General features: G+C 35.4%; 5 protein-coding genes across 6 annotated transcripts in view; 3 read left to right on the top strand and 2 right to left on the bottom strand.

Annotated features, from left to right (window-relative positions):
- The window catches only part of LOC128192281 (uncharacterized), a 21,164-nt gene extending 9,485 nt beyond the window's left edge, over positions 1-11,679 (bottom strand). Inside the window, exons 1-6 of the mRNA XM_052864858.1 lie at positions 11,487-11,679; positions 10,411-10,486; positions 10,158-10,270; positions 9,879-9,972; positions 9,016-9,137; positions 403-499 (exon numbers count right to left, since the gene is read on the bottom strand). Coding sequence (XP_052720818.1) covers positions 403-499; positions 9,016-9,137; positions 9,879-9,972; positions 10,158-10,270; positions 10,411-10,486; positions 11,487-11,535 — 551 coding nt within the window. The 5' untranslated portion in view covers positions 11,536-11,679. The remainder of the gene's footprint in view (positions 1-402; positions 500-9,015; positions 9,138-9,878; positions 9,973-10,157; positions 10,271-10,410; positions 10,487-11,486) is intronic.
- Positions 11,680-25,148: 13,469 nt separating this feature from the next.
- On the top strand, positions 25,149-33,736 carry LOC128157305 (mammalian ependymin-related protein 1-like). The gene is made up of 4 exons (XM_052819797.1): positions 25,149-25,336; positions 30,833-30,954; positions 31,798-32,003; positions 32,806-33,736. The coding sequence occupies exons 1-4, from the start codon at positions 25,238-25,240 to the stop codon at positions 33,012-33,014; spliced, it is 636 nt and encodes a 211-aa protein (XP_052675757.1). The 5' UTR covers positions 25,149-25,237; the 3' UTR covers positions 33,015-33,736.
- Positions 33,737-43,337: 9,601 nt separating this feature from the next.
- Positions 43,338-89,905, top strand: LOC128157379 (uncharacterized). The gene is made up of 50 exons (XM_052819895.1): positions 43,338-43,442; positions 44,180-44,240; positions 46,291-46,416; positions 46,866-47,031; positions 47,396-47,483; positions 47,677-47,804; positions 49,914-49,993; positions 50,382-50,455; positions 55,383-55,489; positions 55,624-55,741; positions 55,913-56,232; positions 56,344-56,410; positions 56,547-56,582; positions 56,837-57,106; positions 57,468-57,545; positions 57,712-57,864; positions 58,122-58,202; positions 58,293-58,402; positions 58,598-58,721; positions 58,823-58,945; positions 59,291-59,392; positions 62,234-62,323; positions 62,448-62,688; positions 63,254-63,354; positions 63,614-63,747; positions 63,840-63,950; positions 64,343-66,293; positions 67,752-67,879; positions 68,006-68,074; positions 68,338-68,443; positions 68,559-68,662; positions 68,907-69,003; positions 69,344-69,457; positions 69,744-69,942; positions 70,165-70,324; positions 70,433-70,592; positions 71,699-71,908; positions 72,040-72,085; positions 78,276-78,393; positions 78,836-79,025; positions 79,945-80,090; positions 80,709-80,832; positions 81,169-81,283; positions 81,537-81,820; positions 84,893-84,991; positions 85,214-85,382; positions 85,556-85,656; positions 85,899-86,054; positions 86,936-87,054; positions 87,538-89,905. Exons 2-50 carry the CDS (start codon positions 44,210-44,212, stop codon positions 87,761-87,763), a joined length of 8,250 nt encoding a protein of 2,749 aa, XP_052675855.1. The 5' UTR covers positions 43,338-43,442; positions 44,180-44,209; the 3' UTR covers positions 87,764-89,905.
- Positions 89,906-96,769: 6,864 nt separating this feature from the next.
- LOC128192669 (abasic site processing protein HMCES-like) lies at positions 96,770-105,746 on the bottom strand. Of its 2 annotated transcripts, none has more exons than XM_052865543.1 (10): positions 105,620-105,746; positions 105,362-105,521; positions 101,256-101,393; positions 100,747-100,974; positions 100,274-100,587; positions 99,735-99,799; positions 99,492-99,572; positions 99,066-99,131; positions 98,778-98,887; positions 96,770-97,520 (listed from the first exon to the last, which is right to left on the bottom strand). In XM_052865543.1, exons 2-10 carry the CDS (start codon positions 105,379-105,381, stop codon positions 97,409-97,411), a joined length of 1,134 nt encoding a protein of 377 aa, XP_052721503.1. In that variant the 5' UTR covers positions 105,382-105,521; positions 105,620-105,746; the 3' UTR covers positions 96,770-97,408. The 2 variants fall into 2 exon arrangements, with proteins under 2 accessions (XP_052721503.1, XP_052721504.1); XM_052865544.1 differs by having other exon boundaries at positions 105,362-105,539; positions 105,620-105,683.
- Positions 105,747-105,837: 91 nt separating this feature from the next.
- Positions 105,838-119,923, top strand: LOC128192668 (serine/threonine-protein kinase N2-like). Its single transcript, XM_052865542.1, has 21 exons — positions 105,838-105,978; positions 107,192-107,507; positions 109,120-109,211; positions 109,681-109,849; positions 110,363-110,517; positions 110,836-111,080; positions 111,391-111,542; positions 113,442-113,551; positions 113,762-113,905; positions 114,011-114,086; positions 114,171-114,302; positions 114,969-115,126; positions 115,272-115,483; positions 115,723-115,795; positions 116,030-116,209; positions 116,327-116,478; positions 116,860-117,079; positions 118,260-118,367; positions 118,459-118,539; positions 118,713-118,772; positions 119,056-119,923. Exons 1-21 carry the CDS (start codon positions 105,946-105,948, stop codon positions 119,197-119,199), a joined length of 3,012 nt encoding a protein of 1,003 aa, XP_052721502.1. The 5' UTR covers positions 105,838-105,945; the 3' UTR covers positions 119,200-119,923.
- Positions 119,924-127,507: the final 7,584 nt, after the last annotated feature.

The following is a 127,507-nucleotide window of genomic DNA, read 5'->3' on the forward strand; positions in this document are numbered from 1 at the left end:
TACAGATAGATCTAAATTGCCCACAGTTATCCTACAGATAGATCTAAATTGCCCACAGTTATCCTACAGATAGATCTAAATTGCCCACAGTTATCCTACAGAGAGATCTAAATTGCCCACAGTTATCCTACAGATAGATCTAAATTGCCCACAGTTATCCTACAGATAGATCTAAATTGCCCACAGTTATCCTACAGAGAGATCTAAATTGCCCACAGTTATCCTACAGATAGATCTAAATTGCCCACAGTTATCCTACAGATAGATCTAAATTGCCCACAGTTATCCTACAGATAGATCTAAATTGTGCAGAGTTAACTAACATTTTGGTTATAGTAAACATAATCTTTACTGCAACTTCTGGTAATCAAAATCATTCTGTCTGAAAATTTAAAGACTTACGAGCATGTTGCTGCCACATCGGTCGACCCAGCAAGCTGTTGAAAGCCAGCCAGACAGCCCAATGCAGCTTGAAGATCACATTGTGCAGAAGCAAGGTCTGAAAATAATAATTCATTTTATGTTTATAGTGTCCTAAAGTACATGTATTATCATAAAAATCTCCAGGTTTTTTTTTCTTCTCACCTCATTACTAACGTACATACAACAAACTCTGACACCGTACATTAAGTTTCAACTGAAGGTTTATTGGTATTACCCACAGGGGCCAAGCCCGTTTTAACATTAGTTTCAAGGTTACATGCTAAAACGGGCTTGACCCCTGTGGGTAATACCTTAAAAATTGAATCTGTTCTCCACACAGATTGAAAATTTATAAAATTAAAAATTAATCTAATATATATCCAAACATGAGATTCACGGTTTACCAAACTGAGTCATAATGGAAAATATGTCCCAAAAAAATTCATTTTGTATGAAAGCCTTGTATTCCCATACATTATTTAACACAATATATAACACATTCAGTCAAGGAGAAGTACATTGTGGAGTTGTAGACCATGCGCGGGTCTAGAAAAGGATTAGGGGTACAGTAGTAATGCAGCTTATTTGGTGATGCTACTCTACATGAAATAATTTTACACTCCGCCGGGGAGGTTGCGAGATAATTTCAAGACTTATCAGAGTTATCGAACATTACTGAGGATCTGAAACATTGAAGCGTCCTGTTCTGTTGACTTGCTCGTCCGTCCTTACAAACAGCTCTCTTCAATACCTATGCTTGCTATTAATGTCAAAAATAATGTTGTAAACCAATAATTTTGGTGAACAGCATTTGTATCTATTTGTCCGAAGTCGTACAAAGTTCATGGTCAGTGCGCCCAGCGATTATCAAACCAGCGTTTGCAGAATGCGCTGGTTGATCGCTGATAACCCGGCTTAGTTCTTCATTTGTGCGTACGCCGATCTCACCTTTCATCTAACTATACTTGGAAAAAAACAACCGGCGAATTTTTCGCCGGTTGTTTTTTTTCCAAGTATAGTTAGATGATGAAATGACATGAAAAATGTAGATATTCGATAATAAATTAGCATATTCATTGATTATATGCCATAGTGAAACAAATGTTTATTCATAACGTTGTAATTAACGTTTAATTCATCTAAACTAAGCCACTGTTCTCTTTTGAGAAGTGGACAGGCATCGCCTACACTGTTCTAATATGCGGGATAGACATGCTCCAGAATATTATAACGGGGCTATCATTCTGGCAGATGAAATGATTTTTAAGTTTTTGGAGAAACTACATGTACTTGAAAAATTTGTATTTCGTGGTACTTTTAATAAATATATAATTTCGATTTGTTTCGATTGTTACCATGGTTATACATACACATTTATGACAACAATTTGATCCTCCGTTTTTCTTTTAACGCTGGTTTATTTAATTTGCCAATCCCATGAATCCGTCATTTTACGCGAGACAGATATAGAGGGAATGGGGGGGGGGGGGGTTCTAGGGGTCCGGAAAATTTAAATTTCTTTAAATTTTAAAATGCCAAAAATATGATGCCTCGGACCTCCATGACAAACACAACTATCACTCTGACCCCCCCCCCCCCCCCCCCCCCGGAATTATTTTGGTCCGCGCATGTATAATCTATTTATACATGCCGTCACCATAACTATATCAACGTAAGCATATTTTATTTGAAATATTTACATTATCTTAATAAGCATAATTCTTTCTTGTTATAATCCTGATTTATATTTTTTCTTTTCAAATATAGAACAGAACAGAAAATTTATGCATAAAATTAATTATAATTACAAGAAAAAGATGTGTCCCCTGAGAATCCTTGATTTGGAAAAAAATATACATACGTATTCTTTAATTACTCAACTGGTCCCAATTATGATTAACATATCAGTTTAAAACAATGGCTGAGAATAAAAGGACAAGGACAGAAAGACATGCCCTCATTATGCGAGAGAAAATGTCTACCGCTGTGAGCCACGCCAAAATTTTCAACCAACCATAAATATAAATGAGGGCAGTTCAAAACGAAGCCACTGACTATTTGTATCAAACCACAAACAAAAGAGATTTTTTTTCAAATTGTTTTGCAAATGTTAAGTCATCTTACCGGTCAAACAAGCCGCAGAGATTCCTAACAGAAGTAAAAAATACATTGTGGTGTAACTCTGAAGTGAGAATTCCCTACAATCCTTTCTGGCCACACTCTCCTATATCGACATGCGCTCTCTCCTCTACCGAGCCGCTGACAGACGCGATGTCTGGATTCGTCGACTCAAGCAGGGGCGGGCAGCAAGGAAGGAGTAAGAAGCTCAAATTATCGGCACATTCAACACTGGTCGACATCAATTTGGTGAAACATTTTTAATAGATCTGTTCAGCTTTGCACTCCATGCGCGGATCTAAAGGGGGTTAAGGGGGTCCGGACATCCCCCTGTAAAATTCATATTTCTTTAAATTACATTCTTATGCCTCGACTCCCCCCCCCCCCCCGGGCAAACTCAATTACCGTCGGACACCCCCCCCCCTGGAAAAATTTTCTTGATCAGCGCATGTACTCGACGCATCTAATTCATGTGTATTTGGTTTTGACTTTTATTTTAATGATTTAATGACGCGATGAAAATTTAAAAATTTTTAAACATCTGTACAGTCTGACCAAATGGTGGGTTCAGGGGTTGGGAGGTGTTTGGGACCTCGTTCTTTACCATCTATGTCAAAATGACGTACAAGATGTACAAAAAAAACTTAGATGTCAGAAACCCAGTGCCGTAACAAATGGGTGAAGTATACAACTAAACATTGGCAGGAAATAACTTTACGCTTGAATGCACACATTATACACACACGAAAAGGGGGGGGGGGGCACGAGCTGTGGCAGTCTAGGCGGAAGTGTTGTTACTTCAATACACAATACACAGACTGTGGTAGTGTAGACGGGTGGTCAGGAATCTAATATGAACAACGGTTGATCATCCTTGACAGATGTACACATTTAGCAAGTATTTTCGGTATTGCAATAGTACATGTATGGACCATTATGCTCCACGATAAAATATGGTGTCCCTGCTTGTATTTTTTAATAAATTGTGAAATCTTGTATTCGTGTATTTTTTAAAAAGAAAATTGAATAATGTTATAGGATATACATATCATTTTCAAGATGTATTCTTTTCACTTAGAATGGTTCCTAGCATTTCGAAATTACAGACACCGCCCTCTTCCGCTTGTATATTTATTTATTCGCCAATCAAGAGCCCTTAGGGGCATATACATTAAACCAAGAGGCCCACGGGCCACATCGCTCACCTGAGCAACAATATGCATGATAAAATCAGCTTCATGGAGTCATAATACAAAATATCTGGAAGATGTAGTATAAAACATGTAGATCCTATACCAAAAAAAATCAGTTTCCCCTGGATATTCTTATATTTATAATCAAGTCCTTTTTTTAACAGGATGATTTTATGATCATATCACATTCAGCGTTGCAGTTCTCAAAAGACCCTTAACAATTGTTTATATACAGGATATAAACCTCCATCAAACTCTGAACCCCATTGTGAGGTCCAATAATCGTACAGGGGCCAAAGTTTAAACAATTTTTAAAAAAATCAGCAATATATAAAAATGCTTGCATATAAGTAAAAGCATATATAATAACATCTCAGTTTTTGTGAATAGTTAAAATGTTTTCCTTTGTACAACTGAATCCTCAATGTGGCCCCACACTACTCCTAAAGATTGTGATTTGAACAAATTTGAATCTACACTATCTGAAGTTGCTTTCACTAAAGTTACAGTTTTTCTATGCAAATGTTTTTTAGAAAAAGATTTAAAGATATTTTTCTATATATTTATAAATTTGTCTCCCCCCCCCCCCCCCCCCCCCCCCCCGAATCATGATTTGAATAAACTTGAAATATCACTACCTGACGATGCTTCCAAACAAGTCTTATATTTCCTGCCCAAATGGTTCTTGAGAAGAAGATTTTCAAAGATTTACTCTATATATCCCTATGTAAAAAGTCGACCCCCCCCCATTGTGGCCCCACCGAACCCCCGAGGGTCATGATTTTCACAACTTTGAATTTTCACTACCTGACGATGCTTCCATACACGTTTCAGCTTTCCTGGCATAATGGTTTCTGAGAAGAAGATTTTTTAAGATTTACTTTATACATTCATATGTAAAAATGCAACCCCCAATGTGGCCTCACCCTACCCCCGGTGTTCATGATTTTCACAACTTTGAACCTACACTATCTAAGGATGCTTCCTTTCAAGTTTCAGCTTTCCTGACTAAATGGTCCCATTTTGGCCCCACCCTACCCCCAACGGTCATAATTGTCACAACCTTGAATTAACGCCAGCTAAGGATGCTTCCACACACGTTTCAACTTTCCTTGGTTGAACTAAAAATAATAATATCATGATTATAACAAATAATGAATGAAATAATAGCCTAGAATATCCAGGTTCATATTACAAGCAACCATATGCAAAATGATTCATCAATACAATGAAATATATGTATGGGATTTACGCATTTAACTGTGTGAGATAATGCGTGAACACTACAGCTATAAAGAAACAAGGTGGCCCGAAAACAGAGAGTACCAAGGGACGGTGCCTGCACAGTCGATTAGACTGGTCTACTTGTACTCAAAGTGTTCAAACCAGTATGCTTATACATAACACCCTCTCTAAAAGTAAATATATTGTGCACTATATATGTATATATAACTATAACCATTATATTCCACTTTAAAGAATCATTTCAATGAGTTGTAGAAGTACTTGTAAATCTTCATTTTTTCAAGCCAGTTTAATTTTTGGTCATTGTCCATGAAAATGACAATAACAAATTGCCAACCATCTCAAAAAATATATTAAACGAAATACAAATTTAAAGCAGGGCAACACGGACCTCTAAAAAGATAGAAGTAGGATCAGGTGCCATGGAGGAGTGAACATCCTTTGCCGACTGTCACACCCGTAGTGTGCTCTTTGTTGCAATATGGAAAAACGGAAAACCCCGTAGACAATTAGGTGATTAGTTATGGTCCAACAGTTAGTGTGAAAAGGTCAGTCAGCATGCGACCCAGTGGAAGATTGTTTGAGTCTGACCCGTTAAGACTAAAGAAAATGAAGAACTCTCTGAGGAAATGTGCCTCTGTGGATGGAATTGAACAGGAAACAATATTTCGTAAAACATTTTCATCTGAACCAGATCTAAGTAAACTGGTTGGAATATCAAATGGTCAAGCAATTTTTCAGCTCGAAGTTACCTTAAAATAGATTTTTAATAGCCATAGCTTTCTATGTAGAATAATGTGTATTTATCAACACGCATAAACAAATATTAGTAGGCTAGCCATGTACATGTACTTTAGACTTAATCATATAATTGGAAAAGTACAGCTTTGGAGAGATGCCGCTTACTGATGCTTGGTGTATATCATGACGGACTGTGTTAGACTGAATGTGATAACAAAGCACAATGTGATAACAAACCAACATGTCGTGATGTATAAATACTTAAACGATCATTTGTCTTTGTGTAATATTTTGGGGTTAATTACATTTATGACATGACTCATGCAATTTAGAAAAAATGGCAGTAATGAATACATCGATAAAATTCATTTTATGATGATATATGCTGACAAGGCCGTTGTATCGACCATAGAACTTACGAAAAGATGATTTCAAACGAGACTGTTGATAGTCCTGTTTTATCAAATTGTTTTTCAGTAGCTTGCCTCGCCTTAGAAACTGTTCAAACGAAGAGCATGCCCTTCTGTATCGATTTAACTGAGAGACAATCCATCTATTGAAAATTTTTACAAAAGTCATTAGCTAGATTGTACAGAGTATCTCTTAATGCCATGTTCAGATCACATGTTTTTCTTCATCCACTGATTTAACATTACATCTATTACAGTATCTTTCTTGTCGAGGAATGCCTTGATATCGTCCTCTTTCAATACTAAGTCAATGAGCGGAAATGTGAAAAAGATTTACACTTTTCTGCTCAAAATATTTAAGTAATCTAAGGTAATTCTCTTGGCCAAAGTTTTGCTTAAAAGTGCTGTAGTTTTTATTTACAATAAGCATTATACAAAAGTGGAAAGGATTGACTCTGATTCTCTTAAACTGTGTTCGATAACTTTGTTATTGGTACAGACTTGTTCGAACAGAATATAGGAGAAGAGGACCGCGGAGTGTGAACAGCAAAACATCAAAACTTTATTCTAAGTGGTTTTGTTTTCGCGAGGGACTATTGGGTTGACTTCGTTTGTGATTTCACATCTGACTCCTGCGCTGCATTGCACCGTATGATTTTGTCAGACAAATAGACGAATCCACACTTTACAAAAGTTATGTCCCTTGGCCGCCATCTTTGGGGGAAAACCCATATATTTCTCACAGTAGCCTTTGTAGTTTAGAGAGTTGTAACTTCGTCATTTGACATTAGAAATCAGTTTCCGCTGTGAATTTTGATTGCCCCAAGTTGGGGCAACCCACACATCAAATGATTAAATTAAATTCTAAGAGATTTCTTCACAGGACGCCCAAATATTTGGTTGCATAAAGAAGGGAAAAGTTGTTTTTTTTTTTCCTTTTGACCTTTGGGTTGAACCCGCAAAGGGGAACAACTTTTGCAAAGTGTGGATTGGACTATAGATTACCCTTTTTTTTATTTGTTTTTTTTTTTTCCCAATATAACAAGTAGAAGATGACTACTGTATACTACGGTACTCATTTGTATTACAAAATTTTAATTTTTTTTTTACATTGGCACAAGTATTTATCATAACGTCTTTTCCTGCAGTAAACGTTGATTTAACAAATGCACATACGTTGAATGAACTAGTCCCAATGTATAGTTCAACTGACAATGGTAAATTAACGTAATATATCTTATTTTAAAATTGGTCCGTGACTTACTATTTAAGTATGGTGTCTCGCTATGCATTGAAATAGTATATTTTATTGCTTGACGTCAGGCATATCTACGGTTTGAAAGTTGCCTTCTCCGAAACAGTGCAGACAATGGTAGCAAGCAATAATTATCAAGATTTTTTCACAAAATAGATTAACCGATGCATGTTTATTCATTCTTTATTTGCACAAGACATACATCTTATGGCATAGGTTGTTATATAAAATCAATAGCAATATTGGAATAATGGTATGGTACATGTACATGTTAAATGTGTCAGCATTTACAGTCACAATTGATAAGAATGTTATATGGGATGTAATAACATCAGTGAGCAAAAATTTTCTAGTAAAAGGGCTGTTCACCATGCACGTGTGTAATCCTGACTTAAAAATAGATTAGCCATATTTGAACGGTGGAAAGGGGGGGGGGTCATCGCAACAAGTTGTTACATTGTCTACTACGGTACAATGTAAGACGGACGGACGGACACATGACAAAAAGTGATCAGAAAAGCTCACACTTGAGCTTTTAGCTCAGATGAGCTCATAAGAGAGTAAAAAAAAATTGAATCACTATACTATTCTTTTCATAGTGCTGCAAAATCAGAAAAATACATTTTTTTAATATTTCTTGTGTTTAGAACAAATGACATTGAGCTTTATACTATTCAAACTGAAAACTCAAATCCTGAGTAAACAACATTCTTATATTAATCTTAAATTCAATCTACACAAATTATATGAAAACCACAATTGTGTTGTATTTAAGTCAAACTTTCTGACCTTCTTACACAATACCGCTAGACCTTTTAACCCTGCTTTTTAATCGATCAAATGTCATGAATTCTCGCAAAAAAAAATCATTTTTAATTCATGATGAAGAATTGTTCTTATTCTCAAATACTGAAGAAAGTATGATGTCCAAAGTTACTACGTGTAAATGACCGAACTTGAAAATGTTCCACAACTTAAAGAATGTCAGTTGTTAAAAAGACACGATTCAAAAATTTGTAAAAAATTGTAGCCTATTTTGTAATATTCAATTTATGCAATAGATTGATACATGCATCAGCCGAGTAGTAAAGGGGTTTGGTCACGTATATGACATTCCTGGCTATTGGTTAACCGATAGCTAGAGTGCAAGGTCGACGTCGCCCATTAATGTATATATAGTTATAGTATTACTTAGTAACGTGCCCACGGTATCCCCCCTAAATAGATCATGTACATGTAACTTAGCTTTACAAAAGAAACTCTACAGGCTAAGCTCCGCGCGGCGCCTGGTCAAACGTTCGCTGGGTGAACTTTTGGCTTGCTGCCTGCACATATTGACATAGTTATGGGGGTCTCTGTCTCAGACTCAATAATACAGGACGCATCTTCCATTGTTGTACGTGCCTCCAGAGACTATCAAGTGATCATTAGTTTGGTTCCCATGTGCACGACTAATAGCAATTTAGATATGCATTTACACTTGTGTTGGATTTTTCCTTTCAAAAATGAAAAAGAAATTGATTCCGAATACCGAATTCATTTTCCGTACCATATTTCCAGCCACCATATATTATAATTTCCATGAATTTTATTTATCATACCGTACATAAATATCATTTTCCATACGAACCTGAGCTTGCGCAGACACGCTGGAAGCTGTCAATGCTGCTTTTGATGTTCATATACTGCGGGTCATTGTCGCCACACTGTGCTATCAAAGGTTGTGTGCACTCATCAAAGCGCGGGTAGAACCTGTCAATACAAATACTAGTCACGCGGATGTACGTATTAGGATATCATTAGTAGCACATATATTTCGGAGTCTCTTTATATAATTTTCTCAATGGAACATCGTCGATGTTCGATACGATTTTGCCTGCATAATAAGCAACTAAGTAAATTTTACGGTGTAGTTTTTGCATTGTATCAGCCATTAATAAGCCCGGGTGATAACATTGAAAGATCACGCGAGGTGTCCCGAGTACTTCCGAATGGAGACAAGATGTAAACATTTCTCATTATAAATCTCCGTAAAAAATTATTTTCGTTTCTGTAAACTTTTATGAGTGAAAAGGGATAATTTGTTAATGAAGATATCTTGTATATTTTCCCCTTTACCGATTTCATCTGTATTTTCTGTAAAAAGGCATGTGTATTTTTCTTAAAAATCATCAAAAAGGGATGGAAGCAATAACTTGGGACAGACTATATAGTATTTTGAACTCGCGGCAGGATCTACAGCGCTATGTTTCTCGAGATATCTAGCCAGTGGATAAACACTTTATAATAGAATGAAAGATTCTAATTCCAAATAACATAAGAAACAATTATTTAATTGATATATTAAAAGTAAAAGCAAAAATATGCGTAGGTATAAATATAACATGTTCATAATTTCATACATCAAGAAAAAATACTTTAACAGTTTTTATTTTAATTACTAAACCTGATAAGGAAAACATTTTTATACTCGAAGTATTATAATATCCTTACGCGCAGTTGTCACGTAGATCCGCGCCTTCTGCATACTCTACCTCAGCCATACACTTCTGAAGTCCCATGACGTCACAGACCGTACCGGAAGAACCTGTTGAGTCAATATCTAAACATAATGTTAACCTTAAACCTTCCTTTACTTTTATAAAAACTAAAAGGAACATCAATACACATCTTATTATAAACCAAAATTTCTTTTTGAAATATCTTTGAATTCTTTTAAGTCATGCATTTGCATGTATCTCAAATGCTGCAAGTGTATCAAATCGAACACACCCCCACACGCTGGCTTAAAGATCTTCAGTTGGTTAACCTGCATGTTGTACACTGGATCATCTTGGCATTTGTCGGCTAATGGCGCCACACAATCTTCAAATTTTTTCAATTCCCTGTGTTTTTTATAGAAAAAAATGAAATAAGCATCATTTCCTGGTTATTCGTTGTTTTCTTCCTTGAAGACAAGATCTCAATAACTTTCTTGTTAATATACATAGAAATATTTTAATCTGAGGCTTGTAGGGTGACTTACAGACACACATTCGCAGCTTTAAATTCGAATCCCTCAAAACACACCATAACTGATTGTACATTACACAACAACACGTCTAAAAAGAAGGAAAAACGATTAATCCATTCAGTTGTCTGATGTTTCTATAGAAAAGAAGATTGCATTCATGTTAATATCTCCTATATGTAGATTTTAATTTTTAGAAGGTAATGGTGCAATTCTTATTGCAATAAATCTGGTACTATCTATATATGAAGAGTATCAGATATATCGTATTTTCTGTAACATGTAGTGACACATGATTTATTAAGCGAAACGTAAACCTGGCGAGATCCTTCAGCAACAAAACCGATCCAGCATCTCGACAGAAACTAAGATTTAAAATAAAAACTCGCGCACTCTAGAATCTAAGATTTTACGCATAGTATTCGTCATAAAAAAAAACAATAACATTTTTGTGATCATGGTGCATAGGTCACCACCCCACACGACCAATCAGTTAACCTGTTGACAAGATATTCAAGATCCATGTGATTGGGGGTTTAAAAAAGAAGTCGACCCTCTTTGACTTACAAATACCAGCGGGTTAATAAATAAACACAGCTTCGCTTTGCCTTTGAGAATACACACGTTAGTTGCAGCCGGCTAGAAAGATCACATTTTGCAGACGCGAGATAACGTCCAACATCCCCAAGGACCCCTAGCGGGTTATTAGATGCCACCCAGCGGGGTCTAGTGTGAGAAACGGGGCCCTCTCAAATCAGCTATCTGATATTTTCCCAAAGATTTACTCTTCAAACTTAAGAACTCTTTGCTGTTAATTCTAAATTAATATCCATTTATCTTACACAAACAAACTAAATAAACACAGCTATGGACGTTCGGGAAGATGGAAGACGGCGGAACAGTTTGAGAGAATTGTTAGACGAAATGCAAATTGTAAAAACGCTGAACATTCCTTAACACTGCTCAAAGTCTCTCAAATAAAACAGAAACAAAATAAAATAAAATTGTTAAAAAGAAGAGGATGAACTGCAGCCTCTGGTAGTGGTGGATGATTGATGTTAATTTGGGGTTGCTACAGACAGCCTCCTTACCTTCTATCAGAATTACCATCACCAATGATAATCCAGTGACATAATACATGATGACAAACGGGGCTAGGGAAGATTATCCGCGGGATTTATACTGAGGCGTGAAGATCAGAATCCTTGCACATGCAGACAATCCGGCTCTGGGTCGAGTTCGTTATCAACAGGAACACTGTGATCACTTCAATAAGTCAGCTGACCAGAATTTTAAAATGCCGCCAAAAACAGCATATCAACAAAAAGCACCATCCCAGTACACATCTCCCTCTTCCCCTTCCTCATCAAATTATCTGAGATTACCGTAAAACTTACATTGATGGAAAAAGTCCAAGTAAAGCTTTCACGCTATTTACTTTGATGAAGTTCTTGTTAAAAGGAATTCCTTGACTATTAAAATATCTGATTTTAGTCCAACTTACACTGCGAACTCAAACAAGATGTAAAAAAAAACTAATACTAAGTACATATTCTATTATTTTCTCTCGCATTTTTTTTTTTTTTTTTTTTGATAAAAGTAATAAATGACATATAACAACTTATAGCTTTAATGCTTTTCAAATATTCTTTTCATATCTACATCTTTCTATTGGTTTTTTTTTAAATACACTATGCGTTTAATTTTTATGCATGTAAACTTTACTTTGGATATAATTGGAACATATTTTGTATATCTTACTTAAAATTACATGTAAAAAAAATCAAAATTAGAATTTTTAATATTTTCTGCATAAACCATGCAAGCATATAGTAGTCTAATATCTTTTAAACCAAGTTTTGCAAGAATTTGAGAATATTTTATACAAAATCATATAAAATTGTTTATTTAATCATAACAATGTATGTAATTGAAATATTTCAATTAAATGAAAAGGGATTCACAAAATCTGAAGGAAAATGTAAAATGGTCAACTTCTAAAAATCTTTTTATTCTAAATCAAATATACAGGAAAGATTGCCTATTAATTGCCTATTCATTCAAAGCTCCAAGAATTCTTTCATTGCAGTCATCTGCATCATAGGTGGTGTATTTTGATTGATTTACACGGACTGGTACATCTAAAATTTAATTTGTACATTTCATTTTTATAAGCGACAATAAAGTATCCCCACAAGGTGAGCAACAACTCAACTAGTGAACATCAATACATGAGTAACCACTACAGTTGTTTCAAAACATCATGTTTATAGTACTACCTCTTACCTTAAGTAATTATACATTTCGGTAAAAATTGAAACTAAAAATCGGACAAGGAAGCGTACGTGTTTAGATAATTTAGGGATCATGGTAATTAATGGAAGTGAAAATAAGGAATTGAACAGTGAAATTATAAAATGAAAATGACAACCCTTACCCCCCCCCCCCCCCCCGGATTAGGGATCTCCATGATTTTTTTTGGGGGGGGGGGTTATTTTTTTATTTTATTTTTTTTTTTGCTTGTCAAGATTTTTTGGATGAGCCTGCACCCTCCCACATTTTTTTAAACGACGCTACGTGCCAGTAATACATCTGATGTCCTACATAATCGTTATGATATAACACGTAAAATGACCTATGGTTCGTGTCGACCTACGTTATGCCTGTTAATGGTCGTAAACCCAATTCCTTTTGAGGATCGAATGGTCTTTCACGATGTCCCATCCTTCCCATATATAAAAGCTTTGTGGAATACAGGGTGTTAGCCAGCCCCTTGAAAACTATTCCCATTAAAACTGTTTTATATTTCATATTCTAAATTAAATTTCCTATTTTCGCCAGGCCTAGCTATCCCTGATATTGGTCGTGTAAACCTAATTCCTGTAGGATCGACTGGTTCTTCCCGATGTTCCATCCTGACCATATATGAAGGCTTTACGAAATATAGGGTGTTAGCCAGCCCCTTGAAAACTATTCCCATTAAAACTGTACTGGGTATTGTACGAAATTTCCTATTTTCCCCAGGCCTAGATATCCCTGTTAATGGTCGTGTAAACTTAATTCCTGTAGGATCGACTGGTCCCTCCCGATGTCCCATCCTGACCATATAAGAAGGCTTATATGAAGGGATACAGGATATTACACGCACAGTATCGGAAATATTTTTACCGTATATTATTTATTTAATTCTTACACACTCTCGCCTGGCTAGCTAAGCGTGTGGATTTTTTTACTTTGGGTAATTTGGATAGTGAAAGGACCACAGAATACTACTAGCATTTGCTATCCGAGTAGTGATTAGTACAAAACCGAATGGTTACCAACATATAATATCGTACAAAGTCTTTACTACATAACACGTATCTACCGGTTTCTAGGGCAATGATGTGTGATTCATCATGGGATTTCCAGATTGGTTTTAAATTTTGCAATGCCTAAAGTTTCGCAATCGCTGATATAGTTCAAGTAAAAACTCTTACTTTTTGTGAATGATAACATACACGATTTTTTTTTTGGAAATTTGATTTAAATGATGGTGCCTAAAATCAAACAATATTAACTGCCATCAATGAATATAATATAACGTTTTACAATCATACTAGTTGGAAGATAAATATATTTACCCGTGTCCATTTCTACGTTTCCCTACCAAAATAAAATAGCAAAACCTTTAACCATGGGTTCTATAACATTTAAGATTGTAAACGATTATTTAAAATCATTAGTTGGCCTCTATAGACATCGGTGTAATCTTGTTCCTTAACAGAACTTTACGCCATAATCTTAAGCATTTAATAATGTATATACATGTATATTCATGCTTAAAACTATATAAATTTGATTACAAAGTGGCCATGGCCGCGATTTTTTTTTTTTATGAAACATATAGTGTAAATTCGTCATAAAGCTCTGTTTTATAGATCTCAGCGCAGTGTGTAGATAAGCACATGTGTTATGAGTGCATTATATGAGTTTCTTTGTGCTACATGACAATATAATCCACTGCAATATACGTGGTCCATAAGCTTGTGTTTCCAACGGAAGCGTGAAAAACTCATAAGATTATCAGAAATTCCATCGGACTCCATCCCTTTGCTTTTATAGCCCCGATCCTCTACCTCAGAGCTTATAGGGTTTATACTTCTAACATAAGTATGAATTATTTTAGTTCATAAATATTACATGTATAATATATGGCATTCGGCGAATTCCACTATTAGCGCACAAATTACGCCTTGTTCTACTTTGTAAACTATCCAGTGACAGCTTCGTGTAAATTAATTTCATTTTTTATGCATTTTTCAATCATGTATTATATAAAGTCACATAATTATCCAATCATGCTTAAATGCTTAGACAAATATTAATTAATCTAAAAGTACACTAGAAGTCACGTCTACTTAATGTAAAGTTATGGGGAATGTGCAACATCTGGTACATTTGAGAATAAAAATGTAAACATTTCTTGAACTGGCTTGTTCTTGCCCAAAGCTGACTAAAACTGTTGTCAAAACATGAAAAGGCAATAAATATGGGATTCTACATCTTGTTTTGTATGCAATCTTACAAAAGAAAAAATTTAATTCTTTTAATCGCATCGTGATAACATACGAAGTATATATTATGCAATTTTAAAATTATACGGACAAGGACATTTTCTTTTATTAAATTGAATACAGTGCTTATACTATTTCCTTACCAAGGATACTTTAGAAGGATTTCAGTTTGTTTCAGTTGGCTTACAATGCTGCGATATATAACAATCAAAGTACTGAAGAACTGACGGGAGTTGATTTTGTCGATGTTTATTTATTTTAAAATCAATGATATGTTATTTTGCATGACAAGTACATGTATACGTAGTTTGTAATTTGAATTACACATATTTTTATAATATAAATTTTTGAACTTTTTCGACTAGAATGTCGAGAAACCTTCATATGAATCATGTTAAATAATATTTAAAGATAAAATTAATTCAATCAAACTATGTATCAGTGGTAGAAATATTTCTCGAAAATTGTATGGATCCAAGCAATATTGAACTCTAGTCTCGTTCAACCAAACGCTCGGCTGACACCGTAAATCTCCGACAAGGGTTTACGCAATCTCTCACCAGAGGGCGCGTTCCGCAAGCTTCACAATCTCTCACCAGAGGGCGCGTTCCGCAAGCTTCACTAACACTGAAGCACAGCGTAATACGCCCTCTGGTGAGAGATTGGGGTTTACGGAGACAGCTGAGCGCCGAGTTGAACGAGACTATACATCCGGAACACATCGGGCCTTTCAAAGAAAGGCCCGAGGTGTTCCGGATGCGAGACTACATTGAACTCTGGCGTAGGAATACATACGACTATAAAAAATATTTAAATTGTTCGTACCATTTAAAATCTGACTATTTTTAAAGTAATTGTAAATGAGTTTCCTTGAAAAACAATGCTTTAACATACATTACATCGAATTCATCAATTATTTTTTTAAGAACTAAGTCTTGTCAGGAGCAATGATTTGTGCTGAGGTCCAAACACTGTTTCACTTTCGGTTTGTCCGAATGACTGCATAGGAGAGTTGATTAAAAATCAACTCCCAAAAAGTATATTAGACTTGGTAAGAATGTAAAAATAGAAGGATGGCTTTGAAGAAAATCTTGATAAACGTGAGAACAATATTTAAACTGTTTTCATAACTTTCGATAGCTTATCTCCGAGCATCCAACGTCCCTAAGACATAAGCACATCAATTGTTTTCGTTAACTTTGGACTTTTTGTGATGTATGACTACTGTGTCTTCCGTTTGTAAAGTGTATCTAGGACATGTACCGTCAGTCCCACGGACGGCAGTGGGTGTAGTGATCCTTATCGTGCTCTCTCGAGTATTCTTACTCTCGTCAACTTATCAATTACAAGCTCTACTTAACTACACTGTGAACATACATTTGAAATAAATGGGACTCTCTTGACACATTTTTAGAGGCTTTCTTTCAAACAGTAAAAATGAAAAAAATTTAAGCGCCCAGGAAAAGTAATAGTTGACCCCTTGGCCGGCCACTTGAAGAGAGCGGTCACAAGACTGTACTCTTACTCTTTTCTGGAACATTAATCTGTCGTGAACAAGCGCCTAGAGCTTGCTATAGACGAATGGCGGTCAACACATTAGTGACTGTCCACTTCAAACGTTGTAAGGTGACCCTATAGTCCAGGGAAATTAGTAAGTAAGGGAAAACACAAATAGCATTAATATTTATCTCACTTTATTTATTATAAAAGTATTTTCTTTCTTTTGAGATGTAAATACACTGCACAAAAAGATCTAATGAAAGGATGAAAATGAATCTATTAAATGCGATAAAAATCTAATTTTTTATTATGTTTACAGTTAATTTTGCATAAAATTTTTGTCTTTATACATGGTCTGATCATCTCTAACATTTTCATATATTTTCATATCTCCAAGATTACACAGTCTAGGCCTATCTTAAGATTTGTCTCAAAAAATCAAACACACAAACATACACACAAATACCGGTACTGTTAAGCTCCCTCTAAGGTGATTAATTAAGCTGTCATACTTTTTGCAAGTAACTTTTTTTTCTTTTTTGGCATTTTATTCCAGTATGCTGCATGACTTGTAATTAAAATACTAGGCAGTTACTACCTATAGATTTGTGACCGCCTAGATTTGTACGGTGCTAGGTAATTCTTCTTGAACTGCATCCGTCGTGTGCAGTACGAACAGGGTGAGGGAAAGTTGGCGTAGAGGATAAAGGTTTAAGGTTGTGGAGCGCTGTAGGCCAAAAGGTACACGAAGGATATGTGTACCGTATTCCCTAAGGTTCACCAATATGCAATTCCAGAGAAATAAATTGGCAATTGATACAGGTTTTCGAATTTATTGGACGTGAATCAACTATTAAAACAATTAAATAGACATGTTACAAACGAGTCAGATGTGGCCAGTGGTGGCCTCCGGACTCAAGACTCTGGGTGAGTCGGACGTGGCCGAGGCTGGCCACCGTATTCCGGACGATATATACACAACTTTATATAGGAATCTGAACAATGATTAAAAATTGACAGGTGATGACATATGTGAGCTGAGTGAAAGATTGACAGATGCAAAACGAGTCTTTGATGTCCGAGACATGAAATAGATTTAATTTTGTTTTGGCAGATTAGCAGTTCTTGGAACATGACACTCTGTCTCTTTGAAATCACACATTGAGTCCGAAAAGTGTCAATCACTAATTAAATAAGTAACTTTGTACGATATAAACTGTGAGAAAATATTACAAAACAGATGTTGAATTTAAAAAGTAAAGTCCAAAATAAAGTGATAATTGAACAGTAAATTTCACACAGTGATAGATTTATAAACAAATACATCTACTGCGTAGGTGTCGGAACCGGTGGGGAAGGGGAGCTGGGGGAGGGTCAATTTGCTTCCGACGCCATTGTACTGTACATCTGTACAGTCAAAAGTGTTAGAAATGGCAAGCGTGATTCAAACAAAAAGGATGGGGCTCATTTTAAGGATATGTTCACTTATAAAAGAGTAACCTATTACAATACTGCTGGTAGAGAAAGTGGCATACATCGAGAGCTTTCAGAGCGACCGTCCTCAAGTGTCTGTACATATAATGTGTAGGTTTACATATATGCTAGTTGTCGTTTTTCCATGCTAAGGGAAGTAACTCTAAAATAAATAATTCATTGATAGGTGTGCCAAAGGCTATGATGAGCTATTAAGATTAAAGGTTTTCCTCTCCGTTGAAAGAAGATGGGGGAACATGATCACGCAAATGCCTATTTGGTTTAGTCCTAAAATACAATTTCAAATTTAATTCTTTCCAACTAAATATTCTTGATAATGTTAAAATACAAGTTTACAAAAGCATAATTTCTAACTATATTCAGTTATGAATATTTTAACAAAGGATAACAAAAAGAATTAAATTTTAAAGTTTTGTTGGAATCGAACCCACAACCTAAAAACCCTATCTCTGTAAAGTTACCTAATGTCTAGTGCTCTAACCACTGAGCCATTTCAGTCACAAAATCCTCCAGTGTTAAATGCTATATGAGACTTCAACCACCAATTTACGGACTTGTATTATTTTTCGAAAACGTTCAATTGAACATGCGATTCAAAAGGACATTTTTAAAGTATAGTGGGTCATCTCTCCAAGTTTTCGTTCATTGAACTCGGTTTGATTTCCTTTAAACCTTTATAGACTATGACAAAAATATGGAGCTCAGACCCACTCTGTAAAAGAAAAGGCATTGAAGTTTTTTGGAAGTTTTGACACGCATACGCAAGTTTAAATCAACTTATTCCTAATATTTAACATATTTAAAGGTTACTTATTAATGTTATGGTAAATATACATTGTTTTGAATAATTTAGAAACAAATTATGAGATTTGTTGACATTTTAATTTTATAGTATCTAATCTATCCTCATATAGGCAGTTTACATGCCTTATTCACCCATCTTCTTTATCCGTTATCCGCTGATATTGCTTTCTTTGTCGTGGGTTGCTCTTCTTTTTTTATTTAATCAGTTGTGTCTTACGAAAGTGTGTTGCCGATAAGAAAAATAAATTCTAACTAAATCGTTCGTGCGAGATACTAAGTCGTTATAACGAGATAATGCGTATATCGCACACACGAGATAAAACGTCATACGTGCGAGATGTAAAGTCGTACAGACGTCATAAACTAAGTCGTACATACGTCATAAACTAAGTGGTACAAACGACATAAACTAAGTCGTACAAACTTAAAAAACTAAGTCGTACAGACGCCATAAACTAAGTCGAAAAGACGTCATAAACTAAGTCGTACAGACACCACAAACTAACTCGAACAAACGTCATAAACTAAGTCGTACAAACGTCATAATCTAAGTCGTACAGACGTCATAAACTAAATCGTACAGACGACATAAATTAAGTCTTACAAACAACATAAACTAAGTCGTACGAACGACATAAACTAAGTCGTACAGACGTCAAAAACTCAGTCGTACAGACGTCATAAACTAAGTCGTACAGACGTCATAAACTAAGTCGTACAGACGTCATAAACTAAGTCGTACAGACGCCATAAACTCAGTCGTACAGACGTCATAAACTAAGTCGTACAAACGTCATAAACTAAGTCGTATAGACGACATAAACTTAGTCGTACAGACGACATAAACTAAGTCGTACAAACGTCATAAACTAAGTCGTACAAACGACATAAACTAAGTCGTACAGACGTCATAAACTAAGTCGTACAAACGTCATAAACTAAGTCGTACAGACGACATAAAGTTAGTCGTACAGACGACATAAACTAAGTCGTACAGACGTCATAAACTAAGTCGTACAGACGTCATAAACTAAGTCGTACAGACGTCATAAACTAAATCGTACAGACGATTTCGACCAATCGATAAACGGGGCGTGGAGATTACTACGGAAACGTTTAACCGCCTCTCATTGTTGCGATATATTCACATAAATATGTTGTCATATAATATTGTTTCAAAGTTTAGCAATTTAATTATGACAACAAACTTTATTCAGTGAAACCATTTCGACATGTTTTGACGTCTTAAGCACTTTAATCTGTTAATGTCGAATTCTGCAATGTCGCGCTAAAATAATGCGTATAAACTATGCCGCCAAAATTAAATGTCGCAGAATTTATTGCAACATAATTTTGTTTGGCGAATTTACCTAGGCGACTTATCTAAGTCAGAGAGGAATTTTCACCAAAATTTGAACGACTGGAATAATTAGTTTCCGTATAGAATACTATGATATGGAGAAGAGATGGTAAACTGCTTAGATGTCTTGAGGTTAAAGCTCTTGTTAAAACCATACATGCAAACTGAAATTAAGTTAGTTAAAGAAAAACTTTTTTTTTATTTCGGGTCCTATTCATTTAACATTCAAAAACAGCATTCTTTATAATTTCGTATAATTATCCTTTTTCGTTACCATTAAAAAATCTAAGTTATCGTGGTTCCCAACCCAAAGGGTTAGTCTTTCTTTTTTTACTTTTAAATTGAAGTTTAAGAAATATATAGAGCATTCGGAAATGCATATTTCTCTCAGTAATTTTAAATTTAATTTTTCAAAAGCACTTCGAATTATGTAGAATTATCATTAATCGGGTATAGATAAAACTCTTTATGTATACATTTATACATGTATTATTGCATACATAAAATCGACATTGACATTGATTGGGTTAAATTGTTTCTCAAACTTAAGACGACAAACTTAAGTTGACATTCCTTGTAAACAGGCAAGAAGTCATCAAAATATGGACGCAAAAGCTTCACAAATTATACAATTTCAACATAATTGATTTTCAATATTAGAGATAGCGAAAAATTTCTATGCATTTATATAAATGCGACAAATTTATAACGTAAAATAATATTATGACTTAATCAAAGTCAACAAAGCTTGAAATGAGTGTTTAAATCATCCAAAATATATCGACTTGTATTTTTTTCTTTGTACAAGTCGACATAATTTTGACAATGCATACATTTTATAGGAAGATGACACAAATTTTAATTTGCCATTGAGAGATTTAACACAACATCAAGAGGCGGTTATACGTTTCCGTAGATTACAGTCTGGCTATGAATTAATAAAAAGTTTCCGTAAGAGATAGAGAGAATCATATTCGGTAGATAAAAATATAACGAGATAATACGTCTTGAGGTATTTCACTCCTCATGTTTTGATTTCATTGCGCAGATGATCATTATATTTAAAATGAATATGATTTTATTTGTTTAATCATCACAGATAGATTATTATTTCATAATTACACAACATTCATAAAGAAAATCCATTTGAATTCAAGAAACAAACAATTTTTATGGGGAACTATTTTTTCGTGCGGAAGGTTTTTTAGACGAAAATGACAGAAACAAGCAATTTTTTGAATTTTCAATATACTTTTCTTTTTATTATACTTTATTCATTATTCACATTTTTAACATTCAATAGGTTTGTAACATATTTTATAGGTTCTGTGTGACATGTACAAAATCAAATCTTGAGAATGTGATAGCCGTTTAGCATAAAATCATGCATATATATAGAACGTCTGAATTTTTTTAAGACAAATTTTGCGAGAATTTTACCTTTGAAGCCCTATATCTAAAATTTGACTTCACTGACCCCTATGTTATATTATGTCAAAATGATACTGAATACATATTTAGGCAATCTGGATTAATCTTAAAAAATTCTTGATATTCAAAAAGTTTTTATTTCAAATCAAATTGTAACTATTATAGAAATTGTCTATTTTAAGTGCAAAAAGGTCACAAAAAATTTAAGCAGCTTTGTACAATTTTTTTTCGTAATTCCTCTATTCAGTGTGACCATTGTGCATAATTAAAAACAATATTTGAAGAAATAAGTTTGCTTAATCAAAAATACTGACAACAAATCCTAGTCAGGATGAAATTGCATTTTAGGTGCAAAAAGGTCAAATTAAATGGGCCATAACTCAGAGGGATGGATTCTGGTCCCCCATTATCTTTGTATTTTTTAAGTTTGTTTTGTCTACAGATTTCAATGATATACTTCTCAAGAAAATCTTGATACAACAACATTGAGGAGTGGGATACCTTAAAAACTGTGATGTCATTCCTTTGCTCCAGCAGTCAAAAATTTTACCTGTGACAGTCCGCTATTAGTGAGTTTTCTAATATCAGACCGTTGCCAGTGGTTACAGTACTGATATCCTTCGAAATCGGGCCGTCTCAGGTAAATCAGTAATGAAATTCAATGGCGGTGTTAAAAGTACGATATAACGTGAAAAATTAACGATCACAACCATACAGGCAATACATGTGGTACTAAATTATCTCATTTCCGCAAAGTCGGGTCAAGTTTAAAGTCAAGTTAAAATAACCTAAGAAGATGTCTATCATATAATACTACCAAGTTAAACTAAAGCTAAACGGATATTGCTTTGTTTGAATTCTTCTTATTCTATTAAAATTTTCAGATATCTTATTAGTCGCCTACCGGTTTTCACCGGAGGGGACTATAGCTTTCCTCTGCGTCCGTCAGTCCGTCTGTCCGTCCGTCCGCCTGTCTGTCTGTCCGTCCGTCCGTCTGTCTGTCCCACTTCAGTTTTCCACACTTTTTTTCTTTATGCGTTTGAGGAATAATATGAAATGTGCTGAAGAGCTTCAAAATGTCAAACTACAGATTAAGTTTACACTTTTGCAGCGTCTGGTTGACATCTTTTCGAGAAATTAATTTTTTATATTCCAATTTTTTAAATGGTCGGGTTCGATATTCTGCATAACAGTACGTTGTTTTCACAACTTCCACAAACTGCAATCGCAACTTCTCGGGCCTTTCCGGCAAGCTAGGAAAAACACCTTCGAATGTATTACCTAGGCGTCCATGACAACCCCCCTTTTTATAAAACTTGATATAAATTCAAAACATTTTAAGATCTGTTGAAATGTGAGTAACACTTCATAAAAGTCAATGATATACCCTAAAATATACCACAGAAGTGACTTACAATGCAGTCTAGCCGATATTTATTTTAATGGGAAGCGACTCCATTTTGTATAAAATTCTAACATCCGGTGATGTTAATACATTCGAGGTGTTTTCCGAGCTTGCCGGAAAGGCCCGAGAAGTTGCGATTGCCACAAACTGGTAGGGGACGTGTATTGATCAGGCACGTAGCATCGGGGGGGGGGGGCACTTTTTCTCGCAGCAACAATTTTTTTTAAATTTACATATAAAAAAATGAATGATAATGGAGTTGCCCCCCCCCCCCCCCCCACTCTTTTGAAAGTAAGTAAAAAATTGATATGAAAATAGGAAATGAGGAGTCAAATTGAAGTTACACCCCCCCCCCTCCACGGATTAGGAATTTCATGATTTGGAGGGAAAAAAATTTTGGCAGGGAAGAAAATTGGAGGTATAGTTTAGTAACTCCTCCCCCTTTCCCCCACGGATTAGGATTTTGAAGATTTTTGAAAACTTTAATTTTCTTTCTTTTTTTTTTTTTTTTGGTTGTCAAGATTTTTTGGTTGGGTCTGGCTTCCCCCCCCCCCCCCCCCCCCCACTTTCAAAAACGATGCTACGTGCCTGTTGCTTATGCAATACTCTCAGAATGCTTGTTTATTTTTCGATTGCTCTTACATTGAAGATTTACTTGTTTCTAAAAATTATGAGAATATAAATTGACAGAAAGGCTACTTTATTGACCATTAATTTAAAAAAGAGAGAAAATACAGATTTTTGTGGGTTTTAGTTATATCTGTGTACAGATAAAATGTTCACCAAAAACTGGCTTGATTGTAAATAGTCTGGAAAATCTTTTTTAGTAAACACGTTCTAAAAGTCAAGTCCCTTTTAATTAATTTTTTTAGATTATGTTTTAGTTTGTTGGTATTCAGTCATTTTGAATAACGATAACTTTTTCGTATGCAAATTTTCTGCGAAAAAAACATAGTTTTAAAATTATACATGATTTCTTTCTCAACCATTTCTATGCCAGGTTGTAAAATTGTCAGGAGAGAAAATATGTTATATGATAAATTCCTTACTTTAGACATTTTTCTTCATAAATATGTTTAATATTTCGTTAAATAGAATCAAGGGAAAACTCTCCCCTTAATAAATTATACATTTAGTTTAGTGAGTTTAGTAATTTGGTTAGTTCGTACACAAATGTATGGATATGGAAATATAAAAAGTCAGTATCTCTCTTATCAAAGAGTTGATGAACTTTAATACTCAGTACTATAGACTTCATGTACATATTTACACATGAATATGATAAAACGCAATTTCATTGAGAGAGTGAATACATGCAGTGTCTTGCTCTGTCTTTCGGACAAGGTATGGGACTTGTTCGTCTCAGGCCACAGTCCGGGGTATGCACCGCTCTCTCCCCCACAGGAGGTTTCCACACAGCGGTATAGGGAGTCATATTACACGACAAGGGATCGTGGGTCTGTCAATTTCATTTTTAAAAGCAGAAAAATTATATGAATATCCCTGCCAGTGTTATAAGAATTTCAACAGAAAGAAAGAAATGTGCATTGAAAACTAGTCATATACCTTAGTTTATATTTTAATGCAAATTTACATATGTTGCAATTTAATCAATTCTGATGCGAATAATAGATATTTTGATGCTTACTAGAAATCATATGCGAATCTTATCCAACTCGTTACAATGCTGTCCATACTCTCTCTCTCTCTCTCTCTCTCTCTCTCTCTCTCTCTCTCTCTCTCTCTCTCTCTCTCAATGAATTACACTCCATAATTTAAAAAAAATAAAATCAAAATGCCATATGCCCCTGGTACAACAGTACATTTAATTCCAAACATATATTACACTTTTTATTAACATAATTACCCTATTTTGTCACTTTCTGTTGTATATATACAGAATACAATGTATGTACAGCTAGTGTAACATCATTCGATGTTTATCAATAGATTGTGTCACCAGAAACTTGTCAAATGAGAGGTCATTTAATTAAGCTTAATTGTTTTCTACGCCGCACCCCGAAGTACATCCCAAACATGCATGTATAAACCTATACATCGGGTCACCGTCTCACAGCAAGGAACCACAGTCTAGATAAGTTGATTGGGGTATTGTAACAAATACACGGCAGTATGGCCGCCAGATAACACAGTAGTCGAGTGGTCGAAGTCCCCCATCTCCTCAGGCAATCAAAGGTCCGCCGTTATCACGAGGATAACTGCCGATCACTGCACAGACATCTCCCGTCCTGTACCGTCACGCCGTCTCACTCCCCCGTACACACTCACACTATGAAGGGGGTACTCGTTTTCCTCACAGCTGCCCTGGGGACTGTTTACCTGACAGGTGCGCAGGAACCCAAGCGATGTGTCGCTCCATCACAGTTTCAGGTAACTTCATCTTTAACGTTTTCGGTCATTTCCTTGAATCTTACTTTTACTCTTCTAAACTTACGATATACCTGTGAAAGTAATTCGCTTAATAAACTTAACTATGGCCTCGCTGTCAGGAAGCTGTAAAAAGCTTAATCTTATATACATGCATATATATAAACTCGCAGCCTCTTTTACCCTATTGTGTCCTTTAAAACCGCCTTAAAATCCCTCGTACTTCAATTTATTTTATCACAAATTACATATGTATAAGCTATAATAGAAGTTCATTGTAAATTTATTTAAGTATATGGAAAATCGTTGGAAATGGACCAATCTACTCTTTACAAAATGTTCCCTGGTCGCCATCTAGGGCGGGGATGTGGGTGGGGGGGGGGGGGGAGGGGATATCTTTCTCACAGTAGTCTTTGTGGTTTAGAGGTTTGTAACATTATAAGAATTCGTTTCAGTTGTGTATTTTGACTACCCCAGGTTGGGATAACCCACATATCGAATTAATAAATCAAATTCAAAGAGATTTCATCACAGGACTCCCAAATATTTGGTTGCTTAAAGAAAGGGAAAGTTGAGTTTTTTTCTTTTTAACCTTTTAGTTGGCCCCGCAAAAGGAAACAACTTCTGCAAAGTGTGAATTAGACAATTGAGAAGGCGTTTATAACCCATTCAATGAGACGCCACCGTATACTGTATAAGTAATTTCATTCTGTGATGAAACATCTCATTTGAAGGGAAATGGTTGTCAATTACTGCAAAACAACATTTATAGTTTTTCAAGCTGGCGCGCATTTTCAATTTAGATACTAAAACGGTAAAACCATCCAGTCATGAAAAGTCAAATAGACTAAAACCATTATATACTGATTTACTGAAATAACAATTCAGTAAAATGAACCATGTTTGTAATTCTGGAACAACAGACAAATATTATCAATCTAGTTGGTAGTCGTTTAATCTATCAATATTGTAATCACAATAAACTGTAACCGTCAGTGGTGAATATAAACTCAGTAAATAGCAATACCATCTATTACAGCAATAATAGTCCTGCTTCTATTGAAGCTATCTAGTCAGAAGTCGGTAAATATCAACAGTACATGTTTCTATTGCTTCTATTGACGTCATCTAATGAGTGAGTAGCCATTAGATCTAATAGAAATAATATCCTTGCTTTTATTGACGTCATCTAGTAATCAGTAAATAGCAAATCGTTCTTGCTTTTATAGAGGTCGTCTAGTAAGAAGGCTTTAAATAACAATAATATTCTTGCTTCTATTGAGATCATCTTGTCAGAGGTCAGTAAATTTATAGCTAAATACTCTCGCTTCTATTGAGGTTATCTAGTTCGTATAGTCAGTTAATAGCAAAAATATTCTTACTTTTATTGACGTCATCCAGTTAGTAGTCAATAAATAGCAAAAACATGTTTGCCTCTATTGACATCATCTAGTTAGAAGTCAGTATATAGCAATAATATTATTCTTCCATTGACATCATCTAGTTAGAAGTCAGTATATAGCAATAATATTATTGCTTCCATTGACATCATCTAGTTAGAAGTCAGTATATAGCAATAATATTATTGCTTCCATTGACATCATCTAGTTAGAAGTCAGTATATAGCAATAATATTATTCTTCCATTGACATCATCTAGTTAGAAGTCAGTATATAGCAATAATATTATTGCTTCCATTGACATCATCTAGTTAGAAGTCAGTATATAGCAATAATATTATTGCTTCCATTGACATCATCTAGTTAGAAGTCAGTATATAGCAATAATATTATTGCTTCCATTGACATCATCTAGTTAGAAGTCAGTATATAGCAATAATATTATTGCTTCCATTGACATCATCTAGTTAGAAGTCAGTATATAGCAATAATATTAATGCTTCCATTGACATCATCTAGTTAGAAGTCAGTATATAGCAATAATATTATTGCTTCCATTGACATCATCTAGTTAGAAGTCAGTATATAGCAATAATATTAATGCTTCCATTGACATCATCTAGTTAGAAGTCAGTATATAGCAATAATATTATTGCTTCCATTGACATCATCTAGTTAGAAGTCAGTATATAGCAATAATATTATTGCTTCCATTGACATCATCCAGTAAACGATATTCTTGCTTCCATTGACATCATCCATTTTGTATTCAGTAAACAGCATGACATAGCAATGATATCCTTGATTCTGTTAATGGACATCCTTCAGTTAGTAGTCAGTAGTCGATACAATGACCGTGATTATATTGATGGTCCAGAGTCGTCCAGTTAGAAGTCAGTAAATTGTAATACATTTTTTTTCATTTCACGGCTAGAATCAACAATATAGTCAGAAAATGGCATGCGCGGATCATTGGGCAGGGAGTCAGGTCAGGTTCGGACTCCCTACCGAAATTACGTATATATTACGTAAAATATGTCCCGGTGTTATATAGTGCCTTTTCCCCCTAGCCATCTTTCCCCCCGGAAAAATGGCTATATAGCAGTTCTTCCCCCCGGAAAAATGGCTATATAGCAGTTTTTCCCCCACGGAAAGCTGACTATATAGTGGGCTTTCCCCCTTTTTATAGCCAGATTACCCCCACGGAAAACCTACTATATAGTGGATTTTCCCCCATTTTTACTTTCCGGCCATGTTTATTGCGGACCACTCGTGACAATAATTTGCAATAACTGATATGATATTAATTTCTCACAAAAAAGGATAATTATGGCATTTAATAAAATACATAGAATAAAATACAGGGTTTTTCAACCCCAAATATGAACTAAGGCATGCGCCTTCATAACATGCATGTGTCATCATCGTTTATTTCTCCTGTTCTCACCCCTTTTTGGAACACCTTTTACACGGATTTCGGAATACCGTTATCTCAAGCTGGGTTTACAGAAAATTCAAATCTTTAGGAGATTAAATTATTTATTATGTGAATTCTCAATACAAATTTGTTTGACAGTTTGCATAGATAAAAACGATATACATTGGGTACACATATATGCAAGTGTTATATAATGTAGGAACTTCCGATTATCCTTATTCATGTAATGCAATTTCGAAATTTCATTCCAAAATGCACTTTAAGTACACTGGGAAAAAATTCCGCGGAAAATTTGTGCCCGCGTTCATAGCGTAAATTAATACCACGCGGACAAAAGTACGTCTACAGTACCTCGAATCTTTTTCATCTAATCGATGCTTATCCACAGGTTATGAACACGCGAGAACATATTTGAGTGAAAATACGCTGGTTTGGAAATTTAATTTTCCAATGTATTACCATCAATGTATAAGCTTCTCGCCAATCTTGACTTAATTTTGTAGAGGAAGGGAATAAAAAGTGGAAATGTATTACTCCCTTCGTCCAAAAGGTTATCAATTTTAAATTAATACCGTTAGAATTGACGATCTTAAAAACAAATATATATTTCTTATGCTAAATATCAAACGGGAGACAGGATGCAATGATTGATGAGAAACTGAAATGTTTTAGTTTTACTTTGATTGATGGGGTTCTAAATCATGGGTAAGGGGTATTTTAATTATGTATTAAAAGCATATGTGAAGTTAGTGTTTACCATTTCGTTTTAAAGTTACGCATATTCATATTTTTAAGCACATTTCTACGAAACGCGAGATATTATGATTTAAACATTTTAAAAAACAATGAAATGTCTTCACAACCAGAACAATGTCGGTATCTTTGCTGGTTACTTTGGAAAATGTGAAATGGATCTTGAACTAACTTTATGTTTATATTGTCACTCACTATTTGCTAATTTTTCCACTTTTAAGTTTGCAACGTGATTTATAAATATACAATTTTGAAAACGATGCCATATAAATCAAGATGTACGATTCCATTACCTAAAAATTTATACTATTTGATTCATATTTTTGCAATAAAGATTTACTTGTGTACCATATTATTTCTTCGAACAATTAAACAAGGGTAATTAAAAATACAAAACAAAAAACCCCTCCAAAAACAACCAACACATATATTGTGATGAGCTGACTTTTTTTAAAATATAAGCTTGTTTTTCTAATCAACTAACAAGTAAAAAAGTCGTATATGCGCTTAGGTTGGTTATTTATTTTTGATTTTCGGTTTCTCCTTTTATGAATAAACGTTCATTGATTTATTTATCTAATTATCTATTATATCATTAGTCATCTTATGAATTGATTAAATGTTTTGAAGAATAAAGAATTTTACCCGCGTACCTTTTTAAAAAATTTGTTTGTAAAATTAAAAAAAAAAAGCAGCAGAATTAAAGTAATTTTCAATCATTTTGATAAAGAAATATATGAGTGGTTGGGTATTTTTAAATGATGGTTTTACTTTTAAATGACCGTAAAAATATGTTCATGTGGTCATCTATAGTTTTTGAGATATGGGGCCCTAAAAATACATATTCTTTATCATTGGATTTCAAACATCGGGCTCGAAAACAACAAAGGCTCCTACCCTGCATGGGGGCTTAAATTTTCGGTGTCATCTTCTAGTGGTATACCACTATCACTGTGAAAATATGGTTAATTGGTCATCTCTAGAATTTGAGATTCGGGTCACCACTCATAGAACACTATTCAATCATTATAATGGGGTTTTAAACATCGGGCCCTGAAACATTAAGGGTCCCTATCCTGAGGGCTGAAATTTTCAAAGTCATCTTCAAGTGGTAAACCTTTGCCACTATAAAAATATGGTGATATGGTCATCTCTAGTTTATGAGACATTGGACCCTAAAGAATATGCACTATAAATATTATAATAGGATTTTAAAAATCGGGCTCTGAAACATCGGAAACAAAATTTCTCTAAAACAGAGGTTTAGCCTGGATGAAATTTTCACAAACAGACAAACAGTCTGATAGATTTATCAAGAAATTCTTAAAACATTCTCGTTTAATACAATTTCAGAACACAGAATTATGAATTTAAGTGTTTAACTTGTAAAAAATTTTTCAATAAATTACCTAAAATAAGTTCTATGTGTAATTCCATTACACACATGTTCAACTTTCAGCATCGTCTATAAAGATAATAAATCGGCAAAACGAAACTTAACCTGTACAGATGAATGCAGATATACATGTATGCAACATGGGAGTGTAGAAACATTTATTTTAATCCTTACTGGATTTCCATAAATATTTTTTTATAAAATCTGAACCAAAAACGTGCGGGAGAAACCCTACTATGGGGGAAAAGCTACTATATAGTAGCTTTTACCCCCGGGGGGAAAGGCTACTATATAGTAGGTTTTCCGGGGGGAAAGCTACTATGGGGGAAAAACTGCTATACAACACCGGACCCACTCTCTCCCCATCAGACATAAATATCCCTCGAACACCCCCCCCCCCGGATAAATTATCTGAACAGTTTATGAACAGTATTAATGTTTTATTGACAGACAAGACTTGTCAAATTTAAAGTCGTCGGCAATAGTATACTATTCCATGATTTCTTTAACAGGCTAGAGTCGTTCAGCTGGATTACGTAGAGAACAGAGTAAACCGATTCATGTTTAACTACGATGCTGTAAACAAACGTGAAGCGATCTTCGAGGAACTGAGCGAGTTTACACCGGGAAGACGGTAATGTATACAATAAACACTGCATCCAGATGCAAGATGGACGTGGCCATTTATACACTCAACAAAACTTCTAAGTGTTCACCCAGTTTAATGTTTTTTCCTAAATAAATAAGCACATTTATTTGTCTTGTCGTCGAGTGACTGATTAACACTTAACTATCAAATACTTAAGAATGATGTCCTTGACCCCTGATTGCAACCAGAGACCTTGACCTTTGCTAAATATCACAAACACTTCCGGTTAGGTTGAATTTCGCTCAGAGCTTTTGGTTTGCGCTAAGTTGCCGATGGAAATGGGTGAAAAAAAAAGATATCAAAATGACGTTTCCTCTCGATTGCTTATTATTTAAACAATGTCGAGTACAAAAAAGACAGCAAACGTACAGTGTTTTTCTTTTTTAACTATCACCAAAGACTAATTTCAATCACTAAAAATATATTGTCAATCATATTAAGCATGCGCAGAAAAATACTAATTTACTGTTTTGACGTTTCGTCACAGATAATTGATTTCAATCGCTGTTGTCTTACTTTATCTGCGCTATTGATGAAAAGAAGTATCGGTTACTAAATGTTGAAAATTTCATATTATTTTATTTCGTAATTTTCAAATTATTCTATTTTTGGGTGAACACTTCAAAGTTTTGTTGAGTGTAGACTTTTTTAATCCCTTTGAGATGTAGAGCTCTATATAAGGACATAGAAAACTCTCAAATCTTAAAATTAAACTATTTTGATTTTTTACTTAGTCATAGTGTAAATTATGGCCAAAGTTTTATTGGCTTGCAAGACTCCTTATATTGTGAAAATGTCAAATATAACCTCTAGCGTTTCCATTTTCAGATTTTACGAGTACCTTGTGCTAGCCAATGAGGGGGTAGAATACAAGGTGGACCTAAGGACTCGGAACTGTACCAAGGCCCCAGCCCGGCCCTGGAGGGACATCGAAATCCCGCCAAACGCCACGTTTGTGGACGAGTACACGATGGGAGGCCCCGGGGAGAACATTGTCCTCCAACAGTGGTCAGACGCCTCCCCCCTTCGGCACAGTGAGCAATGATTATTTGAATAGCTGACGATTACAATTATACATGCGTCTTATACCTCATCCATACGTCATGATTTGCATACATCAGTATACTTTATACATATGTAAATTTACTTACGTGTGCAATTTTTGTCGCATGGATTTGCTCATCATATGCAAATTTTGCACAGTTGAGTAAATCTGCACCTAATCAGGACTATGTGCAAATTAAATTTTGCATATATTGAATTCTGTAGCAATATCAAAGAGGTTTCCAGTCCTCCTACATTCCGCTGAAGACACTATAAAAAGATAGCAATGGCTACCTCTTTCTTAACATGCAACGTGTTCGGGCCGGGGCTGTAGCCAAACATTTTCCAACTTTTCACAAAATTTTAAGAAATTTTTCTTCTTTTTTAAAAAAAAATCCACATACTACCGCGGTAAGTTTCGTATTTACAGACATAAAGTACGATTCTGTCCTATCAACCAGTGGGTTGGACCTATATAATAGTTTCTTTGATTCGGAAATATCCAAAATCTAGTCCTATACCCAACTATTTTAGTAAGAAAATACCCCTTTTCGTCTGAATTGCGAAGCGGTCCATCTTCGTATTTTGAATATCATTTTGAGGATTCACTTACAGTACACAAATCATCTGAACGCTTAGCAAATTAAAATTTTACTTCTGAAAGTAACTCATGTGTAAATTTGCATACATTAGCAAATTTCCGTCGTATGAATGTTGTATATGAGGTTTTAGGTAAAATTTGCTATAAACATGTGGATGATCTATAACTATGGGCTTTTCTTTTATTTATAGACGCTCGACGCTACATATCCTTCACGCTCAATAATTGTTATTTATCAAGCGAGGACATCCTGCTAGGCGGCGCCAATGTCACCGATTCAATCTCTAACCGATTCTACAACTTGGTCGAGGGTATTCCGAATCCAAATGTTTTCGTCGTCCCTCCTTCCTGTCAACAGACGAAGTACCACCAGACTGAGCCATTCACACTGTGGCCCTGAAACGGAGTTAAAGAACTACAAAACAGCGCGATTAACTCCTTGCACGTGTAATTAATTACTAGTACACGCTTAAGATATCAAAGCAACTCGCCTTTGAAAGGGTAAACTGTAAAGAATACTTGGAAAAAACGTCGTCATATAATAATGTTTATTTCACTACATTATAATCAAATTGTGCACCGATATATTTATTATATTTATCAGAGGGTGCAGTAGTTGGAAACATACTGAGCACCCCTGTAGCCTGGGCTTAGTGCAATAAATAGTCCTATATGTAAGTGTAGGAGCTTGTTCACGCTTACATGTGATATGAACGTGAGGTGCCAAATGTCTGTGAGCAATCAAACGTCGATGTGAGGTGGTCTGTTGACAGAGATTGGCAGAGAGAGAGAGAGAGAGAGAGAGAGAGAGAGAGAGAGAGAGAGAGAGAGAGAGAGAGATGGATAGAGAGAGAGAGAGATATGGGGAGAGAGCGCTAGTTAAATGTGAGTACAGCATGTGAAAGTGTTTACTTAATTGTACCTGAAATACTCTCAATTGTATACAACTCGACACCATTTATAAATCAATTGCACCAAAAATGAATTTGTTGTCATTATGCGCCGAGTTTCCTTGGAAAGTCGACTTTCTTTTATAGAAAGAGTATTATTTGTTCTAGACAATCACGTGTCATGCAATAAAACCTCATATTTCGCTGTCATCGTCGTGTTCTCATCATATCCCATCCCTCGAATTTTCATTCCATGCTTATGAAAAATCCTGTGGATGAGCATACGATGTAATTAAATGATTATCTCTATTAAAAATTTCTAAATTGTCTACAGTGTATTAAAAATTCTAAATTATCACCTGTCGTTTGGTATAATTAACAATGTATTGCATGATTGTGAGGAAAATGTGAAGATTTGTTCCCCAGGAAAAATCATATTTCCCTCGGGCGTTGCCCTCAAGAAATATGAATTTTCATGGGGGAATAAATCTTCATATTTCCCTCACAATCAATTAAATGCATAAAGTGAGCCTATATGCTCTCTATTTTTGTCATTGTATAATATAACTGACTTTACATGAACGAAAGGATGAAGATGACCCACCAAACATTAGAATCATTTTATAAAATTGCACACTAAACAAAAATATTAGGTATTTTAAAAATTCCGAGCTTTGGATCGCTGAAGATTCGATTATATATACCGGTGTACCTTAAAATATTTTAAAACATGAAACGAAATCAAAAGGCATCTGTACCATCTTATTCGCCTATATTCCTTGAGGACTTCAAAATACATATTTGTTTTCGTGTGTTCAAGGAGCAAAGTGACAATGGATACACAAAACATACTGACACAAAATTGAAAAATATGTATTCTTTTTACAAACACGTGAGGTTAATATCTGTAGCATCCCTAGTGTCCAACATATTTTCTCTCTCTCTCTAAAATTGGCCATTCTTTTGTTCGTCCGACACAATATTAGAATTTTTGACTTCTCAACATTTCACAATATCATGTCTTTTCTATTTGACATGATATTTTTGAATTTTTAAACAAATTTTTTCTTCAACAGTCAATCATTTTATGTATGTTCAACATTTAGTCACCACCACCACCCCCTTCTTTTTTTTCTAATGCACAACAAAAACTATGGGTTATACACAAGCGCCTGGCGTTAAAAATATTTTTGTTAATAATAAGATTATCCCCAGTATGCTATAATAACAACATTTTACCGTCAAATACATTCAAGGCCTGAAAACATTAACGCAGTCAGATATTTGCGAAAGTGTATACATGTAGTAGGTCTAAGACTTACCACGTCATGCATTGGAAAAAACAAATTATATTTTTTTTTTAACTGTGTAACTTTTCCCATGACTTCCTAGCTTAAACAATATTCTTTTTCAGACAATTAATTTACATATTTTTACGACAAGCGAGATACCTCCTTTGGATAAGTCAAATAAAGACATAACCTCAGTTCTTCACAAATACTCCCTAGAAGAGTATATATCTAACTTCTTACTGGAGACTGGTATTTTTCCAAACAAAATTGCATGGAATTTCAAAAAAGTCTTAAAGTCTGAAATCTTTCGTTACGAAAGGTCATTAATGGACCAATCTGTTATCAAACACCTCATATACATGATTCGGACTTTACGACATTATTATCCATAATTGAACAGGCTTACCAAGAAAACTCTGACAGTTAACCCAGCAAAAAATATAAGCACCTGCCTAAATGCAGCAATCAGCTCGGCCGACATGTCAATCCTTATAACAAAATAATCCGTTGGACTATCCCTTCACTTCTAACGAAATCGGACAGAGCAATGTTAAACTAAAAACAAAAATTCTGCAGGTAATGATTTGATTCTAAGTGAATTTATCAAAACAAGTAGTGATGTTCTATTACCAGTTTTAACAAAAGTATTTAATATCATACTAAATAATGGCAAAATGCCTGAATCTTGGAACTTATCAGTGATCACATCCTTGTACAAAAGTGGAGATCCTAATGACACAAATAACTACAGAGGATTAAGTGTCACTAGTTTGGGGAAACTTTTCACAAGTATTTTTCAACTATCTAGAAAATAATAATTTATTAAGTCAGTATTTTCATACTCAAAACTTTGGTCAATAAATACTTGGGTAAAAAGAAAGACAACTTGTATGCATGTTATATTGACTTCTCAAAAGCATTTGATACTGTATGGAGGTATGCACTCATGTATTAGAAAGGTATCGGTGGCAACTCTTATAAACTTTTATGTGATGTGTACTCTAACACAAAGTATTCATGTAAAAATATAACAACGTTGAGTGAACCATTCAGAGCCAATCGCGGAGTTAAACAAGGAGACAATGTAAGTCCTACTCTGTTTAATTTATATGTTGATGACATTTTAGAATACGTGCATAGTTCAGATACTTTACCAGCATATTTAGATTCAATGCCTGTTAATCACATGTTTTTTGCTGATGACTTAATTAGTTTTAATTTTTGAATCTCCATCTGGGATCCAACATTGTCTAAATTCTTTGTAAAAATATTGTACTGATTGGCAGTTACAATATGGATAAAACCAATGCAATGATTTTCTCCAGAAAAGCAACAGTGAAAGACATGTATAGTTTTTATTATAAGCATAATATTGTACCTATAACAGATCAATATAAATACTTAGGACTAGTGTTTTCATCAAATGGAAAGCTTAAGTTTGCCTCTGAACAATTTACTTTCAGAACGAGCTAAAAAGGCATATTATGCACTAAAATCAAGTATACCTGGAAATAATAACCTTTCAGTTCAAGTGTAACTTAAACTATACCATTCAATGATTGTACCAATTATAACATATGGATCTGAAATATGGATCTCAGACTATAAACGAGATATAAAATCTTCAGAATGTTTTCCATTTGAAAAAATTCAAAATCATATATTCAAAGATATTCTAGGTGTACATTGAAAAGCATCAAATTTAGCAGTCAATATTGAACTAGGTCCTTATCAACTTTACTATTTATGTTATGAAAACATGTTTAAATACTATTTCAGACTAAGAAATATGGAATCAAATTGGTAGTCGAAAATAAAATACATTTAGTACTTTACTGTCCTATGTATGACAATCTTCGATTTCATTATTGTGATATTTTCAATGATAAATTATACTGTGGTATTGATCCTATGTAAGAAATTGTTTTAAAGTGATTATAATACTACAAAACGTCTATGTATCTACTTAGATAAATGCTTTATGCAGAAAAAGCAGTTCCAGGGACAATGAAGTATTGTATAATACTGTCTTGCATGCTATAGCCTTTATTTTATGATATTGTCTGTTGAAAAGTATTTATTGATTTTGCCAACAAAATTCCGTGAGAAATATTGTAATTTTAGCACTGGCAATGCTAAATTACCTATTGAGATAGGTAGATGGTTTAATATTCCTAGAGAAAACAGAATTTGTAAATTATGTCCCTGCAATGAAATTGGAGATGAATTTCACTACCTTTTCAAATGTACTGATGTATATATATCCAATTCAAGGGTTATATGATTACCAAATTATTTCATAACAATCGAAATGTTGTAAAATTTGAAACACTGTTGAATGTCATACCAACTTACCCATGTTACCAATATTTGTAAACTGTTAGATACCATATTTGAGAGAGTTAGCTCTCTTGGTTAAATTATATCTGTTATCCCTTCATCGTTCATGTACCAATGATTCTCATCTATTATATATATTGTAGTTTGTACATACTGTACATACGTATTTTCTTCAATTCAATTCAATTCAATTCTTTATTCGCTCAAGACCAGTTCACTGGTATTTGAGGTTCAAAATCAGTATATACAAATGTACACGAATACAGTCAAGGATCACATGTACAGTAGAAGTAATAATGACAAAAAAAAAGTTAAAATCACAATACAATAGGTTGTTAAAGTTGGTTTCTGGAAGAACAGACTTTGAAAATTTTCTTAATAAATATTGACAAGTTTTTTAGTTTTTCTACATTAAAAGTATTCATGAGCTCGTTAAATTTTATAATATTTGGGTTTTCATAATATCTCTTGGGTAAAAACATTTTTCTGTCGTTTACAAAATATGTACATTCTAAAATATAATGAAATTCATCCCCAATACTATTAGAATCACACATTGTACATTTTCTTAAATGTTTTTCAATATTATGCCATCTACCTGTTTCAATGGGGAATCGATGATTACATGTTCGTAATTTTGTAAACGTGATCCGTAGATCTGTAGGTAAAATCAACAAGTACTTTTCTAAATTGAGATTTGTTTTAAAAATTCTATAATTAATACATTTCGATGAGTTATCTACAATACTTCTCCAATCTTGTACAAATTGATTTTGTAATATTTCTTTAACTGTTGACTTAAGCCAGTTATAACTACATATTGTTTGATTTTCCCATATATATGACAACCCGCACGAGTTGAGTAAATCACGTATACATTTTATCCATGGATGTATAAAAGATCCATTTTTGTAACATCTATAAAAATAACAATAGATTACATTAGTGAGTTTACAATCGTGGGCTGTCAAAACTTTTGCCCAGTACATTATCATTTTAATTTTAACAAAGAGTGACAATGGATACCTTCCAGTTTCTCCATACACCATACAATTTGGAGTACTAGATTTAAGATTAAGAATAAATTTCAAAAATTTTAAATGTACCTTTTCAATAATATCTAAATTTTCGTAACCCCACACTTCGCACGAGTAAAGTAAAATTGGGTTAATGACCTTGCCTTCTCTACACTGTAAATTCAGTTATGAGAATAAAGTTCATTGCCATGTCATTTGATTCATTTTGAATGTATGCCAACATGGTGATGTCAATAAACCAATGAATTGAATTAATTGTTTTGATGACCGTACTATAAATTACGGCCATCGGCTTTCCTACAGTAATTGTAAGTGTTATCGCCTTTCCTACAGTAATTGTAAGTGTTATCGCCTTTCCTACAGTAATTGTAAGTGTTATCGCCTTTCCTACAGTAATTGTAAGTGTTCGATTATTAAACAACAAGGATCGGGTCTGGAGTGATCTAATTAATTTTGATCTGGGCATTTGTGCCGAACTTTGCACCCTTGACGAACGTATACTCTTATGTGGAAAATATACTTTTTTTCCAAACTACAGAAGAATTACATAATATGCAGCAGATCTGTGTATGCATACGTTTTCTTTACTATCGTTGCTGTAAATACATTTTTCTCTCGTAACCATTATATTAAATTTAAGGTGCACGTTTGTTTACATATAGATTTTTGTATGTCGCGTTTGTTGCATAATATGAATATTTGATATTATTGTTACATGATATTTTTCTCTTTCATAGCAGCACGATATAAAAAAAAAATGATAATTTTATAGTAAAATTGAATACTTTGTGATTTCGGTGTGGTTAAAAGACAATCATATTCATTTATTTTTTTTTTTTTAGATTGTGCGATTTTCATCTTAGTCAATACATGCAATATAAGGTTGAAAAAATTACTAATCGGTCCTAAATTGAAATCATAACCAATATCGTTCAACACTTTAGTAAACAAGATATTTGACCAAAAAATACTTGATATTATTGAACATCTTTTCCAACAAAAAAAAAAAAAAACATTCGTCACGTATCATCCTTTTGGAAAGGGGGGGCGGGGGCCAAATTCATCCAAAAAATCTTGACAAACAGAAGCAAACAAAAATTAAATTAAAAAAAATTCGAATTCCGAAATCATGAAAACCCTAAACCTAGGGGAAAAGTGGATGGTACGTAGTATTCCTCTACCTCCAATTTCACACTTGATTTTCTTATTTCTTTCCATTTCATATTTTCCAAAGAAGGGGGGGGGGTCCACTATAATTCAATTTTATATATTAAATTTAAGAAAAATATCTGCCCAACTGATGCTACGTGCCTTCTTTTGTATGAATATTATTCATTGATTATGACCAAAAATTTATAAAATAAGCTACAATATATAATACTTAAATAACTGCTTAATCTACGAGCACTGGAATAGCACACTTGTATTTGTTTGTTATGAAATGTTATCCTAGAAGATGCCGCAGAAATTCGCATTTTAACTAAGGGACTTGGAAACGATTTGAGATCAAAAAATTTATTTTTAATGTATAAAATGGTTAACTGGTGCATTTTAAATGATTGACCAAAATATTGAATGTTAAAGTCAAGTTACAATATAAGCGAGATACAGAGGTAAGAATTGGTTGTTATGTAAACAAAGCTCGAGTCTTATAGTTGTTTACAAAAATGTAATGTATAGAATAATCATTTCGTATACAAAATGACATGTAAAAAACAATTTAAGCTTATTCAATATATTCATAAATACTATTATCAACAAAAGAAAGATAAACTTGATTGAAACTTTCACCAATACAACATATATGTAAACAAGAGGCCCATGGGCCACATCGCTCACCTGAGGAACAATAGGTATGATAAAGTCAGCTTAATGGAGTCATAATACAATCTGGACAATGTACATTAATACATGTAGATCCTGTATAAATAAAATCCATTTTTCCCCCTTGGAACTCGGATAGCCCTGATTGCTGAAAATATTTACAAGAGCAGACTTTAATCACCGCTCCTGCACATATATAGGGACTCAACGTTATGCAGGCAGGGATGACCGCACACCTACGCAACTCAACAGGTACCAACGTTAATGCAAGCAGAGTTAACGCAAGCAGGGATGACCTCACACTTGCGCCAACAGCTCAACCTAACGCAGGGAGTGCCGCACACTTGCACTAGAAAGGCCAGAACACCAGCAGGGATGACCATACACTAGTGCTCCGCCGCAACCACCACCAATACAAGCAGGTATGACCGCACACTTGTATCAATGCGATACAGGGCAGAAATGACCCCACATTCTGTATCGTTGGTTAGAAAAACACGAATATTAGAAAGTGCAGGGATGTCAACACCCTCAATCTCTCCGTACCTGTGCAAGTTTAACCCCAAACAGCCACTCGTTGCAATGCAATAGACACTGTCCCTATATATGTGCCAGCCTAAAATAATTCATAGTATCTAAAAATTGGAAATCAAAAATAAACAAACTAATCCAGCCTAACCCAAAACTACTTATGCAGAACAACTTATATACATTGAATATTTATTATTGTATAAAAATAATCATCACATTAATTGGTTAACAGTGGATGCATTAATTAAAATAATCAAGAATCAATAAATCAAGGGCAATAACCCAAAACAGTAATACAAAATGATTCTACTGAAAAAATAGCTGCCTGCTTCAATTTTATAGTCATATCACATGTTGAGTATTGCAGTTCTCAAAAAGATCCTTTACAATTGTTTATATATGGGATATTTAGCTACATCAAACTCTGAACCTTCTTGTGAGGCCGAAGAATTGTCCTGGAGCCAAAGTCTTAACAATTAAAAAGAATCATCTTGCTGATTAGTTTCTGAGAAGAAGATTTTTAAAGATTTACTCTTTATTCCTATGTAAAACTTTAACACCCCCCCCCCATGTGGCCTCACCCTACCCCCAGGGGTCATGATTTTCACAACTTTGAATCTACACTACCTGAGGATACTTCCCACAAGTTTCAGCTTTCCTGGCTAATTAGTTTCTGAGAAGAAGATTTTTAAAGATTTACTCTATATATTCCTATGTAAAATTTTAACACCCCCCCCCCCAATGTGGCCTCACCCTACCCCCAGGGATCATGATTTTCACAACTTTGAATCTACACTACCTGAGGATGCTTCCACACAAGTTTCAGCATTCCTGGCTGATTAGTTACTGAGAAGAAGATTTTTAAAGATTTACTCTATATATTCCTATGTAAAACTTCGACCCCCCATTGTGGCCCCAACCTAACCCCAGGGGTTATGATTTTCACAACTTTGAATCTACACTACCTGAGGATGCTTCCACACAAGTTTCAGCTTTCCTGGCTGATTAGTTTCTGAGAAGAAGATTTTTAAAGATTTATTCTATATATTCCTATGTAAAACTTCGACCCCCCATTGTGGCCCCACCCTACCCCTGGGGGTCATGATTTTCACAACTTTGAATCTACACTACCTGGGGATGCTTCCACACAAGTTTCAGCTTTCCTGGCTGATTAGTTTCTGAGAAGAAGATTTTTAAAGATTTATTCTATATATTCCTATGTAAAACTTCGACCCCCCCCCCCCCATTGTGGCCCCACCCTACCCCTGGGGGTCATGATTTTCACAACTTTGAATCTACACTACCTGAGGATGCTTCCACACAAGTTTCAGCTTTCCTGGCTGTTTAGTTTCTGAGAAGAAGATTTTTAAAGATTTACTCTATATATTCCTATGTAAAACTTCGACCCCCATTGTGGCCCCAACCTAACCCCAGGGGTTATGATTTTCACAACTTTGAATCTACACTACCTGAGGATGCTTCCACACAAGTTTCAGCTTTCCTGGCTGATTAGTTTCTGAGAAGAAGATTTTTAAAGATTTATTCTATATATTCCTTTGTAAAACTTCGACCCCCCCCCCATTGTGGCCCCACCCTACCCCCGGGGGTCATGATTTTCACAACTTTGAATCTACACTACCTGAGGATGCTTCCACACAAGTTTCAGCTTTCCTGGCTGATTAGTTTCTGAGAAGAAGATTTTTAAAGATTTACTCTATATATTCCTATGTAAAACTTCGACCCCCCATTGTGGCCCCAACCTAACCCCAGGGGTTATGATTTTCACAACTTTGAATCTACACTACCTGAGGATGCTTCCACACAAGTTTCAGCTTTCCTGGCTGTTTAGTTTCTGAGAAGAAGATTTTTAAAGATTTACTCTATATATTCCTATGTAAAACTTCGACCCCCCATTGTGGCCCCACCCTACCCCCGGGGGTCATGAATTTCACAACTTTGAATCTACACTACCTGAGGATGCTTCCACACAAGTTTCAGCTTTCCTGGCTGTTTAGTTTCTGAGAAGAAGATTTTTAAAGATTTACTCTATATATTCCTATGTAAAACTTCGACCCCCCATTGTGGCCCCACCCTACCCCTGGGGGTCATGAATTTCACAACTTTGAATCTACACTACCTGAGGATGCTTCCACACAAGTTTCAGCTTTCCTGGCTTTCTGGTTCTTGAGAAGAAGATTTTTGAAAATTTCTCGAAATTTTTCATTAATTTCTAATTATCTCCCCTTGAAAACGGGTGTGGCCCTTAATTTTCACAACTTTGAATCCCCTTTGCCTAAGGATGATTTGTGCCAAGTTTGGTTGAAATTGGCCAAGTAGTTCTTTAGAAGATGTTGAAAATGTGAAAAGTTTACGGACAGACAGACGGACAGACGGACAGACGGACGACAGACAAAATGTGATCAGAATAGCTCACTTGAGCTTTCAGCTCAGGTGAGCTAAAAATGACAATATTCGAGCTTTGTTTACAAAACAAAGAATTGTAAACTCTGTATCTCGCTTATAACTTGATGTTTTACTTTCAAATTTTGACATAGCATTATAAACTTCTATATTTATCAGTATAAACATTAAAAATGGAAACATAAAATTGGAAAATTTTAAGTCAAATCGTGTCCAAGTCCCTTTAAAACTACTCAACCTCCCTTAGTGGACTAAAACACTGAGAATCACTTAATTCAACGATATGTAATAGTCTGTGTAAGACGGGAATGTGGGAGAAGGGGGTGTATTAGCTCCCGTTCGTCATTACAGAGAGTGGATAATTCCGAGGGTATTCCGAATGTCGTGATTTGCTTCAACGACGCCATTTTAGCAAAAACAACTAGCGTTTCAATCGGACGAGCTCAAAGTACAATGGTGATTCTCGGAAGAGGAAGTAAATAAAAGATCGTTGGTATGTAAAACCAGGGGTACTTTCGTTTTAGTTTCAGCGAAATAGATCGGACGGTCTCGACGTGAGAGCGCTCAGCATTGTCTGTTGTCGTTATGGAAATAAATTGAATGTTGTTTTTGCCCCGAATCATTTTGCTTTGTCAAAAGTTAGACCTTTGAACACGTGGTTACTCGAATTAAGTTTGAATTATTTTTTAGAGTAGAGAATAGATCATAATTGGAAATGAAAACGGCATTTGCAACTCGGTGGTTTAAAGGTCACTGACCGTTACCTAATCAGTCAATCCAGGCACATGCTTAATGCTCGTCAGTTATCGTGCTCTCTCCGGCTCCCCCCCCCCCCCCCCCCCCCCCCCAAAGAGTCAGTCAAACGCAACAGAGTTAAATAAAAGACACCCCTTACCCCTTATACCAGTAACAATAACTGTTTCTAGTTGTGGATGCAGGATTTATGTATATTTTAGCCTAACTATGTTGCCTTTTATGAAAAAAGAATTCAGACTTCTGTGTATTTTCATAAATTTCTGTTACAAAATCATAGAAATCTTAAGTCAGTTAAAGAGGGTATTTCAATGAATCTTAAAGAATTTTTTTAATGCTAATTGCACGAGAACAAAGGGCATTGAAGAGGTTTTGTCGAATGTTTGAATAGACTATAGCTAAAGTAGTGCTTCATGGTAACCAGTTCCTGGAGATTCATGCGGTGTTTATAAATATATCTAAAAGATCTATTTTTAGATTTGGGGATTTTCATGTCATCTGATACTCATGTTAAATAAGCATATGGACATTATCGCCAGTAAGTAAAATTGTTTCTCTGTAGTATTCCTGATGATTTTAAACATTTGTTTTAAGATTGGACAACAAATCTTAATTTTATTCTCTTTTGAGAAGTGGACAGGCATAGCATACATCCATGGATACAGGCTATGTCTGTCCACTTCTCAAAAGAAAATAATCTTAATTTATCCAAGAAAGATATATTTTTGAAAATCCATATGCTAACATTGACTAATACAAATGCTAACTAAATATATTATATAATATTGCTTCTTTAATTTCTTCTTTACACCATAAACAAACTAATTGTATTTTTCAAAAGTAATTTATTAATAAGTGTTGTGGAAATAAGATTTTAAAATTCCCTAAAAAATATAAGAAATTTGGATGTGAAATCAGAAAACTCTCTGAATTTACATTTGATTTTCTGATAGCAAGGTTATTTATAATAGACTCTGGTCCAATTGGGATGCGACAGCACAATAGACGTTTATGGAAGGAGTTATCTTTTTATTATTTTGTCTCTCCTTTCTTTAATTTATGAATATCCCTATCATTATTTTTGAGTCATTATTCTGTTGAAACCAGATGATTGGCTTCGACTACATTAATTTAAGGATGTATCAATACAAAACTTACCACAGATAGAATTGTGACTTTTATGAATTGAATGTTAAAAGCACATTTACATCAGTCTCATGGGGAAACTTACATCAGTTGTCATTTTAATTAAATTCACATGACTTTTACTAAAGAGACTTGTGAATCTTTGTACCAAATTTTACCAAATAATATACAATGTAATTAATTTAAGTTCATGTAAAAACTTTGACTGAAAGTTTTTGTGAATGTTCTTTTTATGTGAGACACATATATACATATTGGTCTCTTGTGTTGGCCTCTTTCCAACGTTCCATGTTCAGTATACTGAGCCAAGATGTAGTGTGTACTCACTATGTAGCTGTTTTGGTGGTTTTCCTTTGATTACACTGTGTAATACTTGCCTGTCAGAGGGACAGTCATGTCATATTGTCATGTCTGTTTACAGATTTATCATTATATATTATTTGGAATTTTTTATTTCTTGAATTTATATAATTCCTGTTTATTCTGCATTCTGCTGTTATTAAATGAAATATTATACATTTTATATCAGGACATCCTTTGACATTCCAATTGAGATATGTAGATATAATGTAGATATACTCATGTCTATTTATGATTATAATAAGATGAGTTTCCAAAAATAGTTATCCCTTCCTGTCTGCTTTTTTTGACTAGCAGAAACTTTCTATCTGTATTTAACATGATAAAGTTGAAAATGGGTAAAGGAGGAAGGCAGACATTTTAGTGTGTTGGTAGAATGTTTGACGCAGCTGAAACATGACAGGGCTTGGCCACTGTTAAAAATTTCACAACATCTTGTGATCTTTATTGTTTAGTATTTATCAATTCTGGAGAAGCCTTTATTTTTAAAATTATAAAACCTTGAAATTTGATTACCAAATTGATTGATATGCAATTTGTTAATACTCGTATGACACAGTATTAGTTTCTTTATCTTAATAATAAATATGCAATTATATCTAAAGAGAAGTTTCATACAAAAACAATGACCCATGGTCAGCCATGTTTTAGATGATTTTGCCAACTTTCAATTATTGACCTGAATTATTTACCAATGTTTTGCTTATGATAATCAATGATAAGTTTTAAGACTTTTCAAATCATTCACCTACATATCACTGAATCAATATGAAAGATTGAAATTTAAAACTAATAGAGTAGTTATAAGAATCAGATAGGCTAGCTGGCACATGTTTGAGCATAAACTTTTTAATGGCACTGTCAATCTCTGTGATATAGCAACTGCCAGCTGCATTTGTTGATGTATCCAGGTACTCATTTCTATGAAGGTAACATTACATTACTTATATTCTAAGGAGAACCCACTGTTGGGAATGAATTCTGCCCTGATTTTTTTTTTTTGGCCTTTACCGGTATATGATCTTATCTGTACATTTGATTCAGGGACACAAAAGTTGATTAAAGTATGTGCTCTGTTACAGTGAAAGAGTTATCGCTGAACACGTTGGACGACACCATGTCAGACTCAGATAGTGAAGGGGTCCCTGAACTCGTGGAGTCATCGGATGAGGATGCCACTGTCAACAGTCACTCTGCCAAGCCCTCTAGTAAGTCCAAGTCATAAGTCGCCCGATCAAACGTCGTAGTAAGTCAGTCACAAGTCATCACCCTCATAACTTATGATAGTAAGTCTGTATAATAGAAGATTACATTAACCATTAATAGATAATAAAAATAATCACTCATCAAATTTTATAGTAACTCCAAGTTATTTAAATTAACAAATTAAACTATCACCTTGTAACTTAAAGATTTACAGCATTAAAATTATAAGTTGTTTGTGCCTTGGTCTTGTTGCTCTTGAGCTCAATTTTCACTGCAGGTCATTGAATACTTTGTCAGAGAATAATATTACAGTATTCACATACAATATGACAAATTGCTCATTCCACCGTCCTAATAGCCAACAATATCAGTAATTTTCACTATCTAGCTAACCATTGCTGTGACTTTCTTTATTACCAATTCCACTCTGTTAACCTGTGACTATTTACAGGGGAGTATGCTGATTCGTGGGTTACAAGGAGTGAGCGGTTCCTAGACAGACAGGACGCTCAGGCCCACATCCTGTCCCTGGGGCCCTTCCTGCTGGGCCTCAACAACTTTGTGTCCCAGCCCTGGATCCAGGCGCTCAAAGAGGTCAAACTTTTGGAGGGAAACAGGTCAGTGTACAGAAACTAGCCTGTAGGAGAGACTCAGTTTTATGTTGAGTAAGCACTATAAGCCAGTCAACATAGGAGAAGTTATCTGTAGCTGAAGCTCAGTATTATATAACAGTTTATGTACAGTAAAACACGGTTATAACAAAGTGCCAGGGCAGACAATTTTGCTTCGTTATAAGCGTAATTCATTATAACCATCAAGTTTAAGTTTGATATAGTCATGGGGAACGAAAATCACTTTGCTGTAAGCATGAATTCGTTATAAGCGTGTTTGTTATAACCATGTTTTACTGTAATGAGCATTGTGATATGTGTGAGTGGAGGAGGTTGTGATTTGTATAATGTGTGCATATTTTGTCCCCAGGGAGAGGGAGATTACGGCCCTATCCTGGTCAGAGTTGGAGGCCCTGGACTTAGTGGAACAGGTTTTCTTTGTAATGAAAGCTAAACTGGTGAGTAAACATTCTAAAAAATGACTCAGAATTAATTTTGTAGATCTCTTTACTCAAGATTGTCTTCTGATTAACTCTGCATTCTGTTGGATGTCGAAAGTTGTTGAACATGCTGCAGTTCATGATAAATCTATGATTGAGAATTATTGATTGGGGAATGAAAACTTTGTAGCTTTAAGGTAATACATTTCAGAGGAAGTCTGCTTACATGATTGCCTGTCTGGATTTAGTGGACTGTGTTGAAGAAAAAATGAAGGAGAAAATCCAAGTGGACAACTGCATTAAACTGGCAGAACCTGTGGAACTTATCATCAAGCTGTGGTAAGTGTCAAGTCAGCAGCAACAGAGGGAGTTATAATCTGTAGAGGGGGTTATAATCTGTAGAGGGAGTTATAATCTGTAGAGAGAGTTATAATCTGTAGAGGGAGTTATAATAATCTGTAGAGGGGGTTATAATCTGTAGAGGGGGTTATAATCTGTAGAGGGGGTTATAATCTGTAGAGGGAGTTATAATCTGTAGAGAGAGTTATAATCTGTAGAGGGAGTTATAATCTGTAGAGAGAGTTATAATCTGTAGAGGGGGTTATAATCTGTAGAGGGAGTTATAATCTGTAGAGGGGGTTATAATCTGTAGAGGGGGTTATAATCTGTAGAGGGAGTTATAATCTGTAGAGGGAGTTATAATCTGTAGAGGGGGTTATAATCTGTAGAGGGAGTTATAATCTGTAGAGGGAGTTATAATCTGTAGAGGGAGTTATAATCTGTAGAGGGGGTTATAATCTGTAGAGGGGGTTATAATCTGTAGAGGGGGTTATAATCTGTAGAGGGGGTTATAATCTGTAGAGGGAGTTATAATCTGTAGAGAGAGTTATAATCTGTAGAGGGAGTTATAATCTGTAGAGGGAGTTATAATAATCTGTAGAGGGGGTTATAATCTGTAGAGGGGGTTATAATCTGTAGAGGGGGTTATAATAATCTGTAGAGGGGGTTATAATCCATAGAGGGGGTTATAATCTGTAGAGGGAGTTATAATCTGTAGAGAGAGTTATAATCTGTAGAGGGAGTTATAATAATCTGTAGAGGGGGTTATAATCTGTAGAGGGGGTTATAATCTGTAGAGGGGGTTATAATCTGTAGAGGGGGTTATAATCTGTAGAGGGAGTTATAATCTGTAGAGAGAGTTATAATCTGTAGAGGGAGTTATAATAATCTGTAGAGGGGGTTATAATCTGTAGAGGGAGTTATAATCTGTAGAGGGAGTTATAATAATCTGTAGAGGGGGTTATAATCTGTAGAGGGGGTTATAATCTGTAGAGGGAGTTATAATCTGTAGAGGGGGTTATAATCTGTAGAGGGAGTTATAATCTGTAGAGGGGGTTATAATCTGTAGAGGGAGTTATAATCTGTAGAGGGGGTTATAATCTGTAGAGGGGGTTATAATCTGTAGAGGGAGTTATAATCTGTAGAGGGAGTTATAATCTGTAGAGGGGGTTATAATCTGTAGAGGGGGTTATAATCTGTAGAGGGAGTTATAATCTGTAGAGGGGGTTATAATCTGTAGAGGGAGTTATAATCTGTAGAGGGAGTTATAATCTGTAGAGGGAGTTATAATCTGTAGAGGGGGTTATAATCTGTAGAGGGAGTTATAATCTGTAGAGGGAGTTATAATCTGTAGAGGGAGTTATAATCTGTAGAGGGGGTTATAATCTGTAGAGGGGGTTATAATCTGTAGAGGGAGTTATAATCTGTAGAGGGAGTTATAATCTGTAGAGGGGGTTATAATCTGTAGAGGGAGTTATAATCTGTAGAGGGAGTTATAATCTGTAGAGGGGGTTATAATCTGTAGAGGGAGTTATAATCTGTAGAGGGGGTTATAATCTGTAGAGGGAGTTATAATCTGTAGAGGGGGTTATAATCTGTAGAGGGAGTTATAATCTGTAGAGGGAGTTATAATCTGTAGAGGGAGTTATAATCTGTAGAGGGGGTTATAATCTGTAGAGGGGGTTATAATCTGTAGAGGGAGTTATAATCTGTAGAGGGAGTTATAATCTGTAGAGGGGTTATAATCTGTAGAGGGAGTTATAATCTGTAGAGGGAGTTATAATCTGTAGAGGGGGTTATAATCTGTAGAGGGTATGATCTGTAGAGGGAGTTATAATCTGTAGAGAGAGTTATAATCTGTAGAGGGAGTTATTATCTGTAGAGGGGGTTATAATCTGTAGAGGGAGTTATAATCTGTAGAGGGAGTTATAATCTGTAGAGGGGGTTATAATCTGTAGAGAGAGTTATAATCTGTAGAGGGAGTTATAATCTGTAGAGGGAGTTATAGTCTGTAGAGGGAGTTATAATCTATAGAGGGAGTTATAATCCATAGAATGAGTTATAGTCCATAAATTTGTTGATAATACAGATTTTTTTGTTGTTATGCAGGAATAAAATGAACAAATCATCAATATGCAGCAAGAATGAGAAACAGACTAAATTTGCAACCATTTACATTGCTAAAGTGTGTAAGTAGATGATGTTTGTCTGGCACATAGAGAGCAGAAATACAAAATTATCTTACCATGTTTATAAAAAAAATATGAATAATCATAATGATGTGAGATTTAATCATAATTTTGTATAATACAAATGTTTACAAGTTATCTTTCAAAGCTTTGCTAGAAAATAAATAACTTGCATCAAATCAAATTCTTGCAATGAGAACAATAAGCCGTTACAGTATGTGTGATGTCTGTCTTTTGATGTAAATCACACTGTGTTTCTAGGAGTGGATGTTTTTTTGCATTATTTATACCAGTTATCATACCAGTAGTTAAAAGCTGTGGTAGGAAATGAAACTTTCATACAATGAGATCTCCCATCAGTTTGTGTGATGTCTGTTTTTTGATGTAGATCATATCATGGTCCTTGGAGTGGGTCGAGATTCCAAGGACATGGCTGAAGAGTACAAAAGGAATCGACGGAAGGTAAGTACGGGTTAATGTCAAATGTTGGTGAAGCAAACTAACTCAAATGCTCTATTAAAAAACCCATAGCTCACTGGATTATTTGAAACCCTCAATATATTTGTTAGATGTTATAAATCATAGTTGTTGTACTGGCTTTTCTGTTAGTACCCTGAGTTTTCTGTTAGTACCCTGAGTTTTCTGTTTGTACCCTGAGTTTCCTGTTAGTACCCTGATTTTTAGCTCACCTGAACCGAAGGTTCAAGTGAGCTTTTCTGATCACCCGTTGTCCGTCGTCCGTCCGTCCGTCCGTCTGTCTGTCCGTCCGTCTGTAAACTTTTCACATTTTCAACTTCTTCTCAAAAACCACTGGGCCAAATTTAACCAAATTTGGTACAAAGCATCCTTATGGAAAGGGGGTTATAAATTGTAAAAATAAAGGGCACAGCCCTTTTCAAAAGGGAGATAATTGCGAAACAGTAAGTATAGGGTGCATGTCTTTAAAAATCTTCTTCTCAAGAACCACTGCACCAGAAATGCCAATATTTACACAAAAGCTTGTATATATAGTGAAGATTCTAAATTGTAAAAATCGTGACCCTTGGACCAAAACTGGGGCCCCAGGCGGGGTTCAAAGTTTAACATAGATATACCTTAGGAAAATGTTTAAAAAATCTTCTTCTCAAGAACCACTGCACCAGAAATGCCAATATTTACACAAAAGCTTGTATATATAGTGAAGATTCTAAATTGTAACAATCGTGACCCTCGGACCAAAACTGGGGCCCCAGGCGGGGTTCAAAGTTTAACATAGAAATACATAGGAAAATTTTAAAAAAATCTTCTTCTCAAGAACCACTGCACCAGAAATGCCAATATTTACACATAAGCTTGTATACATAGTGAAGATTCTAAATTGTAAAATTCGTGACCCTCGGACCAAAACTGGGGCCCCAGGCGGGGGTCAAATTTAACATAGATATACCTTAGGAAAATGTTTAAAAAATCTTCTTCTCAAGAACCACTGCACCAGAAATGCCAATATTTACACAAAAGCTTGTATATATAGTGAAGATTCTAAATTGTAAAAATCGTGACCCTCGGACCAAAACTGGGGCCCCAGGCGGGGTTCAAAGTTTAACATAGATATACCTTAGGAAAATGTTTAAAAAATCTTCTTCTCAAGAACCACTGCACCAGAAATGCCAATATTTACACAAAAGCTTGTATGTATAATGAAGATTCTAAATTGTAGAAATTGTGACCCTCAAATCAAAACTGCAGCCCCAGGCGGGGTTCAAAGTTTAACATAGAACTACATATGAAAAATGTTTAAAAATTTTCTTCTCAAAAACCACTTCACCAAAAATGCCAATACATACACAAACGGTTGTATATATAGTGAAGATTGTAAAAATCGTGACCCCTGAACAAAAAGTGGGGCCCCAGTAGGGGTTTAGATTTTAACATATATAGGAAAATGTTTTAAAATCTTCTTCTCAAGAACTATAGTGCAACTGTTTGGGATATTACTATGCATACATGTACATCCTTAAATAATGTAGATTCAAAAAATTGTAACTCCCGGACAATTGATGGGCACCAAGAGGGGTTCAAAATTTAAACATTTTAAAAAACATAAAGGAAAAGTTTAAAAATTTTCTTCTCAAGAACTACAATGTTTTAGTTTGTGGAATTTCTATGCCTTCGCTCATGTAGATTCCTAATTGGTAAAATCGTGACCCCCGGACCAATACTGGGGCCCCAAGATGGGGTCAAAGTTTATTATAGAAATATAAAGGTAACGTTAAAATATCTTCTTCTCGAGAACTACAATGCCTCAATTTGTGAGATTACTATCATGCATACAACCTTGGATAATGAAGGTTCGACAGTTTTAAAATAGTGACCCCTGGACTAATACTAGGGACCCAAGATGGGTTTAAAGTTAAATGTAGAAGTACCGGTATATATGGAAAATGTTTAAAAATCTTCTTTTCGAGAACAACAATGCATCAGTTTGTCAGATAACTACGTAAGCACCCTCAAATAGTGTAGATTCGAAATTATAAAAGCTGTGACCTCAATCTAATACTGGGGCCCCAAGAGGTGTTCAAAGTTTAGCATAGAAATATAGAGGGAAAATGTTGAAAAATCTTTTTCTAGGGAACTATAATGCTTCAGCTTGTGAGATAACTATGCAAGCATCCTTAAATAATGTAGATTCCAAATAATTAAAACTTTAGCCCTGGACTAATACTGTGGCCCCAAGAGGGGTTCAAAGTTTAACATAGAAAGATATATTGAAAATGTTTTTAAAAAGTTTTTCTCGAGAACTATAATGCTACAGTTTGTGAGATTATTATGCAAGGATCCTCAAATTGTGTAAACTCTAATGTAGTGGAACCAAGAGTTATCTTTCTTGATGTTCTGTACAGTCTGAGAGTTATATCTCTTGAAGTGGAACTCTGCTACGTTCAGTTTTTCAGGTTGTGTACGTGCGGTCCTACCGCAGTGCTACACATTTTCATTCCTATGTTACTGTTTATGTTGTTCAAACCAACCATAAACCTCGGACCATAACTGGGTCCCCAGAAAGGGGTTCAATGTTTAAAATAGAAAAAGCATATGCTACGAAATGTAATGTTACAAGGAACTGCTGTTCAGATGAGCGATGTGGCCCATGGGCCTCTTGTTCTTTTCGTACCCTGAGTTTCCTGTTAGTACCCTGAGTTTCCTGTTAGTACCCTGAGTTTTCCGTTAGTACCCTGAGTTTTCTCTTTGTACCCTGAGTTTTCTGTTTGTACCCTGAGTTTCCTGTTAGTACCCTGATTTTTCTGTAAGTACCCTGAGTTTCCTGTTAGTACCCTGAGTTTCCTGTTAGTACCCTGAGTTTTCCGTTAGTACCCTGAGTATTCTGTTTGTACCCCGAGTTTCCTGTTGGTACTCTGAGTTTCCTGTTAGTACCCTGAGTTTTCTGTTAGTACCATGAGTTTTCTGTTTGCACCCTGAGTTTTCTGTTTGTACCCTGAGTTTTCTGTTAGTACTCTGAGTTTTCTGTTTGTACCCCGAGTTTCCTGTTAGTACTCTGAGTTTCCTGTTAGTACCCTGAGTTTTCTGTTAGTACCATGAGTTTTCTGTTTGCACCCTGAGTTTTCTGTTTGTACCCTGAGTTTTCTGTTAGTACTCTGAGTTTTCTGTTTGTACCTCGAGTTTCCTGTTAGTACTCTGAGTTTCCTGTTAGTACCCTGAGTTTTCTGTTAGTACCATGAGTTTTCTGTTTGCACCCTGAGTTTTCTGTTTGTACCCTGAGTTTCCTGTTAGTACTCTGAGTTTCCTGTTAGTACCATGAGTTTTCTGTTTGCACCCTGAGTTTTCTGTTCGTACCCTGAGTTTCCTGTTAGTACTCTGAGTTTCCTGTTAGTACCCTGAGTTTTCTGTTTGCACCCTGAGTTTTCTGTTTGTACCCTGAGTTTTCTGTTAGTACCCTGAGTTGTCTGTTTGTACCCTGAGTTTCCTGTTAGTACTCTGAGTTTCCTGTTAGTACCCTGAGTTTTCTGTTAGTACCCTGAGTTTTCTGTTTGCACCCTGATTTTTCTTTTTGTACCCTGAGTTTCCTGTTAGTACCCTGAGTTTCCTGTTAGTACCCTGAGTTTTCCGTTAGTACCCTGAGTTTTCTGTTTGTACCCTGAGTTTTCTGTTTGTACCCTGAGTTTCCTGTTAGTACCCTGAGTTTCCTGTTAGTACCCTGAGTTTCCTGTTAGTACCCCGAGTTTTCCGTTAGTACCCTGAGTTTTCTGTTTGTACCCTGAGTTTTCTGTTTGCACCCTGATTTTTCTTTTTGTACCCTGAGTTTCCTGTTAGTACCCTGAGTTTTCTCTTTGTACCCTGAGTTTTCTGTTTGTACCCTGAGTTTCCTGTTAGTACCCTGAGTTTCCTGTAAGTACCCTGAGTTTTCCCTTAGTACCCTGAGTTTTCTGTTTGTACCCTGAGTTTCCTGTTAGTACCCTGAGTTTCCTGTTAGTACCCTGAGTTTCCTGTTAGTACCCCGAGTTTTCCGTTAGTACCCTGAGTTTTCTGTTTGTACCCTGAGTTTTCTGTTTGCACCCTGATTTTTCTTTTTGTACCCTGAGTTTCCTGTTAGTACCCTGAGTTTTCTCTTTGTACCCTGAGTTTTCTGTTTGTACCCTGAGTTTCCTGTTAGTACCCTGAGTTTCCTGTAAGTACCCTGAGTTTTCCCTTAGTACCCTGAGTTTTCTGTTTGTACCCTGAGTTTCCTGTTAGTACTCTGAGTTTCCTGTTAGTACCCTGAGTTTTTTGTTAGTACCCTGAGTTTTCTGTTTGCACCCTGAGTTTTTTGTTTGTACCCTGAGTTTTCTGTTAGTACCCTGAGTTTTCTGTTAGTACCCTGAGTTTTCTGTTTGTACCCTGAGTTTCCTGTTAGTACTCTGAGTTTCCTGTTAGTACCCTGGGTTTTCCGTTAGTACCCTGAGTTTTTTGTTTGTACCATGAGTTTTCTGTTTGCACCCTGAGTTTTCTGTAAGTACCCTGAGTTTTCTGTTTGCACCCTGAGTTTTCTGTTAGTACCCTGAGTTTCCTGTTAGTACCCTGAGTTTTCCGTTAGTACCCTGAGTTTCCTGTTAGTACCATGAGTTTCTTGTTAGTACCCTGAGTTTTCTGTTTGTACCCTGAGTTTTCTGTTCGTACCCTGAGTTTCCTGTTAGTACTCTGAGTTTCCTGTTAGTACCCTGGGTTTTCCGTTAGTACCCTGAGTTTTCCGTTAGTACCCCGAGTTTTCTGTTTGAACCCTGAGTTTTCCGTTAGTACCCTGAGTTTCCTGTTAGTACCCTGAGTTTTCTGTTAGTACCCTGAGTTTCCTGTTAGTACCCTGAGTTTTCTGTTAGTACCCTGACTTTCCTGTTAGTACCCTGACTTTCCTGTTTTGTAGATTCAGTCTGTGGATCCCTCTAAGTACAAGGATGCGGGCAATGAACAGTACCAGCGTGGAAAGTTTGAGACAGCATCTGACTACTACACCAAGGCTGCTAAAGCCGAGTGAGTTTTACAGATTTTCCAAGTGTAAACATTATTAACTGCTTGCACTCATTATTACGCTTGGTATTTCATTTATTATTATCTTTATTTAACTAATTTATTTCTGTGATAGAGCTGTTAATGCTTTCTTTTAGTCCTTTTAACCACATATTCTATGGAAACCGCGCCCAGACCTACACTAAATTACGACGACACGATGAAGCATTATCGGATGGGCGAAGGGCTATTACCTTGAAGCCTGACTATTGCAAGGTAGGTAAAATACATCAGTGTACCTGATCCAGCAAAAAATAAAGCATCGTATTGATATATTGGGTTTTTTTTAATTAAATGAATTGCATTTTCAAATCCGAAGTATGCATAAAACTGCACTTTGCCATCTGATGAAATGTGTAATTGATAACATTGGTATCTGTCCTCCAGGGACATTACCGGTATGCCCAGGCTTTTGCTGATCTTGATAGACTGGATTATGCCATAGCTGTAAACAGAAAAGGCTACATACAGTGCAAGAAGTCACGCAACAAGAACATTAGTGAGACCAATCTGAATGAACTAGAGCAGCAAGGGAAGCGACTCAGTATGGAGAGAGACACAAAGCTCCGAGAGGAGCGGATCCGGAAAGTGTTGGAGGACAAAGAATTTGGAGACAGGTACATAGAAGAAGAGTTGCCTGCAGAGCTGAGAAATTTACCTGGGAAGAAGAGAGTTATCAAACTCACTGATGCCATCAAGGTTATGAAGTAAGTCAGGTGATGTAGTGAACATCTTGTTCATCCAATCTGTTCATCCTTAATAATACTGAAATTAGTTAGCTTCTCATTATTTTAATCCTTCTTTTTCATGAATTTTAGCCAGAGTACCAAGTCCAGCATAGAAATTCCTGATATCCAAACCAGTGATTCCTCGAGTGGAGACGAGGTTAGACTGGATGAGACCAGTACTGTTTTGATACATTAATTTTGAGAATTTTCTGTTATTGTGGAAATAAGGTCTAAAAGCAAACATTACAATCAGACCCACACTAACAAATAATGGTCTCTTGTGCTTATTTCAGGAACCTGCCAAAATGGAAACAGCAGAGAAAAAAGAGGTAATTTTAGTTTAACAGGAAACAGAAGCACTATCTTGCTCAGTGGTTTATACATGGACACTTATGTCTGTCATGATTATTATTGTCACTGAGTGGCAGCTTATTTTGAGTTGTCTAGTTTTTACCATTTTAATCATATAAAGCTATTGTTCAAAATTGTTGTCACTGAATGTTATATACATTGTATTATCATACTGTTAAACTGTAATTGAAGCATGATTTCAGTTGTCCTGACTCTTACTTTTTTTCTGAAGACAAAGACACAAACAGATGCCAGCTGGCCTGAAACTTATTCTGATATTAAGTCAGACCTGTTGAGAATCACAGAGAAGTGGGAGTTTGACAAGAGGAACATGGAGATAGAAACACAACTAATGAAGCATCGACAGGAACTGGAAATTGCTAAATTCAGGCAAAAAATTGAATTAGCAAAAATTGGAGGTTTGAGCGAGCCCAATCTCCAGGAATTAGCAGCAGAGGATGCGGATGACGATGATGAAGGAAATACCAATAACAATGCACAGGTATGTCTAACAGAATCATTCACAGTGCTCCAGTAATGGTAACAAATCAGTATTAAATAATGCTTAGGTGCAGGTATTGTTAATGTCTATTTAAAGAGCTTGTAAATTAGCTTGACAGCTTTATTTCTGATGTTCAGTTGACTGTTTACATTAAATTTCATTTTTCTGCCTAAAAAGTGTAGAATTTCATTTTTCTGCCTAAAAAGTTTAGAAGGTTTTGTAAAAGATTTTGTTGGATCAAGAATACTGTTGAGATCTAATTGAATTGGAATTAAAAACTCAACAAAAAAAAAAGGTCAAAAAAAAGGTCAAGACTCTAGAGGTTAACATAAAGTGTACATTTTTGTTTCCGCGTTTGCAGACAAAAAAAGAGAAAAGAAGGAAAGGGGACAAAAGGAATAAGAAAAAGGAAGATGTAGTAAAAACAGTTACAAAAGAGGTAAGATATGTAAATTGCATTCACTTTAACAAAACATTCTAAAATTAAGGAGGAGGCACTATAAAAAAAAAAATTGGGTCGTTGCTTCATATCTAAAAAAAAGTATTTACACTAATGGTAAGTAAAAGATTTGAATCATACGCCAATTATTTGTTGTTATGATCAGAAGAAAGAAAGGAGTCCTGAGGGAAGCAAGGAAGCTTTGGAGCTGAAGGGAATCCTGATGGAGGGGTATGACAGATATCAGCAGGGGGACCCCCGGAACGCCACCGCCGAGTACAGCAAGGCCCTCAAACTGATCAACAAACACACACTCAAGGTCAGATATCAGTCAACATTGGGCTGTTGGTCAGAGGCAGCCAGAACCCCTCTTGTTTACATCTGGGTATAAGAGATATCACTCAGTGGCAGGCTGTCTGTCAGAATTCCTCTTGCAAGAGGTATCATACAATGTCAGAATGCCTCATGTTCATTTTCTGAATATGAAAGATATCAACCAGACGAGCTGTGAGTCTAAACACCTTCTGTGTACATCTGAATATTAGATTAACTTATTTTGATTTCTCTGTATTTCAGCAATTGAATATTGAAAAAGTCCACGTAGTCACCACTAAATATGCCTGTGGCATCACTTCTATATCAACAGGAATTCACAAGGTACTGGTTGGATATAAATGCATGTCTCTCTCTCTCTCATTATTTTGCTTTGATGTTCAGCCCTAGTTTACATGTGCCTTTTGTTTACAGATGATTATAGAAGGTATTGACAAGTTCAATGATATTCGTAGCAGACATTCAGAAATTAAGTTTCCTCTTGCATATTATGGACTAGGAAAAGCATACGCAACACTTAACAGGTATGGTCAAACTAATGTTTACTTAATTTGATAATCTTAAATTCTGCATGCATATTCTAGCAATGACTAATAAGTCCATTAAATTTCCATTAGATAAAAGCTGGAACCTAAATTTAAATATTAAGCTTTTAAATTTACTAAAGCTGCAACCAAGCGAACAAATGGTCAAGTTATTCCAATTCTATTTATATGTAGGTATGGGCAAGCAGTAGAGCCAATCAAACTAGGCCTTAAGATGGTTGAAAATCAGAAGTGTATTAGCTTCTCTTGGCCAGGAACAACTATCACTATTGAGGAAAGTGTTCCAGAAAAACTACTGGTAAGAATGCAGAAAGTTTTCTGAGAGAATTGCAGAGCATATAGTGTGAGGTTATAGGGGACTTTCAGTACAGTGAAGGCGTATGTTTCTGTGTTTGTCAGGGTTTGCTGACTGACCTCCTACAGCTGTCCCTGAGTCCCCCACCCCCAGACGCCACCTGTAGAATCCACAGTGACACAGATGAGGACCGGGTCATCATCTACCAGAGTGACCCAGACTACAAGGTAACAACTTTACCTTTATAAAGTCTTGATCAACAGTATTACAAAGTAGCAACTTTACTTTTATATAGTCTTAAACAACAGCATTACAAAGTAACAACCTTACCAAACTTCAATAATGCCTATGTGACTGGAGAAGTACAGTTGAACTGTGGTATCTTAATCACTAAAATCTAAAAAAAAATACCATTGATACATATACATGTACCAATAATTCCCTGTATTTTTACCTTGATATCTTGAATCCTTGAAATGTTTTTCTTGGTCCCATGGAATGGAATATGTCACCAAATTTTTCTGCAAATATTTTTAAAATGAGTTAATGCATTTTGTTTTTTATGTTTTCAGGGTTTTGTAAGAGTGATTTGTCAGGCCAAATGTAAAATAGAGTTTCATTACAACTGTTGGAAAGATTTCAAATCCAAAATGGGAGAGAAAATAGGAGATAAGGTATTGTCGAATGTCGTATCTAGGTTTTTGTTTAATGTTGTATCTAGGTAATTGTGCAGTCTGTCTTCATTGATCACATTGTACATCCCAGTCATGAGTGTATGTAATATGTAGTCAGTATATTTCTATGATACACCATCTGTTGTTCTCATCACATCATCTTCCCTTTTAATTTGAAATAATGGGGCTACGAGAAGTAATGGAAATTTGAGCTAGAATACAGTAAAGCTTAATCAGTACAAACACGGATATGGTGAAATAACGCATAGTACATATACATGATGAAGTATTGTGAGGTCTCTGGCAAAATTCTGAAGAATATTTGGCAAAATTTTACAGAACTAATGAAATAAATTCTTTGGTCCCAAAGACTTTGCTATAATTTAAGTTTTGCCATCACGTGTTTTTCATAGTTACATGTTTATAATGCATGAGATTAACGTATTATGATTATTATGTAGTGTGTACAAAACATTATGAATGAGACTTCAGACACTGACAGAGTAAGTAGTGATGGTAATCCGTGTCCTCGCTTGTGCAGTAACAAGTATGTCAGATCCTCAGTCTCGCTTATGCAAAAACTGTATGGCATTCCTTTGTTGAAGGACAATATATACCCTTTGTATGCTTTGTGCATACAACTGCACAGCCCAGGGAAATTAAGATTAGAAAGGAGATGATAAATACAATCGGAAAATTCTCAATATGAGCTTACAATAACTTTAAACCCATTGAACTATTGCAAGTGACCAAGTAACTGGCTTCCTGGCTCAATAAACACTCAATTTTTTGCACTTATATATTAGACTAGTAAATACCGCTCTTTTACAATACACTGTACAAAATCCAATAAAATCCCATACAAGACAAGGTTATCTTAGAGCACCATTCAAGGATGAATAAACATAAATGTGCTAGCCAATCACATTCAAGCTTCAATAAACAAGTCTTAAAATAGTTAGATAGCTTCTTCTCTTACAACTCTTATGCTTGGTGGTCTTTTTTATTCAAGTTTTTTTGCCAAAATTGTGTATATAATCCGCCCGATCTGCTATTCTTCCATGAATAATGCAAACAATAACACAAACTTAGAATTGACATATGCACTTTGCCATTACTTTGTTTACTATGTGAAGCACCTCGTGGATTTAGTTTCATCGTTGATAAAGAAACCTATATCTGAAATACCGACAAAGATTTTGACAGCAGCGATTTCATTGGCTGTATGAAAGATTGCTCTGAAATGCCCCCTTACAGGATGTTGTTGGATCTTGTATAGCGTATTGTAGAGAGCGGTTTTACAAGTCTATTTTAATTTGATTGAATGAGCGTCAGTGAAATAAGAGTTATTGAAAGATTTATAACTTATTATTCAAAATAATAAGTTTGAAATAATTTTTTATGAAAATGTCTGAAGATTTTATAGTTTAAGCAATATGAGCTGTAATTTTGCTGTGAAATCATGTTATTTTGGTCATTCTGCTTGGAACTGAAACATTTATGATAGACAAGATTTAAATGACTCTTTACATTTTGTCTGGAGAAAGTTTCTCTACTGAGGAATATACTGCAAAACAATTATTGTACAAGATGATGATAATGTAATTTTGCTTCACTCAATATCTCTAGGTGACTCTAATAGCTTTTCCCACAAAAAATTAACTAACAAATGTTTATAAGAACGCGATTTTATTGGGAGTTGATTTTAATCAACTCTCCTATGCAGTTACTCTGGCAAACCAAAAGTGAAACAGTGTTTGGACCTAAGCACAAATCATCACCGCTGACAAGACTTAGTTCTTGAAAATAATAGAAAAATTCAAAGTATAAAATCAAATCCAAGCAGCTTTAAAATTAATGATAATCCATAAAATCAACTCCCGTCAGTACTTCAGTACTTTGATTATTAAAGTTGTAAATTACAGTTTCACAATAATATTTTCCAGCATAAAAATTGCAGCCTATATTGCTTTTATCATTTAAAATATATTACGGCTACTTGAAATGTGTCACAAGTCAACCGTAAAAAATTATGAATTATTTGTTCTTTTTGCAATATTTTGTGACAAAAACCTTATTGAAAATAACACATAAAAAAAAATTTATTGACTAAGCAAAATTTTAAGGTTTAGATTTCAAATGTGTATGTGTATTAGGAGAATCACCTAAATTCCACGTGCATTACCTCATCGTTTTTGTGACAAGGTTTCTATGTGTCCTCAAAACTTGTAGAGTTTCGTCTAGACATTAGTACAAACTTGTAGCTTTTACAGCAAACCAATCAAACAGATGAGTGAATATTTTCTTGTGATACAATATATTGATTTTTAAACTTTTTTTGCATGCAAATTGATAAGAAATCACCATTTATTTGGAGTTATTTAAGTAAACTCATGTCTCAAAACTGCATCGAAATTTATGTACACGTTTATATCCTACAAGTTATGAAATCTTAACTGATAATTTACAAATATGTTTATGTGTAGTTATAACACATGTGCGCGTACCCGTATACATTTTAAAATCTCAACCTCTCTAATGACTCATAATCATCATAAAATATCTCATTCAATTAGGGATCTATTTTTTCGGCAGAGTTTTTACATTGTTTGTTCCTCTATAAATTGGTAATTGTTTTCTGTATTCCACAGGTGGAAAAAAAAGGTTTTTTGAAATAGCCCATAAAATTTGTTTAATGATATTACTGTAACTTGAGTGAACTTTATTAACCATATAATTTATTATAAGTTACTCAAAATTATTTCAATTTTCCTAAGGATGTTTGGTAGAAATGTTTTAGGTTACTGCCCTTCGTGATAAACAGCGTTGAATCTGTTACAGGATATGCTGGAGACTCCCTGTCCTACTCCAAACTGTGGCACAGTTATTGTAAAAATATCCATCTACAGACAAGATGCCATTGAGAAGCACGTAAGTGATTATCAGCTGTAAATTGACTGTTAATTGTTACCTCACGTAATGACAAATGTCATTGTACCTGGGCAAGCAGTTGGTGTCCTGTTGAGTCACAGACAGATTGTTTGCTTTTTGACAGTTTGAATCAGAGAAAATGGAAACCAATAAAAAACAAGACAAGAAGAAGAAACCAGTGCTGAAGATGCCTCCATCGAGTCAAGATAAAATCCAGAAGAAGATGGAGAAGAAGGAACAGAAGATGAAGAAGAAGATGGAGAACAAAGAGGAGAAGACGGAGTTAATGGAGGACATTGATCAGATGTTTCAGGAGAGCGAGAGCCAGAAGGCGGACCTAGCCGGGGGTAAGGATGGCAACAGAGGTAGTCAGCTTTAAGCACATTTATTATGTACAGTATGTGTAAGACATTGATTTTTCTCAGCTACTTTTTTTGATAATTGAAGGCAAGTTAGTACATGAAATAGGTTATAGAGTTTATTCCTTCTTATAATATTTTCTGTGAACAAAATCAGATGGGTGGTCTAATATCAATGATGCCTTAATTAAAGAGCCAAGTAACAGTGCTGAAATTTCACACATTGAATTCAACAGCTCACTGAGATCTTGAAAAATTTTCATCTTCAGGCAGAAAGAAACAATTGTGCCAGTCTTACAGTAAAATAATTCTCATCATGTACAATGTTAGAAGATTGAATGGTACAGTCCTGTACTTCCTCTTTTATAGAGGTTATAAAAGAGTTGTTGTGATTGATATATTGTGAGATATAGTACTCACTGCTGGTATTGTGATTGACAATGTTAGCTGATGAAGTTGATTGTGTAGCGGTTATAACAGTGGTGTTGTGTTCAATATCTACAATGTACGTTGTTATTTAAATCAATCTACTTTTATAGAGTAAATATGATAGTGGTGTTGTGATTGACAGGTGGGGATGGGAGGGAGGAGGAGTTTAAAGTCCCTGACCACACCCAGCCCGTCTCAGTGCTGCGTAAGGATGACGACGATATCAAGCTAAACAAGTACAAGGCAAGTGGAGTCACACAATGGCTACTTCTTATGTATGAATTACATATTATGGATAATAGAAACACATATCATATCCTTTATTACATGTTTCAAGCAGGATGGACTACTTGTGTATAGCTTCCTTTTTAAGATAATTTATGCTTTTGGTATATCTTTCAGAAAAGGTTATAAAGTCAGTTGTGATAATATAACACTGAAAGCCATTCTCTTAATTTTAAATGGAGATTGAGGTTTAAGGGTTGGTTGTACATTATTTTAGGGAACTAAAAAACAAAAGAACAAGAAAAAGAAGGAGAAAGCTGCTAAAGCGACCCTTGCTGTGGAAGTGAACTTCACTGATAACAAAGACAAGCACCTGCTGAATGAGCACTCTATTCCGGACTCTCCCACTAGGTACAGACTGCATTTATATCGCCTATTTTACAGCCTACTATTACAGCTGTTCAATGCGTGTATATGTTTAATTAACACTATTCTTTTTACAGGGATTTTTCAGTACCAACAAACATTCATGAAAAAGTTCAGGCATTTGAGAATTCTTATGAAAGTAAACCTGTGCAACATGTATATGATCAAATCACAGAAAATTTATTTTCGTAAGTATTACCCATTATCCAACACCACAAAATTCCAAAAAAAAAATATCAATCTTGAAGCAATAAATGCAGAGATATTTTGAGGCATCATTTAAGTACTGATGGTCAGCTTTATAACCATTTAGCATGATTGTTGAACTATTTATATGATCAACTATTTTTGTGCTTCTCTTGAAACAAGAATAGCAACCTAAAAATGGTCAAGTTTAAGTTGAATTTATTGACAAGAATTGCTCCATGCATTTGTAAATTCACTTGATGCTCAGTATGAACATTTGAAATATTTGCTTTGCTCCTTAAATGTCAAATTTGTGACTGTGTATTTTGGAATATTATGACAGTTTTACACGTACGAATTGGTGACTTGTTCATTTACATACTGGACTTTGTAGATTTTTTGAGGAAATCCTAAATGCCCATGGACCACTTCATGTTGATGATAAAAAGCTTACCTCCTTGATTGAAGATTTCCCAAATGATGCAAAGGAGAAAATTGAACAGGTGGGGGGACTAAGCAGTTTTCTGAGACAGTCTCTGAAATTTGCAATGATAAATGACTATGTGTGTTTGTTAAAGGACTCTGTGAAAGCTAGAGACATATCCTTAGCCCAAGGTTTTGCTAGGCAGACATTAAGTAACTCTAGTGATTCCTCGGATAATGTGTGGAAAACTGTAGGAAAGCATTCAAATTCTAGTAGAGATCAGCCAGAGAGGACTTCTCCATTTTCTTTCACTTCGTCAGTGGATAATGTGGTCAGTGAGGATAAACTGAAAGCTGCGTTTCTTCACCAGCCGTATCCGATGAAATCATCAGGTGTGGATTCTTTGGATGATTTTGGTAGTGTGGTCAAAAAAGGGTCGATAGATGCTTTGGATGATGACTTTGACTTGGGGCCTGTTAGAACAGGCTCCAAAATGGACAGGATTGATGAAATACACTTGATATCTCCTACAAAGAAGAAGAAAAAGACAAAAACCAAGATAAGCCGTAAGGACCTAGATGATATAGATTCACTGTCATCATCTCCAAGTAGTGACAATGACTTTTCTTGTGAGGATGATACAGGGAGTTTAAACTCTGAATTGTCTGGTGCAAGATCAGGCAAAGTGTCCTTGTCTAGTGTAAAGATGCAGGCAGAAAATGGTAGAATAGTTGACTTGAAGCAAAATCTTGATATCTCTAGTAGAAGTAGTTCTAAATCAGATCTAAGTGAAAAATCAGGAAATGATTTATCCTATGACCTTATGGCAAAGGCTTACAGAAATTCTCCAGTGGCATCTTTGTATGTGAAGGACAAACAGGGTCTTTTGTCTGGTTCTCCTACCTTTTCAGAGAATGGTAGAAATGTGGACAAGTCTCTGCATGGACTGACTGCACCCCAACCCCTTAAACTCCCCTCTCAGTTCTCACAGAAAACACCTGGGATGTCACTCCACTCAGAAGCAAGCATTGCTGCTGAGAAGGAAATTGATAGAATAGACAATGAAATGGTGAAGGAGATAGCTGATGATGTAATGGAGAGACTGATATTGGGGAAGAATGTTTCGGCCGCGGAGAGACAGGAGATGTATAACCGTATCACACAGGATATCTGGAAGGACTTCAAGAAACAACGTACTTCTGTGTCATCTGTGTGGCCTCTAGACAACAAGTCTTTGTACACCCAAATGTCTTTGAGTTCACTAGACAGTAGACAGAGGAAAAATTATGCAGAACAGTTCATGAAAAGTCATTATGAAAACAATACTACTGACCCTCTGCAAGGAAAAACAAGTTTTCCCCATTCTACTCCTATTCACAGTTTTCCATATCCTAGCAAACCTCCTATTACTACAGTGAGCAACAATTTTCCAAATTTACACACTACACAGGGAGTTCCCCCTCCCCTCACCTTACCCACTTCTTTTTCTTCAGCTAACAGTTACACATCCAATATCACCTACCCCTCTTTGAACCCTAGTATCTGGGCCAGCACCTCAGGGACTAATGAGGCAATGCCCAGTATCCCTAATGTGACCTCATTTTCTACTCCCCCTCCCCCACTTAACCTGCCTTCGTTTGCATCGGGACCATTTGGAGGCTTCAATATAGGGACATCCCTTACAGAACCCAGTGTTTCTTCAACTTTGTCCTCTGTGTTTGGTACTCATAGTGATCAGTGTGTTCAGACTGCGGTAGAAACTCGAGACGTTGAAGTTAATACTGAGCCCTACGAGTCCTACATGGCACAGTATGAACGGAGTAAAGAGGACTGTGATAACTTGAAGACTCTGGTGGTAAGACTACAGACTCAAGTTGCCGAGCGGGAAGCCATGCTGAGGGAGTGGACAGTGAAAACTAAGGTAAACTGGGTGTGTCTGTACGATGTGGCCGAAGGTACAGCTCCACAGGGGCTTAGTACTCAAAATTAATGTTCAGTATGCATCTAAATGCAAACGTTTATATAAGTGTGTTTCTTTGTAAACTAGATACATTGTTTTTGGTTACATTGAAAATAAAACCAATGTTTTAATGAAAAATAAGTTGCAACATGTAAAACTTGTAACTATGGTTACCACTTCTACAAAGCAACTGTTGTAAACTGTTCTTAGTTACACTAGACTCAGTCCTGAATAAGTGTAATACATGTTCAAGTACACAGTATTGACTGTTCTCTGGAAAAGAACACTATTTTCAAAGACAGTAAAACATTGTTTTAGCAAACCTGCATAAAATTAAGTCAGGCTTACAATAAAATCAGTTTCATTAGCCATATATAGTCTTTAAAAGTGAAATCAATCTTTTAAACAGATTATTATAATGACCAAAAATTGTGTGTCCTTCCCTTCTTGGCAGTTTGCCATTAGTGTGTTTTATTGTATTTGTTCTGTGTACAAAAACCTCCATGTGTTTGTGTTATTGTTTTCATTTGCATTATGTTTGATTCTGAACTTTTACAACACACCTAACATTACAATTCAGAATTCCTATCAACATAATTCAGAATTGCATTGCTATAAATAATTTAGTTTTTGTATAAACTTCCATTTTTTTCCTCTTTTGTTATAAGGTTTTGAAATTTTAACTGAAAAAGCACAATCTTTAAACAAATAAGATACTATTAAGGCATCTTCTTTTAAATAGAATACTTGTCAGATGTTTCTAATATGATGGGATTTGTAAACAGTTCAGAACTAATTTGCATGATACAAATACATATCAAAGCAAAAACTTGAGATTGTTCGCTATATATCACACAGCATGTATTATGTATGTATTACAATTTAGTTAATACATGTACTTTACACAAGGCTGGACCTTTTAAAGAATACATAGAATGGATATTCTTAACATGCTATCATAAAATCAAGTCCAATGTCTGGTCCTGTGTATGACCAACATTCAGAATACATCCCCTTGTTTATAGAGTGAATTCATTGCAAATGATTTTATTTATGTCAAGATCTAGGAATTGAATTTAAAATGTTTCTTTAGTGCTTGGCCCAATTTGACGTCATAATTGATTTGATATGTATTTTTCAGTACTTTATGGCTGTAAATGAATTATATTGAAAATTAAAGAATTTCATGACATTAAATATCAAATCTTGGAAAAAGTAATCCTGATACATGTACCTATATTCAATTTGACATCATTGAAAAGAGAGGGCCAAGAGCATTTTCAATACTGTTTTTGGAGAGACTGAGGCATTCTAGATATATTTCATTACCGGTAGTCAAAAAATGTACAAGATTTATTACGACAGTTAAAAACAAGATTTTTCAACTGTGAACCTGTATTTTTGTTGTGCTCTATTTAGTCTCTGGAAGCAAATTCTCAGCAGCTCGATCTAGAGAAGAAGAATTTAGAGGTCCAGTTACAGGTTTATGAACAACAGCTCAATCACTTGAGTTTGGAACTCAACTCCAAGTCTTCTGATGTATTAGAGTAAGTAGTTGTAGCTCTACAATAACTCCCAAGTCTTCTGATGCATTGTAGCTCTATTCTGTGTGTCTGTTGTAATACATGTAGATGTAAATGGCTGTAACATTGATGACTCTTATTTAATTTCAGTTTAAGAGAGAAAATCAATATTACTGAACAAAAATGTCTGGACCTGCAGAAACAGCAGCATGATGACAGGTGTGTACATGTTGTGTGTGGAGTTGGAGGAATTAATGGACAGGTTTTCTGTGGGAAAAATGCATTGATCCGTCTCTAACTTTATAAACAGTTGTTAGAGTACAAAACTTAATCCTAAAGATCAATGATGAAATTTCTGTGCATGTATTAGACTATTGAATCAATTTAAGAATTTTTCTTTATCATGAAATCCATGTAATTACAATGATTTCATTTTACATTATTGACACAATAAACATTTAGACACAATCTTTTCCCAACAGATTTAGAACTTCAAAACTTGATAAGGAGAAGTTAGAAGCTGTGAGAAATAAAGAGGAACTGAAAAAGTTACGAGAGGAAGAAAGTGAAAGGGCCATGAGAGCAGAGGTACAAATATACATGTCATCAGTCTTCTAAAGTTTTGGACTGAAAATAACAACAGACTTTAATTGCTGAATTTTTCACATAATATGGTGATCTCATGTTACACTTCTATACACAGGTTGAACTGCTGAAAGTCAAGAAAAACTTTACTCTGCAAATGCTGGAAAGATCCAAAATGGAGTACATGGTGTATAAAAATAAAGTGTCTATGATAGTTAAAAGGTAAAAACTGTTTCACAGAAAATTCATTAGGATGTAATAGTCTTTTTGTCAGTTTTTGATAAATGATGAAAAATATCTATTACTGAATATGTGAAAAGATGATCTCTTTGAAAGCCAAAGGTAAGGAAAGTTAAACAGAAACTGTTTCATATGATTTATAACAGAGCGTGATTGTTATGTGACAGTGTACTATGATACTGATGGTCTTGTTCAGAGGAACTGATGATTTGATTTTGTTTTGTAGAAGGAAGGATGAGGGTCGATCTGGGGGTCTGAAGCAGCATCTTGACCAGTACGAGGGGATCCTGAAGAAGTGTGAGGAGACCATCAACAGACTCAAGGTCACCCTCATTATCTAATATAACATAACATAATATGTAACATTCTATAATAGGACATAACAAAACTTGACATTTTTACAGCTATTAACATATTTAAGAATTTACTTCTAAGCTACACTTTTTGCCATATATTGGTTCATAAACATTTGTTAATAACTAAAATATGGCAGTATCAGGGCATCATCTCAAAACACATTAATAAAAACCAAAAACTTAACCAGTATTAAAATTTACAAAGTTGTTGCTTCACAACATGATTGAAATAATCTGGTTTGATGTACATGTACTTTTATCATGATATGATAAATTATGAAGATGGTTGATATTTTGTTTTCAACAGGTGGAGTTTGATGAACACATTCGTCAGATCCAAGGGGGGAAGCGGTTGAGTGAACTTCCCCAGATTTTCATTCCCCCTCCTCCCCCTCAACCACAGATGCCCAATCTAGATATGGTATGAATACACTCTGTACAGTTATCTAGGATGACAGGCTTAGTCTTTCCAAAAAATGTCCAGCTTTTTAAAGATATCATAAAGTCCATGAAAGGGACTTGATGTGAAGATAAAGTGCAGTATTACCGACCCATTTCGGTTAATAATTTGTACAAAAAGTGAACTAAAAAAATATTATAAGGGATTAATCAGATGTAGTATATAGTAGAAAATCATAAAATGGCTTTAACAGAAACTCTTACATGTACATTCTATGGGTATCCTGTAAATGTCTGTTTTGTTCCAGCTGACCGGTTACACCATGACGAGTACCGCCAGCGCTCCATCCCTCTTGGCCTTGGCAAGTGGCTCCCAGTCTGGTGGCCCCAAGTCTTCACCCTCTCCTCCTCTCAGAGGCAGCCAGTCCTCGGCCTCCAACATTGTACCCCTGTCAATACCCAGTATTCAGTCTGCCCCACAGCCCAAACCTTTGGGGCTACCCACAGGTGCGTGTCACTGCAATATGATGATAATAACGTCTATCCAGTAAGGTTGTATTTGTCTGTCACTGCAGTATGATGATGCTTTAATATCCTAACCATGGTTGTTCATCAAAACAAAGTATTTTATTATTACACATGATTTCATTGTTTTAGTTCTTTAAACATGAGAAGAATAAGGTTTTGAATTTGATCCCTGAGTACAATGCTACATTCTGTTGATTTTAGGATTACCAGGATCTCAGAGACCTCTAATGTCGCAGCCTATAAATCCCATGATTCCCTCTCTCTCTCAAGGAGCCATGCCGCAGCCTCACCAGCCTCACAAAACCAGCAACTTTGAGAAACTCATCATGAAACTTCAGGTGGCATTACCAAAGTTTAATAGGTATGCACCTAAATTTCAGCCATTTATTTCTAGATAAATAAAGGTGAGCCTATTGGAAGAAAAATCTACAAATCTGAACAAACTGACAAGACTTGATTTTTATTACAGAGCGGACTTTACCCGCCTGATTCAGGAGCTGCGGACCAACAGAGGGGGGTCCCTGTCCGGGATGACCTTGGATGAGATTGTGTCCCAGATCACCATCCTGGTCCATGATTACGAGAGACAGCAGGGGAGGAGCCCCTCTGTAGCAGCCACCCAACCCCAGGTCAGTACCCTCAGAAACTATGAGAAGGAAGTAAACACCATCAAAAACCACAGGGAGGGAATTCTAGATTACATTTATTCTGTTTACCGGTACTATTTAATGGGGAGAAATTCGTACAACATCTGGGATCCTACAATTTTTCATGTACATGCAATGGAAGGCTTGATAGCTAAAATTCCACAGCTAAAAAACCACAGGGAGGGAATTCTAGATTACATTTATTCTGTTTACCGGTACTATTTAATGGGGAGAAATTCGTACAACATCTGGGATCCTACAATTTTTCATGTACATGCAATGGAAGGCTTGATAGCTAAAATTCATGTAATATTGCTCAAAAAAGATATACAGTAAACTTGCTGAATCCTGATGTTATGCCTGTTGTCCAATTTGGAAAACTAGTTCAGTCCCTTGACATTTTTTTATTGTTTTATGTTTATTAAAAATTCAAACAAGCAACTGAATTTAATACCATTAGTCGTGTTATAGTTCCTACTTTGCCAATATACTTTATAATGGCCGTTTTATGTTACACTTACAAAGTTGCATCTTACTTTTTCAAAATGCCTCATTCTTTATTAATTTCAATAAATATATACCGGTACCTCTTGTTTCTTGCATCAAAAAAGTTCTTGCCAGTATATTTGCTATTACGTAATCAGCCACAAGTTGACTTGTCGTGTAGTCAATGTCTGTTTAACTATTTCCTGTGATGCATACGCTTGTCTCGTCAGACTTCTCAGTTTAATTGAGTGTATGAAAATTTATCAGTTATGCTGATTTGATTGAAAACCTATGTCCATAGTATGTATCCCAATATTGTTTTTCAAATGAAAATGAAAATAGGTACTGTAATCACGAAGGGGTCATGTTTCTTAAGTACTGAAAATTTTGCAAGAATAGACGATCAAGACCTACTGCATTTTGAAAATTCTAAAATCAATTAACAAAAATGTCCCTCAAACAGGATGTTGCCTTATCCTGCCAAATTTTCAGAACCAACATCCGCCGGATTAGATATTTTACTGTATAGATTATATTATTTTAAAGATGTTTTTTTAATGCAATTAGCAGTGAGTGTCTATCATACATTTTATTGTTTACAGGAAATGATGACAGGTTTTACGGATGACCGAGCAAGGAATCCGCCCCCTGGTCTTCCATTGTCCTGGGGTGTGTCAGGGACAGACTTGGTCAGTCTGGGGATCACCAGCGAGGTGTTTGAGGAGGAGGAGGACCCCTGTGTCATCTGTCATGAGGAGATGACTCCTCCCACCACCGTCATGCTGGAGTGTAAACATCGATTCCATGATGAGGTAAGGGACGCAACTCCAACCACTTCATTCAGCTGACATAATGAGAAAATCATCATTTTCTTTTAGACATTTGAACAAATTGAAAATGCACGATTATGAAAAATTTTAATTCTTTGTTTTCTTCTTCACAGTGCATCAGGAAATGGCTCAGAGAACAGAGTACTTGTCCTAACTGTCGTATATACGCTCTGCTGCCAGACGAATTTCCCAGTCTCCGATAGAGACCAGAAAAATTTCCCAGGCTCTGAAAGATGACAGACAAATTTCCCAGTGTGCGACAGAAAGACATGCTCTGTTAGAGGAGTGTTCAAGTCTCAGGCTAGATAAACAGTGTCAAAAAAAGTTTATGTAAATGTGGAAAACACATTGATATGATTTTATATATACTTGTATAAAATAATGTTCAGGTAAGTACAAGATGTTTTAGTCCTTTTGAAACTATTTTTTGATCTGTTTTATATTGAATGCATTTCTTGACATGACATGTTTTATGTTTTTGGAGATAGTCAAGATGACAGAATATTCAATATTAAAAACCTAATTTCATATATGAATTAGATCAATGATTGGATCTTTAAACAGTTCAACTTTTTCATATTGTAACAATAAGTAAACTTTGAGTATCGTTAATTTGTTTGTCAAATTTTAGTTGTACATGTACATGCGTTGCAGTTTTATTTTCCCTTTTTCAAATAAAATGTGAATTAGATATTTTGGTGTTTATTTTCCATATGGACAGATATTGCGTGAATTGAGAAAGAGGAGAAGGTCCAATCAGATTTCCGGCACTCTAATTAACATCAGATCCTTGATTTGCTCCTTGTTTTTCTATTGTCACTACACGAGGATCTGGAAAAACCCTGCTTGAGGTCACCTAGTGAACTTTGATTTAAGAATATTCATGAGTAACCTATATTTTAGTCAATAATAGGAAGTGTTAGAAATTGTATTTTCGGGTTACAAACAAAAATTGAGTCGTATGACAAAATGATGGCACATGTTCTCGAATCTTACAGAATAAGCAATCTATAGATGGAGCATAAGTTGATATTAGACGCCCTCGGCTTATCAAAATTGTATTGGCATAACTTCAAAACTTGTAACTGACGATTTCATTGGTTAAATCAAAGTTCACTAGGAGGTGACCTCAAGTGGGGTTTCTTCAGATCCTTGTGTAGCGACAATAGAAAATCAAAGAGCGGATCAAGGATCTGATTTTAATCAGATTGGATTTCCGGTATTATACATGTAGCAATATGTGAAAACGTGCCAATATATATGTATTCACTTGCTCTGAGTGAACGAAGTGAACCACTAAATAGCATGCGTTGTTATTAAATATTTACATGTAGGCTCATTTTATTTTGAAAAACATAGCTGCCATTCCTGTAGAGTACCTCTACAGTATAGGCATGTTAAATTAAGAAATTTGTACGATATGGGAATATACCGGGTAAATGTAAATTTATTTATCCCACAAGCGGGACCATGGGTTTTGTATGATGAGTATCAAATGTAACAGATTGTGAGAGGTCAAGTCTCGACCAGGATTCGAACCCAGGGCCTCTGGATTACCGTGCCACGATTTTAACCATTGAGCTATTGTGACCGAATATATTGACCAACAGTCGCACACCTGTTAACACATTGACAAAGTTTAAACGATAGTCTGCTTGATGAATGGTTGGGGGTTGGTGGGTGTTATATCCACCGCAATGATATTAAAATAGTCGTAGATCTTATAAAATGGCTTAGATATCCTTTCTTGTTCTGTTAAGAATCATCAAGTGGTCTTCTGGACAACCACTAAGATCATTCAATCTTCAATAGCCAAACCAATCTTTACAATAATGCAAAGTGTAGAGAGAGCTGACAATGTCCTATTGAGTCATAATCTGTGACGTCTGAATTAACTTTAAAATTTGTTTGAAGATAAATTTATCAACAAATCGCATTTGTTAAAAAGTCAGCAGTAACTTTGTTTAACAAGAGGCCCACAGGCCTTGACAGTCACCTGAGTTACAAGAGTCGGAGGAATCTCAGATTATTTAAGATATATTGAACTTGCCATCTTATTGGTTGAATGAAAGTTCATTCTGAATTCATGGATCATAAACCTCAATGGGTCCCTCTCACCTCTCTGCGTATTGGGCTCTTGTGGAGATCTGTATCTAATCAGACTGTAGCCAAGTTAGGGTTTGTCTTTCTTTTTTCTGCTGTCTCTTGAATGAGGACAACCCTACTGAATAGAAATTATCATCATAATTATCGTGGTGACATGTATCTGTGGGTAGTCCCAAAGGTTTGGACCATAGGGCAGACTGCACACTTGGAATTAACAGGGAACAATATTGATACATTGTCTTTAAAACTACCCGGAAACAGTATTTACAGTACCGATCAGACCCAACCTTACAGAACGTAAGCCCCAACTAAACCCTGGGCTTACTTTCCGGGTTTACTCTGGGTTTACTTCGGGTTAACTAGAGTGGACCCAGATTAAACCCAGAGTAAACCCAAAGTAAACCCAGAGTGGACACAGAGAGTAAACTCAGTTAGAAGTATACCCCTGAAAGCAGACGCTAACTGTGTATTCGGAATATACAAAGGGTAGGAATTACAGGCAATAGGATGGCAAGATAAAATACTAGTCTGCTTCACACTTCAGTGCATACAGATGACCTTAAAGCAATTTCAAAGTAAACCCAGAGTGGACCCAAATTTTCAAAAAGTAAACGCAGAGTAAAACATGCAAGTAAACCCAAAAAGTAAACCTGGGGTTTAGTTGGGGTTTACTCTGGTGTTACAATGAAGCGCATTGAAGTGGTAAAAATGTTCGTTTGAATGGAATATTCTAAACTTTGTATCGAACGTCAATTGTTAGATAAGACACACTCATTTCTTTTGAAACGAGGAAAACAGTATTCGTCACAATGCTTTCGGAACCGCCCCTCTTCTAAACAAAACAAGCAGGTATTTCAAACACGCACATTATACACAAAAATAAAAACACAAACTTTCTTTCTTTCTTTCCAACTATGTTCAGGAACAGTGATATTGTTCAAAATAAGAATATCTTTAGTAACTTTGTGTTTTGAACTTCCTGTTACATGTACTGTATTGCAAATAAAGAAAAGGTTTTTTCTACAACATATATGCACATGTTTCAGTTTTTTGTTTTAGAAGGGTAAGCTACGCTCTTCGTCTTCTTCGATCTTCTGCATTTGTTGCTGTGTTCGCAGCTTGTTGAGGGGACTGGGATATACACGGGGCATGTAAAACATATACGGAGAAAATATCGGGATTCAGCTTGTGTCCACATTTCGGTCCGCAGCCCTGCTTGTGTTGTTTAGAAGATGAACGGTTCAGAAATCATTGTTACGTAAACTGTTTTCCTCCTTATAAAATAAATGGGCGTGTCCTATGTAACAATTGACGTTCGATACAAAGTTTAGAATATTCCATTCAAACGAACATTTTTACCACTTCAATGCGCTTCATTGTAGGTTGGGTCTGATCGGTACTGTAAGTACCGGTACATTGATATTCTCAATGCTTGATATGTGCTGCCAGGGTTTGAGGACTGATTGTGCACTGTATGATTGGTTAGTTCAAGTATATTCCCCTTTGGTCTTCCTTATTCCCCCTCAATTAAAATTGGTTTTTGTGAATACATGTGAGATCCCCATCCAGAGGCATAGCTAGGATTTTTTTAATGTATTCAAAATAGGCAGGGATTGCAAGAAGCGAAGCCCCCGGAAGCTCCTGGAATTTAGGTTTTAGCTTTTGGATTATGAGATATTGTCTCAAAATGCTACTATTATACATACAGTATGTGTAAGGGAAATGTTGAATTTTAAAAAAAATTGTGTACTGGATATGAAACATGGATGCCCCATGGAAACCTACTGCATATGACTTTAGATATAAGGTGTGTTTTCCAAAAACAAAACATACGAACCCAAGTTAACAAACTATTGATCGTTATTATTGCGACTTTGTTCAAATTTTAATCATCCACTGACTTTAAATGAAGTATAGACAGAATATAATTACAGATAATCAGGCAGGCAATATAAAAGTTGCAAGGTTTACGCTGAAAATTGAGTACTTGCACTATATATGCAGATTATTGTGTGAAGCCTAAAAGGCAATTCAATGTGTTTACATACAAACAATATGATAATCTTAACTAAGACCTATGCTTTGCAAACATTTGCATTTTTGCTGAAACTGAGGCGCTTTCATCTTACTCTTAAAATAGGAATGATTCAAATTTGAATAATAATGCATTGATAACTGGTGCACTTTTAAGTTTAGCCAAAACATGACACCTCAATATAAGTTAAAATAAAGGCAATATGGTTTGTGTCAAGCAGTAAAATTCTTCTGGGTTACAGTACATTCAGGTAACCATTAAGGCCCGCGGGCAAGGAAGTGCATACATTTCATAACGGACTGAAAGGTGTCATGAAATTATTTTAAGATAAATATTTTTTTTGGGTTGCCTTTATAATTAAATTTACAGGCAGGCATCCCACTGAGCAGATGTGAATAGGCACAAATTAATTCTTTTATAAAAAAGGAAAATCGACTCGTGATAAAACCCGAAAAGCCTTTATTCTGAATGATCTCGACCGAGGCCTTCCGAAAGAGATCACCTGACATTTGTTTTCATTTTCAGACTATTCCATTTTAAGGTGGCACAAAATCTACATATCGAAAGAATTATTTTTCTTTTGAGTTACGAAATTGTTATTACATTCAATGTTTTGATACAATATCATCTTTATAAAAATCAAAGAAGAATATCTTGTTAAAAAAGAAAAAAATATCTTTAAAATTTATTTTTAATCCTAATCCCCCCTGATATTTGGAATAACACGTGTACTAAAGGGTCTGAAGGACAAAGACGATATGGTCCAATATGGCCTCTGATTAACGCCTGAACAATAGTGAAATCTTATAAAAAGGATAAAAGATGGCAGAGTTATTGTCAGTTCAAGTACATATACCCCCGACGTCTAAATTATTCACCGAAAAAAGTAGCAAAAAATCATCATTGGACAGCGTTAATCGTGCTGGACGAGACAGACCCGTTGATCATGGAACTTTTGCCCAGTTATCAAAGAAAAGAGCCGCGAGTGTGGAGTTTAAGGACCTTATTTACCAAGTCAGAGATGGGGGAAGGCATACAGGTAAGTTAAAGTTTGGTGTAAGACACAAAGTGTAGGTAAAACGTACGATATGTTAAAACCATACCGAATCCTTCAGCTGATCCTTATGTGAAGCCCATCAGCTGTTCGGGATTTGTAAATTTATAATTACTCAGTAGTGCAGATTTTTTTCAAGACATTGATTTAAATTACCAAGGTTTTTGCTATTTAGTATGCTCTCTCTCTCTCTCTCTCTCTCTCTCTCTCTCTCTCTCTCTCTCTCTCTCTCTCTCTCTCTCTCTCAGTATATAGTATGGGAGCTGTTTCAGGTAGAAGTAGTATGTCCCAGGTTACCGACCGTTTCTGTCACATTTTGTGAAATAAAACACATCTCTGTCAAAAACGTACAATTACAATAAAAGTCCTCCCGCAATTTTTCAACATTATGATACAGGTTATATCAGGTACTTTCATGTTGGAAATAAAGAATCCCCATAGATACATTCTTCAACCAGACAAACACAAGGGGGCATTTCAATTAAGAAATCGTGTGATTTTTTCATTCTAGTCAGTAGTGTATGAATATTTTTTGTGCCCTGATGTATCCCTAATTCATTTCTCCTGCTACAAAGAAAGATTTACTTTTTTACTAGAGAAAATTATTAAAAAAACAAAACTAGAAGGTTTTTCAAAGCATGTGAATATGTTAGTCTATGGGTACATATAGAGCTACAAGTATGTTTACATGTACACGTACCAAAACTTGGTTACTAGACAAGTGTACATATACACGAACATGTAAAATAATTAGATTTAACATTTTCAAAATGTTCATTTTACTCTCAATGTATATTAAACAGACTGTTAAACAATTTCAGTTTATGAATTTGACCAAACCCAAAGCACAGTAGTCTTCATTTGCTGAACATAAATAACATCTAATAAACACTAAGTCTATATCTTTATTTAAAAATCTTACAAGTTTTTACCTCTGTGTACTTTTGATTTTACAAGTTATGTATAACTTGTAAAATTATGCGGTATGCAGAAATAAAGATATAATACACAAATAGTTTAATTCCTCATATCCCCCTCTCCCTGGTTCGCCTCTCGGGAGAAAAATAAAAAAAATAGAACTTGAAACATTTCATTTCAATTTTTATTTTGCTTTAGTTGTAACTTTTGGAATTAAAACTTTTTATTTTCTGCAGGACCAAAGACCATTTTGAAGTCTATATCGGGGGAGTTTCGTTCCGGAGAACTGACGGCCATTATGGGACCATCTGGAGCAGGCAAATCGTCTCTCATGAATATATTGGCTGGATACAGGTAACCAATCTCTTGCTTTTATTCTACTTCTGTTGTTGACAATTTGCCAATACACACCCATAATTCACTAGGGTATACTAAAGTTGTTCAATGTTGATGAACATTGCCAAGGAGTCAGCTTACCACCCAATTATTTTTATAATCTGCCTATTAAACTCTACTTTCATTTTAGGAATCAGGTGGTTTTTTTTAAAATTTATTTTATTATAATGATATAAAAAGAATTAGATCCTGCTTATTGTTGGGCCTTTAACAATTGATTGGTTATGGTTAAACATGCAAGAATCATCATTTCAAACTTTGAAATTGACAATAGTTTGTCAATCTGCTACTTCTTTTTAAATTTCATTAGAAAACAAATTTGCAGTACCAAATATGTAAGACAGATAGATATCTGTGTTTTGTCTCACAACAAACTTAAATGCGACTCTATTTTATGTAGAACTCTGAACGTGACTGGAAAGATTCACGTGAAAGGCAAGGATCGAGATCTACGAACGTTTCGGAAGATTTCTTGTTACATCATGCAGGACGATCACCTGCTTCCTCACCTGAGTGTGGAGGAGTCCATGATGTGCTCAGCCAACCTGAAACTGACCGAGAAAATGTCCAGCCGTGAAAAAGAGGAGAGGGTCAGTCATTGAATGAGTACAATAAACGGATAGAAATGGATTATCATGAAGGATAGTTATCCATCGTATCCAATCAAGCTTTCTTTTATAACATCCCATTGGCTAATGAAGAATATATGGTAGATTAAGTACATGAATTGATTTATAAAACATGTTAAGTAATGATATGTTGATAAGATCGCGGAACATTAACTGGCAAGATTGGAAATATACAGCTTACGTCAATTTCACCTGTTACAGTCAAAACATATGAAATGGGTGGGAACAAATTGACGCGGACGTCTGAGAAAACATTGGATTGAAATTGTAGCTAAAGTAAGTGTATCAGTGAAGACTGATTCTCTGAAGTCATCGGACAACACTTTGCTTTGGGTATAATCTCTCTCGAATTTGGATCTTCTCATATTTGCTGATTATATACTTATTAAATAAATGAAATGTTTTTCAATCGCTTTGCTGATACTAAATAAAATGCGTATGGATCGCATAACTTATATAGCAAGTTAGAAACACTGAGGTGGATTGAAAATACACTTCCTGTAACTACAGTTTCAATCCAATGTTTTCTCAGATGTCCACATCAGTTTGTTCCCGCCCATATCAAAAGTTTTGACTGTAACAGGTGAAATTGACATAAGCTGCATATTTCCAATCTTGCCAGTTAATGTTCCGCCATCTTATCAAATAGAAATAGTGGTTGAATAATTTCTTAAAATGTACTTGTATGGAAAAATGGTGCTAGTCTGAACTCAAAAGGTCAATCTTTATGTGCACACTTACTGTAGTGTGTTTAAATACAGGAAGTTTGAAAGAAATAGAAGCTCACCAGGATCTATAGCAACAGGGAAGAGATGTCGGGGGTTAACACTCACATTTACATCATTTCCTAGGCTTAATGTAATTCCTCTGATGTTTACAGGTTGACGAGATCTTGGACACTCTCGGACTGCTGGAGACAAAGAAAACAAGAACCAGCAACTTGTCCGGAGGGCAGAGGAAGCGCCTGTCCATAGCCCTGGAGCTGGTCAACAACCCACCCCTCATGTTCTTTGATGAACCCACCAGGTCCGTACTATATAACACAGTCAGTCAGAAAAAACACCTCATTTTCAAGTACTTGTATTGCATAACAGACAGCCCTAAATATCAATTCTGAGATGTACCTGTATTATTAATGAACTCAACATTTAACTTCCTAGAAATTAAGATTTTCTGACAAATTTTTAAACAAAAATATATTCAGTTATTTTCCTTCTAAACATGCTAAACAGTATTTAAATTAATTTAGTTTAATTAATAGAATATAAATCATACTTTAAAGTCATGCATTTTGAACCGTGTTATAATAGTAAACAAAACAGGAAATTGACTTTGGCATGCTTTAGAAACCCACTTGAAATTAATACGCACTTGTTCCACCTTTTTTTCAGCAACACTGATATGTTCAGAGGTTAATAATGGGCACACCTTTTAAGTACATGTAGTAGTAGGTGTCTGAATAAAAATCGAACTTCTGTAAATAGTCTATTTTCTTTAAATCTGTTGTTATTCAATGACATGAAAAAACAATTTTTATATGAGCTTTGTTGAGCCAATAACATCTTTTGGTATAGAATTGCCTTCAAAGCCTTGCTTCTTCCTCTGTGTTTTGGTGTATTGTAGCATTGTGTTATTGTGTTTCAGTGGGTTGGACAGTGCCTCCTGCTTCCAATGTGTGTCCCTCCTGAAGTCGCTAGCAGCCGGCGGTAGGACCATTATCTGTACCATCCACCAGCCCAGTGCCAAACTCTTTGAGATGTTTGATCATGTAAGGACATCAATACATGACTTAAACTGATGTTGATGTATTATAATTGAGTTATATGTAGAAAAACACAACAGAAATTATTTATGTTGAATACATATGTAGCAAGTCTGTTATTTCTTTGTAATAAAGCAACTGAGAATCCTTGTTTATAAAATCATTCTATTGTACCGTGAAACAGTGATCCCTTCCTGCATAAACTGTCACACACTAATAGTGCTTGTACTGTATACCTAGTGCTTGTACTGTATATATTTCTCTTGAAATGATGTGCAAGTAGAGAATGGCAAAAACAAGAAGAGTTGCATCCTCCTGATATAATGGCCTGTTCTGTTTCAGTTGTACATGCTTGCGGAGGGAAACTGCATCTACCGTGGAACCACCAAGGATCTGGTCCCCTACCTTTCCTCCCAGGGGCTGATGTGTCCCCAGTACCACAACCCAGCTGATTATGGTCAGTGTCAGGGAGTCATTAATTTTCAAACCCAACAGATTGATTAAGGGTCTTAATAAAATATTTAACATGTAAATTGTTTTCTAGACTTCTTAGAGTTTGCATGTAAAATGTTTTGAAAGCCTGTAATATCTCTTGTTAGAGAATATCAAGTCTATAGTCTGAAGATGATATAGTGTAGAATATCCAGTCTTTATTCTGAAGATGATACATAAATAGTGTATAACCACCAGTTTACTTTTTTTCAAAACAGCCATGGAAGTGGCTTCAGGGGAATATGGAGAAGAAAAGGTATCGAAGCTGATCAATTCAATACACAATGGGCATTGTGAGGAGATAGCGAGGAGAAACGCCAAACTGGAGGAGGGAAGCAGGACCCCCTCACCACCTGCCACCCCCAACAATAATACTCAGGGAAACGGGGTCATTCCCACCACACCTCAGGACCCGGAGAAACAGAGTCTACTTGAGAGTGAGAACTTCACCAACGGCAAAGTGGTCCACTACAACGGGTCACTGAAGGGCAAGAAAGACCAGGTACGTGTACCACTTCTCTTAGTGAGAAAATGTTTCTACTATAAGAGTTCTGAAGCTCTACACAGGAAAATGGACCACTGACAAAAAGAATTTGGTCTATGTAGAATTGCTAATTGGAGGATAGGAAATAGTCCTTAACCAGCTTACTGTGGCAGGCATTTCTCTGCCTGTTTTGTTTGATGCAGGTGATGGTTTTAACTTCAAAACATTTCATGGATTTTACATAGACTGACTCAAGCATTAACTTATAACCAAAGAATGCTTTTTAACTGATTTTACAATGTGTTAAAGTTTGAGAAAATATTTCTGCTAATGCTGCTGTCTTCGAGTGTGTACCATAATTTTGCAAACATTTACAGGACTCAGATTCCACGGAGGTTTGTACCGCCACATGTCTAACTCAGCTTGGTGTTAGTAAAGCATTTGCTGCGCTCAACTCTAACTTTAATCCATTGTCAAACTAAATGGTGCTGGTTTAGTTTCCTGTCTCAAATATTCATACTTTACATAGAAATATGTTATATTCTATATTTATTAAACATTCCAGTTTCATGATTAATTTTCCACCCGAAAGCAAAGTGAGGGTTTTGTTTCACGTTACGTGCATTAGTATATTTTATGATTTAGTTTAATGATCATTATCTCCTCCTAAAGAGAGACTGACCTTGTATGTTTCATGCATGAACAGCTTCCACCTGTAAATAGCTATAGTAGCAAGATGGTCCAGAGTAAGTAGCTGGTGTTTGTAGCTTTATATGTGAATCCTCAGAGGGTGGCAGGGATCTAGAAATATTTGTGAAGGGGGCACCTAGTACTGTCCCAGACTGTACAGAAATGTCTTTGACTATTGCAGAATGCTAGATCATGTAGATCACCTAATTAAGACGCTCAGACTGAACCAAATGCTATATTGTTTAGATCTTATCAAGTAATGTTTAGTTGTAAATCTCTGTAGCTGTTAAGTTTACGTTAACAATTTTGCATATATCAGCCTGACATCCACTGTAAACAAATGGTTTATACTGAAGCCATAATCACTAATTAACATGACACTTGCACTTGTCAATGTCTAATTCCATACATAACCTGTACAGGCACTGTCTATTTATTTTGATGTTAATAAAACAAGAAATACTTAAACACAGTGAAATCTGTAGAAAAACAAACATTTGTTTTGTTTTGAGCTGCAGAATTCAATTTGTGTTTATTCTCTGTGATAATTTTTCATGCACTCTGATAATTTTACATGCATTACATGTGTAGTGATTCCCCAGTCAGATTCATCCCAGAATAAACATGATGTCATACAGTCAGCTTCTGTAACACCTGTTTTGTCTCAGCTAGCAATGTAGATTGGACCATTCATTCTATTGGGCCTCCCCTTGTTTTAACTTTGTATTGCCCCACAGTTGAAGCTGTTGTGACATTTTTTGTTTGTCTTAAACTGCATTGCCTCCATATTTTATTGGCCAACCAAAAGCTGTTCTTTTGTTTTTTTGTACTTGGGTTTCCCCTATTTAGTTTTAGCTGCAGTGGAGTTTGCATGTGAATGAGGCTCAGGGCATCTGCTGCCTTTTATTGATTTCAGTGAGATGAATTGTTAGCATGTATTCCCCACAAAAAACTCAAATGAATATCCCCTGCCTTAATCTCTATCATAGTATGTATAGGGTAACCCCTGCCCAAATCTCTATCACAGTGGTTATGGGGTATCCCGTGCCGAAATCTCTATCACAGTGGTGATGGGGTATCTCCTGCCGAAATCTTTATCACAGTGGGTATGGGTATGGGGTATCCTCTGCTCAAATCTCTATCACAGTGGTTATGGGGTATCCCCTGCCCAAATCTCTATCACAGTGGGTATGGGGTATCCCCTGCCCAAATCTCTATCACAGTGGTGATGGGGTATCTCCTGCCAAATCTTTATCACAGTGGGTAGGGGTATCCCCTGCCCAAATCTCTATCACAGTGGGTATAGGGTATCCCCTGCCCAAATCTCTATCACAGTGGGTATGGGGTATCCCCTGCCCAAATCTCTATAACAGTGGGTATAGGGCATCCCCTGCCCAAATCTCTATCACAGTGGGTATGGGATATCCCCTGCCCAAATCTCTATCACAGTGGGTATGGGGTATCCCCTGCCCAAATCTTTATCACAGTGGTTATGGGGTATCCCCTGCCCAAATCTCTATCACAGGGGTTATGGGGTATCCCCTGCCCAAATCTCTATCACAGTGGTTATGGGGTATCCCCTGCCCAAATCTTTATCACAGTGGGTAGGGGTATCCCCTGCCCAAATCTCTATCACAGTGGTTATGGGGTATCCCCTGCCCAAATCTCTATCACAGTGGGTATGGGGTATCCCCTGCCCAAATCTTTATCACAGTGGGTATGGGGTATCCCCTGCCCAAATCTCTATCACAGTGGGTATGGGGTATCCCCTGCCCAAATCTTTATCACAGTGGGTATGGGGTATCCCCTGCCCAAATCTTTATCACAGTGGGTATTAGTTTCTAGGTCTCCCTGTTATGCACAATGCCTGTATTATTACTGGAAAATAAAGACTAGGTGAAGAATTCACAAAGTTATATACTCTGCCCTAGTACATGTATTGATATACCTGATATATTACTAAATCTTTAACAGATTTGTATCCTCGAGACTTATTTATACATGTATTATAAAACGCTTAAGATTTGTCATTCACTAAAGAGAAGCTAATGTAAAGAACTTGAAAAAGAAAAGTTTGAGATCAGGAAATTCCCTCTAGAGCTGTAGTGTTTTACACTGAAGACACGCTACTGTCGCATCACTTAATCAATGGGTCTAAAGTACATATCCACTCAATTGTAAGGGAGTAGGTTTGTACTTTCATTATGAACATGGACAATAGGAATTATTTCAGGTTTTGATATTTTATTCCTATTTCTTAGTGTGATATAGCATTAATTGTTTTGTCAGAGAAAATTGAATGTGCATCATATTATAATACAATTGTCCTTGTTACAAGTTAAAATGATATCAACAGATCAAAGAATTTTGAACATGAGGTGTGAATCTAAATCTTTGTAGGATGTACAAGACTTGGAATGTCACACCTTTGCCACCAGCTGTTTTACACAGTTCAGAATTCTGTTTGTGCGGACACTCCTGTCCATCCTCAGGGATACAGTATGTACAGTTTATACAAATTCATGTCCCAGGTTTGATTACTTAACAACGATGTAATGTGGGTTATTTTCTCCGGATCATATCTTAAAAAGCCTCTGCATGCCCTTTTTATGTCTCTTAGCAAAAAAATATGCAAAGACACATTATTTTCCATTAATTAAAGTCATCTTGTTTTAAAATTGCCTCTTAAGAATTTTCATTAATGACCTGTACAAATTTTAGACATTGACTCGGCTGCGTTTGATCTCTCACCTGACTGTGGGCATTCTGATTGGTCTGTTGTACCTGGGGATTGGAAACGAGGCCAGTAAATGGCTGAACAACGCAAGCTTCCTCTTCTTCTGCATGCTCTTCCTAATGTTCACAGCACTGATGCCGACAGTCATGACTTGTGAGTAATTCCTGGTTACTACAATGCAGCCATGTAATATGATTAAAAGTTACTGTACCTGTATTAGAAAGAACCTGATTTTCAGTTATATGTTGATGTCAAAATAAAATCTGTAAATTAACCATAATGTGCTGGAGGATAATTCCTAAGCAGTCTATGTTTGTGTGTTTTAGTTCCCATTGAGATGGCTGTGTTTGTGAGGGAACATCTGAACTACTGGTACAGTGTGAAGGCCTACTACCTGGCAAAGACAATGGCCGACATGCCCTTCCAGGTGGGTGTACACCTGTATAAGTCATAAGCAATTAGACAAATTGGTCTAGAAAAGAGGGTTTGAATGTGCCAATTCCTTTAAACTACAATAAACTTTTATCACAAAATGAATGCATGCTTTTTTTTATATTTGCTCTTTGATACAGAATTAATACCGTAGATTATAGTTTTCATCATGCTTGAATTTTAACCAGTCCAAGATTCCTGTTACTTATTAACCCCTTGGCCCATTTATGTTAACAGATCGTCTTCCCGCTGGTTTACGGCAGCATTGTGTACTGGATGACGTCCCAGCCGAGCGACTTTTCACGGTTCGTCATGTTCCTGACCCTAGCCACACAAACGTCACTGGTGGCCCAGTCGCTCGGACTACTCATTGGGGCAGCCACCTCACTACAGGTAATTTACTCAAACCTAGAGCAAACATTGCACCTTTACAAAGCTAAGTTTAAACACCTATTTTTACACTGTAGACGTTTATGTAAAATCATTAATTTTCATGGGCTAAAATTTTCACATGATTGATACATAATTCTACAGCTTCAAAAAAGAATCAACGATACTGAATGTTTTATTCTTAGTTGGTGGAAATCTAAGCAGCCCTTATTATTTTCCCTTTTTCTGACATATTTACCTTACATGTATTTACCATTTACATCAAATTTAAGATGTTTGCTAACATCTTGTAAAATTAAATCATTGTTTAAAAACAGGTTTTTCTTGACATACACATGATAAGCTTGTATAAAAAATTAAAATACAAAAAACAATGAAGAATTTGAATACCTTAGGTTTTCTTTAGGTAAAAAAATATAATGGTCAATTACTTTCTCACAAGTGTTGCCTTTGATTTTATATGATATTATATAAATAGTGCCTGGTTAGGAGGGTAACTGTTGAAATTGACACCCCGAGACAACCATTGTAAACTGACGTGAAGCGGAGGTTGACAATGGTTTTTGAGGGGTGTCAATTTCAACAGTTACCCTCTCAAACAGGCACTTTTTTTTTTCATTATACTGAATTTCTTAATTTTAAAGAAAATTTTACTGCTTTTATATAGAGATGAAGTGAATTCTACGGTGAACCGTAATTTACGCTCATGAAATATTTCGTTGTGTTACCCGTTGCCAAGTGTGTTGCTTACGCTGAGGGTAATAAAACAGATTACCAACTGCGTCTAATCCAATCAGATTTCAGTATTTAACATGAAAGTATAACAAAAAATTTTGAGATTAGAACATGTAACTGGAGCTACATGTGTTAGACTGTGTTTGTAGGTGTCGGTGTTCCTGGGACCGGTTACAGCCATCCCCATCCTGCTGTTCAGTGGATTCTTTGTCAACTTTGATACAATACCAGTTTACCTCCAGTGGCTTTCATATATATCCTACGTCAGGTATATCAATTTCTTATTCAGCTACATATTAATATAGTGGGTGGCTTAATTCGATAGCATATTGGTGATTTTATCATTGTACATCTGTGCTCTCAATGTTTTTAATATCACCTTTCATCAATATTGATTAATAAAACATGATGCTACATGATGTCACAAAAATGAATTATCCTTATTTAGAATAAATTGTTTAAGACAAAGAAACATATGACCTGCATATATTTGTAAATTTTCTTCGGAGATGAATGATGTACCTGTACCAGATTGAACCTTTTCACTCAAATATGTTTTTGAAACCATTATTTTATCGATGTCTTTATTACCCCCAAACATTGCTTGTTAAATGTAAATATGTCCTTTCCTTGATCTTTGATCATTTGCGCAAGGGACATCATTTATGAGCTTGCTGACAGTACCTCTAGTTTGAGACAGGAACTCTATGATGTTAGGCTTGACCTTTGACCTGTTTTGGTTGTTTTGTAGGTACTCCTTTGAAGGAGTTCTGCAGGCTATATATGGATTTGACAGGGACACTTTGGAGTGTGAGAAACAACCCTGCTACTTCAGTAAACCAGAGGAAATTCTGCAGCAGATGGATGTTCAAGATGCCAAATTCTACATTGACTTCATTGTGCTGTGTGCTTTCTTCGTTATCCTCAGAGTCGGCTGTTACTTCGTACTGAGATGGAGAGTCAAGGCTGAACGATGAGGAACCAAGGGGATTTTTATTCAAGAAAAAATCGAAAAGACAGTGTTGTACAATGGTGATGTATTGTTATTTGACAGAATTGTTTTACATATACATGTATATTAACCTCATGTTTAACAAGATCATTACATTTTGTTTATAATCGGAGGAGAAAGATGTATGTAGCTACAAACACACATATTGAACAATGTTAATTGGTGTGTTTAAATAAGGGTTGGAAAATAAGAAATCAAAGTATACAATAAGGATGAAATATTTAAAAGCTATAAAATACATTCTTGTATTGCCTATGTCTCATCATATTATTGATTATCATCCCAGTAATTGGTTTTTGATAAAAAATAACAAATTTTTGGGGGGGGGGGGGGGGGTTGTCAGCATGAGCTTTATTCATTACATTATATAATTGATTTTTTTTTTCTTTTTGTTAAGATTTCATGAACTGTTAACGAATGGCATATCTTCTAGTCAAGTGCAGTAACACATGATATTGTTTTGAAAAAAAATTGCAAGTGGTAATGATAAGTTATTATCTTATCTTTAATAAAATTCAATTTTCATCTCAAATTTGAAATCATTGTATTAATACATGTTGTATCCATGTTTTACTTCGCTTTGCAATTTGTGTACAGGTCTGTCTCTGTATTACATATGTCAATCAAACGAAGCACTGGCGCGCGAGGCCCATTTTAACCGTCATCATAATCTTGAATAGAATCATGTCTGTAAACTATCTTGTTTATTGTTTATATACATGTGCATGTGTGGTTATTTTGATATTTTTGCAGTGCTTAACATATAACTCTTTTTTAGTTGGAAGATTGGTTAATTTTTTATATTGTTAACTATTGTGTTTTTCTTTATTTTCATTGTTAAGTTATTTTAAATTAAAACTTATTTCTTGGGTTAGCGGAAGAAAGACATATACTCATTGGATCTTTGTTGTTTGTGTATATTTTCTGATAACCAATGATTGTTTGATGATTTTTATTTTGAAATTGATATTGAATTGTAATTGATTAGTTAAGGATATGTCACCATTCAAAAAACATTTATAGTTTAATACTGCATGGCTAATATCACAAAAAGCAATTATTGTAGACGCTAAACAAGGCATGGATTTGTTTACACAACATAACTATCTTGTCATTGTACTCCACTTATTGATTCGATATAGACATCATGTTTTTGTGGTCAGCCGGATTGACTACATGTATTACTTGTCTTTTGATTTTCTAATTATTTGTCATTACTCTCCACATTTCAACCTTACATTCAGTATTATTGCTTCATTTTCATGCTCTTCACCAATTTGATTTATAGTTGATTTTACCACAGATACATACACATTTTTCAGAATGGTTGATTAGAGATTTTACACACTTGATCTACCTTTTAAAGTGACAATGACAATATTTTTATATGCGTATGATGATGTACATGTAGAAGAGAAATCTTTATTTTTTCTTGCTGTATTGATTTGACATTTCGATGATTCTTTCTACATGTATTAACTATTACAATTTAAAGGAGGGCTAGTTTCAAGGGTTGTCAATTTTCCACAGGTTCATAAGGACAGAATTAGGCAGATTTTCTTGAGAATGCACCATTAGTAAGATTTGACTATTTCACGATTTGTTGTTAGGGTGTATGTGAAGAATGAGGGTATCCACAAGTCTTTGACAAAGAAACTGTAGTTTTCCAAATCAAGAGTAGCTTAGAATTCTTTTTTCGATCTGCTGCTTTTATGCCAGTCAGTGTGTCTTAGTTCAGGAAATAGAATGATATCTACACTTTTAGATTGTAGCTGTTAGTTGAATTAAGCCTGCTTCCATGTGTTGAGCTTGGAATATAACTCAAAATAACAAACTCCCTGAAGCAGCTTGTGATACATACACACCTTTACTTTTTTCATCTGAGTGTTGTCTGTGATAACAAAAACTGTTATAAAGTGCAATCTTTTTATAAGGTTTCTTTTGTTTATTTTCAACTTGAAATCATTGTTTTCAGCAAATGTTGAAATCTGTTAATGTTAACAGGTCATTTAGAAGTGCTTTTGAGTTAAGACAGTGGTTCTCTGAGAACTGGATATTGAAAAAAATTCTGTATTTTGTCTTTTCAAATAAAATGATAATAATGAAATATGATGTTGTCATATTTTGAGAAGATCTAACTTCCATACTTGTGATGGATGACTATTGAGATGTTACTTTTATGTACTGGAAATAGATACAGCAAAACTTGTTTAGTAATTTCGGATATATATATAGTGAAGTTTTATTAAGTTCCTGGCAAAATTCATAACAAATCCTAGCATTTTTTAATGCTATAACAAATGTGGTTATACAGATGCAGGGTATTGATTTTGAGTCCCGTAGACAGAAAAATAACAAACTTAACACCTTTTGCAGCTAATTCAAATTGGTTTATAATTTTAAAACTTAGGATACCAATTGACACAGTTGTTTGGAATATTACATAAATCCTTCAATTTTTCATTCGATTATTTTAGGTTTCCAAAGAGAATTTTATTTTATGCTTTAATTAGCAGAAAACAAAAAACATTAAGTAGTGGAAATGAACAATCCCCTGCTGCATCAAGTTCTGAGGATAAATAGTTAAAAGTTACTTCAGGTAACTCCAAATAATGGGGATGAACTCTGAGAAACTATATCAAGCAATGGTGATGAACAGTAAAAGTTTACATCAAGTCAGATTATGAACACTGCAATGTAACATCAAGTATTGATAATGAAAAGTGAGATGTAACATCAAGTATTGATGATGGCCAGTGAGATATAACATCAAGTACTGATCGTGAACAGTGAGATGTAACATCAAGTACTGGGGATGGCCAGTGAGATGTAACATCCAAGTACTGGTGATGAATAGTGAGATGTAACATCAAGTATTGATGATGGCCAGTGAGATGTAACATCAAGTCCTGGTGATGAACAGTGAGATGTAACATCAAGTACTGATGGTGAACAGTGAGATGTAACATCAAGTACTGGTGATGGCCAGTGAGATGTAACATGAAGTACTGGTGATGAATAGTGAGATGTAACATCAAGGTCTGATGGTGAACAGTGAGATGAAACATCAAGTACTGGTGATGGCCAGTGAGATGTAACATCAAGTCCTGGTGATGAACAGTGAGATGTAACATCAAGTACTGATGGTGAACAGTGAGATGTAACATCAAGTACTGGTGATGGCCAGTGACATGTAACATGAAGTACTGGTGATGAATAGTGAGATGTAACATCAAGTATTCAAGATGGCCAGTGAGATGTAACATCAAGTACTGGTGATGAACAGTGAGATGTAACATCAAGTATTGATAATGAACAGTGAGATGTAACATCAAGTACTGGTGATGAACAGTGAGATGTAACATCAAATATTGATGATGAATAGTGAGATGTAACATGAAGTACTGATGGTGAACAGTGAGATGTAACATCAAGTACTGGTGATGAACAGTGAGATGTAACATCAAGTACTGGTGATGGCCAGTGAGATGTAACATCAAGTATTGATGATGGACAGAGAGATGTAACATCAAGTACTGATGGTGAACAGTGAGATGTAATATCAAATATTGATGATGAATAGTGAGATGTAACATCAAGGTCTGATGGTGAACAGTGAGATGAAACATCAAGTACTGGTGATGGCCAGTGAGATGTAACATCAAGTCCTGGTGATGAACAGTGAGATGTAACATCAAGTACTGATGGTGAACAGTGAGATGTAACATCAAGTACTGGTGATGGCCAGTGACATGTAACATGAAGTACTGGTGATGAATAGTGAGATGTAACATCAAGTATTCAAGATGGCCAGTGAGATGTAACATCAAGTACTGGTGATGAACAGTGAGATGTAACATCAAGTATTGATAATGAACAGTGAGATGTAACATCAAGTACTGGTGATGAACAGTGAGATGTAACATCAAATATTGATGATGAATAGTGAGATGTAACATGAAGTACTGATGGTGAACAGTGAGATGTAACATCAAGTACTGGTGATGAACAGTGAGATGTAACATCAAGTACTGGTGATGGCCAGTGAGATGTAACATCAAGTATTGATGATGGACAGAGAGATGTAACATCAAGTACTGATGGTGAACAGTGAGATGTAATATCAAATATTGATGATGAATAGTGAGATGTAACATCAAGGTCTCATGGTGAACAGTGAGATGAAACATCAAGTACTGGTGATGAACAGTGAGATGAAACATCAATTGTGATGAACAGTGAGATATAACATCAGGTACTGGAATGTTCAATAAGGAACTTGTTATGAACAGTTAGAGGGAAAATATAGTACTGATGATGTTACATCTAGTACTGATGATGGACATGAGAGGCAACATCAAGCACTGATGATAGACAGTGAGATTTATCATTAGGAATGGGTTATAAACAGTGAGATGCAAAATCAAGTACTGATGATAAACAGTGAGATGCAACATCAAGTATTAGTGATGAACAGTGAGATGCAACATCAAGTATTAGTGATGAACAGTGAGATGTAACATCAAGTACTAGTGATGAACAGTGAGATGTAACATCAGGTACTGATAATGAACAGTGAGATGTAACATCAACAATTAATGATGAACAGTGAGATGTAACATCAAGTATTGATGATGAACAGTTAGATATAACATCAAGTACTGGTGATGAGCAGTAAAATGTAACATCAAGTACTGATGATGAACAGTGAGATGTAACATCAAGTACTGGTGATGGCCAGTGAGATGTAACATCAATCACTGGTGATGAATAGTGAGATATAACATCAAGTACTGGTGATGACCAGTGAGATGTAACATCAAGTATTGATGATGGCCAGTGAAATTTAACATTTATATACTGGTGATGAACAGTGAGATGTAACATCAAGTACTGGAATGGACAGTAAAAATTTATATCAAGTACTGATGATGGACAGAGAGATGTAACATCAAGTACTGGTGATGGCCAGTAAGATGTAACATCAAGTCCTGGTGATGAACAGTGAGATGTAACATCAAGTACTGATGGTGAACAGTGAGATGTAACATCAAGTACTGGTGATGGCCAGTTAGATGTAACATCAAGTAGTGGTGATGGCCAGTGAGATGTAACATCAAGTATTGATGATGGACAGAGAGATGTAACATTAAGTACTGGTGATGAACAGTGAGATGTAACATCAAGTACTGGTGATTAGCAGCGAGATGCAACATCAATACTGGTGATGGCTTGAGAGATGTATCATCAAATTCTTGTGATTAACTGTGAGATATGACATTTGGAACTGGTTATGAACAGTGAGATGAAACATCTTTGGGTGTCATTTTTAACTGTTACCCTTCCAAACAGGCACTTTTTATATATTGGTGATGAACAGTGATATAATACATTAAGTAAAGGTAATGAACTTTGGGATGTTACAGCAAGTACTAGTGATGGATATTGATAGATGTACAATCAAGTACTGGTGATAATTGTGAGAAATAATTTAAAGTGCTGGGAATAATTGCGAGATGTTACTTAAAATGCTTGAACTAAGCCTATAGTGCACACTATCACATTAATAATGAATGTTCCTGGTGCAATAATATTTTCATCACTGGTTCAAAGGCAAGACATTGGACTTTTTTTTCAAATATACCCTGGTAGTTCTTTAGTATGTGTTTTATCAAAATGCACAACCAAAACTGGTCCACGAAATTAGTGGTTTTAATTCACTATTTCTTGACTGCTGCTGGAAAGCTTATCAGGTCCTGTATAAAGAAGTATATGTATACAAGAACCTCCTACATCAGAGAGGCTTCTCAAACACCTGTATATGTATACAAGAACCTCCTACACCTGAGAAGCTTCTCAAACACCTGTATAAGTATACAAGAACCTCCTACACTTGAGAGAGGCTTCTCAAACACCTGTATATGTATCCTCGGAGGTCCATGAGTCGTTACCCTAAGAATGTCTTCCACTTTAATCACTTAATGAAAATTTTGACACTAAATTATTAATAGCATATCTAAAGTACATCTATTTCTTAGTAAAACTTTACACTGTATTCATTATTTTTTATTTGATAAACAAATAAGTGAGCAGTCTAAGCAACAATGAAGCGGAGACAGCTATTTTGAAAACTGGTCCTAGAGTCGTGACGTCAGATATAAACAAAACTATGAGGCCAAAACAATCTAAACATTAGTTAATAATGGACAATAGTGCTAACAATAACGAATTGCACAATATAGCAAATTATGAAAATAAATTATAAATATTTTATAACAAATTGAACAATATAGCCTAATAAACCGAAACACATTAACATCTGACGCTTTAAAAAAAAACTGTAGTCTCTGGGTCAACTTTATTGATGCCTTTTTCACTGAAATTTTCATGTTCTTTAACCATTTTGTATGCATTTGTGAAATGTGTTGGGGAATACATTCTGTTATTGTTTCTTTTTGGAAACGGGATTAACCTAACAATAACACAAAACAAACTTCAAATGGTATAAGGAACTTTACTTCTCGTAACTTAAAATTATCCTTGTTTAGCCTTGAATATTTAAATCAGATCACATGAATTTCATTGACTGGATGTCAAGAAAAGAGAAAACCGCTGTTATATTCTTAAATTTTAGGTTTAGACAAGTATTTGGCCATTTTCATCTGTAACTTTATTTGGGAATAAGAAATCTCAGCAATAGTTGAAAATAAAATTTGAAATAAAAAATGTTACCTTTTTTGATCGCATTATCGGCTGATGTATAGTAAGAAGTGATGTCACATATCGTAGTAATTTTTTTTTTTCACGAAATGCCTAGCCTAGAACCTAATCTCGAGAAATACGCGGAGAAAACAAAAGGGACACGACTCAGGGACCGTAGCGAATTTAGGACCTTCGACGATATACAAGAACCTCCTTCACTTTAGAGGCTTCTCAAACACCTGCATATGTATACAAGAACCTCCTACATCTGAGAGGCTTCTCAATCACCTGTATATGTATACAGGAACCTCCTACACTTGAGAGGCTTCTCTAACACCTGTATATGTATACAAGAACCTCCTACACTTGATAGGCTTCTCAAACACCTGTTTATGTATACAGGAACCTCCTACACTTGAGCGGCCTCTCCAACACCTGTATATGTATAAAAGGCTTCTCAAACACCTGTATAAGTATACAAGAACCTCCTACATCTGAGAGGCTTCTCAAACACCTGTATATGTATACAAGAATCTCCTACACTTGAGCGGCTTCTCAAACACCTGTATATGTATACAAAAACCTCCTACATCTGAGAGGCTTCTCTAACACCTGTATATGTATACAGGAATCTCCTACACATAGAGAGGCTTCTCAAAAACCTGTTTATGTATACAAGAACCTCCTACACTTGAGAGGCTTCTCAAACACCTGTATATGTATACAAGGCTTCTTAAACACCTGTATATGTATACAAGGCTTCTCAAACACCTGTATAAGTATACAAGAACCTCTTACATCTGAGAGGCTTCTCAAACACCTGTATATGTATACAAGAACCTCCTCCACTTGATAGGCTTCTCAAACACCTGTATATGTATACAGGAACCTCCTACACTTGAGCAGCTTCTCAAACACCTGTATATGTATACAAGGCTTCTCAAACACCTGTATAAGTATACAAGAACCTCCTACACTTGAGAGGCTTCTCAAACACCTGTATATGTATACAGGAACCTCCTACACTTGAGAGGCTTCTCAAACACCTGTATATGTATACAAGAACCTCCTACACTTGTGAGGCTTCTTAAACACCTGTATAAGTATACAAGAACCTCCTACACTTGAGAGGCTTCTCAAACACCTGTATATGTATACAAGAACCTCATACACTTGAGAGGCTTCTCAAACACCTGTATATGTATACAAGAACCTCCTACATCTGAGAGGCTTCTCAAACACCTGTATATGTATACAGGAATCTTCTACACCTGAGAGGCTTCTCAAACACCTGTATAAGTATACAAGAACCTCCTACACCTGAGAGGCTTCTCTAACACCTGTATATGTATACAAGAACCTCCTACACTTGAGAGGCTTCTCTAACACCTGTTTATGTATACAAGAACCTCCTACACCTGAGAGGCTTCTCAAACACCTGTATAAGTATACAAGAACCTCCTACACCTGAGAGGTTTCTCTAACACCTGTATATGTATACAAGAACCTCCTACAATTGAGAGGCTTCTCAAACACCTGTATATATACAAGAACCTCCTACACTTGAGAGGCTTCTCAAACACCTGTATATATATACAAGAACCTCCTACACTTGAGAGGCTTCTCAAACACCTGTATATGTATACAAGAACCTCCTACATCTGAGAGGCTTTTCTAACACCTTTATATGTATACAAGAACCTCCTACACTTGAGAGGCTTCTCAAACACCTGTATAAGTATATAAGAACCTCCTACACCTGAGAGGCTTCTCAAACACCTGTATATATATACAAGACTTCTCAAACACCTGTATATGTATACAAGAACCTCCTACACTTGAGAGGCTTCTCACACATCTGTATATGTATACAAGAACCTCCTACAGTTGCCAGGCTTCTCAAACACCTGTATAAGTATACAAGAACCTCCTACACCTGAGAGGCTTCTCAAACACCTGTTTATGTATACAAGGCTTCTCAAACACCTGTATATGTATCCAAGAACCTCCCACACCTGAGAGGCTTCTCAAACACCTGTATAAGTATACAAGAACCTCCTACATCTGAGAGGCTTCTCAAACATCTGTATATGTATACAAGAACCTCCTACACTTGAGAGGCTTCTCAAACACCTGTATATGTATACAAGAACCTCCTACACTTGAGAGGCTTCTCAAACACCTGTATAAGTATACAGGAACCTCCTACACCTGAGAGGCTTCTCAAACACCTGTATAGTGGCTTTGTTTATCTGTGATAACACTGAAACACATTTGAAAATAAATGTTTATTGCATTTCAACAATTGGTTATGTACTTTCAGAACAACAGGTTTTTTAACAAAGAGCTTGGCCAGGCAACCATCAATTGAAAGTTTCATTTGACAAACACATTAGTGACAATACCATCCTGTGGAATTGATGTATAAACTAAAAACAGTCATTAGTACAAGTGCATGTTCAGACACACTTAGATTACTTGATAAACAAGATTCTTGTCCCAGATATAACTGTATAAGTCATACAAATACTTATGTATAATACTGAAGGAAAACTTTCAATCATTTAACAAATGTAAACTGTAGAAAAGACAATGATTGCAAAGGAATCCTTATGCTCTGGCCAATACAAAATGAAAAACAGCACCGGTTGTGCCTACATTTGAAATAACATATTAAAGCAAATCAACATACATACATGTAACAATCTTGGGAACACCTTTTTTATTTAACACTGGATTGCCAGTCTGATGCTGTATAATACATGGTTGGTCCAGGCCATTTCACAGGTTTTACATGAATGCATTCCTTTTCTTTGTTTTCCTATCGTTAGTCTTTCAAAAATGTGGAACAATCACAGCCTCACTCTGGCCCCATTTTCATCCGTTTAGATGGGGGTTCCCTCTATTGTCACTCTGGCTCCGTTTTGATCCGTTTAGATAGGGGTTCATTTGACTGTTCCTTTTTCCCCTTGGAGAGCCACTTCATCATCAGATTACTGCTCGGGGTAGACTTGGGCTTCCTGTGGCAAGTAAAGAAACACATAGATCAGTCCAAACCTCGGAACTACTCACAAAAATATGTGATCTGTATGTTTGGTACAGAGTAATAGACTTATGAAATGTCTATAGATTTGATAGTCTGTTGCTATAGGGGTACTTAACATGCTTGAGGTTTGTTCGATCTTTGTTATGTGGTAATACACTTACGTGAGATCTATAGGTTTGTTCAGTCAGTGTTATGTGGTAATACACTTACGTGAGATCTATAGGTTTGTTTGCTCTTTGTTATGTGGTAATACACTTACGTGAGATCTATAGGTTTGGTACAGTCTGTGTTTTGTGGTAATACACTTACGTGAGATCTATAGGTTTGTTCAGTCTTTGTTATGTGGTAATACACTTACGTGAGATCTATAGCTTTGTTCAGTCTGTGTTATGTGGTAATACACTTACGTGAGATCTATAGGTTTGTTCAGTCTTTGTTATGTGGTAATACACTTACGGGAGATCTATAGGTTTGTTCAGTCTTTGTTATGTGGTAATACACTTACGTGAGATCTATAGGTTTGTTCAGTCTTTGTTATGTGGTAATACACTTACGTGAGATCTATAGGTTTGTTCAGTCTGTGTTATGTGGTAATACACTTACGTGAGATCTATAGGTTTATGTGGTAATACACTTACGCGAGATCTATAGGTTTGTTCAGTCTTTGTTATGTGGTAATACACTTACGTGAGATCTATTGGTTTGTTCAGTCTTTGTTATGTGGTAATACACTTACGTGAGATCTATTGGTTTGTTCAGTCTTTGTTATGTGGTAATACACTTACGTGAGATCTATAGGTTTGTTCAGTCTTTGTTATGTGGTAATACACTTACGTGAGATCTATAGGTTTGTTCAGTCTTTGTTATGTGGTAATACACTTACGTGAGATCTATAGATTTGTTCAGTCTGTGTTTTGTGGTAATACACTTACGTGAGATCTATAGGTTTGTTCAGTCTGTGTTTTGTGGTAATACACTTACGTGAGATCTATAGGTTTGGTACAGTCTGTGTTTTGTGGTAATACACTTACGTGAGATCTATAGGTTTGGTACAGTCTTTGTTATGTGGTAATACACTTACGTGAGATCTATAGGTTTGGTACAGTCTGTGTTATGTGGTAATACACTTACGTGAGATCTATAGGTTTGGTACAGTCTGTATTTTGTGGTAATACACTTACGTGAGATCTATAGGTTTGGTACAGTCTGTGTTATGTGGTAATACACTTACGTGAGATCTATAGGTTTGGTGCAGTCTGGACTCTTGTTCCTGGAATTGTTCACTATGTCAGATACTGGATGCATCTGAATTTCTTCAGTGGCTCTGATATTCTTGACAGCCTTAAAGAGATAAATCAAAATTCTGTAAACATACCTCTTAAAGGTGTTTCCAAACTACTAGTATTCAATTTCAAACAATGAAAACACTCAGTAATCTGGGATATAAATTTACATTCATACGTATACTAGATATTTCTGAAGTGCCTAAGAACACAGTCAAGAACAATCAGACTTGTACCTTTTCCAGTGGAACATTCTCCGAGTCTAACCATTCTTGAACTTCTTTGTCGGTCAGCAATAAAGCCTGAAAATAAATCATGAGGCTCTCAATATTCAAAAGAACTCAACAAATTTTCTCTATCAAAGTTTCATACGGGTAAAATATGCATACTAATTATACTTTCATGTTAAATACTGAAATCTGATTGGTTCAGACACAGTTTATAATCCATTCTATTACTCTCAGCGTTTGCAACACACTTGGCAACTGATAACAAGAATTGTTACATGCGCGTAAATTATGCAAATACAGTTCGCAGTAGAATTCATGTCATTCATTTTTTTTTTTTTATTAAAACTTGACATTCAGTATCATTAAATAAAATTTTTATTTAATATGTTCCATGCTCTATGCACTCTACAGATTTCTGGTTCCAAGACTTACTGGCATTCTGTGGTGGACTTTCATCATTGCCGGTGAAGACTCGACAGTGATAACGCTATAGGAGAGGACTGGAGGAGAGCCCTGTAATACAGACAGGAGTCATTTGTTGTTTTTTAAATAGAAAGGGGCCTGTGGCATCAGAATCAGGTAAAACCAGCATTTGGTCATTTGGGAAAAACTAGCATAGTATATATCGATTATGGGCTATAAAGCTATAAAACATGAAGGCCCTGAGACACTCACATCACTGGATTTCCAGACATCAAACACCCCCGCCATTGTCATCAGTCTCTTTGTTTCACCCCCTCCTGCAAAGAATGATAAAACACACGTTAAAAACATCTGTCCAACATCTGCAGCTACCTCACATGTTGACCAATATAATAGTTGTGAACATCTTTTGTTAATGATCTTAAACTATCTAGTCTGACTTGTAAGGTTACGGTATCTTGGATAGTTCGAATGTTAAGACTTAGTAGGTAAATTAAAGTTGTAGGAAGAACAAAATACTATAACCTTCATTGTGGGTGTACAGATAAATGCACATAATTTCTTAATGTTAATGAATATGCATACAATGTATATTTTTCATACTTGAAAATTCATAGCTATAGAGAATGTAAACTTATCTCCAACATTAATAGCCATTGGAAGATATGGTCTCAAAACATCTTCCAGCTCAGGCAAGATACATGTAAGTACAATGAACTAAGGATCTTTTAAAAGTTCTAAAGAAAAGTCAACATGCAATGTGCTTTAACTGATAGAAGATAACTGCTGACCTGTGTGTGCCTGGTGGTCTTTATCAGTTCCATTAAGTTCTGTCTTTATTTCTTTTTTCAACAATACATCAGCAGGATTAAGGGAACTTGTGTCTGCTGGACATTCACTGCCTCCTTCCTGTTCCAAGTTTTCTTTTTCTTCTTTTACAATGCCCAGATTGGAGTCTCTCTCCGATTTTACACTAACCCCGTTTTCTTCTTTCTTGACTTTCAGACAGGAAGAGTTAGTTTCTCTTTCATCAGTGTCCTTTTTGTCAGGAAAATAAATAAAGTAGGGCTGTTTCTTTGCCTGGTCCCTCTTCCACTCAAAAAATCTGAAGAATGGGGAAAAAAACTGGATGAAAAATAAGAAATTACATACATATTTAATATACTTCAGCACTGACTTCTACAGCTAATATAATCTGTTTAAACCTCAGTGAACCTGTATGTGAGATAAGACATGGACATTGAATTCCCTCTGATTCACTTACCCATCGGCCAGCACCACACATCGCCGCCCTCGCTGCAGTGGAACCTTGTAAGTCGGTTTCTCCAGCATGCTCTCGGAACGACAGTTGTTGGTTTCATAGCTAACCTTTTTTGGGGATCCTTTGTGCCAGGAAGGGATCAGTCCCCACTGCATGGGCTGAACCACCCTCTCTGTGGACACTGCATCATCCTCTGTACCAAATCTATGATGACTGGAGATGATAACTGGTCTAAAAAACACATGCTCTAGTCATTAGCAAACATGCAATTAAAACATCATTCCTTAAATGCACATAATTTATAGTCACAGATAGATACATGTATAAATATCCAATTCTTCTTTTTTGGGGGGGGGGGGGGCTTACCAAAAGACACTTTTATCATTTAGTGTTAAGCTTATTCTTGAAATATGACATTAACACCAATAGTTAGTTTCAATGTGGTGCGAAGCTCTCCATCTATTTCTTAAAGATTTTTATCAACATTCTTTCGGGACATTTGTCAGACTTACGTATGGGCCCCTGGAGCCACATTGTGACTGGGGTAATATTTCTGACCCCCAGGTGGGTCCCTCCACTGAGGCTCCTGTCTGCCCCCACTGTGACTGCTGTAGCTACATGACCGGCAGATCTCATCAGGGGCCAGGGTACTGAAACCAGAATAAGGTGGCTAGAATCACAATACATATGGATAGTGCCTGCTAGAATCACAATATATGTGTATAATGGCTGTTTGAATCTCCAAATATTGTGAATAGTGGCTGCTTGAATCACAATACATGTTGATATTGGCTGCTAGAATCACAATGAAAGTGTATAGTGGCTGCTAGATTCACAATAAATATGGATAGTGGCTGCTAGAATCACAATACATGTGGACAGTGGCTGCTAGATTCACAATAAATGTGGATTGTGGCTGCTAGATTCACAATAAATATGGATAGTGGCTGCTAGAATCACAATATATGTGGATTGTGGTGCTAGATTCATAATAAGTGGATAGTGGCTGCTTGAATCAGAATAAATGTGGATGGTGGCTGCTAGAAACACAATTATATATATATACATATTGATGTTAAAAATAGGAGATTCATGGGCTCTATTACTAACCTAAACAACAGTTTATTTGACCCAAATATATATTGCTACCTAGCTTAACTACAGTCAAACTTCATGATCTAGATGGGTCTCTTAAAAAACTTGGATATCCAAGTATTCGAGATATCGAGGGTAAAATACTTAAAAATAAGTGGTCGGGACTTACAAATCACTTCAACATATCCATTGTATTTGGGATATCAGTTCAAGTGTATATCAAATACAATACAATGGTATGACAGAAATGGATTTTATGTTCTTTTTGAGAATTGTTTTGTTAATTGTTTTCATTTTTATGATGAATTTTGACCCCATTAGGATTCTTTCAGACCTCTGGGGGAATCATGGGTTTAAATAAAATAAAATCCATGAATTATAAAGAAGTTTTTGCAACAGTTTGGATATTAAAGATGGGTTCGTTCAAGAGAGGTTAAAAAAAACAATCAACAACCTTTTCAGTCAGTTCCAATCATCTCCCTTGCCAATCTGTGTCTGAAGTTTAATTACTGCTCTAGAGAAATGAGCTGACTATCACCTTAAATGGATATATATATATAAGAAAACCTAGTTACTTTGAAAATCAATTTATGCCATCCATTGTTGAATAACAATGGGCAAACTGTATCAGATATTTGGAGGCTGCCATTGACAGGCCTCTCAAGCCATTGATTGGGCAACAGCTAATAACCAGCTACACATAACACTGATGGCAAAAGCAGACAGTAACATTACACTTATCTCTAAGCAAGGAAGAATCGGGAGAAAATTAGTTTATCGCCAATTACTGACCAGTTATCTTTACAGTGATAATTACCACATCTTACTTTCAGTGTTTACACTACAATATTTAACAAATATCTTCAACTGTAAATTTATTTCTATTTCGGTTATCTAAAGCATGTATCTCAAGACTACTCCCCAATCTAAACATCCCAAGGAGAGCACGCTGTCTATCATACCCACTTTAAGAGGAAACCCATGTAACCAGGGGGAGCTGGGGCTCTGATGTACAGATTTATGTCAGATAAAAATGGAAATATACTCCTATATATAAGATAAAAAACAGTAGCAATATAACAGCACTTCCTTTCTCCTTCATACATGTTCTATTGTTTACCTGTCTTGGGGAATATAAAGCATACCAACTTTTCTAGCACTTTTACATCTAAGTGATGGGTGCTTCAGAGATTGTGATTCTTTGCACTTTCCACATAATTACTGCTCCTGCATGACCCAATTTTATTGACCTTGACAGAGACAGAGACCTTGACCCATGATTACTTATTGTCTACCATTATTCAAAAATCAAATAAAGGAGTTGTGATTAAAATAATGATCTTGGGTTTTTGGAATGAATCATTCTCAACAGTGATGGTCATCTCTGTCAGGTCTCAATCAGATATATGACATCATAATTTGACAACCACATGATGTATCAATACAAGAGAGTACAAACTATAAGGAACAGTCGGTTCTTATTGTTAGTCAATATAAATCAACCATCACCAACTTTCTCTGAACTATTGAAATATTAATCCTTTTAAGCTAAGACAGCTCAACTGCCCAACATATTTTTTGAACCTGTTATTTCATCTGAACTACCATTCCTTCATCACAGTAGGAATTCTGACCCAGATTTAATTCTTATCAGTTATTACCAGTAGTTTTTGAAGGATTTTATTAATGATAACGGAATGATAACTTTACACTACATCAATTGCAATGGAACCAAATCTTCCAGTGGGGTGTATATAAACAATCCCTTGTACATCAAATACAGCACAATTATACACATTGCTTTCTAAGTTGCTCTCTCATCATCAAAGTTCTCCAGCCCAATTACTTTGATGATTTCAAGATAATCAGTGCAAGCATCACAATGGATTATCTGCTGTATTCTTTTATGCATGTAACAAAGCTTTGGAATGCTGAATACAAAACAGTGCTTACAGACTTCATTATAACTGACTTTGTCTGAGTATCTGGAAGCTAAAAGGGTTCAAACATATATTCTCAGCTTCAGTACACTTAAATTAAGCCTAGCTGAATGTGTCATTATACCCGAGACGGTTGACCTAGAAAAGAAGAGGGTCATCTATAGTACCATTACATTGGTAACCTTCATCTGAAATTGGAGGACGAGCAGAAGTTCTAAGGAGAGAGATCACAAAGGACACAAATTAAACAGGGGACATTACCCAAATAATCAGATGAAATATAACTAACTGTACCATAAGAATTCAGTCAATTCCATTATACAGAAACATAGCCTGATATTTCAAATTGTTTTTCTTAAATAAATTAATGTTACACTGCACTTCTTAAAAATGGACAATGCATGTGAACAACCAATGAAAATGGCTCAGGGTTCATTCAACTGGTTTGAGGTCTATTTAGTTGGCGAAAAAAATTCTAAAAATAACATTTTATGAACTGAAAAAATCATTATACATTTAAACTCATCATATTTTGGTTTGCTGGTGTATCTTGTAATCAACCTTATCTCTGTTTAGCAACACACTCATATAAATAATTAGATTACTAACAAGATATCTGTGAGCCAATGCTCACTAGTGAGTAGTGATACCCCCGCCCTGATGTGAATATACAAAATAAGCATAGGCAACATTCAACAACAAGTTGACATTAAATTTGGTAAAAAAAAAAAAAAAAAAAAATCCCACCATGTGGCATGCCATAACAAATGGTGTGTTAAAATTTCAAGCATATGATATGCCATTTATAGTTGCTGCGAAACCATTGACAACAATTTAGACAAAAAATAAAATTGTCATTTAACAGGAAGTTGATGGCTTATTGGTCCATTAACGAACCCCATCATATGGCAAAATTTGGTTGAAAATTTAGGCCAAAAAAACAGTCATCATTTAATTAATAACAGGTAGTTGATGTCTGATTGGTAAAAAATGAATCTCACCATATATGGCATTTCTTAACACAGTGTGTTAAAATTTCAGGCATCTGTGATAAATAGTTGCTGAGATATCTTTAAAAAAAAATCTGTTACAGACAGTGGGTGGGGCAATAGGCTATTCCGTTTATATTTTTATACCACTTGTAAGATCGTTGTCACTATAAATGAAAAATAATTGCAGGTCTGTATATAACTCCCTGTTTGAGAAAATATCAAACATTGCTACAATATGTTTAAAAAATAAGGTTAATCTATCCAAAACTAACACAATTTTTTGTGCACCATAATTGCAGTTTTTACTATTGAAGGCACTGTCACCGAGCTCCCAACTCGGCTCTCCGAATTATTTCAGACCGCGAGATACAGACCTGCAACTAAATAATAGAAATTTCCTTCTCTTGGCTTACAAAGTTTATCATGTTAGGGAATAGATATCTTATAGGGCCTGCTGTGTGTAAAGCTTTGTTATTCCTTTGACTGGATTACAGTCCTGGATAGGTCCTTTCTAAAATGACAGGTGGGGCACCAATGTTTAAATTACCTATGACATGCAATGATATTTCATACAAAGAAAGTTCAATATACCATGCAGTCCTCCCGCACATGATACGCTTTGCTACTGTGTAGGATCGAAGGATTACTCATCAAATTCAATGATTCACCGTCCCAATCAGTCAGCGTATGAAAATTTCCCGCCAAATTTACTTTCCATAAACTGACCCAATCAATCTTGATGAAAATAGCGCTAGAAAAACAAAAAGTTCTGTCATCATTCTATGCCATGTGTTCTGATTTCAAATATTGACATATATATTTACAAAAACACCAAAATGTCCATCTCACTTGTTTGTTGACTTCGCCCACGTGTTTATTCCCGAAGCCTAGCACAGATATAAAATGAATTGTGATTGGTTTACTCAATTCGCGACCTTGTCACGTGTTATTGCATGTCGGATCAGTGGAAAATGTCTGACGAGAGGCAAAGAAGATGAAATATATTTCGCGTCCTTACGCTTGCAGATTTATATTATATTTGTAAATTATGCATGAAACGAAAATACATAATTGACGGTTTCATGATTAAAACCGGTCTTTGAGAGGGGAAGTTTCGTTGCCTAATATTTTACCTCGTCTCGGAAACTCATTTCCTTGTCAGAAAAACAACAAAGATGGCGACAGACTCGGGCACCTCCTACTATCAGGTAAATACAGATTTAAAGTTCGATCAGTATGTGACTTAATTAATTCGTAAACTATATAAACAAAAATTCTGGATACTGTGTATAACGGCTGTTCTAAGAACCGTGTTTACCTCTGATGACTCCGCCCCGACCCTCCCTAGCTTAGGCCTACGTTAGCTTATTTTGGAACCATCAGAGCGCTGTGGGGTAGGGGGGTATACACATATCACGATGTTACGTGCATCAAATAATCTTATATTGAGGGACGGGAAGTGTTCAAGTTTTGTGTGAAGACAAAGCCAAGATTAATTTGATGATTTCATAATTTGAAGGTGTAAGAATTGCTCTTCTACTGGTTCATTTGCTTTAGAAATTAAACAATGAATAATTATTATATGTCTTTAAGATGACACTTCCTGGAATTGGTAAATAAGGTGATGATGAGTCAATTGAATTCCAATGTACCATAATACTACATAGAAAGATTCATTTCACTGTTGACTCATTTTGAAAAAGCCATTCACAGTACTTCAGGATATGGATTTACATGACCAGTGAATTGTTAGATTGGTGCAAGGTGATATAGAGAATTGTTCATTCCTTATCAAGAAATAATTTTCCATACATGTTGAACTGAGCTGAAAGTTGAGATAATTCTATGAAATCAAAATCAGAAATATGATAAATATTGTGAATATGTACTTGTCACATCCAAACATTATGCTTGTAAATTAGTGTATTATTCAGTATTATTATTTATTGACCTTTCCTAATATAAGGAAACAGTGTGTTGTATTGTGTATTTAAACACAATGATATTTGAACCGCTATTTTGTTTACTTTATTGATATGATACAACATGACACTGATACTTTTGACACACCATGAACGACTGATACATGTAGATATAAAAGACACTTAAGTCAGCAGGAAATATTTGGAAGAGTCGCTCTAATTTTAATCTCTAAGAGTATGTGTCATATTAAATGTATTTCCTTAAAATGTTAAGATATTGGATAATTTTCTTTCTGAACTAAATGTATTAAAAATTAAATACATGTGCAGGACAAAATTTCTGTTTTAAGAAAAACTTAGCTCAGTATCATGTTTTTCCATTTTAGTATTTAAGAATTTAACATCACTGATTCAATTGGCAGTTGAACCAAACATTTTGTTCAGATTTAGTCAGTAAAGTTACATAAATAGTTACGTCATTGTTAATTGTTTTAAACAGGGAGGTGCCGTGGTCAACTCGTACACCGAGATAGGAAAGAGGTTTGGGTTTGACCCCAGCTTAACTGAGTTTGACCTTCAACAGAGGCTGGAGGAGATGAGGGAACATCTCAAAAAGGAAATTAGAAAAGAGATGAAGATCAAGGAAGGGGCGGAAAAGTTAAAGGAGGCCACCACCGACAAGAAGAGTTTATCCGACGTCCAGAGCATCGTGAAGAAGTCGAACAATAAGCTGAAGGAGCTTCAGACTGACCTCCAGGAAATTAACGCCTATCTATTGGTGTCCAACAGTGCCAGTGTTCATGATTCTCTCGCAGGTAATGTCTGAAATCTAACATCTACCATTCCTAGTCTAGTCTTTGGAGTGAAAAATTATTTCTTCTTAATTAGAACCATTTGAATAAGAGCTTGGACTTTGGTTAGTTGTGTCAAACAGCAATGTGACTGACATAGGCCTGTCTATTTCATTGTAGGCCACTCAGTCATATATCTTTGAAATCAACAAGATTTGTATGGCTTTTGAGCTAAGACTATGCAATCAGTGTAAATTTTGCTTTAAACCAGTGTCATTTTTAACTTGCTTTGAGGCACTATATAGATAGTTTTGTCCCACTAAAAGTCCAAAGGCTTAGGCCTGGTTAAAATGGTTCTAATAATCTTCTAATCAATTAGCCAGGGTCAGTTTTTCATTATGTTATTAATAAATTAATTTGTTTCTCTGAATCTCTGCAGTTAATTTACCATTTGCATTGTAAAATGTAATAAAGAAAAATAAATCAGAGATAGATATGTATATAGGTGTTGCAAACGTTGATATGTGTACATCCAATAAGATTTAAGTAATATATACAGATTGAATATTTCCATATTTAGACACCACATGAAGTATTTTAACCGAAACCTAGTAGTTGTTAGTTAAAAATGAGAGAATTGCCGATTTAAGATATACTGATTCCCTAAGAGGCACTGACACACAAGCTACTTCAGTTGTCTGTAAATAATACTGCATCCTTGCTCTGTTTTATTTTACTCCTTGTGTTTTATTACCACTTGAGCGAGTTAAAGTCAATAGATGTCCATAAGACATTAGAGGGGCTTAAAAACATCATAGACAGCCCACTTTGATAGGTCAGCACTGGTCAACAGATTATAAAATTCATTGTGGCAAACTTTTTTTTTTACAGTAATAATATGTGGTATGCAGAATGATTATATTGGGATTTTATCAATATATTATATTTTGTGCATTGTTGCAAGTTTGGAAACACAAGTGTTGCATCCGCTGACATGTATTGATCCTGTATGTACTGAATAGATGCTTTGTATTGTTGGAGAAGACACTATTGGATTTTTAAAAATATCTGTTATGCAATATGACGATCCTCCCATTTTTCGTCCGTTTGTGACAGATTAGCTAGTTGTGTCTGATGTTGTCTATTGATTGTAAGAACTTCATAATTGAAAGTTTGATGATTATAGCATTTATGCAGTCTAAGGAAAATTTCCTTTTTTCACTCTTCCCCGTGTTTTGGAAGGAAAAAAAAAATCGGACAGCAAATAAATGTCACTTTTAAATGTTTAGATATAAGATTTAATATGGATTTTTTTAGTTTCAAGGTTTACAGGATAAACTGATTATAATTCATAAATTTTACTGAAATCAGTACTTAATCACCTCTAAATTGCCTTCCCAATACATGCACTATGTGCCCTTAAAAAAGTGAGAAGAGTTATAATGAAAAAGAACCACTTAGTGACTACCAGTATGCAATGATAACAGAATATTTACAGCTAATATATTCTAACAGCAAATACATTAATGAGAGAGCTTTCTGTAGTAACTTGGTAGATACATTTATAAAGTAAATATAACCCCATCTATGATGTGATATCTGTTTCAGTGTTATAAATCTCTTGTTTTATATTTAGAAGACAAAGATCGAGAAAAAGATGCTGGTGATATGGACCCCGTATCTCAGAGGCTTACATCACTGCAGAAACAGTACAACATTGAAAATAAGGTGAGTCCTGAAGTCATAAACACAGTGACATTACAATCAAGATCAATCTCAATGCATAACAATTGTGTCATCAAAATCAAGATGAGAACTCTGACATCATCAGAACTCACAACAGAAACATTTAGATATCAGGATAACTTATAGCAGGTACGTTGTGACATCAAAGTCAAAATGGGGACTTGATACAATTAAGGCAGGACATAAATCAATACAGAAATATTTGCAATCAACTTTTGAGATGTTGAAATAGAATAGACCTTACATAATACAATGCCAGTTATTTTTATTTAAAAAGATGTCATCTCTAAAAGGGGTCTCAGCAAGATTATTGACTTAAACTGCATCGTGTATCTTTTTGTCATCAAATTACATACTACAACATTGACTTCAGGATCTACATAGCTGGGAATAATATGATTAACATTTACGTAGATATGAGATGTGACAACATGTTTTGATTTGTTGACAGGTTAAACAGGGAGCAGAAAACATGATCAATATGTACAGCAGTGGGAACTTCCGGGACAAAAAGATGCTAGCTGAGGCCCAGCAGATGTTGTCAGATGCCAAAACCAAGATGGAAATTATCAGAATGCAGATTCTGAAAGTCACTCAGGATGCAACCAATATGGATGATGGTAAATTCTGTCTGGAAACTGATATTGATGATTGACAAACTCTTCAATTAGTCTGAACTTTCCCCTGTGAAATACCTAAATATGTAATGGCATTCAAAATTAATTAGCCTGATGATTGGTACAAATGAGCTAACTCTTCCATCCATTTCCTTTTATGAAACACATCATTTTTGTCAATACACGTACTAGTTCTTTAAGGTATTCTGTCTGATACAAATGATTTATTAATTTTCCCATCCAACTCCTTTATAAAATACTCCAATATGTACTGGTATTTAAAATTGATGGTGTTAATTGAGTGTTGACACATGACTCTCTATTTTAAATAAGCTCTAAGCATCTTCTGTACTGTGCATGTAAAATGCACATTAATTAGTCTTTGACATTGAATGTGATTGGGTTCTAATCCCATATCCAGAGTAACCCCAGCATCAGTATACAAACCTGACAGCACAATTCAAGACTTCAATAGCCTATGACCAAGTAAATTAAATCGGTTCCCTCTGATTGCAGCAAGTCAGCGGTGCGAGGTGCTGTCTCCTCTGGAGCTAAGAATCGAGGAGTTGCGACATCATTTCAGGATCGAGTCAGCTGTCCAGGAGGGAGCTAAGAACGTGATGAAGCTTCTTCAGAACAGCAAGTCGCCGGACAGCAAGGCCCTGAAAGAGGTACAGCAGCAGCTACACCATCTCACCAAATCACATAGGATCTCACACTCACATTATAACATTATAATAGTGTTACATCATATATTTCTTTGTTGATCTTTTGTATAAATCCATATTCATTCTAAACAAATGTATATATAAGTACATGTATATTCATACATATCAGTTTTCATGAATATTTAGTTTATTATTCAAAAGTCAAAATAAAATATTGTTCTTTGGTTTAGATATTAATTGAATGTGACTTTAAATACAACAGATTTTTTTTAGTTTATTTATTATATGTAACTTTTCATTGTCATCATCATTAATTTTCAGGCAACCCTGAAATTACAAGAATCAAGTCAAAAACTTGAGCTGTTACGAATCTCCCTGGAAAATCGGTGCAATGAACTTGAACCCAAGTCTAAAAAAATTGAAATGTTAAAGAAGGAGTTGGACACTATTACTGTGTCCCCTGGTTACGCGTCCAAAGACAACACATTAACGCGGGATTCCTCCAAGTCACAAAATTCCTCGCCATTCTCCAAGGCAGCGGCCATTACCGGCAAATTGGAGGTTAGGTAAGTGCCCAGAGGGAAGATTAGGTAATGCAGCAAATGATGCATTATCTTTCTCACGCGATGATATTCATACTACAGTAGTACGTTGTTTTCAGCCTCTATTATTGAAAACGTTTTTATGGTTTTGCTATTGTATGGTTTTTTTATTTATTCGTGAAGTGCAGTTTTTATATGCTCCAGTTTTAAATTTATCAATCAGAGTATTACAAATGGAGACTGTGCTAGTGTCTAGCACTGACAGTGGCTTCCTCAGACTTATTACCTGTACATTGTACATAAGGTCCAACTTAGTCCTGTATTTTGTCCATAGGCTTGTTGGGTGCCAAGGTTTACTAGAAGACATTCCTGGAAGAAAAAAAGACAACCTTCAACTTCTCCTGTCAAGTCCTGGTGAAAGCAAAAGTTTACTCAGGTCCAAGCGTAGCAGCACCAAGACCTACACTGTCAAAGAGGAGTTGTCAAGTTAGTGTTGTATAGAACTAAAGTCGAGTCAATCAGTATAAGATATTAAGGAGGTGGGATGGTCATTATATCAACCATCACATCTACCTTAAAATTTTAGATCTAATTTTTTATCCATATACTATAATTTCATAAAAAAGCAATTTCTGATATTTGATATTTAAAATTTAAATGTTCTTTTTCATGCCTACCACTCATGATGAATATATATGCTAACAATTTTGTTGTTCTCAGAATTTGATTCCTCTATTTATGGGTGGGATTTTATTTTGGGTTATGTAATCAGGAAATTTGTTACAAAATATGTGCACTCGACACTTGATATTGAGAGTGTTTACATGTGCCACTACAAGGAAGCATTTGTTCACGTAGACATACTAGTAATGCATCCAGTATATGCTCAAAGTAGAGTGGGACAATAAGACTAGTTTTACATACACATACATGTATGTAGTCTAACTATGCCAAGAAAAGGCTACCTAAAGAGGAAGCTGGAGGGATCAATGGCATCAAGTCGGTGCTTGTCATTTGATATTACTCTGGAGTGTGTCTCCTTCTGAGTTACATAATTTGTGATATCTGATTATCTGTGCAACACAAGCTATATTATGCTGAAATGTACGATGGATAGGAAGGAAAACTATGTACAGTCTAACATACTGCATTTAATTAACCAGTCAAGTGATTTCTAAAAAGCCTATTTATACCAGGTGGTCTCTTAAAGGAAATCATTTTCAGCAGTTGTATACGAATACATAAGCATTTTTTATTTAACAAAGTTTTAAATCATTTTTACACATAAATTCATTGGTCAGAATGATTTTGTTCTGTAAGTTTTTTTTTGTTTTTTTTTTTAATGTTTTTGAAATTTTTTTTTTAATAAAGTATACACAACCCAAAAAAAAAGTCATGCTCAAAAATTACATGTTTCATGTCTTTATCATTTCATTTTAAAGCTTATTGGTTTCAGGGATCGACATTAACGGTTGTCCGATTGCCCGGGGCAAGTAAAATCTCTATTCGGGCAAGTGAAACTCTGGTTAGACTTGTCCGATCGGGCAAGTAAAATTTCTGATTAAAAGTACGTCTTGTTTTGGTTACAAATAATTTTTATCATAAAATCAACATCCTTTCCGAATTGGAACTCTTCAGTCTTCTGTTACCTTAGCGTTTAACTTTAAGTAAGTCGTTCCATATGACATTCTTGTTACATTGATTTACAGATCGCGTGAATTTATATCCATGTGCTCGATGACAGTTTTTTTCTTCATATTACGGTATGTGCTGTCACGATAAAGAGCCAAACCATGTGCATGTCGCGATATTATGAATGCATTTGTGGTACGACTTAATTATTTCACAAACACGTGTGTTGATGGAAACGAAGATAGTTCGGTTTTATTAAACGTCATGGCATTGCAGTCTTCTCTTTTTAAATGTATTGGGGGAAACAAAATTAAAGTAAATCAAAAGAATCAAAAGAGTCTACTGAAAATAAAAAAAAATACGAACTTAAAAGAAAACGGGGATTTGTTGATTCTTGGAAAACTGATTATCAAGATCCACTTGCCTATGTACTGTAGATTAACATTATTGGCATATTACTACTTGTTTATATCAATAAAATTGATTTACAGTGTGTTTAACTTTTTCTTCTTACTAAATTCGGGCAACCAAGTTTAAGATTCGGGCATGTCAAAATTTGAGTTCACTTGCCCGAAGGGCAAGTGAATTTAAAAGTTAATGTCTATCCCTGGGTTTACATATTATATCAATAGTTTAATACATATAAAGTCATTATTTTCATGTGATTATAATTGGCACAAAAACACTTTTTGCAGTCAAATATTGACTTAATAGTTATTTAGTAATACTTATTATATATATGTGATGTTTTAGGTGAGGTGATGGCGGTTGTGAAACTAGACAACCTACAGGTGGCCCAGACTAGCTGGAAGTCTCACAGTCAGCAGTGCTGGGATAATAGAATTAGTATAGAACTTGATAGGGTAAGCCAATCATGTAAAGCAGTATTTGTATAGAATAGGCTGGATAAAACTCAATTCCTTACTATAACACGCAAGTTTATGAATTAGGTTAATATTGTAATAATGATTTTGACCAGTATACCAGAAAATTTTATTTGTATGTACACTGGACAACTAAACAGTGATTGTACGAACATTACATTGTAATAACACACCTTTCTCTGTCTGCAGTCTAGAGAATTAGAAATAGCAATATACTGGCGGGACTGGAGACAGATGGCAGCTATCAAGTTCCTGCGTCTGGAGGACTTCCTGGATAACCAGCGCCACGGAATGGCAATCCATCTGGAGCCGCAGGGAATCCTGTTCGCTGAGGTCCGTCTCTTACTCTTGCCAATACCCGTCTTATTCATGTTTCAGTGTTTGATTTGCATGTTTTGAGTGCTGTCCCATATGCATGTATGCACATTATCATTTCAGATTACATTTTTAAATCCTTCTTTGTCCAGAAGGCCAAAGCTACAAAGACAGAGAAAAATATTCCCCAAGCACAAAGGTAGAGATAGTTTGGTTTATACAAAAACACCTACTTAGATACGATGTCATTGATGTGTACTGTAAGATGTGGTTTTGTATTTAGGAAAGGATATTTTGAGAGCTAAGCAAGTGAATATCAATGTGGCTACTTGGGGTCGTCTCATGAAAAGGTCGCTGCCTCAGCAATGTGTGGACTCCAATGCACTCACCCCACCTACACAGATTACCTCCCCTGGTATGCATTCAATATCCAAGTGAATCAATTTGACATTACCTTAAGATACATGTACTTTTTCAGAATATGCTCAGGACGTTGATTAGATTTATACAGTAAAACTTGGTTTTAGCGAAGTCCTAGGGACCAATGGAATTACTTCGTTATATCCGTAATTCGTCATATCTGTATGACGAATTCGTAATAATATATACAGCGAATTCACCATATACATGTTCTTTCACTAGACAAAAATGTTTGCTAATTGAGGCTCAAACAGAAATACATTACGTTAATACCTTCAATAATCGGATTGTGAATTGAAAAAATTGTATGAAAATAAGTTCATTCAAACTATTTTGTTAAATAATAGTGCAAACTTTTTTAAACTGTAAAGTAATTCGTTATAAAGGTGTTAAATATTGTTATTATTCACCTCTACGGGACTCCAAATCAGTTCGCTATATCCATAAATTTGTTATATCTGAATTCGTTATAACCGTAAAATTTTGCAAAAATTTGTTACAAATTTCACCGGGGACACACAAAAAACTTCGCTATATCCGAGAATTCGCTATATCCGTGTTCGTACTAATCAAGTTTTACTGTACATATATATCTGATGGTTGATTGTCACAAGGTGTAAAGGTGAAGACTCTGCTCTGTACTGTCTGTATATTTTGACAGGCATTATGGCATCAGACAGGGGGCCCCCTATTCACCAGATTAATTTTGAGCCAACTGAGGAGAGACCACCACGGATGCCTGATTCTTCCCCACCTTCCATACTTTATGCACAAAAAGAATTCACCACACCCCCTCACCAGCAGGAGCGAGCTGTACAGGTACTGCAACAAGGATAAGATAAATAGAAAAAGAGAGATACAGAGAAACTTACTCAATAGTCCTAGCAATCTTGTCAACAGACAATCTTATCATGAGAAACGGAATAAATTACAGTTTGACCAGCAGATTTACTTGTTATTACAGGACGCCTTGAAATCTTTTGATTTTCTGCCCGACGACCAGTCCAGTGTGATTGATCTGGACAACTTGGAACCTAAACCCTCTAATGCCCGGCCCGTGTCTTACAAGGACTACCGAGCGCCCTCACCCCCCACAACCCAGCCCCGCCCTGCCTCAACGGCGGTGATGGAAACCCCCAAGTCTTCCAGACAACAATCTTATGCAGTTGAACCAGAGTATGTTTACTTTCACTTCTTCACTTGTGAAGTTCTGTATTTATGCTTTTTATTATTTTATTCTTTCTTTTGTGCTTATCATCCTGTCACTCTTTGTCAGAAACTCACTACTCCATGCATGCTGATTTCCATGACCTTTATTTGCTATTACAGTGACTGTGGTTGTTCTTTGATCCTATTATTGTAAGGAACTGTACCAGCACCAACTTATCTTGGCTACTTTTTTTTTTATTACGCAGCTATTCAAGCCAGCATGTGAACATGGATGAGTTCAGGCCAATAAGTGTACTGGGAAGAGGGCATTTCGGAAAAGTAGGAATCTTTGCTACTGAATGCTTTCTTGTGTGTTTGTTGATGTCTTAGAATTTATAAAGCTTCTTAAATAGTAGTATATGTATAAATGTCTGTATATAGATATATGTCTTTGTCATTCTTAAATATATATTTCATGAGTTTCCTGATTATGATTATCCACTGAGTTATTTTGTGGTAATTTCCATTCTTTATTACGGTAGAAATGGATAAATATTAATTCCTCTCTGATAGGTTATCTTGGCGGAGTACAAAAATACCAATGAATATTATGCCTTGAAAGCTTTGAAGAAACCAGACATCATCGCTCGGGATGAAGTGGAAAGCTTGATGTCTGAAAAGAGAATATTTGAAGTTATTAATTCCATGCGACATCCATTCCTTGTTAATTTATTTGCTTGTTTCCAAACTGAGGTAGAATTTTAAATCCCAAAGTACAATGTAAAAACTCACATCCTTCTCTGAATTTTATCTGATCAATAAATGATTACTTTGATATGTAGCCTATAATGCTGTGAGGTTTGATTTCAGGCTCACGTTGTTTTTGTGATGGAGTATGCCTGTGGTGGTGATTTGATGATGCACATTCACAGTGACGTCTTCTCAGAGCCTCGGACTGTGTTCTACTCGGGTTGTGTGGTTCTGGGGCTTCAATACCTACATGAACATAATATTGTGTACAGGTAAGTCAACACCTCAAAAAAAAAATTCATAGAATAAAATGCAGTATAGATTTAACTTTGTTTTTGTCATTTCTCATCAGAAAGAGTAAATGAGATTTTTAACAGGAAATATTAGAATGTTATTCTTAAGTCACTAGTTAAGAGGTGATTAGGGAGACAGTGGTCAAGTATCCAGAACTTGGGGAGAGGGCTTAATAAGTTTTGGAACTTGTGCTCGTCCCGTTGAGTTTTATACAATAAAAAATATTTAAACCAAACCATCAGAACTTGTGCCAGATCCCAGTTGTTTAGTAGTTCATTAAAAAAATGTTTTTACAATAAAGTTGTTTTTGTGTTGATTAGATTATTGTAATTACATATCATTGGTTCTCTACTTTCCAGAGATTTGAAATTAGATAACTTACTGTTGGATCAGGAAGGCTACTTAAAAATTGCCGACTTTGGGTTGTGCAAGGAGGGGATGGGTTTTGGGGACAGAACGAGTACGTTTTGTGGCACCCCCGAGTTCCTGGCCCCTGAGGTGCTGACGGAGACCTCCTACACGAGGTCTGTGGACTGGTGGGGCCTAGGTGTTCTTATCTTTGAAATGTTGGTGGGAGAGGTAAGTGAAAATTGTAGACCAGGAACTTGTTACTCTCACATAGGATTGATTTATGTAGACCAGGAACTTGTTACTCTCACATAGGATTGATTTATGTAGACCAGGAACTTGTTACTCTCACATAGGATTGATTTATGTAGACCAGGAACTTGTTACTCTCACATAGGATTGATTTATGTAGACCAGGAACTTGTTACTCTCACATAGGATTGATTTATGTAGACCAGGAACTTGTTACTCTCACATAGGATTGATTTATGATGTAGACCAGGAACTTGTTACTCTCACATAGGATTGATTTATGTAGACCAGGAACTTGTTACTCTCACATAGGATTGATTTAAGATGTAGACCAGGAACTTGTTACTCTCACATAGGATTGATTTATGTAGACCAGGAACTTGTTACTCTCACATAGGATTGATTTATGTAGACCAGGAACTTGTTACTCTCACATAGGATTGATTTATGTAGACCAGGAACTTGTTACTCTCACATAGGATTGATTTATGTAGACCAGGAACTTGTTACTCTCACATAGGATTGATTTATGTAGACCAGGAACTTGTTACTCTCACAAAGGATTGATTTATGTAGACCAGGAACTTGTTACTCTCACAAAGGATTGGTTTATGTAGACCAGGAACTTGTTACTCTCACATAGGATTGGTTTATGTAGACCAGGAACTTGTTACTCTCACATAGGATTGATTTATGTAGACCAGGAACTTGTTACTCTCACAAAGGATTGATTTATGTAGACCAGGAACTTGTTACTCTCACATAGGATTGATTTATGTAGACCAGGAACTTGTTACTCTCACATAGGATTGATTTATGTAGACCAGGAACTTGTTACTCTCACATAGGATTGATTTATGTAGACCAGGAACTTGTTACTCTCACATAGGATTGATTTAAACAGCTGGATGGCTGTGGCTCTTCTTAACAAGATGAGCATTGTTAAAAAGTATAGGAAAATATTGAAATTTCAAAGCTAAAATATCTCAAATATTATTTTAAAATTTGATAATAGTTTAATAACTTAAAATTCATGCCTTAAATGTTAATGTAGATCTGATGGGTAGTATTTTGACCAGTGTTCACTGTAAATTATAAACTGTTGTTTGGTTACACATATGGGTTTGTCGTTTGTATTTCTGCCTGTTTCACTTTTCAGTCACCATTCCCTGGAGATGATGAAGAAGAGGTGTTTGACAGTATTGTGAATGAAGAAGTCAGATACCCCCGCTTCTTGTCAACAGAATCCATTGCCATCATGAGAAGGGTGTGTGCCATTGTATTGTTCGCTTTATGTATGTTCTTGCTTCTGTAATTGGTCACTTTGTGAAGCAATCTCTTTGTTTTTCCCATTGCAGCTTCTAAGACGGAATCCTGATCGCCGCTTGGGATCCAGTGAGAGAGATGCAGAAGACGTCAAGAAGCAAGCTTTCTTCAGGGTTAGTTTTGTTACTGTGTACTATCCAAAATTTTTCTTAATATTGAAGTAATCTTGCTTTACACTAGATTAGTGGATTAAACATCTATAATGCTTAAGGTGAATCCTGGATTTCCTTGTTGTTTTATTCCATTGGAATTATTAGATATGATTTTGTGTTTGTATCTGTTGTAGAATTTATCTTGGGATGACCTGCTGATGAAGAAAGTCAAGCCTCCATTTGTTCCCACTGTGGTGAGTTTATGATTGCAAAGTACCGGTACTAATACACAGAGTAGTACAGTTGTATTCTACTACATTGTGGTGGTCAATAACAGAATTACTATAACATTATCCTATCAATATTGTTTTAATGCTCAATTTTTATGTCTTTATTTTATGCATTCAGAATTTTTATTTAACTTAATTCCATTTATTCTTGTGTTGCAAAGTATCTTTAAATAACTGTTGGACATGGCATTATATAATTCATTTTATATTTTATACTTATTTTGACCTGGATTTTCTATTTTTGTAGAAATATTCTGAGGATGTGAGCAATTTTGATGAAGAGTTTACTCAAGAGAAACCCGTGCTAACTCCTGCCAAAGACCGCAAATCTTTATCTGCTGAAGATCAATTACAGTTTAGAGACTTTAACTACATTGCTGATTGGTGCTAGCATTGTGACAAAGTTCAAAGGTCACTTAGCCTCTGCTTCAGTATTTCTTCCAAGATGTATGTTGCCAGCATTTTTCACTGGCATTGATCAAGCAAGTAGGGAAAACAGCAATAAGGATTAATATATTGCTAACACTGTGAATGATGCTTGGATCTAATGCCTCTAAGTATTATATGTTAGGACAAAAACTGCTTTCATGTTGAAGATAAAATAACAAGCATATGTGCACTTGACATTTCTCGCTCCTAAACCTGAACAAATTCACACTGACCCCTCTGTATCATTGTCATTAGTTCTGGAGCAGGGATGTCCATCGTTACTGTATGTTTATTTCTGTATCTACAGGGAATAAATTAACTCCAAAGAGTTGTGCAAATCTACAAGGGTTTAAATGTTGGTGCATTTAGTCATAATATAGGTAGGGACTATACAAGAGTGTGAGAGGGCCGCCCCTGGGTTAGATGATCCCTGGGTGAGTGGTCTTTGTGAGGAATTCTTCCCCCCTTACTGTGATATTTGTGTAGTCTTTGGATGTGTGTGTGTGAATCACAGTATCTGTGTACTTACACGGGAGCCAACTAATGAATGAAGTGAATACCTGGAGATATCAACAGACAAGTAGAGCATTAGATTTGTACACACTACATTATGATTGTTGCTACTGAGGGAATTCATTGCCCAGTTATTTTATTGGGAATTATTATGAATAAAATAAATAACCTTATTCAATTGTTGTTTATTATTTAATGCGATTGGAGACCAACTGATTTTGCGTTGTGACAATTAGTTCTAATTAGGTAGTACCATGCACTGGATGTTTATTGGAACACACCGTTTATTGATATATATTAATTAATCATTATTGTGAACACATCAAGTTCCTGAAGAGAGATTTATATACTGTAGGTACAAAAATAATGCATGCATTACAATTCTGAAATTTGCATTATTGTTTTCTGGAATTAAAATAAAAACCGTGTTCGCCAAATGTTACGAACGTCGTAACAATCGTCGTAGATTGTGTACTTCTTAACTTTTTCTGAATACTAAATATGAACACCTAAGAAGGGGGGTCTACATATTACAAGGTTTTATAATGAGTCTTCAGGCACGTAGCACCGTTTTTGAAATGGGACAGAGTTGTCCAAAATATCTTTACAAGCAGAAATAAATTTTTTACGAAAAAAAAGCAACTTGTCTAAAATCATGAAAATGCTAATCTGAGGTTGGGGTAGCGTAGTATACCAGTAAATTTAATTTCACTGTTTATTTCCTTATTTTCTTTTCAATTTTAAAGGGTCCCCAAAAAAGGGGGGGGGGGGCAACTTCATAATTAATAAAGAAAATGTTTTCTGCGACGGAAAGTGCATCCAGCCGCCCCCCCCCCCCCCCGAATGCTACGTGCCTGATATATATATGCATGAAGATTTAATTCGGGCTTTTTATAAGGTTGTAGCATGTTTGTCCGCGTGAGGTGTAATGAAAAATAATAAAGAATTGAAATCGTTCATCGGGTGAATTGACAAGTCGGACCCCTTAGCTGTAATGAGTATTATATGCATCTGCGTGACACCATGTACTGACCCAAAGTATGTAAATGGTGAAAATTTAACAAAGTATCTTTTTTTTATTGTTAAATGGAGTGTATTTTTAAAAACTAATAATATTACATATTTACCAACAAAAATGGCAAATTTATGATACAAACAAAAAATTGTTCTCTAGGATAATTTAGGGCTATCGGATCAACAGCTTTAATGTTGAAATATATATTTTTGTGTTATAAGTGTACTTTTATATTAAGGTGCTGGAATATATGATTTCCAAAAGTTGGACTAACAAAATATGAACAAAATTTCCACTTATGAAATCATACATATGTACTTCAATATAAAGTTGTGATATAATTAGGAAAAAGGTTCCAATATGAACTTGAAACAAAAAAAATAGGATGAAACTAACAGTTAACACAAACAAAATTGAAACAAAACAGTATATCGAGTACGTATTATGCGGAAAGAGTTAATAAACTTTATACCGGTATTAAGAGCTTAAAATTGACATGATTAGATTCATGTTGCTCAGTGGGGATTCTGCTATGTTTTAACAAGAAGGCTTACAGCCAACAACGATTGGCATTTATTTTAATATTAAATTTACTGCTACGAAATGTTGTGTCGACATACGGTAGACCATTGTTGCTTACGGTACAATGAATCTAATATATTTAAAACAAGAGGCCCATGGTCCACATCGCTCACCTGAGGAACAATGGGTAGATAAAATCAGCTTATGGAGTCATAATACAAATTATCTGGACAATGTACAATAATACATGTAGATCCTGTATGAATAAAATCCATTTTTCCCCTGGATATTCTTATGTTTATAATCATTAGTCTCTTTTCTAACAGGATGATTTTATAGTCATATCACATGTTGAGCATTGCAGTTCTCAAAAAGATCCTTAACAATTGTTTATATATGGGATATAAAGCTACATCAAACTCTGGACCTTCTTGTGAGGCAGAAGAATTGTCCTGGAGCCAAAGTCTTAACAATGATAAAGAATCATCTGGCTGATTAGTTTCTGAGAAGAAGATTTTTAAAGATTTACTCTATATATTCCTATGTAAAGCTTTGACCCCCCACCCTACACCTGGGGGTCATGATTTTCACAACTTTGAATCTACACTACCTGAGGATACTTCCACACAAGTTTCAGCTTTCCTGGCTGATTAGTTTCTGAGAAGAAGAATTTTAAAGATTTACTCTATATATATTCCTATATAAAACTTCGACCCCCCCCCCCATTGTGCCCCAACCTATCCCCAGGGGTCATGATTTTCACAACTTTGAATCTACACTACCTGAGGATGCTTCCACACAAGTTTCAGCTTTTCTGGCTGATTAGTTTCTGAGAAGAAGATTTTTAAAGATTTACTCTATATATTCCTATGTTAAACTTCGACCCCCCATTGTGGCCCCACCCTACCCACGGGGGTCATGATTTTTACAACTTTGAATCTACACTACCTGAGGATGCTCCCACACAAGTTTCAGCTTTCTTCCTGGCTGATTAGTTTCTGAGAAGAAGATATTTAAAGATTTACTCTATATATTCCTATGTTAAACTTTGACCCCCACCCCATTGTGGCCCCACCCTATACAAAAGGGGTGTGGCCCTTCATTTTCACAACTTTGAATCCCCTTTGCCTAAGGATGATTTGTGTCAAGTTTAGTTGAAATTGGCCTGGTAGTTCTTGAGAAGATGTTGAAAATGTGAAAAGTTTACGGACAGACGGACGACAGACAAAATGTGATCAGAAAAGCTCACTTGAGCTTTCAGCTCAGGTGAGCTAAAAATACATTGACACACATAGGCAGTGATGTAAACTGGGTCAACTTTGGGTTGATGTAGGCTTCACAAAGAAGAGAACATTTATTTTGTTGAGCCAATTGTGCATAATATATAATGTATGTATTTTATGGTTTTCCGATGGGGCCACTTCGACCTTCGCACTTTCGCCTTTAGGTTGAGGTGCGAAGTTGCGAAGGCGAAGGTGCGACGGCGAAGGAGCGGAAGTGCGAAGATGCAACGGCGAAGCACGAAGATGCGACGGCGAAAGTGCGAAGTTGCGTAGGCGAAGAAGCGATACTACTATCGCTCCTTCGCCATCGCAACTTAAATTCGCACTCTCGCCTTCGCATCTTCGCGTTTTCGCCTTCGCCTATTTATAATTGTGGAGCTCTCTATCGTTTAAAGACAATTTTAGCTGTATAAAAGGACATATGAGGCAGACGATGAACCTTTTAGAATTTATTTTCAACAGCCTACGCAGATCTATAACTTTTTCTAGGGGGGGGGGGGTCGATGGATAATTATATTTGTTGGGGGGGGGGGGGGTCCGAGACATATTTTGGAGATTTTATTATATATAATTAATAACATTAAATTTCCCGGGCGGATGGGATCCGGATCCTCTTTCCCCCTTTACTGCATGTGTGAAGTTATTAATATTGAATTTTCCGGGGGGGGGGGGGCTCTCCCCTTCTTGATCCATACATGAGCAAGGAGTGTCGTATAATGAAATTAGAATGTTACTGTGTTTGATCCACGGTAAACAGACAGCTGGTAAGTGACAGGAGTCTGGAAGTGCATATGTATACATTATGGCGGACATTACATTTTATATGGAGTATATAATGATTAGGCATACACATTAAAATATATATAAACATTCATAGTAAGCACAATGGCCTAGCGCATGCATACCAATAATATCCTAGATTAATCGGAAAACCTTGGCGAGTACAGTGCCTGCATCAAATTCTATGTAATCGACCGAGACTTTCTGAATGCTATCAAAAATGGAGAAGGCGAAAGTGCGAAAGCGAGAGTGCGAAGTAGCGAAGGCGAAGGAGCGATAGTAGTATCGCTCCTTCGCCCTCGCACCTTCGCACTTTCGCTGTCGCATCTTCGCACTTCGCCGTCGCATCTTCGCACTTTCGCTCCTTCGTCGTCGCACTCTCGCACTTTCGCCTTCGCAACTTCGCACTCTCGCATCTTCGACCTAAAGGCGAGAGTGCGAAGGTCGAAGTGGCCCCATCGGAACACCATAATTATTGTTCATTTACATATACATGCTGTCAACATTAAAAGGCATATAGTACTAATTATTTAGCAGCACATGATGCAAATATAAAACATATTACGATAAGGTACGTATCACTTGGTAAAGACAACGTATGCCCATTTGATCAGAATAGTCAGCATTTGAAGACGAATTTACTTGAGCATAAAAAGACAATATTTTTTAGGAAAGATCATTCTAAGTTTTAAGAACTTGTGCCTAATCCCTTTGTTCACACCAGAAACAATAAAATATGTTCAAATCACACAATATACCGGTATCACCATATAATGAAGAAGTATATGAACTCATTTAATGTAGATAATTATCCTGTCGTGTATCCGCGCCGGTAGTGACGTGTTTGGATAAAGTGAAAAGGGTGGTTCCGTTTGCTTCTTCATAAGTTTTCGTTTTATTTAAGTCTTACATTGTCTACTTTTACATGAAAAAGATCGTCAGATCTATTTAAAAGTGTATAAAATCTTTAAAGTTCTACGAAGTTTATGTTAAGATTATGTAAATATGCAGTTTATGTCCATTAATTGTGAACAACGGAACAGGTTTGGATGACCTTGTTTTTCAAAATAGGAACGGTTTGGATACGTATCTGATACGGTGTGGATGTAATTAATATGTGAGTGTAAACAGTTCGTTTTGTTATCCCCTCGGGAAGGGGATATAGCATCGCTACTGTGCGATATGCATGCCCTCACTCAATATTATGGATATCGTCATCCGATAGACATATGAAGTCACATTGTTTAAAAAAATAAACATACACGTTAAAGACTTGTGCATTTAAGCCAACAAAACTTAATATACCGTAATTTGAATTTCAATTTTACACCGCTTCAAATAACTTGCAATTTGCGTATAAAAATTGCATACAGAGCGCTTTACAGATATGTTAAGTCTGTTGTATAATCATTCCATCGATATTAATTTCGAAAGATTCAGCCTTACCAAAATCTTTACCGACACAAAAAACGTGTGTTTACGACAGTTTCAATTGTTATGCTTCTATAACGTTGTCGGCTTTAAACGTGAAAACGTCAAAAAATCAAAAGAGATCAGTCAAATACAGAATTATGTACCGACTTTAAAAAGTTTAATGTCTGTAAAATCATCTAATGATACACATATTTTTTTTTCTCTTTTAAAATTGAAACGATATAATATATAGATACAATGCACAGAACAAACCGTGATAACGTGGATATTTTTAATTATTGGTATCCTGATATGGGTTTCATGAAAATGAAAAAATAATTCACTTTTGATACAGAGTATTTAACTTACAGAACATCATACTTGTCTATTTTTTTAAATTAAAAATTGACACTTTCCCAAACAACTTTTTGGTTTTGCAACAGCAAACTGCGCTTTGGCAAATTTTTAACTATGAAATTTTTATCATTTTACTTTCATGTTAAATACTAACGCGGGTTTTGTACTTTTTCTGCGGTAACGCCACCTTCATTTCCCGCACGAGTGACCAAAACTTCTTGATATACATAGATACTGTCATACATCTTTATCGTTTTGATTTTCTGGTGAGAATCATGATTGAATAAATGTACATATAAAATGGCGATGTTTACTTAGGTCTCGTCATCACTTGAATTTTTTGGACAAACTATATCTAACAAAAGAGTAAATATATGACTTGGCAGACATCTATGGACTTTGTATTATATCACTGGGAGTGAAATAGTTGTAGAACTTTCTTTGTCTAGCGATGTTCATGCTTGGTATTGAATGTAAACGAGGCTCACTTTCATAATATTATTACCAAGCACGTTCTCCGATCAACTTACTTCACGATTATAAATATCATTTCAGAATAACTAAAAAACACATCATATACATGAAGTCGCTTGCAATAAAAGTAGTAGATAGTTATCTGTTAAGGTGTTTATATGATGTATTGCTTTTCAGGTTAAAAGTGAAAAACTTTTTTTTTTTAACATTTAATTGTGTTCCTCATGTTTCAACTCATATTTTCTTTATAATTCAAAATTAAAGAAAGAATTCTTTTGAACTATTAGTTAAAAAAAACTTGATATAACTATATTTACATTTTTCAGTGGTTTTTTTTTATGTGATAACACTAAGTATCAATTTGTTCATATTCAGTCCAATAAATTCAAATGACGTTTGCTTATTCAAATATTTAAAAGTACAATTGCTATGAATTAAATTAATATAAGTAATAAGGAATCATTCTGTCGATATTGTGAGGTGTAATTTCGTTTCGAGCTTTATTGGATTTGATCACGCCCCGACCAAAATAATCAACTCATGATATTCGATCAAAGAATGATTCCTTATTCGTTAAATAATAAATTTCTGATCAATTACTTGCCTAAAGAAATGAACTTAGTAATCCAGTTTTCATTCCCTTTGAACATGTGGAAGTATTTTGGTTTCATCACGTTTATAAAAATGTCGGACAGGAAAGAAAAATACATCTTCTGTATATTAAGTTCTTTTTACCTGACTTTAAATACATCTTTTGCATGCTGTGTAATTGAATGACCCACTATTTTTTTAAAAGATGTATCTTCGGTTGCACACCGATAAAATGCAAACTGCTCCCTTTATGTCTAAAATATCAAAAATGCTATAACTTTAAATTATTCAAACCGTACCATTTGCACAATTTATATTTTAGCATCCAAACCGGAATAATTTATTTATCCAAACCGTACTACTTCTTTAGCAGGTGCATGAAGTTATTGGTATTTTTATACATATTAATGTATTAAAAAAACATCGGTTTGATTTTATTTGGTTAATGTAATGTTTTAAATTAATTTTGGCTGCTTCAGATTTTTAGTATGTGTTATAATATCTACGTAATCTAGAAATAGTTCTTGGTTTTAGCGTTAAAATGACACGTTATCGATTGATTTTTCTACAAATAAGTCGTTTTTATTAACGATGAACTAAAATAACGCACACTCTTTTCAACTGCAACACCTTCAGAAAAATATGAACGACTATTACGATATTTTAATTAGTATTTACCTCGTTGTCGATAGAAAAAAGGACACAACACTTATTGTTTTTGCAATGGATACGCCATTTTCACGTTATCCAAACATGTCACTACCGGCGCGGATACACGACAGTGATTATCATTCCGCGGAAAAGTATCGTAAAAAATAATCCATATAAGGCAGGCACACGGTGATTACAATTAAACAGTATTGAATGATCATCTTTTTTCGACACCGACCTTTACAATGACTTTGATTTCATTTCAAATTTAACTTTTTAAGGTAGCTTGATCAACATATAACATAGTTGAACTGTCATATAAATAACCCTTTGCAGATCTTAAAACTGTCAGGGTTAAATACGTGTTTTTTCATTATTTTCCGGTTTCGACTTTCCCTATATCAACGTGACTTCACTATTCCTTACTTCACGATTTCCATTTTCACCAAACTTCACTTACTGATACATGTATGTGCGTAGAATAATTAAGACAAGGTGCAGTTTTTATTCTAATATTGGTCTAAAAATCAATGTATCTTATTAGGCAGGATATTCATGTTTTATGGGAACATGTTTAGTTTAAATACTTTTTAAATATGTATATACGTTTTTTTCATACGCAACAATTTTCCTGTGCTTGATGTGCATAGTCATAAAATATCCATCATGTT

This window comes from Crassostrea angulata, chromosome 7 (assembly GCF_025612915.1).
Source record: "Crassostrea angulata isolate pt1a10 chromosome 7, ASM2561291v2, whole genome shotgun sequence".
In the NCBI taxonomy this organism is placed as follows: domain Eukaryota; kingdom Metazoa; phylum Mollusca; class Bivalvia; order Ostreida; family Ostreidae; genus Magallana; species Magallana angulata.

Excerpts from the sequence above, each read along its gene's own strand:
- LOC128157305 (XM_052819797.1), top strand. The coding sequence starts at position 25,238 with ATGAAGGGGGTACTCGTTTTCCTCACAGCTGCCCTGGGGACTGTTTAC. Across the intron at positions 30,955-31,797 it reads GAGTTTACACCGGGAAGACG|ATTTTACGAGTACCTTGTGC; the intron begins GTAATGTATACA and ends TTCCATTTTCAG. Across the intron at positions 32,004-32,805 it reads CGCCTCCCCCCTTCGGCACA|ACGCTCGACGCTACATATCC; the intron begins GTGAGCAATGAT and ends TTTTATTTATAG.
- LOC128157379 (XM_052819895.1), top strand. The coding sequence starts at position 44,210 with ATGTTAAATAAGCATATGGACATTATCGCCA. Across the intron at positions 57,107-57,467 it reads ATACCAATAACAATGCACAG|ACAAAAAAAGAGAAAAGAAG; the intron begins GTATGTCTAACA and ends CCGCGTTTGCAG. Across the intron at positions 63,748-63,839 it reads ATTCCGGACTCTCCCACTAG|GGATTTTTCAGTACCAACAA; the intron begins GTACAGACTGCA and ends TTCTTTTTACAG.
- LOC128192669 (XM_052865543.1), bottom strand. The coding sequence starts at position 105,381 with ATGTGCGGGAGGACTGCATG. Across the intron at positions 101,394-105,361 it reads ATGTGCGGGAGGACTGCATG|TACCCTGGCCCCTGATGAGA; the intron begins GTATATTGAACT and ends TTCTGGTTTCAG. Across the intron at positions 99,800-100,273 it reads AGACCACCAGGCACACACAG|GAGGGGGTGAAACAAAGAGA; the intron begins GTCAGCAGTTAT and ends CATTCTTTGCAG.
- LOC128192668 (XM_052865542.1), top strand. The coding sequence starts at position 105,946 with ATGGCGACAGACTCGGGCACCTCCTACTATCAG. Across the intron at positions 114,303-114,968 it reads TACACAGATTACCTCCCCTG|GCATTATGGCATCAGACAGG; the intron begins GTATGCATTCAA and ends ATATTTTGACAG. Across the intron at positions 116,210-116,326 it reads TTGCTTGTTTCCAAACTGAG|GCTCACGTTGTTTTTGTGAT; the intron begins GTAGAATTTTAA and ends GTTTGATTTCAG.